This window comes from Polyodon spathula, chromosome 25 (assembly GCF_017654505.1).
Source record: "Polyodon spathula isolate WHYD16114869_AA chromosome 25, ASM1765450v1, whole genome shotgun sequence".
Classification (NCBI taxonomy): domain Eukaryota; kingdom Metazoa; phylum Chordata; class Actinopteri; order Acipenseriformes; family Polyodontidae; genus Polyodon; species Polyodon spathula.
In genome coordinates, this window is record NC_054558.1 from 7,420,766 (window position 1) to 7,564,944 (window position 144,179).

Here is a 144,179-nt window from a genome sequence, read left to right on the forward strand (position 1 = left end):
TTAACACATGGCTTTCCTTTGCAATGCATTCCACACGTTGTCCTACTATACCCTCAAATCAGAATGAACGTAACATGACGGCCGGGTGCTTATTTCAAAGTGTGACCTAGCAAAATACTTTTTTGCAATTCTAGTATGGTGCAGTACATTGCAATACTGTATTGATCCAGACACTGTCCCGATAGCAACGGGGAATAAAACTCATGAACAGTGTAATGTGATGGTGCTGTACACCAGTGACGCACACAGCGGTGTAAAATGACTTTCTGACCCAGGTAGTATTTTCAGCAGATCGAAACTACCACTGCTTGGTGAAACACAGTATTGAACAGAATGGTAGCTACAGGAATGGTTCATTTTTTAAAGGGAGTTTTTACACATATTGGCAGCTGAAAGGACCAACAGAATACTTTAAAATTGCTCCTTCTTAAAAGCAAGAGGGGGCTACATATTTCTTCAAATTCTTGAGGTTTGGTCCTGTCTTTGAGGAAAGTTCTTCTGAGGTATCAGTACACAATGAATTCAGCTTGGTTTTGTTTGTTTTTTGTTTTTTTCCTTAAAAATGCATAAATGCAATACGGAGACAAAAAAAGTATCAAAATAGACCTAGCTAAGATAAATATACAAACAGGTGTGTTACCTAAACCACTTATCTAACTGTTTTTTTTTTTTTTTTTTTTTTAAGATAATACAATTAAAAAAAAAAAAAAAAAAAAAAAGGCTAACCAAACAAAAAAACCGTCCCAGACGTTTCATGAAAAACTATTTAACCATTATACCTGCTGCACTTAATATGACAAATACATACATTTAGCAGAAGCAATACAGTATAGGAAAAAAAAAAAACTGAGCTCAAAGCTTTACAATTGCTAAACAGGTGCAGAAAAAAAAAAGTAATATAAAAAAATATGAAAGCACTTCTCAAAAGCCAAGCCATAATATACATGAACACATTAAGATTGTAAAGTAACTTATCTAGTGTCATGAATGTTTGCTTTTTCATCAATGATCTCTATGAACCTACACATTATAAAACAGGTTTACAAATGTACCTTTGAAGCATCCTTTTTAAAATTGCTGCAGTTCCTTTTTTTCTTTTAAACAATCCTTAGATGCACAGCTCATAATTATCATTAATAGTATTTCATCTGGAGCACGGTTCCAAGCTGTAGTTTACTCTTTGGATATTTATGATGAACATTTATTTATAGCTACGTCGTCCCTTTCATAATGCCAGATCGTCCGTTATACAAAATATCATAAACACATTCAAACGAAACAAAAGGCAATCCCACAAATCCTATCTTTCAATGATCTGGTTGGAATATCTGGGCACACCACCTGGGAGTAGAAAAGGAAAGATCTTTTGTACCTCGCAACCTGCAATATTCATGAAAAAAAAAAAAAAAAAAAATCTATTTCTAAAATAAAAAGCCTTACACAGCAATCACCTGGAAATACGGTGGCTGGCCGATTTAAGATGGTATTTCACAATTAGCTTAGTAAATGTCAAATGATTTCAACCATGTTCCAGCAGAACCACCTTAAAATTTGTCACCATTGTTAATGCAATGCTTAACTTGAGTCTCTTAGCATTCCCATGTCTTTAATACTTGTCGGAGGGTGTCCACAGCTCAAACTTACCACGCGATATACTCAAATCTTCCAAGTGAGGTTTCTACTTACTTTAATTACTTAGACTGGTGAATGCACAAACACTTGAGTCTTGTTTAAGCCACTTAAAAAAAAAAAAAAAAACATAAATAAATTTGTATCTTAAAAACCGTCCATTACATTCATTGGAGACAGCTTCTGTGTATTCGTTCAGACATTCCTCTTGCAGGAAACAGAAATACACAATACATATTGCTACTGTGTGAATTCACAGGGGAGTATTTCCACAGCCTGTCCACTTTTCTTTGCAACGAGAACAACAGAATGATTGTGCTATTAAGCATGCTTAATAACTGAAGATCTCAATTGCCCATCCTGGCTCATCAACAGCCAGTCTTCATTATAGTACAGTAATTGAAGAACACAGTTAAGCTTCAGCATAAAGGATGTGTGTCTACATAAGATATGCTAATAGATCACTTCAAAGTGGTGCCTATGGATTCAATGCAGACCTTTTCAAGGCTGCTGACCTTTAATATTTTCCTCCTAATATTAATAACCCTTTTTTGAGAGGTAGTACTTCACATTATTAATTCAATGTTTATTTCTATGAATATTTTTGTCAGGCGTAGTGTGTGTCATGTTGTTTGTATTTTTTGTAATAACCCAAGTTACTATTGTGGGCGCATTGTATCGCAGAAATAAATATTGTTTTGGTATTTTGTAGTTATGGATACACAATCTCAACCTTATTAATATTTTGCTCTAGAAAACCATTTCAGAAGAGGTAGTGTTTTTTTTTTTTTTTTTTTTTAATATAAAATTTTTGAATTATTATTTTATTTTGATTATTATTTTATTTTTTTTAAAACATTACTGTGAATATTCTGAAGATGCATTTTTGACTACATAGATTAGCGACTACTGCTTTAAATCCTGTTTAACGAATGACTGATTCGGGGCCCCATCTTTCACAAGAACTGATGTGCTTTTCAAAAAACATAATAAAACTTACCAATTAGTTTTACATTAACAAAATCTACACACTATTTTATATACTATCATGTTTAGATTAGAAAGATATAAGCTAGGTGAGCAGAGGTTTCCAATTTACTTATTTTTTTAAATACTTATTAAAAACATATTGAATAAGGGTGCATCGCAGAATCTGCAGCATGACACAGTCTAAGACAAAAACCTTAAAAGATGTATTTTCTTGAGTCATAGTGATAAATCTACAAAGCTAAACTTGGTGAGAGGTACATTTCATTTACAATGAATAAAGACTGTCCTCGAAGGTCCAAGCTTTGCCCACTTATTATTTCAAGTGCCTTACAAGAGCTATATAAAAAAAAAGGGGTCCTAAGATTTTAATTCATCCTCTACCACGAGGCTTCACAAGATCCGTGTTCACAACACTATTTTAGCCTGAGTGTGAAAAAGGATACAGCTTTTTTTTTTTTCTTTAAGTGCTTTCTTTATAAAAGGAACTACACGAGGTTTATTAATACTGTTTGAGTTTTTGGCCTACCTTAACTTTTTGCTTCTCGGACTGCCAACGCTTGAAAGTGTTTTTAAGAAACCAAACGAAATTTCTTTTTTTTTTTTTTTTTGTTAACTTTGGTTTGGAATGCTCCGTGCTGTAAGCAATCACATTTGAAAAGAAAAGGAAAGAAAGAAAGAAAGAAAGAAAGAAAGAAAGAAAGAAAAAATTAAGAAAGGAGAAGAAAGCCCAAAAGAAGGAAAGGAAAAAAGGGAAAACAGATACACAAGAGGTGGAGGGGCCTCTCTAAAGAAAAAAAGAAGAAAAAAGAAAAAAAAAAAAAAAAAAAAAAACAAAAAAAAAAAAAAAAAAAAAAAAAAGAAAAAAAAGGGGGAGGGGGAGGGAAGGGGGGGGGGGGAGAGAGAGAGAAAAAAAGAGAAAAAAAGAAAAAAAGAAAAAACGGGAATAAAAAGGCAATGAAAAAAGAAAGTCTTTTTTCCCTTTCCCTCATTCTTAAACTCAACAAAAAAAAAAGAAAAAAAAAAAAAAAAAAAAAAAAAAAAAAGGGGGGTGGGGGAAAAAAAAAAAAAAAAAAAGAAAGAAGAAAAAAAAAGCTCCAAAAAAAAAAAAAAAGGGAAAAAAAAAAAAGGGGCGTTTCCTTTCTTTTTTTTCTTAAAAAAAAAAAAAGGGGAAAAAAAAAAAAAAAAAAAAAAAAAAAAAGAAAAAAAAAAAAGAAAAAAAAAAAAAAAAAAAAGAAAAAAAAAAGGAAAAAAAAAAAAAGAAAGAAAAAACCCCCTTTCTTCCCTTTCTTTCCAAAAGAAAAAAGAAAAAAAAAAAAAGAAAAAAAAAAAAAAAAAAAAAAAGAAAAGAACAAAAAAAAAAAGAAAAGAAAGAAAGAAAGAAAGAAAGAAAGAAAGTATTATTTTGGCCAGTATTTTTTTGAAAAAAGAAAAAAAAAAAAAAAGTTTTTGGTTTCCTACAAGTTTCTTTGGTAACCTGTAACGAAATAAAAATAAAAAACAAAACTATTAAGGAAAAACATATTATAATAGTAATAAAAGGTTATTAAATTTGGTATGGCACTACATCAATGGCATGCTTTTGTGCTCTCTGACAAAAGTTAAAATCTCTTAAGCTGTTCCAAACAATTCAATTCACATAGTGAATTGTATGTATATATGTGTATATATATATATATATATATATATAATATATATATATATATATATACAGACACTTTAACTGATACTGTCACTGAACTGTTTGCCCACATCAAGAATCCACTACTTCTTGTTTTTTAAAACATTTGGCTACTCATCAAGGTAGATTCTTAGTGGAATGAGGTTTTCAGTGGCCGTGGTTGTTTAAAGCATTTTCTTTCTGTTTCAATATGACAGCAGACGTTAGTAAAGACACAACATACATTGACTACTGCTGGAACTTGGGATGGATCGTTTAATGACTGTACAGAGGTCCTTTAGTACCCAGTTACACTACACCGCCCTGATGTAAAACCAAGTCTCGCTATACATCTCGCTATACAATCTCTACGTGTTAACCCTTACGGAAAGAAAATATATTTTCAATATATACAGATATCTGAAAGTAAAAAAATCACAACATATGGTATATGTCAAACATATTTATGTGTTCATATATCAAATACTGGCTGTATTGTGAAGCCATATATTTAAAAAAAAAAAAAACCTATGAACCATAAAACACCATATTTTGAAAATTTCCGTTCCCTTTGGGAAGTGCTATTTTGTAAAAAAAATAAAATAAAATAAAATAAATAATAAAGTTAGGAGGGAGACAGATATACTTATGGGCTGAAAACAATACTTGTTAACTTGAGACATCTAGTGTAGCAACTGTAAAATGTCATCCTTAGGTTTGTGATCTTTAGCAATAACTGCTGCTGTACATTCCCCTTTACAGTCACTCCCGTGGAAATGACAGTATTTAAAAGTACGCGGTGTCACTGGGAGCTGCTAGTTGGAGGACAGGACACTGAAGACCATTAAAGCAAGACTTCATTAGATTTTCAGAGGCCATAAAGCTCTCGTCTCAGATTGGAGGGCCTGGTCCCTTGATTTTCCTGAGGAATCCCCAATTAAAAATAACGCAAACCAAATTTAAAAATATTTGGGAGTTGTCTGGTACAGCTGAGCAGAGCACCCAAACAAATTCAGGAGGGCCCAATTTTGTCTGTTCATAATTAATTTTGTTGATAGTGCTATGATGTTGTTGCCTGTAATTAGAAGCATATCACTTAGCGCCTTGATCTAAAAACATTGGAAATAACTACCAGCACCACCACCACCACTACCACCCACACCTGAAAAAGAGGCCAAACAGATCTTTATCTTCAGTTCTCCTTAATGCAGTCTGTTGGCCGACGACGTTGACCAATGTGTTTGAGAAGGGGTTAGGTACCTTTCTAGGTGTTTTTCAAAACACGGGGAACACACCAAGGGGACTGGTCTTCAGGAGTCAGTCAGCGGTCCGTTAGTCATTGTGGGTCCATTCAATGGATGCATTTTTTGAGGTAATTTTCAACCCCCCCCCCCCCCCATCCCTCCAACAAATGTATATTTCAGAAAAAGCAATGTGATTAAATCAGAAAACACTGGTATCCATACTGATAAGGTATAGTAAGAGATGTACCTCCAAGTGGATCCCCACCCCCCTTCTTCTCAAGATGCCTAAAGCACCAATACATGTCACTTCACATTGTATAGCAGTTGATCCGAAGAAGCAGTGAAGAGGGACACTACCTTCCTTTGTGGTCAAGGAAGCATCCAATCCAGATTTTGGCCACCGGTCTTCAACAACGAAATTTGAGCAGAAGAGGAGGAGGATATATATAATAATATAATATAAAAGAAATATATATGTATATATATAGAAAGACTTTCTGGAGAGCCTATGGGCCTTGAGTGGTGATCTGAAGAGCCCCAGTGCTGTGGCTAAAAAGTTTTTGAGCAGATGTGAGGCCTGACCCTGTTTGTTTTGTTTTTACTTTACAAGTCGTAGAGAAAGCAGTGCTGGAGAACACGTGCTCCTACTCCAGCTCCTCCACCGCTGGCAGCTCCTCCTCCATATCTCGCTCATCGCCAGGCAACGGCAGGTTCTGGTTCATTGTTGCCATGAGCGACACAGGCCTGTTGACTTCCTCTAGCAACTCGGCGGGCTCTTCCTTGACGTGAATTTGATGCCTGAGGACAAAAGTATTATTATTAACAACAACAATAACAACAACCCCCCAGCCAGTTTAAGTTGGCATGTTTATATCGTTCACCATTTTGCAGTGGCATAAGTCACAGTTGTGCTTGTATGACTGGCTCCGTAGACCTTAAATAATACTAAATCTTGGACTAATGTTTAACAAGGTAACCCAAGAACAGTGCTAAATCAGGGTCTGTGAAACCAGCCAATGTTAAACCAGTTTGTCTAACAGGACAGGAGTGCCCAGGGCTGCACAGTAGTTCCATACCCATTCTTGTAGCGCATCACAAAAGGATCTGATCCCAGTTCGCGAAGCACGTCACAAAAGGGTCCTTACCCGTACTGCCTGGGGGAAAGCCCCGGGCTGCTGCTGCCGTTGCTGTGGATCTGCTCCACGGTGCTGCTGACGTCATCGTGGCCCACGTGGAGCATGTTCATGCTGCTGCCAGTCGATGTGTTCAACAGGGTGGGGCTGTTGAGCAGAGGCAGGCTGCTCTCTGCCAGGGCCGCCTGGAACACACACACAGCAATGCATTATAAAAAGGGGCACTGCACCCAGAAAGAGCTTCAAGCTCAGTGGAACGAGGATATGCTAGCCCTTTTATCTAGCATTCTCCTCCATTGCTTTTCTTCTGTATCTATATATATAAAATTGATTATTATTAGTAGTAGTATTATGTAATTATTACTTATTCTTGATACTGGTGCTATATAAATAAAATACATTGAAAATGAAACTGAAAATTTTACCAGATCAATGGCTGGAGTACAGCGGTAAAGTAACATGGGATACAGAATAGTCAGTACAAGGAAATAAAGGTTGATTGAATACTAAACAAAGATGCTGCAACTGGCAGCTCTAGGTTTTCTACTAAATAATGACCATAGCGAACATAACTTTTCAAATACATAATACAGTGTGCAGCATCTATCAGGCTGTCCCATTAGTATTTGTGTGTGCCTACACCAGCATTTCAGTTTGGCCACTAGGGGTCTCCTGTTCACAACAATCTGAACTGCCTGCCTCTGTTGCTGTAGAGTAGTGGCATTTACTTAAAAAGGTGGGTCAGAACCAATGTACTTGTCCCCTCAAAGTATGCATGATCTCATTTCCGATGCTCCAAATTCCCTGGGTTTAACTTATCTATTAAGAGATGTGTGCAATTTCATGAGGCTGCTTACCTTACACACTGAAATGCATGAAACAGCTATGCACAGCACAGGGCAATTTGGAGTCGACATTCCACTTTTGAATACTAACAGCATTAGCTCAGTAATGAGTCAATGATGAAATTCTGCAGGGAGGTAGCACAGCCTTGGAAAGGTTAACACATGTTTAAATGGGTAATATTTTTAGAAGGTTTTTCCTCTATAAGCCCGTTTTGAATAAACAGGCTCTGACAAATGTAATAAAGACTGACCCAACATGGATATTGGATTGGGAGATTTAACACAACCATACTATTTCTGGCTCACTTCACGCACAGCGTAAGAGTTTGTGATGCTTTTCAATAACAGGGCAGAGGTTACAGTCTCCCAAATAACTACCTCTCCCCAAAGTTTTATCATTAAATCCTAACTGAAAACCGAGAGCCATTTCAAAACAAATGATCCTTTCTGAAGCTGTGTAAACACCACTAGTGCCAAGATAAACTCTGCGCTGAAATAAATAAAAAACAAGAAAACTATAAAACAACCAGAAACACTTGCATTAATTGCCAAACCTTCCACCCTAACTGAAAATCGACAACCATTTCAAAACAAATTATTGTTTCTGAAGCTGTGTAAACACCACTAGTGCCAAGACAAACTCCCAGCTGAAATAAATAACATTTAAAAAAACAACACAAAAAACAAAAAAAACAGAAACACTGGCATCAATCGCCAAACCTTCCATTTCTTCAGCCCGTGCTTTGAAACTCATATTAGCCTGCCAGTTCCATTAGCCGCATTATTATTATTATTATTATTATTATTATTATTATTATTATTATTTATTATTATTATTGTTGTTGTTGTTCCCTTTTATTTTTAATTAGCTGTGGCAGCCATGTTATGACCTGGAGGACACAAGCTTCACACATTAAGTGCCTCAGATAGGCCAAGCCTGAGCTCGAATGATGCCTTATTAATAGGTTGCTTAAGGCCTGCATTTTTTATTCATGACGGCATTTTACAGAGGTTAGAGAAAAATAAAGGGCAAGGCATCTTTCGACAGAAACAGTTCTTGTAGCGGTCATGCTCAATATTTATACTGTATACATATGTAGCCTCTGTAGATAGACCGATATTGAGACCCTGATACTGATGTGATGCAGCTATCTGAAATGTCTGTGTCAGATGGAAATGATGTCACATTATATATGCTGTTAAGGATACACACAGAGTTTCACCCCACTGTCTTTCAGGGCACCCTCACGTTTGTGGAGTGGATATCAGCTTGTATCACACAGCCCTCCTATATGCTGTTCTCTCTCGTATCTATCACAATACACAATGAAGGATTGTGAATCATTGTTACAGATCTCAGCTCAGTGTTTTGCTGCCGCTCTGGTCCTTGACTGTTTGGTTCAAGAACAAACAAACACACAGGTGTTTTATTTTACAACCAGGGACGCATTTCTCTGCCAGGCTTGTCAGAGGAAACAAACTCTCTTATATATGCTGATGTGTAGACTGTAGCAGTCAAAGCACTGGAGCAAGCTGTGTTACTATTGTTTACATAAGCTTGAAATGCATGTTCCCGTCTGAAGTGAACCCAAATGCCTCGCTCCCTTATTGATATTCCTTTCATTTCTGAGGACAGCCCAAGACTGATATCATGCCATGACCCTAATTGGCAAACAGTTGATGCAATAAATCATCCTGGATTGCTTTGCTATCGGGGCGGCAATGGTCTGAAAGTTGCTAATTCAAATCAGGATGCATGTACAGGATGAAGGTCGGTCAGCTGGACTTGCATTTGAAGTACCATTGGACTTCTACATTAATACAATACAGTAGGCCGACTCACCTGATAGCTTGCGTTAAGAGATCCATAGCCAAGTCCTGAAATCATATTCTTTACTAAAGTTGGGCTTCTGGAAAAAAAAAAATAAATATATATATATATATATATATGAATGTCTATGAATGTTATAGATTATATAGTTCAGAAAGTCTGGTCCTCACCTAGAACGGATTAATATAATTTGTTTTAATCGTGTTCTCAGTTTTCTTTTTTGTGCTTGAAGAATTTTTTAATTTTTACTAGACACTTAATGCTTGAAGAACCAGGCTATTTTTGCCTGTCATTGGAGACGCAGCCAATCCCTATATATGTCCAGCTGGGTACTGGTACCTACCCAGTCATCTTTGGTGGTCTCCTCTTTTGGTATTCAACTTCATCCACTGTCCACACAGCCCCCTTCACATTCTCCACTCGGACGAAGCACTTGTGCAGGCTCAGGTTATGGCGTACTGCATTCTGTAGAATGACGAAAGGACTGTTTGTAAGCAGGGGGTATGGTTTTACAAAGCTAGAAGATGCAGTAATAGAAGGTACGGTATGTTGAGACATGGGTTGAGTCGTGAGACACAGAGACATTGAGAGTGTGACAGAGAGGACTGTCCCTAATTAAAAAGGATATGCTTGAAGAGAAGGCAAGGATGTGAACTATGCCATTTCTTTTACCCTATATATGCCACTTCTTTCAACGGTCCAGATTTAATTTTAAAACCAGTTAAATAATTAACTCAGGTTTTCAGAGTCTGAATTTCATTCTTCACCGTGACATATCTCCCCTTTCAGAGTGTTATATAAAACAATAGATATATTCTACACATACTGGACTAATGCATACAGTTCTGTGCCAAAGGGCCATTGGACTAACTAACTCGGTAAGACATCACAATATTAACATCTGCATTTCTGATGATAAAATAAAAAGATGGTCCCCCTTTAAATTTCACTAATCAGCCACTATCTAGAAAGACACCCCAGGGGAGTCGAATTCCTTTTCATCTGCTATTTGTAGTATGTTCATGCCCAATTTCATTACCAATTTTAATTCGTGTATAATTAAATCCTGTGTATTTTTTCTGACACGCTTTTTTAATCCATAAGGGAAGGATGCTGAGGGTGGAATCACTCCTAACCATAATTACAAGTGCCATAATCACGCTAGCCCTCCCGTCTTTGAATAAATTTCCTCACGCTGGAGCGGCGATGCTTAGTTTTGCAAATTAGTATGACCCCAATTTCAGACGGCCACCTCGCGAATTTTATTTGCATTCCCATTCGTGATGAAAGACTAATTCTCCCAGTTAAAACATTAGCAGCAATTGAAAGGGGTCAGCCACTGCAGACACAAACAAAAACGCCTCAGCTGTCAAAAGAAGAGAAGAGGGTGGAAAAAATAGCTTTCAAGAGTTATTAAAAATGTGCAGCTAGCAACAAAAACAGCATCTAAAAGTGCCTGAGAATCCTGTAACGTACTGTACAAGGTACCTGCGTATTAAAGACTCTGTTGTCAGCTATTCCTGTAAAGTAACCCCTACTGCGATGCCAGTAACCCTGTATTGATATTGCGCCTCTGTGTGTAAACCCAGGTGTTATTCAGTGGGCACAGACGAGGCTTGGCATGTTATAACACACACAAAGGATACCGAGAGATGGTGTTACTTGTGATTCAAACCTAAGCACTTGTATTAAAAAGCTTTTTTGTTTTAGTCGCCTTTCCAAATCGAAATTACAACTCCAGCAGCAAGCTCATTTGCACTGAGGATGTGCAAATTAATTAGTAAATAAATACATAATTAAAAAATAAATGAAGTGGGGCCATCTAAATACAGATGGAGGGATGAACAGACAGACAGACGCCTTCTTACATCCCCAGAACCTGACACTCTATAACTAAATAACGTTAACACCAAATTTCATGACAGTTGGAAAAGCGGCTATCCAGATATATGAAAAAGTAACTGAGACATACAGATGGATGGGGGATAATATGGGTCTCTGTCAAACTTCTTTTTTTTTTGTGATTCACACTATTAAAAACCCTGTCTTATGACCCATCGATTATCTACAGTATGTACATGAAAAGCACCAGAAGTCATAAAAGACTGTTAGGCCTTTTAAATAATTCACAAGGTCTGAACACTGAAAAGCTCTCTCGAGAAAGGTTTCATCCTCCTCGTATCAAGCTAAAGCCATTAATTGTTATCTTTCATAAAACGTGAAATGAGTGGTAAAAGATATTCCACACGGCCCCGATCAGCAGCCCAGCAGCACGACTACCGGCAACAATCTAACCGGAGCCTTCCACGCAACCTCTGGTGTTGAAGGTGTCGCCGGCAGGCGTGTTCAAGTCAAACGAGGGGACTGTGCAGAAATGACATTTCAGAAGAAAGTAACCCGCTTTCTCTTCGGCTTCGCAGCAAAGACATTAGGAGATGGGTTGAAATGTGGCGGTGGATGTTGCTGCTGCAAAGAGTGTCCTGCAGGCTGGTGTATGGGGGGGGGGGTATGAACTGCTGAAATGAGATGTAACACTACTGTAGAGAAGCATTTATAATGTGTCTGCACCATGTCTGATGAGATTACTAAGACATGTTAATGGATTCGGGTTTTGGTATTATTCCACTTGCAAGAGAAGTTAAGAATGCGTTAATTTACCAGCATCACTGCCAAGCTGCTTTATTAGCGCGGTTGGTTTAGCTGGCAGAGGAGGCGGGTTTGATGCCTGCAAGTGGAATTATTTGATTAAGATTTCCCTGATGAGTTGGACAGGTTCAGTACAAAGCCCAGGTTGTGTAGGATAACCACATTGCAATGGAGTGAAGGATAAGGAACGACACACCCTTTAAGAGACAGGGTAGGGTGTGTGTAATTGGGGCAGTTTACGTTGCTAAGTCCCATGCTGGATAAATAGGACGGCTTTACATACCAGTGCCAGTATGCCAGCACCTCTCAATAGCACTGCAATACAGTACAGATTCCTACGTGGTTACAGCAAGTGAAGCATGTACAATACACTGCTGAGCGAAAGCCAGCATGCTTGATATGTTCTAAAACTACGCTCTGGCAAAGTAAACTATTACAACAATCCAGTAGGTTAAATGCAGTAGGCTGTGGCTGCCCACTGGTGCGGTCCTGCAGTGCAATTCACTCAGTGCGTGCACAGCCACAGGTCTAAGGATGGAACAATCCTCTCTGCTCACAGCAGATCTCGCGCACAGATAGAGCGATCTCCAGAGCCGAGAGCCCCACATTAATCATCCACCGCAAATTAAATAGGGAGATAAGGAAGAGCTTTATTGCGGTGAACTTTATGTAATGTGCCTGCAGTCAGATAAAGAGGAAAACTGAACAAACAGGCATCGCCGCCGTCTGTCTACAATTGCTGTTACCCCAAGACAATGAATTCTCCTGAGTGAGGCAGCTCTTTACATCAAAACAAATAAATAGCAGAGTCCTTTGTTGTAATCGGATTTGAATACAGTGCTCATAAAACTAAGGGAAAGGCTACAGCTAGGTATACTATGGCTGTGGCTCTTACACTAACTTGAAGGACCCCCCCTGTAAATCCCCACCTCTGCACAGACTGCCACTGGACAGAGCAGAGACTGGATAGTTATAAAAAGGATTGGTTCCACTTATTTATGGGTCCTTCTCTGATTCAAACAGATTAAACATGTATCTAATGTAACACGGAGACAGCTGATTATTATATTGAAATCAGTAAGCGCATTTTGCATTGTCGTGCTCCTCGTTTGTGGAACTCTACTCTGGTTGATCAGGCAGGTTGAAACATTGGATTCTTTAAAGTCTAAATTGAAAACATTTATTTATTGATGTGCTTTTATAGAACTGGTTGTAGCTGGAGTGTACAGTGCTCTGGGATGCCATGGTGTGAAAGGCGCTATATACATTTGTGTTACATTGCATTAAAATATAGGTAATATAGGTTTGTATGTCATCAGACAGACTTATTTTAGACCCCTATAGCAGGGAATGATCCTCACCACGTCTATCGTTCGGCAATAGTTAAAGATTCATTAATTTTTCAGCTAAACCGGTCTAGCAGAATTAAAAATCTTCCACGCCCCAGCAGGCTCAGCTATGCACACCTCCAAAGCAAACTTCACACACTTGACTCTAAACTAGTTTTTTCCCCACACAACAAACACAAGCCTGTGTGACAAAAGGACTCCTGGCAGGGGATGACACGATGATCTGCTTTTTATCACCAAACAACAACAAAAAAAACAAATAAAAAAGGGCGAGGGAGCTGCAAGTCTGTCTCAACACGTCGCTATTTCTCATTTCTGTGAACTAGGAGGGCCTGAAACGAACCAGCTGAAACAAGCCGTGCATTTATTCATCTATTCTTTTCCTGACTCGTTATTTGTACGTTCCATTCTATACTTTTTTTTATTTTCTGTCGCCGACTTACAGCTGGAGAGCAGGGTTTTATAAGAAAAATAAAAAGGACCGCAACTCTAATGACTGGTGAATCACAACTACTCACACAGCTGAATCTTCTGCAGATGTCTAGTGAAACACACACACACATATATATATATATATATATATATATATATATATATATATATATATATATATATATATATATATATATATATATATATATATAGCGCTCTGGAAAATTAAGAGACCACTGCAAAATCAAGCCAAGTACGAGGTTGTCCTGGAAGAACACTTGCTTCCTTCTGCTCTGACAATGTTCCCTCACTCTGAGGATTGGTTTTTCAAGCAGGACAATGCTCCATGCCACACAGCCAGGTCAATCAAGGTGTGGATGGAGGACCACCAGATCAAGACCCTGTCATGGCCAGCCCAATCTCCAGACCTGAACCCCATTGAAAACCTCTGGAATGTGATCAAGAGGAAGATGGATGGTCACAAGCCATCAAACAAAGCAAAGCTGCTTGAATTTTTGCGCCAGGAGTGGCATAAAGTCACCCAACATCAATGTGAAAGACTGGTGGAGAGCATGCCAAGACACATGAAAGCTGTGCTTGAAAATCAGGGTTATTCCACCAAATATTGATTTCTGAACTCTTCCTAAGTTAAAACATTAGTATTGTGTTGTTTACAAATGAATATGAACTTATTTTCTTTGCATTATTCGAGGTCTGACAACACTGCATCTTTTTTGTTATTTTGACCAGTTGCCATTTTCTGCAAATAAATGCTCTAAATGACAATATTTTTACTTGGAATTTGGGAGAAATGTTGTCAGTAGTGTATAGAATAAAACAAAAATGTTCATTTTACCCAAACACATACCTATAAATAGTAAAACCAGAGAAACTGATAATTTTGCAGTGGTCTCAATTTTTTCCAGAGCTATATATATATATATATATATGTGTGTGTGTGTGTGTGTGTGTGTGTCCTGCAACAGAACTATGATTGTTTTTACTTCTCTCAGCAGTTGTGATTACATTGAAGAGGATATTTCAATGAGGAGCACAGAAAAGAAAACAAAACCAAAAACTCTTACCTTCCATGTTGCTGTGTTTCTCCTGAAATAGGCGAACATTCGTGTAAACCAGTTGTAAATTTCATTCAGGGTTAACTGCCTATCGGGGGCTTCCAATATAGCCTGCAAGAAAGAAACACTCCCAGCATTAAAACATGCTGTTTGATTTTCTGACAACATCAACAACATATAGAAGCAAGACCCTTTACACCCTTTCATAGCTCAGTTACGATTGATTGCCTAACTAGGTTTACATCATTGGTCCAAACTCTCCATCATCCTTCCTGCTCTGCTAAAGAGCGTCATTTGAATCAACAAGTCTCCTTACATGTCGTATGAGCGAGGCGTAGGTAAAGGGAGGTCTGACATCAGCATTTTTGTAGAATTCCTGATTCTGTGCAAGCTCTGTATACATACAAAAAAAAACATTTAAAAAGCACAGAAGAGTTAGAATCTTTGCTTGTGAGCAGATTGTAAAAAAACACAACAGCTACTATGGTACAAATCACAGATTAAAAAATACAAAATCTCTTAGTTATTACTGACCCATTGCTAACTGGAGCTGTAAACTGCAGTAGCCTCCATGGCCCTTACCCGAGGCGATGGGGGTGCAGAACTTATCAGAGTTCCTCCGGCGGATGGCCCCCCCCACACTGTGCAGGCTGGAGGAGCTGATGACAGAGGGCCCCTGGCGCAGGGGGGTGATGGGGGCCGTGGCTGAGGTGGGGGGGTGAGGTAAACCTTCCGGGAAAGTGTCCCCCTCTCTCTTCAAAAGAGAGGCACTGGCTGCCAGATTGAGCTGCAACGAGAATTCAAAACACATGCAAACCATGATCCGAGAAAAGACACTTAAAAGACTCTTAATGGTAGCATTACAGTATGAGCCGCATTTCTGTACTAGGGCCAGAAACACTGGGTGTGATCCGTTTACATCTTTAAGTGTTTCCATTGTTTAGAAGGCAGGTATGGAAGCTATGGAACTACATGTCTCACCCCCTGGCCCTCACTGTTGCCATGCCCAGTCTTGTTCTTTTCTAATCCTGCATCACTTATCCAGATGGAGATGCTCGTATACACAATGTTACTATTTACAATGAACAGGTCGCTAGAAAAGCCGTGTGCAAAAGGAAGAATAAAAAAGCAGCCTGGTTAAGAAGAAAGCTTATTACTGGACTTTTTTTTTTCCCCTCTTTCGTTCTGCAGATGCCCAATTAAGTGGAGCTGAAACCCCTGGATCCCAGTTCATAGTGGCGCGTCTCGATGGAAGCTTCTTGTTTGTTCTAATTAAGCCTCACGTGCCTATGTTGAGCGAGGAGAGCACACCGGGGGTGCGCTGAACTAATACTATAAATTAACTTGACTGCCACCATCTGTATTGTAATTCACTGTAATAAATAAATAAATAAATAAATAAATAAATGAAATGTTCCATCTTGAGTAATTAGGGGGTGAAATTGTTTAACAGGTTCTTAATTAATGCTGGAACAGAGCCAGCAACAGTGAGACTCAGGCGATCTTAATTGAGGGCAGTCTTTGTTTTGCTGGTGCCTCCTGAGGCTGCAGCGCTGCTCTGAACCTTTTTGCAGACGCCATGTGCACGATCTCCATTTCCCATCAGGTGCTAACGGCTGCTAGAAACAGCCAAAACAGGGACGCCAGCCCCCTATTTTAACAATTGTTATCCCCCCCCCCCCAAAATTAAGATGCTCCAGATGTAATTGACAATTCATTTTCAATGTCTTCCTACTTTAATACAAGATTACTCATCAATCTCGTGATGAAATATTCATTGGTTCCATTTCTTCTTGGGATTGGTAATTATAACGCACTAGATGTATATGCGGATAGGAATATGACAGCTGATTAAAATGTGCTGTATGAAGTGTTTCTGAACTTCACCCCTTGGTCTCGCCATCAAATGGATCTATGGAGCAATGTTCTGTAGATGTCTTCCAAGCAGTCAACAGAAGCTTGCAGCTATTGGAGCTCTCTGTGAAAGCCCGTTGGCCACCCCTGTCATGAAGCTCCCCTATCTAGATCTCTGCTTTACTTACGGGCTGGTTGAAAGGCTTTGGCTCCGATGGCCTCATATGCAGATGTGTCATCATCGCTTGCAGACGCTCGCTCTCCTTGGATAACTGCAGATAGAGAAAGACAACAGTAATGTACAGGTTCATATTCATGACTATAAAATCAATGGAATACCATCGCTGGCATCATTTAAAAACCTACAAGATCTGCTTACCAAAACACAAATATATAAATATACGTACGCATACAAGCTATGATTTCTTGCACACATGTACACATTTCAAGTAGTCTATACAGAGCATACTTTCGCTGCTAAGAATTATTACTGTCCACATTTTCAGTGTGATAGCCTTATTTACAAGTTTCTTTATTCAGATTCTGTATAAAATAAATAAATAAATAAATAAATAAATAAATAAAAAATCACCCCCAAAAAAGTTTACACTGGTCTTGTTGCTCCACCCTGAAGTAGCACTCTTCCCTAGACATTACTGCCACCTAGAGGGCAAGACCAAACATTACAATACTTGCTGAACCTCAGAATTTTAGACAGGGGTCAAAATGGGCTGAAAACAGTGTGTGTGTGTGTGTGTGTGTGTGTATCTATCATAGGCTTCATTTTGAAATTAAGTACAAAAATAAACAGAGAGACCAAGATATGTGAATGTAAACAAGTGTTTAGATACATTGTAACATTGTACTAATGGCTGGTATTGCACTGGTATGACAGGCAGACTATGCAGCGTAAAGGAATATCCTCTGGAAAGTGTCCTGAGGGCATCAGATTATTCGAGGGCATTTGCCATTTACTCCCACCTTTCACTACCAGAGCTCAGCAACTCTACGAAATCAAGCCACCCTGTCCCTGACCTAACCCCAACGCTAACCTTAAGCAACCCCTGCCCTAAAACCTAACCATTAAGAATCACCTGATGCCCTCCTGACAATTTCTAGGGGATATTCCTGTGTGCTGCGGCAGACTATCGAGATGTTTAGCACTATGATGCTTTTTGAGCGGTCACTCGCATTTCTGTTGTTGGTTTAAACAGTTTATTACACACTGTTAACTAAACACTGTCGGGGTTCTGTTGCAGCCAATGTTTTTTAACCCCCTTTTCTACGAGAATCAAATCTGAAATTCTTAAGATTTCAATTAAATGTTAAGAATCTGATTCCTGTGTCTGCGTAATGGTATAATACCTAGGAACTGGGTTCAACAACAACCTGTGGCGACACTCACCTTTAATCAAACTCATTTTAATATGCTAGAATGGTCCTGCATTGACGTTGGTAACAGGCTTTGATAATGATGCTTGCCACCAATTTAAAATAGTACACCTTGAAGATAAATCCGCTGAATCGAGTCACATTTGTGGGCTGTTCGTAGCCATTGCTTCATATTGAAAACCTTATACTGTAGCGGGCAAACTCTCAAAGTCCTGGACTGTGTTGCATTGAGGTTAACCAGGCGTTGGCACAACCCATGCAACTTTGCACAGGTCAATGATAATAAGCACTGGTTTGCTGCAGGGATCAGACCCAGCCTATCCCAGGTGCTCTGTGGGACACAGAGGAGATTCCGGAGCGAAGGGGGTTACTGTAAATATCCCTGGCTCTGGTGTAGAATTTGGGAAGGCACCGCGCTCTACCTTCCATGAGTCTCATTAATGCCGACAGGGTTTGCGCTGTGATGCAGGCTTTCCATGCCTAAAGAGCGGGTTTTCGGCCCTAAAAACATTACAACTGATGGCAGCGATGGCACCTTTTTTTAATTTTTAAATTTGTATTACAAGCTTCAGTAATTTCTATAGAACATCCAACTTCGCGGTAACAAATTGTTCAAGCACAATCGCGAAGAAGCTTTGTCAGATATGTACATTGGTGACATAATGCTTTCTCAAACAGCTTTCTCTGCTGCAAAAACACACACACAAAAAAAAAAGAGCTACCCCATGAACTACAACTCTAAAACAAACGGTTTGCCAGGGGAAACTGTTAGTTTTGGCTTATGAACATTTATTAAAAAAAAAAAAAAAAAAAAAAAAAAAAAAGTGAGGCCGACTACATCGGATGGTTTCACACCGTGGACATTATGTACATTAGTCCAGAATTTGTCTGTCAAACCAGCTGAAAGACTAGTGCCATTATACACAGGGATGGAACTAAGACTCCCACTGCATAGCAGTTTGATCCACTCGTTTTTACTGTGAGTTTAACACTAGAAGGACCGAAAATATACTCATACCTAGAAGCCCTACAACAGTCCGGCGGCTGTATTCAAAACACTGTAAATAGTATAACGAAAGGAGAAACAGTCGGATGTAATTCGTTTTTTTTTATTTTACTGAGTACGCCACAAACATCTGAACAACCTAAGCATGCATATATATATATATATATATATATATATATATATATATATATATATATATATATATATATATATATTTTTTTTTTTAACTTTTTAACAGCAATCGGTTTATTATCAGATGAGCAAAAGCAACTGAGCAACGCAGATAAAAAAAACATTTTACAGAGGCGCACAGCACAAGTAGTTATACAAAAAGTCTAATGTATTTCTTTTTTTCGACAAATGGGTATTCCTTTACCTTGAGTCTAAGGCTGTTCACAATCAACACGGATAACACGCTTCTCCACGGCGCCTTTCTGCACAGGGCACAGATGTCCGAAGTTTTATTTTTATTGCACTTGCGAACTTGGCATTGGCGTCTCCTGCGGCTCTCAGCGGGGTTGCCAGCTTCAGCTGTGGCTACACGCCTGGCAGTCTCCCTCTCCAAATGCTTCTTGCGAAGTTCCTGTGCTAACTGTCAAATATATTCTCTCCTTGGTAAATTCTTCTCCGTGCATTCTTTCTAAAGTACCCAGGAGTTGATGGCTGCTAGGTCCAATACATTGTAAAACACCTGAACAGACCACTGTCGGGAGCCAGCTTTCACAGAATACTTCCGTGCCATCTGATCCAAAACATCAACTCCATATTTTGTTGCGTAGTAAAACTCCACGGTCTCTGGTATTTATTTTCACTAGTCCCGATGCTAATCGAAGCGTAGCTGGCAAGCAGGCGCCAGCTTTCAAAAGGTTGATTGAAAACAATAGACTGTCAGTCATGCACTCAGGCAGAGAGCAGAGACTAATCAGATTATAGCTAAACACATTGCGGACTGGTAAATACAAATAATAAAGTAGAATACCGTTCTGTATAATCAAAATACAACTGTTTTCTGCGTGACCGTCAATGTGACTGCTCCTGGGGCTTTTAGGTATAATGTAGTCTCCTTTATTTCTGCACTCCCACGTTTCATGCTTTGTGAGAATATTTAATACATACGGACAGAAAGGTACATGAACGTACAGTCCCATATGTGTTACACGTCTGAAGAAAATGACATTTTAAAACCAAAAACCGCCAAAATGACAGCCGCGGGGCTTCTAGTGTTAATAAGACACACCTGAGCCTATTGCCTATACACTGTGGCAAATCAAGCATGTATTAAAACCTGGACTGGGTGAAACTGCTGTGCAATAGGAGTCTCATTTCCATCCCTGATACAGTAGCTTTAGGTCGTGTGTGCACGTGCGCGTGCTTAATTGGTGCAGAATATTATTTATTTAAAAAATTAAAGCTTTTAAAGCTTAATCCGACTATAGAAAGCTAATCAATGACATTGATAAAAACAACAATATGAACACAGCCCCCAAATTTAAAGTAGACACTTTTGTTTTCCAATCATCTTACGAGCTTTGTATTACAGTCATATCCGGGGACAGCAGAGTCTAGCATGCCAGTATTCACTCAGTCTCCCTCTTTGCCACACAGAGTGATTTCCGATGCCAGTACACACCTGTATCTCTAGCTGTTGAACCACTTGCATTTGAACCCGGCACTGTGCAGTACTCCGGTCATCTAGTGCATGTTCACTGTTGAGGTGCCTGGAGGAAGAAAGAGCATGACATTTAAAAACAGAAAGACAGTGAAAGCCAGCAATGAGTTTTGAAGGCTTGCGTTCGCTTCTACAATTCATTCCACCACCTTTACTGACCTAAACAGCTGTTAGACACAATAGCAAAAAAAACAAACAAAAAAAAAAAAACCCTTAGTTTCATGCTATTGGTCATTTACAATTCCAAATATTTACAGCCTTGCATGCCAGCCAACCACAGCTGTTGCCCGGGGTCTCTTTCGTCATTATCTGAATGTCTAACAAGCCAATATGAAGCTGAATAATTAGAATACCCGCATTTCAACAGGACAACACAGACAAGGCGACTGAAGAGATCCTGTCTCAGCAAACTTCCGTTCCTTGAGTTCCGTTCTTGAGTAAAAAAAAAAGTTATTTACTGGACAACCCGACACAATACTTTTTTTTTTGTTATTATTTCTTTATTTTGGCCCCAGAAAGAGTCGAGTTGAGCTTTTTCATGCCAGTCTTTTGTTTCGTTGGTTTGTTTTTTCCAAGAAAAAAAACTATGAAATCATGCAATTCCAAATGCAGAGATTATTAAAATTCATGATGTGTTGCATAAAACATCGACAGGAAAGTTCTACTTTTCCCCCTCTGAGGAAAGAGTTTTTTAACAAGGCTTATAAAGTTTATTTTCTCCCCAAACAACACTTGGACATGAAATAAATGGCTGAAACCGGTATATAAGCTGCCTTGTAAAACAGCAAATAAACCAGTGTCACCATGTAATTATGTCAACTTGTGCCATGTGAAAACACTGGCAAAACACAGGACTTTTAGGAATGATTCAAATTAACACAATGCTGGAAAACAAAACCTTTCATATTACTTTAAAAATACATTAGACTGGCCTACATTGGACTTTCATGAACTCGTTAAATGCCACTCAAAATCTGACAGTGGAGGCCTCTTACAATAGCAAGCAGAGCAACCTGTTCCACTTTGACCTTGAAGTTCCTCCTTTCAGACAACTGTTGGACCTCCAAAACTGTGTTTGCCCTAAATCTGACACTGCGATCAGTGACATTAGAAAGTGATCCATTAGCATGCTTAAAAGGGGAATGTGAAAAGTTAGAACATTGTGAATCAGGTCCACGAAAATCCTACACAAAAACAAAACCAAAAAAAAAAAAAACCAAAAAACACACACAGTTTAACCAAATAAACAAAAAAGAAAGAAAGAAAACAGGATGCCGTCTAAAAACGGAAAGTGGGTATTTCTGTAGTTATATAAACAGAGCCACGCCTGTCGTTCAGCTACCTTTCCCTTTCTTTAAATGCATGTTGGGATGTAGCCTAATATGAGTGAGCCAATGAGCTGGCTGCTTTAAATCAGATAGGGAGACTTGCCAGAGTGGGAGGGCGCTTCCTTTATTAAAGACCTTCTGCTCTTTCCCATTAACTCAACCCCACTTGCACTAATCACCAGCAGTTAGTTGCTTGTTGTCGCTGTCGCCCACTCTGGCTGCTTGGCTGTGAAAGCAACACTGTGGTTTTCCTGAGAAAGTGCGTGAGTTCCTTCCCAGCAGTCCCCATCTGCTGCCATAGTGACATCATCACAATGACCTCACCAACCGGACCCACACACTTCAACCAGACAGCAGTAGAGATTTTTATTTATTTTACCCCCACACACACACACACACTTTTTTTTTTGTATAATACTTAACTCTCCCCACAGTAAAAGAAACCAAAAACAAACACAAGCAACCAGACACCATTCCCAAGCGTGAATCATATGGTATTTTTCTGTTTAATACCAGTGGAAAGTTAATCCTGGTCAAACACGCAATCTGTAAAGTTGCAGCTGCCACAAAGGCATTTGACTTTTTTTTTTTTTTTTAAACCAACAGTGCACCAGTCTGAGCCTAAGTTGTTTGAAAAACAATAAACAGTTTTTCCTCTTAATGCGAATAAGATTGTATGTAATTGAATCTATCCGACTAAATAAACATTAAGTAGATACAGAAATACTTTCTAAATAAATCTCTCTGTGAGGCAGTTAGAATAAAGAGCTTTGCTTTTAGAAAGTGATTGCTCTGCCCTTCATAAAACAACCTTTTAATTGTATTTCTTTTTTTAAAGAAAATAAAAGACTTAGTTTGGTAAAAATCAGACATACTTGATTGGGCATTCAACTTAAAAATCAAACCCCTGTAATGTTGTGAACCAAGGTTAGGGAGAAAATTGCAGGTTCTCTAGCTAATATAACTAGAACAATAAAAAAAATGATTTTATCTTGAACTTCGGATTCCTAGAATACCCTTATGATTGCTACATTGCCACAACGCTATGTTGATGACTGAAAACAACAAGATTGCGTGTAAATATAGGTATTATAATCTATATAGAGAGTTATTTAAACACAGCAAGATCTACTATAATAACCTAAACAGCTGCCGATCTAAATACCTTAACTGTACATCAATCCTGCCAGTGCTCCCCTGGGACAGATCACCGACTCCCTAGTAACATGACAAAAGACTATCAAAATTCAATTGAAATAGAAGTGTGTAAGTGATCCACTGCAAGGACCGAAGCCTTTGCTAGACTAGTGGCTTCTACCACTGTGTCACTGAATTCCAGGCTATTGAAAGGATTAACCTCTACGGCAGTCATCATATGCTACTAAATTATTTTTGATCGAATCCGAAAGACAAAATATTAGCCAAACGCACCTTTTATTCCCTCAAAAAGAAACTGCAGCTTTAAAATGTCGAGACGTACTCACTATCAAAAACTTTAAACAATAACAATGATCTCATCCCAGCCGAATTAGGAGAACAGATAGCTTTTTTTTTCTCCAGAAGTACATGATAAAAAAATGATCTCACCCAATAGTTTTTGTCAACAGAACTGCAAACCACAACGCTTTATAGCTTATAATAAACAGTAGCAACACTTTTTCCACCATATCCCAACAATGAGGCTCTGTTTATTTCACTCCAGTGGGGATTAACTGCATTTAAAAAACAGTCAGAACCACAGCAGATGAACAATAACCCTGAGTATTCAAACACATGTACTGTTGCATGCCAGAGAAAATGGAACATCATTAAAACATTTGAGCGAACAAAAAGAGAAACGGGGATGTGAATGAGAGTTTTATCATTTTCAAATGGTCTAAAAAGACATTCTCTTCTCAGACATCTGGCTGGTGGCCACAAAACACTTGAAGCTGCCTTCTCGCTCCCTTCTTCCTGATCTCTCGTTACGAAAATGAAACTCTAGCAGAGAACTACGGCTCCCATCGCACCGCAGTTTGAGCTATTCCAGTGTTTAACTGGAGCTTAACCACTCGCAGTCCAGACCTCTCCGTCTGTTTGTCTCGGCTGGGGTGCCTAACATGCTGTGTGAGTCTTCTTTCATCTCTTGCGCTACACCGGAAGTTAAAGGTATTTCAGCTTCGTTGGAGATCAGAATCATAGGTCACACTAGGCTTGATTATTTATTGTACTGAAATGTTCATCTAAAGCTCCACTGCCTAATTAAATGTAACTGGGCATTGGAAAATTACTTCAATTCAGTCCCCCTTCTATTGTGAGAAAACAGTATTACAGTACCGACCTCTTTAAAAAGACAATAACAGAAGAGCAAACAGAAATAAAGAGTGTGTATGGGAGGGAAACTCAAAAGTAAAATGGCAGTTAAAACACGATTCAAATTTCATTTTCGTCCAAACCTAGGTCATAATGTATTGTGGGTCTTCCATGTCTTTCATCTAGACCAGGGGTGACCAAAGTTTGCACCTCCAGTCCTGGTGTTTGTTCCAATCCTGTTCTAAATTGTTACAATTAACCAATTAAACCTCCACCCAGACCCTGAAGAAGTTAACCATATCCTTTTACCTGTTAAACTTGGAGTGGAATGGCCCTCCAGGGCTGTGACTGGCCACCCCTGATCTTGACCTTTGTTGGAAGAACTGAAGACGACACAGCGATTTCAAAAGCAGCAGCTAGAACCACATTTTTGGCGGTTCGATTGTTGCAATTGTAACTTTAAAGCAGAAGGGATTTTCCAGAGAGTGGTACTTTATCTGGTTCCTCACAGTGGGTAGCTCAGGACAAAGCCACACACACACCCCCAATTTGACAACGGAACTCAAAATCTTGATTAAAATCAACACAAGCAGGGCATAGAAAAAAAAAGAGAACAGACAGAGAAAGGCTTTTGAATTCAGCAACCCTCCCCAGGATTTGAGCCCTGGCCTGTGAGACATGAGTCATGAGTCAACAGCATGTGACAACCCACCATGTCAGCCGTCTATTTTGAAGTCTAATTATTTTAACACAAAAAGACAATGGTGTGTTTACATCTCTTGTGTTCCCAGATCTGTTTTTTTGTCCTTCATCACTGCAAGCTAGCTCCTTCCCCTCCCCCAACCCTAAAGTCCCTAAAGACTCAAACTGGCAAACAGACAAAAAAAAAAAATAGTGGTGCTCCTTTTGATGTCTTTGCTAGCATCCCAGAAACAAAGAGATCTAATTGTAAATGAGCTAATTAAGTAAACCACTGATGAAGCGTGAAAACAGTTCTCTTGACCCTTTGCTACTGCGCTGCGAGGGTGGGGGGGGGGTTTGTTAGACTGAAGTGCTAATCAGTCACTGACAGGCATGTAGAATTAATACCAGACACCTGCAACAAAAGCATCAGGTATTTGCCATGCAGCTTGTTCCCTTCCAGAACAGAGATATACAGTACAGCCAGGGTCTTACCAGGAGTGCACTAGTGTTACTCAATGCAGTTTGCAGCACTGGGGAACCCATTTAAAACTGCAGACTAGAAATCAAACACCAGTAAGTAGGTGTTTTTTTTTTTTTCTTTCTACTTTCGAATGCCGGTTTCACATCTCTCTTAAATACATTTGCATTTACCTGGACACTGTGCAGGGGAGCCGAGCTGCAACATGCAAGTATAAAGCGAACCACAAGTCAGCAGGAAGAAATATGAACAGGGTAAGTGAGAACACCTCCAATGCAAAGCCAGCCCGATGCCTGCAGCACCTTTGAAATCTGTAATTAAGCTCAAGGCTTTAACAGCTATGGAATGGGAGTCTCAGCCTGTTATTATTAAAGAGCGTACTTCAAAGCCAGTCCCGGCTGAATAATTGTACATTTGAACACCTTATTATTAATTTGTCAAACTTTCCTCTTAATCCCATGCTATTAGAAGGAGGAGTAGGAGGAGGAGGAAACTTACTTTATGAACTGTCCCATGTCCTCACATAGAGCTTCACAGCCTGGCCACTTGCACTCTCCATGTCCGTAGAGAGGGTGAGAGCCTGTGTGCTCCTCATGGGAAGAGCTAGGAGAGACGGGAAACAGAGCGTTAACAAGCAGGCTTGCTGGAGGCACTGGGGGGGGGGGGCACCCCCCCCCCATTGCTTAGCAGCCTCTTGATCCATTCCTGGTTTTACTGTTCATTAGACACAGCTGAGCTTCAATGAATCAAGTAACTGCTATGGAGTCCAGGTGATTTCCTGCAGTGTGTACTCGATAGGATTGGCAAATCGGGATAGGCAATGTGGGTCAACAAGGCTAAATAAGAGAGTCCGAATACCTCAGAAACAGAGTAGCATCGTGCAGTGAATGACTGCAGGTGCTATTGCAAGCTTAAAAGGTAGGTGTGTTTCACTGATGTTTTAATTAACAAGGAGGTTTAATTTAATGAGGAAGCAAGTGTCAAACATGAATGACATTACCTGGCAATACTAGCTTGAATCACCACCTTGTTGGCATCACATTCCACAACACACAGTAAATGTCCAGCATAAACCTTTATTGCCAGCATGTGCAATCAGATGATTAACAGTGTGCTGGGTTGCAAGGTACAGCACTGTGCAAAGTCTGTCTTGCCAACATCTAGTGATATTGAAGTGCTACTGTAGGTTACAGAATATTTACGATAACATCATATTAGTAAAGGTGATATCAAATTATATCAGAGCATCAATAATTAGGCGTAAATGGAAAAATCTGTAGATACTGTTTGGTGAAGCAGAAACTGGGTTTTCAACTGTATATAAAAAGAGAACAAAAACATTAACCCAGGCTTTTCTTGTGGAGTAGACTCTTTGTGCCCTTCTTTGGAAAGAAATTTTTGCACAAAAGGACAAGTGAAAATTGGCTTTGGAAAGGTAGAACTGATTGGAGAGGATTCATGTGACTCTCCGTTCTTTCAGAGGCGAGTACAGTGTGTGCCAACCTTTTGTTGTCGTCTGGCAACATGGATTCAAGTCAAATCACTGTTTCTCTGTATTTCTTTTGTTAGGAAATGACATCTTTGTCCACTTTGTTCCAAGAGCAATTAAACAAAAAGTCGTTTTACTCCTTTCCATTTTTTGGAGTTTACTTTTACTGCAAACGCTCACCCAGGCGTTGTCTCATCGTTGAATTAAATAACCTACTGAACACTTCAACAAGTGTGTTCATTCTGTTAGTTCTTAACACTAAACACAAGGAGCTACATCAAAAAAAGGGAGGACTTGGATCTTCCTATCCTGAACATCAGATACATGTTGACATCCAGACCCACAATGAGGAACATTCCCAAAGTTAACCCTCCTTCTCCAACGCGATTTATTTCTGCTCATCGAAAGTCAAAACGTATGTCAGCTTCATCACAGCAGTAGGCATCAACTTCAAGACCGTACTTCAGGTTAGGAGCAAGTATTCTTCTCCCCAAGTGCTTCAAGATGGCTAGCCGCAGACAATCCATACAAACAAGTATGCCCCAAAACCTTGAGCGAAGTTTAAATCCAGACATCTTCTTGACTTGGCACACGTTAAACCACCAACAGCCGTTTGGCTTTAAGAACCATTTCGTATCATGCCATTTGTATTCCTCCCCTTTTTTATACAGTATTTATTTGTATAATAAATAAATACATAGCCAAAAGAAATGAGGTGCAACATTTTTAATCGAATGATATTATTATTATGATGATGATGATTAATATTATTTACTCACTGAGTGTTTTGTTGGTAACCGCTTTTCAAGTGTGGTGTTCGGTACTCGTCTGCAGGTTCAGCCTTCATGAAGGAGGAGATCCAGTCAAAGACTCTTGCTCTTGGAAATGGAAAGAATCCATGACTACATTGCGGCTAACGATCCTGACTCTTCCCGACTTCACAGCAGCCTCTGGCAGCACCCCCACCCCTTTACAATGCATTGCAACGCCTGCTCCAACGGAACGCAGGCCTACATGTACAGTGTCAGCTTTGACAAAACAGCTAGAGTAATAAACATAGACCCCTTTGTTTACTGCTAGGAAAAAGACAACATATGCAGAAAAAGCAGGTGCATGCTGGGACTTTTCGTGTAAGATCAGCGATTTACCCCCCCCCCCCCCCCCATCCATAAGTGTTCAGTGGATCTTATGTGGATCTCAAGTTCCCCCCCAGGCTTCACTACAACATGTTTTAAGACTGAAATAGCTCCCAAACACTTACTCCAATCAATGTGCTCATCACGCTCTCCTTGGCTGGTTGTTAATACAACTGTTAATGTTTAATCTGATTTGACACCCAAAAAATGTAAAGGCAAGTTCAAGACCCCTGGTGAAAACATGCTGCCTGTTTCCACACATTTTTAATTTTTTTTTTTTTTTTTTTTTTTTTTAATTTTTTTTTTTTACAGATTTGACTGTATAAAATTGTAGATAATGATAATGATGATAATAATAATAATAATAATAATAATAATAATAATACCCTTCATTACCTCTCTCTCTTTGGAGTGTGAACAGAGTTCTGTCCATTTGGCAAAGAGTGATGGGTTATTTGAGGTGAGACCTTAGAGGCCGAGTAAGAGGTAGAGTTGGAACTGTTGGTTGTCAGGTCTAGACCTTCGTGCTTCATGTTGTCTTCTTGGTTCTGCATGCCGGCTACATCTTTCCAGAGCTGCTGGAGGTCTGCAGGGCACATGGCTGTAAAAAACAAGCAGAGCAAGAAGTGATCAAGAGAGAAACACTTGGGGAAAAACACCCTCGTTGAAATACCCTGCATGCAAAATGAACATGTAGTCACATTCCTGACCTTTCTGCAACCTCACACTTTATAATCAAATGACATACATACGTGCAGAAATGGTTAGCAGTGTACACTGCAGAAAAGGTAGCTGTCACTAAATGATCTGTATTGTTATGCTTTGTTTGGTCTACAGCTTGACTATAACAATAACTGTAAACACCTTTTTAGTGGCAACCCAACAGTACTTAAAGAAAGAATGGGATTGAAAGAAACAGAAAGCAAGACAAGTTGTTTACTATAACTCTTTGACGGAGGTATCAGATATCTGATTAACATCTGTTAGAGAAAATCAATCTTATCTCCTGATCATCCCTTTGCTTGAACAAGTGCCAGTTGGCATAAAAAAAATCATGAGATAATAAACCATGAAAATAACTTTAACATTGGTATGATATCTCAAAACTAAAATGCTTGAGGTCCTTCTCACTTAACTTGTGGGATAGAATCATTGAATGGGTGGGTGGGTGGTCAATGGTTTTAAAAAAATACAAAACAAAAAGCAGCATTTCCCCAAACTTCTTTTGTAATCCAAACTTTTCCAATCATTCTGTGGACTGCTGATGGAAATCCCCCAGTCCTGCTATCGCCTATATGGAGGCAAACTCATGGATTGTAATGTCACTGATTCTGCCCTTCCAGAATGGCAGCAACCCCAAACAGCAACCCAAGTATTATGTGCGGAGCGTCTCTCTCCATTCTTGTGCAAAAAAAAAAAAAAAAAACAGCAAATAAAACTGGGTGGGAACAATCAATGTCTGTATGTCCCCTTGTATTTAAACCCTCTGAGAATAATACAGAAAAAAAGAATTAAGGAAGTGTTATAACTGAGCATGCTCCACAATTCATTTTGCCTGCTGTTTAATTCAAGGAACTTTCTAAACCTCAGGGGGCCCTTTTGCTGGTTAGCAAGGATCCCAAGTTTGTTACTCACGATTTCTCACTTTACTGCACTTGTCGTCATGGGAGAGGAAGAGTCTTAAATATCTTGCGAGTGTAGGGCTGCACTTTATCTACTGGCACGTGGCCTTTCACCAGAGATATTGGCCTTTTCATTTTGAACGGAGGTTCGTTAAATATTTTGCAAACAAGACAAATGCAACATGCCATAAACCCTCTGACTTATTCTGCATATATTTACAGATAAACAAGCACAGCTTGACGCTGACCAATACGGATTTGTGTATTAAAACGAATGACTCCGAATTGTTCACCCCACCCCACCCCACCACTGGAATGAAGCAAGGCCCAGCAAGTATGACTAGACAGAAAAAACGTACTGCTTGGCTGGTTTGTCATAATGGAACACTTCTTTTATAGAGACTGCTGGGAAATTCCGTTGGTCCTTATCCCAGGATTTACTCAGGATTGTAAGAGACCCAAGTTTATTGTTCTTCAGACCTCTGAAACTATGACATAATCACACAGTAAGGATGCCAAAGCCAAAAAAAAAAAGTTTACAGCTGGCTTACAAAACTACATTCCTAAATCTGTGACTCCACATTACATTATCTTTCCATATTTGCTTTCCCCGAAACCTTGCAACATAATAAGAAGAGGGAAGAAAACTGCATTGTTTTAACAGCTGTCCATTTTTGAAGTTATTCTCTTTTGTCATCATCACAATACATTAAAACCAATGTCAATCTTGCACAGTGACCAATTAATAATTCACTGTCCTTCAATAAAGTCAGACGGGGAAATTAATTAGAATTGCCACACAGTCAATATACTGTTTTGCAATGTGTTTAATGTAAAGCTTCATTAATTCTTTATTGCTATGAAATTATGTGAGAAGACAAAGCAAAACAAATGGATGCAAGAAAATGCCTAAAAGCACATTCCAAAAGTTTAGAAAGCATTTCTGCATTTTCAGACCGGTTTATTCCCATCCATTCACCCCTGTCTCAGAGAATTTCACTGCATACTTTACCTATTATCCAAATGACTGCCTTCCACAAAACCAACAATCAACGGTCCCTTTTATCTTTTTACGACCCGATTAAGTTTACAGCTTCACATGTGGCTGGGTGAACATGGCTGTGGTTTTGTCGAGAGGGGAAACAAGCAGATCCCACCAGATTAGGATGATAGCAGACTGTTGGTTTTGGGGCAGTGTCATCACCTGAACACGTAAAAGCTAATGTTCTCACCCCAGCCCTGGCCAATCAGGGAACCTGGTAGTGAAACACGGGCCCTGAATGAGGAAAAGACTTGATAAAGTGCGAACAGAGGGGACCAAGACTTACATCTGTGCCTGTGGTGATATCACTGCAGTGCAGTTTATTGACGATGGGTTTTTACAGCCTTCATCAGCAGCTTTAAATTCTCAAGACACCCTGTACAGATGCTCTTTTCTAAACTGTGCTGTAGTAAAGGTGTGATACCAATGGTAGAACAAAAATACAGTGACAATTGTGTTCTCATGTTGGTGCCATGAAAAGCATTCCAATTTGGGATCTTAAAACAGGTCCCATTCAGCAAACTTTAGGGACAGTTTTAAGGAATGTTTAGCTAAGGACTGTTTTTTGTGGTTTTCTTTTTTTAAAGCTCATTTTGATTAATGAAATCAATTTGCGAAACCCTTCTTAATAGTGAGGGTTAGGAGTATACACTCGCTCTTGCTTGCGCCCAAATGATATATCTTTCCCTTCACAGAGGGCACACTTGTCGCTTGGACCCTGGGGTTACCTTGCTGCAGGCTCTGCATAGGCACGGCACCCTGGCTGGGCTGCAGGCTCACCAGGCCTTGCCTCTGCAGGTTCAGGAGGTGCTGCTGCTGCAGCTGCTGCATCTGGATCAGCTGCTGCTGGAACGCCAGCTGTTTATTCCCCAGCTGCTGCTGTGAACAGAAAGAGACACAACACTGTGATACTGGAAAACACTCAAGGAGACACTCTGCGCACAGCACAGCCTTGGATTCCTTCAGGAAAGCCTCTTCCTTTTGAGGCATTGCAATAGCAACATGTGCCTGCCAACTGAGCCTTATCTGTGGTGCCGCCTACCGTGACTGAATCCATGTGGCACTTGAACCAATTGATGCACCATAATTATTACCATTAAACATTCTACATATATTCACAGTCAAACTCTAAAACAGACTCATTTAAAAAGGGTGGAATACCATGCAGTAACAGACACGTGGTGCAACCCTTTACATTCACACAAGCTTGCACTGACCTTTACCCAGCCTCAGCCTTGCTCAATGAGCCCCTTATCTCGATTTCAACACTAAATGTTAGTCCGTCTTGGTCACGACTGACCTTTTTCCCTCCAGTACCTATTGTGTTTGTTTGCACCTTGTGGCACTGCCTGCTTATATCTGTATTATATTTGAACAAACTAGCGCATACTTATTTAGAAAGCTCAACTTCAGCTAACCTTCTAGTGTTGCCACCCAATCACAACCTCAGTAAATTCAGACTTTGATCACAGTTTAACTTATAGCTTTATTTTGTCTTCGGTTCTTATTAGCCAATATCCAAGGAACTGTATATACTGCATTTAGTATATCTGAGATCACACTATACAAAAAGGTAGCATGTCGCAACCACTGTGATCTTTTGATTTCAGAAGTGGATCCCAAAGCCAATAAACACAGTCACATAATGAATTTACTCGACTCCTGCTGGCTCTGTATAAACAGCGTTCCAGGACTGCTGATTACATTGTTTGATGCATTATTACATTACCGGTACAGATCTGCAGGCAGCTGAGAGACCCCCAGCCCCCCTCCGTTTCTCTACAGTTTATGAAATCCATGCCAGTGTTTTTATCCATTCATTACATCCATCACTGTAAAATAAAAATTAATGGTCCCCACGGAAGTTTCAGAAAGATAAAACTTAAATAAAAAAAGTACCAATTATAAAAGTAGAGATTTGTGCCATTGCGTAAGTACCAAAAAGAACGCTTTTGTGTAAATTCTCTCTCACACTTTTTCCATCTGTACCATTAAACCAGCCTAAAACTCATTCTCATCACGTTCCTGTGTCAAACTGGGAAGTAAACACATCCATCTGCAGTCTGCAGTCCAATCTGCAACCGCACATTACACAAGTGTCACCTGTTACACTTTTTTGTCTAATTGTTATTTACAAATTGATGCTCTTCTGATTACAAAAGTTCGACACGTTTGGAGACTTGCAGTTTTGCATGAGAATGGGAGCCAGCTACCTATTTACAGGGTAAGACCAGAGAGGCTGAAAAAACAAAACAAACCCCAACAGCACAATATCTCATCAATCCTCCTTCAGAGGTAACCAATATGTGGAATCTACACAGGAGGTGACTGGTACTGGTTTTATATGGCATTTGGTGATAACATCCAAAAATGTTAGTTTGATAAATGTTCCTTTTCCTGGGTTTACTTTCACTTAAAAAAAGAAGCTTCCTGGCATTTTTCTTTGATGTTCCACAACGAAATATGGGCCTTATCTTCAAGGAGATAAGAAAAAAAAACACACACACAACAAAAGAGAGAAAAGATTTTGGCTTCTCAATCTCATCAGCAGCCTCTTCAAAAGACAGGGAGTCTGAGAGGAGAGGTTAGAGGTCACTTCCTATGAGACAGCCCAGCTACGCAGAGCGGCGTCCGTCTGTCAGTACATCCCGTGCGTCTCGGAGAAAGTGCATCTCTTACATTAATCTCTTGTTCAGGGCTGGTGGGAAACAAGTCGGTTGCTGACGAGACAAGCCCAGCTTTCTACCAAACGAGGCTAAATAATATCATTATCGTCATCTCTTTTACGAATAACCCTCCTCATCATGCTCACAACACCCCCATTAACGTTAAATACAACAGCATGTTAATCACGACCGTGATCATAGAATTGCAGTAGCCCCCCACCCCGACTGTTATTAAGAAAACTGGGGCTACATTTACATGGTAACAGATGATAGTGTGATAAAAGTTTATGCTTTCAGATATTGAAGTCTATTTGTAGTTCTCACAAAAGAGGAGCTTGGTTTTGAACAAAAAAAGCAGGGCTGAGTTTAAACTCCCTAGAAATCCTACAATGATCCAATAGGTAGCATTGATAATTGTATTATAGAATTGAGAGTCGATTTATTTTGTGCGTCTACTGCAGTAATATTATCTTGATGTGTTCCACTTGTGCTGAATTTACTTTGGTGGCATTGCAGCGCTCCTGTATAAGCTACATAGATGTGGAAGCATAAAATTAAAAACCTAGATAAGATTAATAAAAAAAAAAAACATTTTAGTGTCTAGGGAAGGCATATTGAATTCCTATGACATCTTAAACCACATTAAAAGTGAAGTGAGGTTAGGGAGCACACAAGTGTTGCACTGTGTACAAAAAAGCGAGGAGTCTTTTCAGAAGCATGTTTTTCCTGGACTATTTAGAAATCATCTAAGCAGAAGCAGCAACAGATAAATCACTGCAAATACAATTCGATATTTAACAAGAAATGTAATATTATTAGGATAACAATGGCTCTTCTTTTACCCCCCCAGGAGAATGCACTGCACTATCCGAGGCACTCTCTCTAACACACTCTCTCTCTCTCTCTTCCCCCCTGTGAAACGGTTCAAGTTCTTTAACACATTGTGTCTGCGTTCTGTTTACATTAGATGCAGTTGAGTGGCTAAAGCTAGCGAAGTAACAGGCCCGTCAGGTTGATTTATGAGCACATCAAACAGAGTTTCAGCATGCCACTGCGGACTGACAGAAGCACTTCATTAATCTGACTCCTGGGTGACTCGAGAGTTGAAGCATCAAGCTGGCATTTTAAACATCACATTGGAAAAAGCGCAAAACTGCGCATTAACATTGTATGCGGCAGTTTTTTGGGGGGTTTATTGTTGTCATTTTTATTTTATTGACTAACAGACAGATGCCTAGCGAAAAGGGCCCTCCAATTAATTTCATTTATTCTATATAAGAAAACACTTTTCCAACAGTTTCTTAAAGAACCAAACAAAATCAAATGATTTATCATTGCAGAAAAAACGTCCACCACTTACTTGCTTGAAGATGTTTTGGTTATGTGCTCTATCCTAAAAGCGCTGAAAAGTGCTGTTAGTGTAGCCAGAAACACAAGCATTCTAAACAACATGGGCCAGCTGTGTCCCTTATTAACACAGGAACCCCCTTGTAGTTCATAGATGTGTTGTAAGTCTGCAGCTTAACATGTACCTTTTTCAGGGTTCCCTGAGCAGGAGCTAGCCAGCATTTGAAACCCGGGCCTGAGCCAGCCTCTTCCAGCAGCAAGTGACCGCTGAACATTTTACACGCTCAGGAATCACAGCACATGCTCTGCTTGAATAGCTTTCATTTAGCCAACCACTGCCACAGCCTTCACCCCCCAGGGCTTAGGAAAGCCTACAGAAGTGCTGGAACATAGCGTAACCTCACACTCCATTCTGGGTGCTTTAAGAAGTCATGCTGGAGTTTAATTTGCAAACTCTGGAAACCGTGCACCCAGCCTTTAGTTGATGTGGTTTGCCGTTTTGTATTATCTGTTCACTTTGTTTGTTAATGTTCTTAATAATGATTGTTTAATTGATGTCACATGATGTCATGTGGATTTCAATGCAGTTCCATATTGGGCCTATTTTTTAAATAAAAAAATAGAACAATAATAAAACAAATCTCTTAGGCACGCTAACCTTTTTTTTTGGTATATATAATTAAAATATGCAATCTTCCACTTTCCATAAAATTGAAGCTGATAAAAAAAAAAAAAAAGACTGGAGATAAAGGTTTTTTTTTTTTTTTTTTTTTTTTTTTAAATATGTCCAATTCCAGGGAAGTACTCTGCACAATTCCAATCGTTATTTGCATGAATAACTTAACAAACCAAAAAGTGCAGCCAGACATTCATTATATGCAGTACGGCTTTCTATCTCTAGACTGTGAGATCATCCATTAAACCACAGACCACTTTCCCGAAAGATTCTAGCAGTCTGTGCATGGTGTTTCCACTAGGGACTGCTGATATATTCCAGCACTACAGCAATACCCTCTTCTATTAATTGTTCTTGATTCCTTGCTCTTTAAAATCGTGCTCTTCACCTGCACAAATATTTAAGAGAAAATGTCTCAAAAACTCCAGGGGCCAAGAGGTAAGGTTAGCAATGTTTTTTTTTTTTTTTTTCTCTCTCTCCATGAAAATGTCAGGGTTATAAGGACATAAGAGTTTGCTGAGACTGCACGCCGCATTAGACTGCTAAAACCTGTCTAGGTCAAAACGAACTGGAACTGATATACAACCTCAATTGCAACAGTTTATCTGCAGTGGTTTAGCCTATTCTACTATTAAAAACTTTTTCCTCCCCTTACAAGATAATACTCTTCATGCTTTTGCTTCAAAAACTGACTCACAACATGTCAGTGGACCTGCTGCTTTATAAGAATGAGATCTCTCATAGCTGCCCGGCACTCGCTACGAGATGAATTCCTTTCAAACTCTTCATTCACTGCGGAAACAAACACGCATTGCCAAACTGCAGCTCCTCTGGATTTTTTGCAGGCAGATGATCCTCGTAGGCCTTCCAAATTCAGCATTGTCCCACCGGTATCAAGCAGACAGCCGTATATATTCAGTTTAATATTACAAGGTAGAAAATATTAGCTTGTGAATTAATTAAAAGTACAATTTCTATATTCAGATTTTAAAATTGTGGCACAGGTATTTAAATTTTGCGACTTACATTTTGTTTGTTTAGGTGTGGATGGCAGTTTTGTTTTTTATTTTCTCTGCCCCTTTTGAACTTCTGTATGCAAACAACTTTGAACATTAATAGGCTATTTCACCCCTCCCTCAAGTTCATTTAACACATTTGTTCCCCATGTTAAAATCACAAGTATGCTGTCTGACCTGAAACTAATAAAACTAAATATGAGTCTGCTAGAAAAACAAGTTACTCTGAATCATTTTAAAAGACACTTGAAGCATTCTGAAATTTGGGGAGGTACATATTTCTGTCAACATAAACCTTTTGTTCAAAATCTTCTTTTGTTAAACAAGGCTTTCATTTTTGGATCTTTAAAACACAAATGTCAGTTGGGTGTTTGTTTCCTTTGTCCATGGGAGGGGCCTACTGCAAAAACAAACAAACAAAAAAAAACACACAGGTTCTAAATGCACTAAATATCATAATTTGGTGCTTTTTTGCCATCCTGTTAGGCAAATCCAACTTGGTGCGATCTAAAAAAAAAAAACGCCCGACGTTGCATTTTGATTGATGATTAAAATACCCACACAGACAGGAATAGAGTTTTCAAGAGGGATTAACACTTAGGAGACTTGTGAATTGGAAATACTAAATAGGCATCAATAAAAATTAATAAAAACCTGTGCTGATTCAGTGTGCGTTTAGAAACAAATATTCTGCCTCAGCCACCGTTTATTCCACAGTCCCTGATGGTTCTGCCAACTGTCCAGGAGTTTGGGAGAGAGATTGATTGTGTTTTTTTTTATGTTAATTCAGGTTCTTTGACACTCAGACACAAACCTGGGGAGTAACTGCAGGTGTTGTAGATCACATGATCTGATTGCAGAGAGACCACTGGAGTGATTCCTCTAAGCAGGTACCTGGAAGCACAAGAAGGACCCCCCAGGTCTTGAGGACCCTCAGAGTGTGACAGAGTCTCACCTCTTTGGCCTGTTTGCCTGCTTGTTGCTGCTGCTGTTGCTGCTGGTGTGTAAGGAGCTGGAGATGCAGCTGTTCCTGTTGCTTCTTGTAGTATTCTTGCAGCTGGAATGCAAAAAGAAATGTCCAGGGTTGATTACTGTGGATTACAAGCCTAAGAGGGAAAATTGTCTAGGTCAGGTTTTCAAATCAAGCGCTCCATTTCTAGGTTAATAGTGTATGTACATACATACACACACACACACACACACACACACGCACACCTGAAGGGCTTTTGTCTGGAATAAAATGGTTTTGTTTTAAGTTGTTAAATCGTATATATTTTTTTGGTATTTATTTTTATTTTTTTTAAAAGGAATAAGGCGCTTCCTTGGGGGAAACGCTTCTAATAAAAATCCAGCTTAAACACCTGGCTGTAGAGCCGCTGCGACCTGCTGAATTCTACAGCTTTCTGAAGGTGTTGCTGCAGTCATTCCTGACTGGCGCTTTTATTTATGGATTGCTGCTGGAATGGGGCTGGACGCTGAAATACCATGTCCTGCATGGACAGCGAGCAGGATAAGCAATCACGAGGGAGTCACATCGGTGCCGCGGCTTGCACAGCTTTGGATTGAAGCTCAACGAGGCAAGGCGGGTTTACAATCCCTTTACCTGTCTCGCATTGACAGTAAAGCTAATGCTTCCCTCATCCTTGAGGACTTCAACCTCCCATTTTGGTTGTCTGATTTATTTCACATCTGTTCATACACTGGTGCTATTAAAAGTCAACTAATGCTGCCCCCATTACCTTAAAGTAGTTATTCCCTATTGTACTTATGTTGGCATCCTTATATTTTTCTGTGCTAAAATAAGTCACTGTATTTTCTATATATTACTTTGGCCCCATTTCTGTGCATTTTATTGTCGCAGAGAACTTTACAAATCCAGCTAACGCCAAAGTTGACTAACACAGGAAGTGAACTTCTGGAATTGTCAGAAAACAAAAGCAGCTTCACCTCCAAAAGTAACAACAAAGCATAGAGAAGGACTAGAAAAGAAGAAGAAATATGGATTGGCGAACAACAAGCTTGTTGTTACCCCTTTAAGGGAACCTGTCCAGGCACTGCTGTTCCTGAGAAAACAACTGTCTGTTTACCCAGAGGCTTGGTTAATAACAAGCACCTTGTTTATTTACCCAGTGGTTATTCATTCAGCACGGCGCTGAATAAGAAATTCCATCTCTTAGTGTACAGGTAAATATTGTTCAGTGTGTGTGTGTGCGTGATATCAGGGAAAAACTATTTAACTTGCCACACCTGGAAGAAGTGATCGCTAAAGCACATTTAAAAGCTTCTGACTTCAGGCGGAACAAAGACTCTGTACAAGACTGGTACAGTGCAGCTCAATACAGTAAGTCAGATAATAGCCAGGGTGAAATCCCAGAAAATTGTATTTATTCTTTAAATGTTTTGGGTCTAATTCTAAAGCTACTTTCGTAGCCACAGACGCAGTTGAGCCTGGGAGTAGGCAGAGAAATCACACGTTTAGTATTCTGAGAAATGGAAAGATACATGCAATGATCCCAACGAGGACAAGGCAGGATCGGCATTCTTTCAATGGCTCTGGCTGGAAACTGAAGGTCTGTCCTAGGCATTGCATCGTCCAATCTACCAGCCCAATGGGCTGCACTTGCAGATGTGCACCAGTAAACAGGTCTGCTAGCGCTCACCCAATCATTAGCCTCTTAATTCATGCGAATATGGTATTTAACTGTTAGCGGAATAATTAAGGGGATAATTAGTTTTTTTTTTTTTTTTTTTAATGATCTGATTCAGTGCCCCTTAACATTAGTGGCACAGACTGAAATGCATTCACCTTAGATTCCCATTATTGTGACCTTGGTTTTCCTATGAGGAAGGAGAAAAAAAAAAAACTGCGGAGATCATCCATGAAACAATTAAAATCAAGACTATCTAAATCTGTACGCATGTCCATGTATGTACACTTCTAGTGAAAGATAGGGTATTCTGGCTTCAATTCATCCAGGAATTATATATATATATATATATATATATATATATATAATATATATTATATATATATACATACATATACATATATATACATATACACATACACACACACACACACATATATACACAAATAAAATTCATAGATAGATTATTATAAGATTTCTAACACCTTCAGCCTTTTGTTTTATTAAAAAGAAAAAAATATTTCACAAGTTGTGCCAGAAAGTTTTTTTAAAACTTCCACGCCCAGCTTTCAGAGAAAATGTGACCTAATTCCTCTAGGTACATTGGGTTAAAAGGTTGGAGGGCGTTGTTTGTGTGCGCAGCGCTATGTAACATATCTGACAGACTCGCTACAGATCTGGTGTTTGTTCACTCAAGGCGAGGAGGCCACTCCTCTTGCCCTAGTCACAAAACACCAAGATAACAAACGCCTTTACCGACAAGTCTAGCAAAATCGAGCACTTGACTTTCTGCTTCTTCTGAGGTGCAGCACTAGAAGCTGTCACTAGCGAACGCAAAAAAAAAAAAAATAAAGAAAACACACAAGTTGACAAACAGTGTGGAACCAGGATTTGCACAGGCCAGTTAAAACATTGAGCCAGAAAAAAAAAAAAAAACACAATCTTATCTCAAAAACGTGATGTTGGAGCAATAGGCTCTTGGTCACTTACGTTTCTGACCTTCAAATTCAAAACCAGCCCCATCAGTATACAGTACTGAGTGCACCACAGGCACAGCAGCGTGGCCCTAAACGGTCCTGCGCAGCCTTATCAATACATAAAGATCTCGTTTCTCCAGCTCTCCTGATCCTTTAATCCATTTACCTGTCCTTTTGTCTTGAAGGTAATTTGCCGGCTTTGTGAAGGCCAGCTAACATTGTGAAAAGAGAAATTGGCGGCTATAACAGTTCTGGGACACACTGCTTTGGTCTGTGAAGTGCGTACACTGAAACCAATGTGAGCGTCTTGAAAGGCCTACAGTATGAGAGTGCAGAGGCAGCTCCAATCCAAATGATAAAGCGTAATTAAATGTACAGTACCAGGTGCAATTAAAGTCAATCAGTAAAGCCTCTTGCACAGATCTGCTGCTCAAAGTCCTCCAAGTTCCTGTTTGCATTATGCACAGTAAAGTATAGGTATCATTGTGTTTATGTTTGCTTAAGCATAACAGGAACTGCTTTAGAGTCAATACATGCACAAAGGCTGCATTATTTTGTAATCAGTTTCGTGAAACTTCTGTGCAGAACATACAGTCCTGTGAAAAGAGTTAAAGCAGGAGAGGTGGTCCAATTTATTAGGCAACACTGTTTCTGCTAATGCTGACGATTTGTTCGAAGCTTGTTACCTGTTGTAACATCAGAGCCTGCTGTTGCTGAACCAAAGCCTGGAGCTGGGGAGGAGACAGGATTTGCTGCATCTGTTGAGGGGTGATCATCTGGGGTGTCATCATGGCCACAGACACTGGGACCTGAACAGAGCAGGAGGGGAGGGGGAGAGAGAGAGAGAGGAGTGGAGAGAAAGAGAGAGACTACATCAGGCACCCAGTCAATACAGTACTTTGGAATATATAACCTGCAATATATTTGGACCGGCATGTTTTCTAGAAATAGCCACACAAACAAGCACTAGAGAAGCGCAACCTACATTGTTTTTAACTCCCCAAGCAAACTGGTTACTGTGTTAGATGTAATGCAGCTTGGTTCTAATAGTAGTGTGTAAAAATATAAATGATGCACTCCTGCCTCAAGATGTAATGACACGTACAGGCAATCACTCTGCGACATTTAATACAGTTCCCACTTTAAAATAGTCTATCTTTTCTCTAAAAGAGGGCACAGGCACCACAGGAAGTGATGAAGACTCCAGCTGAAAACAAAACCGTGACTTTTCACCCGTACAAAGCCAAAATGTGTTCACACCAGATATTTGCATTCATTTGTTTTTCGTCAACGCATGACTGCTCATATTTTGAAAAGCCTATCTATGTAAAGCCTGAGGGAGAACGAGCCGTCAGTTACAAATTAAATTTGTAAAAAAAATTATTTTAACTTTGTAAACAAGATTTGCCATGAATATGAACACCTCTTGTTTAAAGGGGAATCATCCTTTGGGCTCATTACCCTTCACACCAGCGCCAATTGTATCCCACTACACTGTGTAACATTTGAATATTTCCTTCCCTGAACTAAAGAGACAGGTGGCCATGTACTCAACATGCAACATCAAATGTCCACTAGAATAGCGATACACCCCCATGGATGAGGTCCTGGCAGTGAAGCAGGTTCGATTACCAGCTTACATATCTCAGTAGGCCCAGGTTCAAATCCAGTTCTCAGGTGAGATTTAGTCTGCAGTGGATAACAGCTAGATATATGTATTATTATTATTATTATTATTATTATTATTATTATTATTATTAGAAAATACACCATGAACATAGTGAATTAAAGTTTGAATGCATGCAGCATATTAAAAGTAAATCATTTATAACAATTCATAAATGGTTTTTCTCCTGTTAATGCCCAGAGTATAAAATATTATTTTCTGAAGCTTGAATCACTTTGTAATTGACTCTTCAAGGTAACTCATTTATGAATTATAAATAACCTTGCATTCTCAAATATAATCATCTGTCGTCCAATTACTTTTTTTTTTTTTTACTGTTGTTGCCTTTTAAAACCCTGTGCATGCTCCCCCGAATGGCAAGTGAAGGTCAGTCAATGAAGAGGTCATTAAGTACACAAAATAGTCAATTTAACCGACTGGGAATCCTAGGAGATAAAGTTAAAATATGACTGTGATAAACTCTCTATGACAGTCTATAGTCTACTATAGTCCTAATGGGCTACTTAATGATAAAATAATGGAGTATTTTATTCAAAGCAAAAATTTAAACTATAATATCACATCTATTCGTTATGCAAGAACTATTTGGTCGCCATCTACAGCAGTGCATTTATTTAGAGATTATTTTTCATTTTTCAAAAACAAAAGCACAGCATAAATACAGGTTTTCCAAATGCTTTGTTGAACATTTCAACAGGCCAGAGCCATCGTCCACTCGTGAATGGGGGGGGGGGTTAAAAACACACACGCGCACGCACACACACAAACTGTGAAATTCAGGCAGCAACAGGAACAAAGCGCAGCACTTGAAAGGGCTGTCGTCATGCTAATTTGCCTACGCCGTCGCTTGTCAGTCCCAGCATAGAAATGAAAACCTGTAATTAATGGCTCTTGTGCATCCCATTCTCCCAATGACAACCCATACATTTTATTTTATACACACGTTCATTGACATTTTCAAGTTGGAGGCATAATAATTACCGGAGTTATAACACCTTCCATTGCAACGCTGCTCGAATGACGAGCCCTGTGAATACTGAGTTGTTAAGGTTTGACGGCATTAATTGCCCCTATAATCTAATATCACAAAGGCAGGCGATTACATACCCTGCGAGGAGCATGCAATTCGACACTAGGGTTTGAGCGCGGCACACGAAAACAAAAGCACTACCATTAGCAGCTTGACGGCTACTAACAAAAGCATTTCACAATTCATTCCGCTTTGTCTCGGTGCATGCATGATTTTTTTTTTTCCCCCCCCATTAAGATGTGAATTGAATGGGTAATAAAAGGAGGCTAAAAATGCTAACAATTTGAAGACAGGAATACATTAAGTGCATTTAAATTTTTTGGCACCGCTGTTAATTCGAAAGACCGAGTTGCTCTTCAAGGTCCCGGTTTTGAATTGCAGCTGAAGAGGGAACTGCTTTAGCGAGCAAAAGTGTGAGATCGTCTTCCTGCAGTCTCCACGCAACTTCTTAGCAAACCTACTGTAGCTTCTCGGGAGGGACAAAAAGTCATTATAAAAAGGCCTTTGACAGCCAGCAGAGCCATGCGTGTTGTATTAGGATTCATAACTAGGATTTACAGCAGCCACCGATGCAAATCATCTTAAAAAAGCTCCTCTTTGAATGTGTTTATACAGTTTAAGGCTCTCTTTTTCAGAGTCTGCTCACTCCTCTTTGGGGATACACACACACACACAAACCATTAGCGGTTAGCCTGTAGAGGCCAGGCAGGGTCTGAGAGACAAGGTACAGGCAGGCACAGAGCTTGGAGCGGATATCCCCGGAGCAGGCAGTAGGCCTCAGGCCTTGTGTTGACACAGTGTTTATGTCAAGTGGTGCCTGGCACCCAGCAAAAGGCAAGGCAAATTAACTTGTTCCAGGTAGCCAAAGATGACTGTTTTGGGTAAGAGGCCTCGTTTAAAAAGACAAATACCTGTGTGTCTTGTTTCTTTGTCCATATCGCTTTTACTCTTGCCTGATTCAAACTTATTGCTGGTTATTTTGTATTGTTAATATTACATAAAATGTCTTTAAAAATGTGCACTGGCCAATATTGACTCACAACTGCTGTTGATATATGTATATTTTTATTTATTTTTTTGCAAAAAAGACATTGCTGTGACTATTATTAGCTCTAGCGCAAAGTTGTTTTCACTCCTCCTATCATGGTGTAGGTTTCTGTCTTTGCAAGTTATGACCGAGAACAATAAAATAAAATGATTTAGGAGGACAACAAGCTGTGAGAATAGGAGGAAGTGCATTATACTGCCAAACATCCATTGAAAATAAATACATAAATGAAATCATTTCCTCAAATAATTGTTTCAGGTAAAAAATAAAAAAAAACACACACACACACACACATCATCAAAACAAACCGACCGCAAGAGACGATAGAGTGTCACTCTGACAGGGTTGTATGAACTGCACTTGACCGAACTCTGGGGAAAAAAGAAAGAAGTTTCAGTTTCTCTACAGTAGAAACTAGTACACTGTCTTCCTGCCTGGCACAGCTTTTACAAAAGGGGGAAAAAAAAGCACCAAGCAAGGTGTCTCCATAAGCATCTCAAATTGGATTGTAATGAGGGGACGCTGTGGCACCTCTGGAACTTCCCGGCATCATTAAGATGCTGCAGCAGCGTCCAGGAGCGTGAACAAAGGCTCTTTAATTGACAGAGGTCAACTGCAACATGGAGGAAAAAGGAAGAGCGCGAAGGGAAACAGGTTTGCCGAGGCACAGCCAGGCGTTTGCGGAGAGACGGGCAGTAATTAGAAGAACTGTTTGAAGAGCAAGTTTAACTGATTAACAAAAGGGAAGAAAAGAAGAGAGAGCAAGAGAGAGAGAGAGAGAGAGCGAGAGAGAGGGACTGTGAAAGAAAAGAGAGAGGCGTGCACACGGTCCCACTGGGTTGAATAGGAAACCCAGCATTGTGCATTTTAATGAGTTTTAATCTTGTTTGGAGCTCATTCATCTTCACGATTCATTTAAATTTAAAACCAGGGCGCAGCATCCCTGGCCCTATGCATTTCAGAATGACACATGTGAGATAATGTTCCAGACGTTTTGGTATGGTGCCACTTCTTTAAGGCATGTTGGAGAAAGCGTCAGCTTCTGCAGATATTAAAAACATTGAAATCCTTTTCATCTAACAGCACGCCCTTGCTTCATGACCTTCATTGTTTTGGTATAAAATGTGCATTGCTTGTTTAATTCAGCACAGTGCTTCAGCAGATATACTTCTTGTATTACTAGGCACAAACTTTGTTGTGTATACACTAGTTAAACCCCAATAAAACCTCAATATCCACTGAAGTAACCGATAATTAAACTGTACTGCTGCTTTACGCTGGTTTGTTTATATTTGTTTCTGGCTGATTTATATTTGATTGTATTTGTTCTGTTGCAGATCAGGTTTCAGCATAAAGAATGTAGGTCTTTGAAAGTATGACGTACAGGTTAGAGAATGCTGTTATATTTTTTAGCACAATAAATCGTCTTTGATACTAAACGTAATCATGAAGAGAATACTGAAGCACTAAGAGGTCCTTTCACTTGAGAAGGTCAGGGTCTCAGTAATGGTATTTAAATAAATGGATGATTAATACATCGTCATTCTCTGGAGTTCTCTCTGCCTTTCCATATTTCAGGGTAATTATCACACTGTGCTTCTGCTTGCGCGTGCACAGACACGCGCACGCACACACACAGACGCACACACGCCCTCAAGCTAAGGCACTTAAAAAAAAAAACAAAAAAAAAAACACATTGAACAGACACAGAAACCAATTGCCTAAAAAAGTAATTGGTTTGGAGAGTGTAAAGTGTTTTTTATTTTTTTTTGTATTGGTCAGGAAAGATTCCCTTTAATTTTTTTTAAAGGAAATATTTCAAAACTGTTTTTTTTTTTTTTTTTTTTTTGAAGAAAATACAATGGGCAATAAAGGTTTGTTTTTAATTCTCATTGAAACCAAGATTATGCCTAAAACCTGGAATTAATGAGTAAAAAAGAAAGACATATATATACAGAAATATAAATGGCCTGTTTATCTAATGCTTGGTCTACTTTGGAATCTGTCACTTGTGCTGGAGTGCACTGGAGAACCACAGAGATAATTGAAAAAATGACAGGGAGCACTCAAGATGCATCCCCTCACTGCAACGGGTTGGGAACACCACCACAGAGCTGTTTATCCTTGTCGAAATCTATTACTCACTTTGGCGTGGAAATATAAAAACACACACTCGACACTGCATCACACCCGGTTTGCAGCCTGTAGAGTCCATTGGTCGTTTTAGAGATTTCCAAACAGTAGTTTGATTTTTTACTCCCTCCTGGCCAAGGGGAAGGGGGTACCTTACAGCAACGTCACCTTTCATTTAAACTGCCTGTGGCACAGCAAAGCTCTGCCGTTTAGAAATTGGCAGGGATGGGGTTAATTTCCCCTACCTGCCTGGGTTTATTATGTTCAGGTGGCTGGGGTTGATTAGTTGATTAAATGATTAACTTAATTAACAATCAATCAGTGCCCAGCCATCTGACATAAAAGGAGGCCTCTGATTCTCATTTGGGAGGAGGGAGCTGAGGAAGCAGGTTGGTGGTTTTTGGTTGTTTGTATTTTTGAAATTTTGAATCCAGAGAAGGCATTGCCCAGCCGGGAAACATTATTTTTGTAAGTTATGCTTTTTTTTTTTTTTGCCCTTGTGTACTTTTATTTTGTGTGTTGTTTATAATAAAATCGTTATTTTTTTGAACTGCAGTCTGTCTCTGGGCCTCTATCCACTTGCCAGCCTGCCACACTGCCTTAATCAGATATGATGTTTAGCTTGGTGTGATTAATATGTTAAATTATTAAAATCAGAGCGAAGACACTTGGAAATCCAGGTATGGTTAAAACAAAACTGAACACTGCAAAGCATGTAGGGATAGGGGATGCCACAAGAAACATATTGTACAGAATGTTGTCAACACAGAATTAAAAAGCACCATATTTTATAGAATTATTATACAATGTTTTTGTTGTTTTTCTTACACCACTGTAAATGCATTTGAGTGTTCAAAAGGTGCCCAATATCAATGCATGGTTGTAATATGGATAAACACCAACTCCATCACTGTCTAAGAAACAAATTATTTTATTTGTGAAAACTGGCAACTACCTCTAATGTTCTCTAACTATATTGTTATGATAACTTACTCTAAATTTGTTAACTGCAAACAGTTTAAATGTCATGTTTCAAAATTACATAAATACAGCTTGTGTTCTGATTTTATCAAATAAATGAATTTGGTACTTGATTACCTGCTCCCGCCCCCTGCGTTAACCCCTAGATCCTAAAATACTTTGGGGGAATTGGTCACAACAGAAGCAGCACCCACAAGAACTCTTACAGCCTTCTGTTTTCTTTTACTTTCCAGAAAGGTAATGGAAGTTCCAGCGCAGTAATAAAACACTGCTTGCTCTAAAGCAAAGAGACTTTGTGCTGTCACTTTGTTATTTTCAGAGAGTACTGAGCCTTGTCCAGTACACTGCCAGTGGGACTGCTTCTTGACAGCGTCCAGACAAATGAAAACCTTGTGCCGAGAGAGTGGACTAGGAAGTGCAAGTTCAAGTGGAAAATCCCCCCCCCCCTTCCATTGAACACCCCACTGCGCCAGAATAAAAATGACAACAAATTTCCACTGGAACACAACAGAGATTACTTTACCGGGGAAATATAAAAGCCTATTATCGACCGGCCTTCATTACACATTTCACTCATGTTTAAAAAAAAAAAAATAGTTTCACACTTCGCTGCTTGAAGCTAAACTCTGCAACGGCTACCACCAATTTCTTTTCTTGTTTCTACCCCCCAAACAAAGTGCAAACCAAGCAGTTTTAGAAAGTACACTTTAGAAGAAAAAAAGATTGCAGAGAGCAGTATACCACTGGTAGAAATGTTTGTGCTCTTCACATGCGATTATTACATTTCAAAAGGACTGGATATTTAAGACACTCCATACTGACAAGTCCTGCTTTATTGTTTCCTGTTTGATGCATCTACTGCATAAACGTAATGTGGGATTAAGTGGAGGCAAGACGACGGCAAGCAAAGAGAGAAATCCTACCCCACAACTGAACCTGAGAGTTTCTTCTGTAATGACTTCTGATTTCAGGGCTTGATAGCAGTGCGATTCCCACATTTGCACGGCAATCTGATTGAACCACCTTCCAGACAACAGGACACCATTGTCCTGGGACTGACATCTCTAACAAAGGTCAGCAGAAAACCCTCTTCCCACACTGCAATGAACCCTGAGGATATGCAACATACTCAAAACTACATAATGCACTATTACTTGCACTGGCACCAACAATGTATGCATGCAACTAATGGCTTCCATTTATTTGCATTATACTTGCATTATATATACTTTTAACTCAACATCTCCAACGATGTGTGTCTAGCACAGATGCTCATTTACTTTCCAATCAGATATTTGCCAGGTTCAGATCAATACATTTAAAAAAAAGTTACTTTAGTAGCTGGCAAGAAAATATGTCCCCGTTAGAATGAAGTCAAATGGACTGACCCCAATCTTCCCTATGATGCATGACAGCAACGGTCCATAACTTCTCCTGCTTTGTATTACTCGAAACAAAAAGAGGTCAAGCTATGTGGAGCCATTGTACTGTATCTGCAAAATATGAGCCACTTACTGCACTTGGGAAAGCAGTCTGAGTAAGAGACAGCCAAGGTAAACCCTTTCAGCTCATTTAAAAGGGTGAACCGCATGACCACACTGTAACAGTGTTATCAGTTCTATCTATTAAGATGCCTAGTGTCTAAAGAAAAAAATAAGGAACGTAATTAGAGTGTCAAATGAGCCCTTTCATTTTATTTTATTTTTTTAATTAAAAATGAGGCACCTCAATAATACATGAAAAGGAAGCTGCTTTTTTCAATTACCAAAAAGAGGTTTGTTGTTCTGTACAGTGCCTACACTGAATCTTGCAAGCGTGTACAAGTTCAGAGGTATTGGCATGTGTTTGTGGGAAATGTGTATCACCCCCCCCCTCACCTCATATGGGGGGGGGCCCCCCACCCCCCACGGGGGGTGGGGGTGGGGTATAGATGCATATCTAATGTACAACACAAGTAGGACGTTCCAAATCAAAATCTCCCTCAAACCCACATTGATTCAGCAGCCTGAGCTCCCCAATCCCTGAGATTAAGAACAGAGGGTTGAAAAGCCAGGTTAGAGCCAGCAGGGACCGCTACCCCTGGGCTATGGAAGAGCCCGGCTGACAGTTCAAAAGGTGGAGGCCCTCGCCGTTATCTCATTAATATATGAGCCGAACTCATTATATACGAATATAGCCGAGCTGCACGCATCCTGGGTGTGAAGCCTGGACCTGCACACTGTTTTTTTTCTTGTAAATACCTCAGGTTTTCAACCCTGGGAGCTCTGCACTTTCTAAAAAGACAAGGGTTCCAATTGTTCACGGGGGCATTCATGCTCGGCTTCAGGGGGCTTAAAAACCTTGAATCTAAACAAGTTAAAGAAGTTCTAAGATTGGGTGTTTATTCAGGTCCTGCAGCCCCCCCCCCACCCACTCCCCACACACACACACACACACACAAAACAGACGGTTTGAATTTACAGTTGAATAAAATAAAATAAAGTTGTAGCTGACTTAGACATAGTGAGGAAGACTGACCTGCAATAAGACTCAGCTGTCCACAACTGCAGACTGAGCAATAACTCCTGCCCATGCCTCAGTTCAAGACGGTCCGATTTTTCTAGTAAATGGTATATTTTGTATCTGGAAGCGCAGTACAAGCCTTTTCTTAATCCTCATTTTTCTATGAGCAACCACAGTCAGAAAATAAAATAAAAAGCAGTACATCTTAAACTCTGAGACTGGATAGAGGTGGCTCAATTAAACAATTCAGAGCAAGGTGCTGGACTGGAAAGGCCAGCTTTGCCCACCAAGTCTTACAAGCCTGTTTTAGAAAGCTGCAGCCTCAAGTTCAATCTAATTAGTGTGATTTGTTAATTAAATGAACGTGGCGCTAACGAGGTAACCTGATGTTCCTTGATAATGTTAATTACCCTAAAGGGACCACCTCTCAGCGTAACCATTTAAAAACTGTCAGCCTACATTCTCTCTTTATTACTGATGATTTCAAAATGGTCTTCTCCCGCTTTATTTTCTATCCACTTGGCACACAGTCACTGGGCTGAAACCTGAGAAGGCAGCACTATAGGTCCTGCTAAAATGAACTTTTCTGCACAGTTGTTCACACAGTATTAAGAACATGATGACGAGTGAACCCTAAAAGGATTGGTATGTGTCACGCAAGGATAACAAAACCTTTAGCGCTCATCTGTTGCATCACTTACTTCCCAGCAGATTGTCCACACTAGAAACGCTTGTTAACAGAAGTTAATTCATAATGTTAGGGCTTTGCAACAAAGCAATGCTTTACTAATTTTGTAAATAGCTGTATTTATAAATTTGGGGTAATATTCATACTGGCACAAAAGGTTACTGGAGTATATAGATATGGGGCAGAATATATTTGGCCACAGAATGTGGAAGGGTGCAAGCTATAAAGTCCTAAATGTAACTGGTTCTTGAGTAAAAATGCTACCAAATCCAGTACACTGCTTCAAATTAGGCATGGAACCACTGCCAAATTTAACATGCAATAGAAAACAACTGCTCTCCAGAACTGAAATGTGTTTAACACAGTCCTCCAGCACAGCTACAGGGGTCGAAATAGTCAGTGTAATTTGTGCTTGCAAAGTTATACACTATCTGGCTAAAGCGCTGGTAGAGTGGCGTGTGGGCAGGATGCTGCTAGCTTGGAAGCTGACGGATCGCTTGTGCTTAAGTGTCATTTGCATGGATTTCCCAGATAGATTTACAGGAATCTGAGGACTCTCCTGATAAGAGGCAAATCCAGCTAGGAAAGGGGGTACTCCAACTAACCTCAGGCTTGGTTAGGAACTTTAAGAAGAATGGGAGAGAGCAAACTCCCTTGCATAGCTCCAAAGTGCACATGCTTTTTAATAGTGGAAAATACTGTAAACTTCCTTTGTGACCAGCGCCTTGGAAAAAGAACGGTCCACTCCTTTCTCTGCAGAGTTCTGCCACCAGTAGCTGAAGATAAGCTTTATTTTGATGCTGTTGTTGTTTCCATTCTGGTTTTAAATGGAGTCCCTACAGCTTTAATTCCAAAGAATGCTGTGAAAAACATTACAGGCTCTAATTGAAGGCGGCCAATAAAACAGTTAGGTGCAGTAATGGGACTAGCTTACACATGTAGATCGACTGACCACATCACACGATTTATTACTTAAAAAGGGTTCTATGATTTAATATAATAAAATCAGTCTCTACATTCTAGTATAAATCAGCATGTGAACCAGGCTTGGGTCAATCACATTTCTCAATACAACACTACAGGTTACCCACTTTGAAATGCTGCATCAACTTTCATAAAATTGCTGTAATAAAAATCACATCATATTTCATCTAAAACTACAAGATACTTTAAAAAAAAAAAAAAAAAAAAAAAAAATCTGATCTAGGTGGAACGTGGCTTAATATGTCAAATTAAGTCAATATCATCTCCAGCTTTACATTTAATTTCAATGTGTGTAATTTTAAGGAGTAGATAAATATTCGGTCTCCCATTCAGAGGACACTGAAAGGTAAGCACTGGCTGTTTTAGTGTGTTTGTCTGTGTGTGTTCCTGTGTAAGTATGGGAGGATGGAACAAGACAGACAGAGGACAAGCTTCTCAAACCTGCACGGCCGCCTGCTTATTCTCGTTACTGTTCAAGCCAGTCGCCTGCTGAAGGAGGAACTGCCGCGCTGCCTGAAGAGCCTGCAAGAGAGACAGGGGAGAGATGTTATAGAGGACGGAGGGTTAACAAACAAATACACACACATTCGCTTAACTTGTGCTGCATGAAACAACTGTCACATTTGTTGACTTTTTTTTTTAAACAAACAAAAGGAAAACAAGTTGTACAGGCTTACATAACTTCTTAAATAACAGAAGATTGTAAAGATATGTTCTTTGTGGAATGCATTATGAAATATGTACGTTACTTTGAAGGTACAATGTTAAAACTTGACAATAATACCAAGTTTATCGATCTACATACATACATGCATGCATACATACCTACACAGACAATTTTTTTTATCGTTTACTGTAAGTTGTGATTGATTAATTAAGGATATCAACTGCTACTGTCTTATTTTTAACTAGACCTAGACTTAGGCACAGTAAGCAAATACTCCATTATAAAAGGAGAGCTTACATTTGAATGCAATGGAGATTTCTCAGCTATTTAAACTATCTTCTGTGTCTCATTAGAAATTTGAATCACAACATCTGTCATTTTAGGCTCTAACCCAACTGACCGTATCCTTTTTCAAATTAAATACAAATGACCCGCTATCAAAAACAAGCAAACTGCAGTGTTTATAAAGCACAATCAGGATGCACATTTGTTTCCTGAACTTGCAAGAAACAGCAGGTTACCAGGTAACAAAACAAACACGGATTTATGAAAAGACAGCCCCTACAAGAGTTAGATCCTCACATATACCATGCAAAACCAGAACCAACCGAGTAATGATGTCAACCAGAAACAAGCCGGGTCTGCACTGGAGCCACTGCAAAGTAAACCCAGTAACTTTGATAATATGTTCTGTATATTTGTAGACAAGTGGAGAGGAGAGACCAAGTCTTGGAGCGAGACAACTCTAGAAGGACATGGTCTTTATCTGTGGACTGGTTTACTCGTAGGGGAAAAAAAAAAAAGGAACCCTCTCCCTTTAAGAGGAAATAACTGTCCCACTCACAATTAAATGCATTACAAAAAGATTTAAGCCAGCTGTATTAAAAACACTTGCTGTTTTTGCTGAGTGAATTAAAAAAAATACCACCAACCTGCACATCCACTGTTTTCCCTCTCTCTCTCTCTCTCTGGCATACATTACAGATCCTATCCAGTTGTGGTACACATAACTTAAAGTGACCACAAGTGCTTAAAGTCAAGTTCTGCCCAACATAGTCATATGGTGCAAATTATTGCAGCACACGCTGCAGAGCACGCTTTCGATGTCTGTTAGCAATAAGGGGCTAGTTTGTATAAATTACCACACTGATTACCAAATTTCTGAAATGCTATTTATGGGTTTAATACATGCTAACATTACCATGTAATAACGGATTTTGTTCATCTTCTCCATGGAACTTCCTACGTATTGAATATTGCTTCGTTGGTAACTGTTCATTTTTAAAAAGTTATATTTTTAATTGACAAAGTTTTTTAATATATATATATATATATATAATATATATATATATATATATATATATATATGTGTGTGGTACACAACACACACACAGTGCATTCATTGTGCAAAGCATCTTAAGTTTAAACGTTTTCGATGGAAGCAAGCACAAAGGCTACCTGACTTCGTGATCGTCCAGCAGGTACTACTGATCCATTTCTAAATGCCATACTAATAAAGATTTACGCTACGTTATTTGGAGAAAAAGGAAGAGGTAAGTAGAGGGGGGGGGGGGGGGGGGGGGGTATCCCCCCCATCGCTTTACCTTCACCCTGGTGAACCAGCCCTTACTGTACCATCTCTTTCAGCAGTAACGTTTATTCGAGGGAGCTGATCCTTTAAAGAAAATGCCATTAAAGTCAGAGCTACTGCTGAACAACAGGGCTATTGTGCTTGTATGTGTTAGTCAGGTTTTATTACAGTGGCGCGCAGGCAGAGAGAAAGGGGAAGGGGGGGTGAGGAGGTCAAAGCCCAGCTTGGAAGCCTGTGCACAGTGTGGGAGTTCTTCTGACTTGTCATCGGTTCAGCTGTAAATCAACACTCCCGACGTCGGCTTTAATAACAGTGCATTTTTTTAATTCATCAGGGGTCAGGGGTTTTACGCTGTTTATTTTTTTTTTTTTTTTTTTTTTATAAAACTTAGGAATCTAAAATGGTTATAATTTTATCCAAGAGTAGAGTTTATAAGCCAGAAGGGCCATTAAAGCAAATTAGGTATTTAAAAAAAAAAAAAAAAAAAAAAAAAAACCCACACATTTAAATAACTACAATCTTTGTTTAAAATAAACTCCTCGAGGTCGAAGATTCATTCACCGGGTGCTCTCAAAGGCTTTGACATTATCCTCGGCCAGCCTCCGCACAGTATACTGGCAAGAACAATATTACTATCTGAACATATGGATGAAAGGGTCGGCACTGCAACATTCTCCTCCAGGTTGCAGGTTTCAATCCGGCGTGGATCAGTAGTCACTGGACGGCTGGTGTTGGAAAGCGAGTTTATAATGGTGAACAGGTGGCCACCACATGCTGAAACTGCTCCTGCTTCTCAGAAATCAGCTACTGTGTTTTTTCTGGGTTTGACTATAATTGCAGGAATTCCATACACAATGTAAGTTTTAAAATATCCAATATGCGTATTTTCTTTTTACTTTCAAAACTTATGTATAAACCCTTTTACAGTCCCTGTACTCGACTGCCTGTCAACCTGAACTTCACATGTCTGGTAACTGGAGCTCCAGCCCTGTGGAGGCACACCCAGAGCTTCTTGCAGGCTTTGTGTATTCTGACCCCAGCGCTCCGCAACGTCTCATGGGACCTCCTCAACGGGGTCACGTACCCCAACACACTGTCGCAAGGCGTAAAAATCACACTGAGAAACAGCCACCTGCAAGGGGCATTATCGTTCAGGATTATTTAGAACTTCCCTCAGTATTTTTGTTTATTATTATTATGATACATATTTCCATCTGTATTAAAAACACATGGCTCACCGAATCTAGGGTTAATGGAAATACGCCAAAACCTGCAGTTTACTGGTTTGCCAGAAGGGGAGCTGTTTTGTGTACGTGGGGGTAGATGTCTGTTAGGGCTCAGCATTGTGGAATGATTCACCTCAGACAGTAAATTAAAAAAAAAAAAAAAAAAAAGGCATCTCTTGTTGTTATTCAATAAATGTGAGTATCTAACATTTACCCTGTGAGTTTTGTATGTTGAAACGGTAGTCTCTGATACCTAACACACAGCAAAATAAACAAATCAGTAAAACTTAACAACTTAGACAAATTAACCAAACTATTTAAAAACAGAAACCCCAGCATGACTGTGAAAACTGGAGCCAGAATCTGAAGGGGACAGCCCTAAAAGGGGAAGCAATTTTAGCCACAATTGCATTTTTACATTTTGGTAGCATTTTTAATACATTTGACAGCTTTGTTTTGAATTGCGTTTTTACAGCACACATGCAGTTGCAACTCAGTAACCTACAGAAAGAGAAACGAGAGACTGCGCACACTGGCAGATCAGCCTCCAGTCCAAGGCTGGGCTGTCTGCAGCCCCTTGGGCGAGAGGGATTTGGAACTCTGTAATACTTCTTAATGCGAGTTTGTAAAGAAGATGACGGTTTCTGACAAATCACTGACAGCTGAAAACAAAGGACTACACCAAGGCAGTCATTCAATTAGGGGTTTATGGAAATACAGCACCTCTTCACAACAAGAGAAGCCCTAGGCATGGGAAACGTGGACAGATCATGTTAGCTGAGGGCATTAGTGTCTCAGTATGGATGTGATAAACATAGGATATATGATCCAATTACTTGGAAAGTGAATGGTTCTGCTGACAACACTAATTTTCAGGACTTTTTAAAAGAAATGCATCTTGATATCAATAGGGTCCCTAATAGACTAGGCCAAGACAAGGTAAAATAATGTGTACCCAATACCCTGCCCAGTAAGGGGTGGTTGTGGGGTGGCTGTTGTCAGGACGGTTGTAAATCAAGCACCAGTCCCAGAGTGTTAGGGCCAATTTCATGGTGGGTTTCCTATAAACTCCAGAGCTGGTCCCAATTCAGCATTTTCCTTTCTGAGATTTTTTGGCCCAGTCACATTTTAAAAAAAAAAAAAAAAAAAAATTATATATATATATATATATATATATATATATATATATATATATATATATATATATATATACACACACACACACACACACACACACACACACACACTCTCACTGGGATGACTAATCTTTAAAATAAATAAATAAATAAAACAAACACCACAACTGTTTTCCAGCTCATTATTATTCCCTTTTAATAAATATTTTTCCGTTACATACAAATGCACAGTTTCGTTCTGAAGCAGGAAATGCTACCTGTCACGCAGTGCCTTTCATACAGTACTTATTTTCAGATCTCAATCAAAACCAGTGTTATAAAATACTTCGAAACGGTAGTACTGTTTAACACAGAGATTCTCTACTTTCTCTAATTTCTACAGTGCTGTTACTCGATTTAGTTAATGGAACTTGTATTTGATGCAGCCAAAACTTGTACAAAGCTTTACATACGTAATTATCATTAACAAACACTTTGACAGCTGTATTTCTTTAATGTATAATGCTGCAATAGTCAGAAATCAGAAGACATGGGAAGAGACAAACCAAGGCGTAGCCCATTTCTGTGTCAAATACAAATGCGGACGCTGACAAAACTGGCGAGGTAGAGCCTTCCTTCAGAAAACACTCAGCCAGCTAGGTCCGGCCGAGAACTGTCCACTCGGGGCTGCATGAGCTTCCCACTGGCGCTCCCAAACACAAGCGCTTTGTTGAGCTCTGAAGCACAAAATTACAAGATGTGAAAGAAAAAAAAAATAAAATAAAACACGTTGGGCTCATAAGCGATGTTTAGATGACATTTTTCAGACATTGATTACACCTTTGATAAATCACCCCACATCCTTGGAGCAACACAAAAAAACGACAGAAAAATAGAATACAAAAATATAAGAAAACAAGACGGGCGGTAAGGCGGTTTGGAGGCATTTAAAAGATACGGGCGCCTCATTCAGAAAATGTACTTTCATAAAACTGTATTCAAGTAGCTGGTTACTATTTATTGTATTATTTTGGATTTCTTTTCACATACACGCGGAAAAAGAATAAATAAACGCATTATTGCACTTGGCTGTAACGAACAAAAAGAAATGTGGGCCAAACTATACACAGCCAACAAGGATTAAACAAAATCAGGCCCTCCCGGCTACGCCGAGCCAAGTTTCCAACCCAGGCAGCGACTGGAGTGACGGCCTTGGTCACCCTGTTTAACCAGCGGTCAGCTCCTCTGCCGGTACCTGCTGGAGCTCTGTATAAAACACGAGCAGCTCTGCAGCAAGCTCTAGTTAGAGAGCTGTTGATTTTAGAGGCTTTCTGGGCATCTGTTTCACTGGCTTCTCATGTTTTTTAGCTGGAGTCAGCGACACCTCCAATAACCTCAGCTGATTTTGTCTCAAATTATAGCAACTTTGCATTAAAGGTTATGTGTTTTCAGCTGGGAGAACCCGACGTGTTGGTTTATTATGGGCCAGCCTCAAAAGGCCAATTTCTTGCTTTGCAGCTCGACCATTTTGTTCCAAGCCGCCACAATTTAAAGTTAAACCATTTAAGTACATCAAGTGCCAGCATTTCTTTCACTTTACCGCTAGACGGTGCCCTGAAAGCAGCACATTTGGATTTTGATTAGGATCTCAAAAAGGGATCCACGTATTTTAGGGGGTTAAATAAAGTTTAGTCTGGATTTTAAAGCTTCAATAAAGTTTTAGGGGCATTGGATATTCTCCAGAAGTGCTTTCTCACACTATACCGATTTCCCAGTGCTCAATGGCAACTGCGTAATACATCAAAAGCAATGCCAAGTTACAGACAAGATCATTCATATTATCTTATATGCAACCGAATCATTAGCGTCTCTTTGCCACTCGCAATGGACAGCTAAAAAGGGCTTTATTTTTAATGATGATAAAACATATTTTAAACATTTTCGAAGTACTGCCAAAAATGTATTAATTTAACTAAATAAGAAAAAAAGGATATTTATTGTTAAAGCAGATTTTTTTTATTTTTTTTATTTTTTTTTTTTAATAGGAGCTACTTGAAAAGACATTTCCCTTTGTGGATTTTTTTTTTTTTTTTCCCCCACTTAAATACTTGCCGTTCAAAAGACTTTCCACCTGGTCGCAGCCAAAATAAAGTTTGAAATAAAGACATTTTGAGAAAACCAAAAAGGATGCAAGCTTTATTATGATTATGGCCGCTCTGAAAGTTGCCAGGTCTAAAGGGATTCTAAAAAACACAAACCTAATGTGCAATTCCAGACTGTGCTAAATGCACAATGCTTAGAAAGTACTATATTCCTTTTGGTCTCAACAATACCTCCCTCTCCCCTCCATCTCCAGTATACATCATAGACCTGAAGCATTCACACTACCACCTCAGTAACGAATAATTTATGCAGCACCACACAGGGTGTTTTCTGTCTTGTCAGATTTAAGGTGGGCACTGCTTCATGCCACCGACATCTTGTTCTTCTACACTTTGGACACCTTAAAAATTTAAATTAAAAAAAAAAGAAAAAAGGGACAGTTTCTTTTTTCTCCCCCCACTTAATGTAGTGCATACAGAACTTAAAACATCACCGCCTTCATTCTCCTGTCCCCAACATTTCTCTCGGTTGACTTTAATCTTCTTTTAAGACTTAGGAATACAAAGACTATGCGCAGGCAAGCTAATTAGAAACACTTTAAAAGAATCTCTCTCTCTCCTGTTTCCAGGGCAACAAACTGGAGTGGAGCGGCACATATTTGAATATTTTTGGTGGCGCTGAATGAAGTGCTGAAGATAAACAATGCTGAGGAGATCTCTGGAGCACTCTCCAGCACAAGCACTGTGCGCGGGCCACTGTGACAAATGCACGGCTCACTCCTTTCATGTTCGGCCAAAAGCACCTTTGGTTCAGACCCACCTTTTGTCGGAGCGAGCAAGCGAGCGAGCTCTGGCTTTGTGCTGGTTTTCTTCCTGCCCCTGCTCGACAAGGGCTGAGACAGCTGAAACACATGCCAATTAGTGTCCATTATGGCGGCGATTTCCTGATGTGGACGTCGTCCAATAGGAAATGATCCAACGCTACCACCACCAGAATGTCTCTCTCTCTCTTCGGCCCAGAAAAGCCATCATGTTTAAATTTCAAGGAGTGTTGAAGGGACTGATTAATACACACACAGGTCCTGGGCAATAAACTTTATTACAAAGCAACAGCCTAAAAAGGTCACTCAGAACCTGAAGCAGGAATTGCATGCTGTATAAAATTTTGTCTTCTCAGAGGCTTGCTAAATGATCTGGTTAACATTTTCTGATAACCAATCAATACTATTAGAGTATATAAACTTATTACTACATTTATGAAGGAGAAAAGTAATTGATAAACTGAAAACTTATTTTAATAATAATTATCAGTTATGTCTCTGCTTCATTAAGTATTTGTAGTGACTGATGAGTGTTCTGCTGGATCCTGATTCTCCATGGATACAGAGCCATTTGCCGTTTTTGGATTATCTATTGCTAATTTTATATTACAATAAGTGTTTTAAATTATATATTAATAATATAACATTATACATTCCCCAGAAAATAAAATCAATACAAAAATACACATACCCCCATCATACAAACTACACCAAATACACAGAAATCAAGCAGGGAACAAGACAAACACAGCTTTGTACTCTCTGACCCCAGAGCTGCAGCATCACACAGGATTTAAAGGCACAGACTCTGCAAGAACACATCAAAAGGAGGACTCTAAGGTCTATTGTTCTGCCTGAAGACCTCAACTGTAACCTTGCAATGTCACAACCCTGACAAGTTCTCAGCACAGACCAGTGATAAAGAAAGACCGCAGTAAGAATGCAGAAACAATAGGGTGTATATAAACCAGTACGCACACATGCACACTTTGAAGAGGAACCTATAAAAAGCAGCAAGTTATCGCTTTAGCACTGAACAGGTTAACAAAATTACCTCCAACCCACACCCAGAGACTGAAGGGCAAAGTAGAGGCGACCTCAGGACGGGTTTACAATCCAATAACATAGGGGTGCGACACCATAACACTGGATCGGAGAAAAAGAACACTGGATGGAAAAGACCAAAGTTAAAAACAAAAGCACTTTAACTTATTTTTTAACTTTGTTCTTTTTAAATAATAAATAATTAAAGAATGAAACTGCGGTGTTACGGTGTTGCCTCTCTATTTTCATCAACTGTGATCAATATTGGGATGCTTGGGAAACTGAGAACCCAGTAATGCAAACAAACTATTACAAAATAGTCTGGCGTTGTGATGTTAGCTACATGATCCAGACGTCAGAAGGGTTAAAAGACGTTACTCCCAAGCTTCTTGCACATGCTTTTTAGATCAAATCAGTCAGCTAAAAACAATTATAGAAAAATAATAAAACAGATTCAAAATCATCTGGCTTGATCCGGGTCATAAACGTTTCTGGAATGGTACTGTACACTGTATGCTACTCCCATTGCGAATCACTGCTGGCGAGAGGCTTCCAGCATCCATGAGGAGAACATGAAAAGAAAAAAAAGTAGCAGAAGAGCTTGTGACAGTCCTGCAGGGAAATAAGATTTCAATTAATGTCCTCTTTGTATCCGATATCACTATGTACAAAAGAGCTGCCGACACTGATAACCACACATCTAGGACACCACCACAGCATGCTTTAGTCTTTGCAAAGTTCTTTCTGGAAAAAGCTATAAATTACTTTTATAACTCCCCTCATAAATACGGCATTCCGACATTCCAGAATTTGGACTCAATGTGTGAAAAAATCGTTAAAAATATGGAATATATATAGTAGGCCACATCTGAATTATATTCATTACTGGGTATAGGAGCAATATGATATAATATCCAGCTTTTTATAATAACTATGCATTTATATAGTTCATACTCAAGTATAGTACATGTTTGGGTTTTTTTGTATAAACAGGTTTCATACCAATGCAAAAACTGACATTATAGTACCATATTTCAGTTTCATTCAAAGATAATTTTATTGCATCTGCTACTGCTATTACCACTAATTAACAGGGTTTATTTTAAAAGGAAAGGTTTTATAGTGTCAATGGATCTTTTAAACTGTGTGCAATAACATAAAACAAAGAGGAAAAAATGCTCCTTGCATAAAGAGAACATGCTATATTTTGTGGGTAAACGGCTTTAGGTAGCACGCCAGTATACTGTGCCCTACACACTGTCATGCATCTCTGAATCAAATGCAGCAATTCATAAAAAAGCAAGTTAAAAATACAGGCCTTTGGCGTGCCTTTAATCTGAACTACATAAAGTGTTTGAGGAAGCATGCTGCAGCCCGTCTTTGGAACTGAACCAGATTGAGAACCCTACTCAGACATTGACCCTGGTCGTCTGCTCCTCGACCCAGCTGCACACTTCAATGCATCTCTTTAATGGCTTTGTCCTACTGGCAGCAGAAATCCTTCCTTTAAATGCTTGAAAAAATTACCAGTTTGAATAGTTTTTTTTTTTTTAAATCATACATCACCAGCCTTTAAACAAAATTTGCTGCAAGTCTGATTTTGATTAATATTTAGCTATGATTTTGGAAGGCATTTAGGTAAATAACTTTTTTTGTAGAAGCAGTTATAACAATTCCTGCTACAGTATTACTCGCTTAGGTCATCGTTTTGCTTTGCTTTTTACATTGGATCGGTTTAATTCTTGAAAGAAAAGTTCTTGGAAGTTATTTTAATTCCCACCAACCCATAATGAAACTCTCCAGAGTTCTCCAAAATGTGTATCAAGTGGGTATTAAGCCTACATCTGCTCTACGAAGAAAAATAACACATGAAATGAAGAGTGTTTAAAAATGGTTAGGAAGAACGGTGTCTCCAAAAGCACATATTGTTGAGCCCAGAAGATCTAGGCAGAGAGAACCAAGCCTTTTCAATACCACTGCAGGAAGTTCGTACACTGGAGGTCTCTTTGTATCGCCACGGTAACAGCTGTGGGAGTTCCTAGATGCTAGGCAACCCCCGTGACCCTGCTTGACCTCTCCCCTCCTGCGACCCAGTTACAATGTAACTGTGCACAATTAAATCTTGGAATGCTTTTAAGCAATGACACCTTTCAATAGGCCGACTGTGTCAGATTTACTGGATGTTATAGTGCTTTCCACGCTCTTGGCTCATCACCTTCCATGTCTTAAAGGGATATTATACCCTGAGCAAAACCTGAGCCCCTCTCTTTTGTTCGTTAGCATGAAGCCTTCACAGTAAAGTTGCAGTAATCCCTTTTAATATGCAATCAAAGTTACCATTAAAAAGGGAGCGGACCTCTCTGTGCAGGCCCGCTCAGAGAGCCAAATGCGCGTCATCTCAAACCAGGACATCATATACCTATTACTACTCAACAACTGAAGAGAGTACAGGACAATTTCACACACTTAATGAGGCTAAATGGAGGGCAAGAGCACACGGTCGTTGACTGCGGAGCGGCTCTCCACTTCAGCACTGCTCTTGACCCTTTGCGAATCCATCATGCTGTACAGCACTGCCAGACGCCAACCGGATGTTTGACAATGGCAATGACCGATTTTGGCTGGTACCGTTTTGGACCGCGCAACATTGGGTTAAAGCAAAAAACGCCCCAGCTGTTTTCCCTGTCAACAAGGGGGTTTGCTTTCTCATGCACTCCCCTCGGCTCAGACACTGTTTACACATGCCACTGCTCTTTGTCTTGCATCGCACCAAAGACTTGAGCTGAGCTCGGATCAAGATATCTGAACAGTGGGGCACTGTACAGTACAGCTCATCAATATGTTTTGAAAATTCCAAAGGAACAGCCGCAGTGGCATCCCTTGTTTGATTAATTCTGTTGTGATGCAAATATTGCACATTATTAACCTATCCGGTCAGTGCAAAACCAGCAACCGACCTCAAAAGAATTTAAAAATCACAAAGAAAACAAAAATCTGAATCATACTGGCATGAAAATGACATTCTGTCTCAATTGATTGACACTGCTACTGCAAAGCAAGACTACTAAATAATGAGTTCCTTGTATTGAACATGTGTTGCAAACTCCACAAGCACAGGGAGTAAGAAGATTCTTCTCTGAAACTGAGAACAGAGCTGTGAGCATTAACAAAATGTAGCATTAAATAAAAACTGTACTCATTTAAAACCCATTAGTGCCTGTAATTCCTTCCTCCAGGGTCTCTTCCCCTAGTGCTAAAGTATCTAAGAAAGAACTTAGTGTTTGTGTGTAAACAGGTAGCTGGAACTGAGTGCAATTAAAATACCACGGAATGAAGCACAGCTGTGCACAACAGGTCCTTCAGGGATAAGGATCAATTGTATCACTTACTTCCTAAAAATATCTCTTGGGGTATCACACAGTATCAGTTACTGTAAAAGATGGATTGCAACATACAACAGCTGTAATGACAGCACTTTACAGTTAAGCCCCATGTTGCAGTCTATATGTTTGTGGCATTAAGATTACTTACCCTCCCTCCTTTTCTTTCCACACTCAACTGATTATCCATTGGTACTGGAGTAAAACCAAGGAGCCATTTGCCAATTGGCTGTCAGTTGGAACCAAGACATCGCCACCCATTACCAATACAAAGCAAAGCTTACTGAAATTAACCCTGGTTGGTTCAGCTCAACCTAAACTGTCCAGGCCTATGAAGAAGTACTGGTGGAAAGTGCCAACAGTGAAGTTGGCTCACATTGGGAAAAACCTGCCTGTATTTACTTCTGCTGGAACAGGTAAAACCACATGGTTTTCTTTCTCTTTTCTTTTCTTTCAAGTAGCAGAAGCACACAGCTATATATAAATACACTGTACACTCATAACCTCAACATGACTCTTCCAAGAGAGACGAGAAATTAAATTGGAAACCACTACAACTGATTTCCACTCCACCTGTGTACATCTGCTCCCGAGGTGTGCTTTTATAAGAGGAGGGGAGAAATGCAAACTGTGCTACTTTCTTGAAGCAAAGGAATTGTAGACAGACAGCAGGTTAGCTGGTCACCAGATGCAAGGGAATTCAAATTGAGTGCATAAAAATCACTCCAAAGAAGACCTTTATGCCACAGAATGGGATTCCATTGCTGTTCTGTGGGTGTGCACTATTAGTAGATATCTTCTCTTTCTTTCTGTTTCTTTTTTTTTTGTAACTAAAAGGGTTTGCTGGTCTTGGGGGTGTGAAGCAGACGAGAAACATTCCTCAGGGGGCCCCGGCGCCCTTTCTCGACACGTCTCGGCGCTACACTTTCTCTCTCTCTCTCTCCCTCCCTGCTGCAGATTTCTGCACAGCTTCTGTTTGTTTGGTAAAGACTGGCTTTGACGTCTTGAGATGTCTGTGATTTCTCCGAGGCTCCCAAGGGGCTCAGGGAGAAACTGCTTTGTGTTCTGACAACTCGAGTTTGTGAAGAGGAGCTGAATGCTTTTTAAGCTTGAGCGGTTCTTGGCAGGGTGTTTAACCACTATCGGTATACAACTGCTTCCAGGTGAAAGATCCTGGATCCCACAAGACGAATGAACAACAGTAAACAAGGGGAAAAAAAACAAAAAAAACAAACATTTCTAGTTTGAGAATTGTTGGACTAGACGAGAAGGGAGTGGAAATACTTTTTGATAGTTTAAAGGTATCTGCATTGAAAATGATCTAACTGTTGCTAGAAAATTCCTATTTAAAAATCGGTTATCCATGCAAAGAATACATTAAGTCAAGAATATTTTCTGAAGTGTTATACATGAACTAGTAAGGAACAATAAACCTTGGCCATTTAAGCAACCCAAAACATCTAGCTCTGCTGAATGCCGCCCCATGTTGAATCTTAAAAGCCATGTTAACCAAGGCTAGCAAGCGATGACTCCCGTACAGTCAGTGGAACGACATTAACGGTTACCAAATGCTATGGCTTATCAAAGATGGCTCAACCTGCACGTTTCACAATGGTTACACAGCTACTCTGAAACTGATCTTAGTTTTTGCATGGACACCCCCTTGCTTGAGGCATAGTCCATAGGCATTTCACTCACTCCATTGCTCCTGGACATTGGTGGTTAGATTAAGACCTGGGGCTACATTTAGCAATCCAGCTTTATCTTAGGTCAAGCCTCTTCAGAATCCCTGTCCCAATGCAGAACTGCATGAATAAAAAAACCTAATTAAAACCTACCTGCCAATAGCTGGATCCTATAGCGTGGCAGACCAGTACCTTGTGCTTGTGAATACCTTCTGATAGTACCAGGGCTGTAACAAAGGGTACATTTTGACCTTCAAAAGTTTCGAACCTTCAATGGTACTAATTTGCATAATTTACTGGTGCTGCTCAGTTTTCAAAATTAAAACAACCATTAGTGTTCCATACTTCTGCTACCACAGCACTTCACTTGCAATGTCTTGTACACTAGGTAGTCACTACATATTTTACTGAAGCACTACAACCACTATTGGCACCCCTCACCCCCAGTGCTTTGGCATAATATACCCGGGTATAATGCACAGCAGCGATGCCATATAGGGTTTCTATGGATAACGGATTTTAATAGAACCACTTATTTTAGTAATTTGCATTATATGAATCAAAAGTTCACATTTTGCATGCAAGTGACATTGAATGATTTACAGTATTCACACATTGTCAAATGGTTTCTGTTAACAGAGCAAATAAATAAAAAATAGCATACAGTGTGTACATTCAAATTCCTAGCTAGCGAACGAACCTTTGAACGCAGCCTTAAATATTACTGTACTAGGAATTGCTATAACTGCTTATTTGTCTTCCAAAATCATAGTGAAACATTACCACAACTAAACAAGAGTAAAAACAAGAGTTCTGCGTAAAAATAAAGAAATTTAAAAAAAAAACACAGGCGTTCAATAATTTCACTGAAAGTCTGGTACAACGATGGGTTGGGGTTTGTTATTTTTCTGTTTTGTAAAATGTGTTTAAATTGTAAAGAAATGTGTTGGTTTTATTGCAAATAAAAATGTGTTACACAAATTTAAATTGTATTAGTATTAATTAAATCAGCACCAAATAAACCCAGCTCTTTCACTCAGGCCAAAATCAATAAACATAAAGGCACATGTTTCAACAGCAGACAAGACACAGCATTGCAGGACCTCTTTCTATATAAATATTTACTTTGTGTTTGATTAAACCCCTACAAGTGCAGGCTACTATTTAATCAATAGCAGGACATATTTCAAACACAGTACTGAAAGATTGCGTGTGTAAAGATTTATTCAGTCACATATCGATCAGACTTCATTACATGTATCTAACTGGCATGGCACAGTCCTCAACAAGCTATCAAATCTACCTTCACAGTCCTACTTAGCACACCGACATAGAAACTACACCTCTTTCCCCTCGGTCTATGCTGTCGACAGTACCAGGCTTTCTTATGCTTCCCGAGCACGCTAAACTGTATTCAATTTTACTCATGTTTGCTGCGAATGAACAAGTGTCCTCCTATTTACCTCCACAAATCTAATGCACACACACACAGCCTCTCTCTCTCTCTGTAACTGATTATTTTTCCCTACATTGTTTGATCCCTCGGGCGATATAATGTGTCACAGTACGATACGCACAGCCGGGGCGAAATCTACTCAAACATTTAGGAGTATTACACGGATGATTACTCTTTGGATCAGGAGGCAGGACCCTAATCATATATATATATATATATATATATATATATATATATATATATGAGATGAAATAAATAAGAAACAACCCAACCGTATGCAGGCAATAGATTCCCCAGCTTTGCAGTACAAAGCCTTCAATGGTTCAGTTTTACAGGTGGAGTTGTACACAATTCCTCCTGGATTGTAATAGATTAATTAAAAGACATTGCAGTGTGTGTGTGTTCCCGTATCCCCCCGCCCCAGCAAAGTAACTGGTTGTTCAACGCCACACACACACACACACACACACACACACACACACACTGGTTTGCCTTAACTGGAGAGGAGGTAAACTATTAGAAACTAATTCAAGCACACAAACCGTTTGGCTAATATAAATCATGGTTTTAACAGGTTCTGTTACTTAGTGATCGAGATGCATCATGATAGAGTTAGTGGATACCCCTACTGGAGATATATCAGGGTTTATTCAACACGCGCTCCACTGTTGAATGACTTGTATTCATTTCAAATGACAGGGCGGATAAAAGCACTGACTTAAAACTCTTGATTCTGAATATACGTGCAAATAAAATGTAATTGTGTTTCCATTACAATGCCTAATGACATTCAACAGTACTGACCTAATTTCACTGGAATTATAATGGAATTACTCAGAGATAATTATAAAATCTTTAAAATGACATTTAGTTGATCATATTCCAAAGTTTAACCCTTTAAAAAGGACTGGGATGGTGTTAACACAATCATACTGAAGTAGGCTTCTAGGACCGTGATTGCATAAACACGATAAAGAAAAGCACTTTGTTTTGATGACTTACAGGGCCACAGTACTTTGCAGTACAGGCTTAAAAGACAGATCAATGGATAGGGGAGGGGCTGACGTTCACTTCCTGGTAGGTGACATCACTGAGAGGGTCATTTAGTGTCTAAAGGGCAGATACAGTTCAGCAGCCCGGCAAGACCAAAGCAGAAACAAAACATCACAGGAACTTGTTTAGAGCGAATAAATAAAAGGGGAAACACTTTAAATCTGACGTATTTGACTTAATTATATATTAGAACGTTTATTCTGTCTCATGTCAAGAAACAAGTGCATATAAGCATATACTATTTCATCAACTAAATGTGTCAGTTACATTTTTTATCCTTATTACTGCTAATAATGGAACACATTTACATGCCTGCTATTGTGCTTACTACTGTTAGTGTTGCTCTACTGGCGATACAGCAGGGGTTTATTATCTAGCATGCATGTTGGTGAGCAGGTGTATTTGATATATGGCAGTGTATTGCTGTATTTAGATCAGGACGCTTCCCTCAATGACTTTGCCGTAGATATACATGTGGGACAAGGGTTTTGTTACAGCCATACGTCGGGGAATCTTCCAAGATAAGGGTAATGGTTATAGATAGGGACTAGAGAATAATAATGAGAGTGATAATAATAACAAGGTGTAAACGACGGACGTGTGCAAAAAGCATTTAAACTGAGGGGCTCTCTAGCGGTGCATCCCGTAAAGATTGTCCGCGTGGAGTGCAGGAATCGCCCTATAGCCTGGAGGTTGCTGGTTGGAGTCCAGGCTATTCCACTGCCGAGCATGGACGACAGCTCCCAGGGGGCGGCGCACAATTGGCCAAGCGTCGCTCGGGTGGGGAGGTCTTAGGTCGGCCAGGGAGCATTGGCTCACCGCGCACCAGCGACCCCTGTAGACTGGCTGGGTGCCTGTAAGCTGCCCAGAGCTGCGTTGTCCTCCGGCGCTGTAGCTCTGAGGTGGCTGCATGGTGAGCCTGCAGAGTGAAAAAAAGCGGCTGGCTGATGGCACACGTTTCGGAGGACAGCGTGTGTTCATCTTCGCCGCTCCAGAGTCAGCGCGGGGATGGTAAAATAATAGGATTGGCTATTTCAAAATGGGAGAAAAATGCAGTTTTAGCACTGCAGTTTTAGATCAAAAGGTGAAAATCTTTTCTACAGACCACAGAGGTTCTGTGCAATCAGCAGGGGGTTACAAACCCTGACTCAAGCAAGTTCAAGCAGGGACGGATTCTGGTGGTGGATCCATAGAGTTGGCGGTGATACACGAGTCAGTTCACGCCTTCGTCAAATGTAACGTCGGAAATCTGACAAAGACGTTGGCCACAGTTGGGGTTTGTTTGCGACTGACAAGCAAAAGGCTTACCTGCTGTTGCTGGAGGTGCAGCAAGTCTACAGGATTCACTTCACCAGAGGCGTCCCCGTTGGACCCGCCTTCTCGACCGCCACTGTCTGGTTGGCTGCTCAGGCTGCTGACTCCATTCTGATTGGAGGGGGTTGTTCGAATTGTCTCAGTTGCCGATTCTACCATCATCACGTGTCACCTAAAAGAGGAAGGGTTCAATTAATACACATTTCATTTAAGAAATATATATAATTTATAAGAAAATCTAGTCATGTATTTTCTACTGTCAGACAGAAATTCTAACATACATACTCTTAATGCCTGGCTTTTTGTATTTCTGCCTTTTCCAGTTTGGTACTAAAATTGCTTTTCTTAACAGCACAACCTGCATGCCTCACAGGCAGTAATACAAACAACACCGAACCAACAAAGAAAGAAAAAAAAACACACAAAAAAAAACACAGTGTGCAATTGTTCACTTGGCTGTATTCTCTCATTGGAAAGGAAAAGTTTCACACCAGTGTTTCACAAAGGTATTCCAAAAAAGGTATTCTTTAGCAAATCCAAGACATACCATTAGATTCATTTTAATTGTTCCTACAGTAGTAAGTTAGCAGAGTGTACAAAGAAATGAAACGCATCAAAATATATTTCGCTTAAAGCAGATCTTGTACATGTGTCTTTACATATATTTTAAAAAAAGATCTTTAAAAATCCTATTGATCTTCCTTATAAATCCCTAATTCTTCAATAGTGTACTTAATCATTATGCTTCATGAATCACACTTCATTTCCTTCTGCTCTAACCACACACCCAAACTTTCTCTGTCCGAGAAGATGGTGAAAGGCTTGTCGGAGACATTACAAATACTACAAACAGCATTTAAAGAGACGGACAACTTTATGAATAACCAAGCATTAAATGCTCTGGCCATTGGGAAATAATACTAAATTATAACGACTGAAAATCTGATGTATTCACTCATACGGTTTGTGTTCTAGGAGGATGCATTTATACCTGTAGATCACTAATGAAAGTGTGTGTCTGTATAGTTTCTGAACCAATCTGAACCTAGAAGAAGACGACGACGAGTTTATTCATGATTATCACATTGAGTGACAACGAACAAGTCATCTATGGATCTCCATTGCTCATAGCATGCAGCATGCCATTTAACCTTTGTGCAAACCACTAGTGGCACCTGATTGACTAAAATGACTGACAGACATGGGACAGTTAGTGCCGAAACAGAATAGAAATAAACAAGATTTAATGATGCCTGGAAAGGGTTAAACCTCACAAAACTTCCATTTCATTTGTTCACAAATCTCCAAGGGGTATAAAAGTGTACCAACTCTCACTGCAGCAGTGCCTCCCAGGCACCCCGGGGGTAATATTCAAAAAGTTCTCTGAGGAGCAATGCTTCAGAGGAGCTACACTAAACTAGAGCTGCATGCATCATGGATAGATCCCGTCTAGTTCATATTCTACTGGAAACCATGCGTTTGTTCATGTGGTACGCAAGAACCTCCAAGTTCCTGCCCCTAGGTCCCTGATCCTTAAGCTTTAAAAGACGTGTTTCACTGTAGTCTACTGTGCTTTGAAGAATGTGGTTTTAAAACTTTTTTAGACTGTTAAAAAGATAGCAACACCAGACCAGAACTGTTTGTGGAAAAATTTTTAAAAGACAAGAAAATTAAAAAGTTAACATAAGAAAAGTTTGGAAGCAAGAAAATGCCAGTAGGCCCATCAAGGCTTGCCCGTTGTTAGCACACCATTCTCCCTTACTGGGGAGGACTCACTTAAAGCACAGAACACAGAATCTTTTTATAAATGCTCACAAATGTTTTAGACACTTGCCCGGGAGACTATTCCAACAGGGAATAGGGATGTCCTTTAAACAGTTAATGAAATGTTTTGGGCGTTTAATAAAATAACAAAACAATGTGATGGAAGGCGTTCCCCCCTGCCCCTGGCACTTGACATTGCCGGAGGGACGAGCCACATTTGCTTTCTAATAGGAAGCTGACAGAGCATGTCTCTCACAGTGTAGTGGGAAGTCTATTGCTGGCACAGGCTCCATGTCTGACTCGTAGGAGTTCAGCGAGTGCATCCACAAACATGCTTCGATAGGGCACCTAAATAAACCACCTTGTCAGAATTGCAGCCTGTATTCCCAGTGTGCGTAGGAGTCAAGCAGCTATGTAAATCCCTAACTTGTTTGGTTGGAGCAGGTGTAGCAGAAGCTTGTTGGAACCGTACAGAAATCCGGTTTTGTTTAACATGCCAAGAGGGAAAAGCGGCTTGCAATTCATTTAAAAGGAGGCTTATTTTACAATGCCAACACCTAGGCAAGTACACGTTAATACACCAACCTTTTTATTTTTTTATTTTTTGCTTTTCTTTTCTCCTTCCCCACATTTTATTCTCCACTTAACAAAAACAAGCTGCGCACCAAAAATAATAGTCGTGTTCCTGTCACTCTTTAGACTCAAATCAAGCTTTAAACCTCAACTCCCAAGAGTTTACATTTGTTCCCGTGCTTTCAGAAGGAGCCTGTGCAACGCAGAGTTTCAGAAACGCTGTTCCGCGGGGTAAAAGGGTTGCATTCATATAAAATCAAATCAAAAATGTCCCAATTGCCTTTTTGATTCTCGGACCACAAATTAAGCACTACATTTAAGTCTGTCATATTCCACAAGCCGAGTTTGATCACAAGAACTTGAAGGCACTAAAACCTGCATTTTTTCACAAATCTCTGCCAAATTGAATAAATAAATAAATACATTAAAAAAAAAAAAAAACAACAAACACTAACGCCTTTCCTTCTACAGTCCGTCTGGTTTTTGCTACCAGTGTGAAAACAAAAATGAATGTTTTGTAAACCTGTATTTTTTTCTAAAGAAAGCAAATATTTAGTCAAACTGACCCTCAATGGCGTAGTCCAATTTGATCTAAGCATTCCTGTGACATGCCTAGCAGATGAACACACATCACATTTAATTTGAATTTAAATTTTATTGATGTGCTTTCTTACCCAAAATACTCATTCAGGAGGCTACAATCTACCACCTGTACCCTCTCATTCCCAAGTTAACTTTTTATAGCAATTTACCGTGGTAATGGCTCTTTATCATGTTCAGCTTTCTAGGGGGATATTTACACAACTCTCTAGTCTGTTTCAGGATCCTTGCTTCAACTTAAAAGAACACTCATATTAATAATAGAAGCCTAGAAAGAAAAATAGCGTGATTGAAAGAGACAGCAGAGATGGTGCCAACGCACATCAGCGATTGCCCGAGGCTAGTACTGTATCACTTGCTTCCAGTGTAAATCATTAGGATCAGCTGCAAACTCCAGGCGTCTCCACTTCTGTGCTTACAAATGTGCTGCCACAGTTATACTTTCCAATTAACGGTGGCAAAATGACTTGCAAATCAATTCCTGCTTTTTTTTTTTTTTTTTTAAATAGTCCAAAAATGTTTTGAATGCTGCTCTGTGTGCAATGCCCCTTAAAACAGTGAGAGCACAGTGCATTCCATTCTAGCTGCAAAAACAATGACTCGGGTTACCGTAGCATAAGGGCTTCAGCACTCGACACAAAAATGCATCCGGACCCCCATTTATAAAACCGCTTCACTTTAGGGTGAATTTTTATGCGACGCACTGTTTGGTGCTAATTGTGCAGCGGAGCAAAATGCTTTGGTAAATAAGCTCAGTGTCTTTGCAACTTCTAGGAGAACGTAAAACGCAGCGGATGCTTTTAAATACTTCAGATTCAGATTCTCAACTATATATAGAGGGGTTTAGGAGGAGAGGTATGACATCACTTTACAGGGTTCGAAAACCCCCAGAAAGGTGTTAAAAGTTTCTATAGTTATATATGTAGTTCACCCAGATAAACAGATCAAATCAGCAATGTGGATACGACCACTCAGAACTACTCTGAGAATATGTAAGATGTATTTTGAAGCCATATTGATTTGGAGAAATAAGTGGCTTGCTTGTTTAATGTTTTTCAACTCGGTTTGGCAGCTTAGAGGAGGAAGGACAGGGTGTAATATGTCCTGGCTCTGTAAAAGTGTGCTGCATCATGAAGAGGACTGAATGGTCAGTGATTTTAGAGTGGTAGGTTATTAGGAAGGAAGGCGTCACTTTCTATAGATCACTGTAAATATGCAAATACATATGCATATTTGTGGATGGAGGGAGGGTAGAGGGTTTCAGAGGTCATCTAAACAGTAGCAGGAGGAAATAAGAGGTGGACACATCTCGGGAAGAGGGCAGGAAGGAGATGCAGACAGGCGTACATAACCTTGCAGGTGTAATAGTGGTCAAGCAAGAGAGACCTGATTTGGAGATCAGTTTACGTAACTGTCCAAAAGGAGTTACTCATATTTGCCATACAAGATGTAAGTTAGCACTGCTTCAGTAAAGGTTTGTTAATTTCCTGGGTTATCCTGCGGTTAATTGGAGACACACTGGCTTTTGTCTGCAAGGTTCCTGGTGGGTATCTTGCACGTATGCTCCCTGATGTTATCCTGCAATTAAGAGGAGTAATCCCATTCCTCATAGTGAAACACAGTTCAAGACGGAGTAATGACCAGGTAAGGGCAGACTTATGACCAGCTAAATAGACAGTACCTAAATTGCATTCTACATTGTGAAACAGAGGTGGAGCTTTATTGCTACCAGGAGTGAAGGATCGTTGCACAGTGCAATTAGCCATCATCTCTTGCGCCAGGCTTTATTAATACGACCTTCAAAACCTTGCATCCACCAAAAGGAAAAGTTTGAAGGGGGAACGGATATAAGGGCTGCTGGAGCGAGAAAGGAAAAAGAAACTTCAGTTCTAGGGTACAACAGATCCCAGCGCAGTGCCGTTAACTACACAGCAGGCAATACAGGTTTTACAAAGAGCTCAATTAAGTCTCTTCAATGGTTTTGTCTATTTAAGATACAGAAGTGACCAATTAAATAGAGTAAAACTTGGACTGGCTCAGACTGCTATGCAATGAGTGACCATGGAAGGGCAGCCCGAGATCTACCACAGGTGTTTAAAAGTCCAAGTGGAAATATATTATAGTATCAAAATCCTGGAATCCAGAAGATCCGGGCATACAAAGCTCACCTTTTCTTGTTCCACATCCATCCGAGCAAACCTCCCCGCCTTTCTACTCCCTGTGTATGTTTAATACTATCAAATCAGCAGTCACATTTCTGAGTGATGTCTGTGAGAGCATACTCGAGACCATCTGTTACCTCCCCACTCTGACAAACAGGAACTCATCGAGGCAAACCATCAGGGCTTTCCACTTACAAGCATTACCTGAAAAGAGATATTGGTGGGATCTCTCTCTCGTCTCCTTAATCTCAACCTTACATCCCCACTGAGAGGTAAAGAGCGAGCGAGTGGGGAGCAGATTTCACACATTTTCAACATTTGCATAATATCAGTGTTTTCTTTTTGCTGTCCCGCACCTTTAATGCTGTCAAAATATTTTGTGAAACCGGCTTTTTGTTTAAAAAAAAAAAAAAAAAAAAAAAAATGGCCTTTGGGGAATCTAAACAAAAGTTTTCTGAACTTCAAATGCACATATTTCCGATAAGGAAGAAACATATATACATATATCATTTTATATGTGTTTTTCTTTTTCTGAGGACCACTTATATAAATCTTCATACCACTGGGGGTGGGGGTGTTAACGATGCCTTTGTGATCAGATCCGTTTTCTGCTATGGAATCCTGTTTGTTCATGAATAGAGTGCTTGTGTAGTGTGTGGATACCATGAAGGATCTCATGTTGCATTCAACTTCACTAAAAACACAGTCCCATGTCCAGTGGCTACCTCCAAGCGCAAATATTGACATGAAAATTCGATCTGTTTGGAAAAAGCCGGAGCTCGACACAGAAAAGCAGGTGGTTAAATTGAAGGTCTCTTACTGCTGAAAAAATATGCACATATGTATTTAAAAAAAAAAGTTTAGGATCTCATATCACATGCATTCCAACCTTGACTGCTAAGACATTGCATAATGTGTTGCTTCATTTTTTACAATGCAACTTGTGTTCATAGCATGATCACAGCTCTTTAAAGAAAAAAAAAACACCCTCTTCAAATATTTGTATAGCAGATATGCCTGTTACCAGCCAATTCTAACTAAAACTGCTGAAGTATTAATAAAAATGAGATAATAAACCAAGAAAAAAAAAAAAAGAAAAAATAAATCAAAGTGGACATGGCATAATTTTATACAACATCTGCTTTAAAGTCTGCCGCACTTTGCATTAGCAAGTTAATTAATTGATTGGATCAGCGCGGGTTTAATCAAATAAAATGTAATAACTCTAATAAAAACAAAGCAGACTTTAAAAAAGACGAACAGCAAGATAGCACGTCCACTTTTCAAATTAATTGAATTTTAGTACTTCTGAACTTCGGCCAATGTATCCCCAAGAGTAATTACTTTGCACTCTGCCCAAATGCTGCAACACAAGAAAACAGGAATGGGAAAAACTATTTACTGGATATCGACGAATCGTTCTGTAATTTCAACATGTTTTTTAATCAGCTTCTTTTAAGTGGTATTTTGTATGCTTTTCCACTTAAATCACTTAATTAATAATATTATTATTATTATTATTATTATTATTATTATGATGGAAGTTTTTCTATAGTATAACCAGTCTTTTCTGATAGTCAATGCCAATTAATTAATTAACCAGTACAGGATTCAGCAAAAAATTATATTAAATTAAATCGTGTGTCTTTAGTGAGTTTGAGTTGAAAAGGTTCTCGTTGAATTATACAGCTTGTATTTTATAGTGCGGCATGCCCAGATAAGTCAGCAAGGCATAACACAGGTACCCACAAAGCATGAAACACTCAATGAAATGAAAAGAAAACCCTACTGAGATATACTGTACTGGCAGGCCCATCTCGCTGCAATTTAGGAATACACCCATATTAACCAGATCCAATAGAAATCAACCAGGTTTAACAAAATCAATCAGTAAATGCAGAAGTAAATTGAGGGAGCAAAATGAAATAAATTTGCTTGCCCCTCTCTAAATGCAAAACGTTGCATAGATTAGAATTTTTAAATGTTTGATTTAAACATGTATTTTTTACCGTTATTATTATTAATATATATCAGTGATGGGAAATCCTGGCCTGCGATTGGTTAAAACTCGTAGGAGGAATAGATTGAACTATTGCTCTATCATCCTTAAAACATCAGTCAATAGTCTCCGTGTGTCACGTGATTGGTTCACATCACTGTCATTCCTTTTCAAAGGAACGCCTTTCCGGCTGAACACTGATTCTGTGAGTTAACAGAAAATCAATTACAAAAGAAAGATGCTCCAAACGTTATGGTCGCCGTTTCCTGACACTCCGATTTAAACGGGATTATGCAACAGTTGGCAAACCAGAGGGAGACATAGAAAAACTTTATGAAAAGATATGAACTTCAAAAACATGTTCTGTTATTTATTTCCTTATGCTGTGTCAGCTAGATTTAAAACAATTATATATAATGTATTTGCATATGCTGGATCAGCTATATTTAAAGTCATATTTACTATCCTATCTTGCCCTACTTATTTTCTTGACTGATTCATATATTAAATATGTACTACCGACTCAGCCATAGTGGAGAATTAAAATATTAAAATGCCCCTCAGGAAGACTATTTTTAGCTCCAGGGTGCAATGCCCCCTGCCTGCGACTCCAGGTGTTATAGCCCCATGTCGGTAACAATAGTCTTCTCTCAGGTCAATAATTTTCTACTATGGCCCTCGTCTCCAGTCCATATTTACTATATATACACACACACACAACTTTGTGTGTGTGCTCATGAGAGAGAGAGAGCGAGAAAGAGAATGACAAAAAAAGAATATAATTGGAGAAATGTACGCAGTAATAATAGGTATTCAGAAAATGATAATTCATATTAAACAGGGTGCATAAAGTCAGGCTCATTTGCATGTTTTAGATTATATGCATTTCAAAAGTAATTTCCGCAGGGCATATGAATGACATTAATTCCCGAGCGGTTTTTGCTATAGACCTCAAACTATCAAACACTCAAACATTTAAAAGAAAACGAGAAAAAAAAAAAAAAAACAGAGCACAGCATTTGCAAGGGGAGATTTCAAGGTTAAAGTATCTGAATGTATTTTTTAAAGTTCTTCCAGGGTTGTTTAAAATTGCAGCTATCCTAGTTAAGGTTATATATATATATATATATATATATTATATGTCAATTTTTATTTTTATTTATTTATTAGGGTCACAGTAACTGAACCCCCAGTACTCTGTTACTATTGCAAACCCAAAAGCATCTTGAGACATTACTAAAGTACTAATAATATATAAAACAGTCGTACTGAAATGAACTTAAAAGTTTATTGTTTCATTTTTCTCAGTATCCGTCACTGGGGTTTCATACTATGTTTCACATGTCACATTAAAGTAGGGCTCCATTCTAAGGGCTTCTAACCACTTCCCTTCCAGAATGGTCTGTTCCCAACACCCCTTTCCTGCACCACGTGGGTTCCTTTAAGATCACTGGAACTATTCACAGAAGACTAACATTTTTTTAAATAATGTCTTAAAACGGTCCTTAAACTTTTGTGAATAAGACACAATGCAACTAATGTAGGTCACCGTGATTCTAATCTGCAGAGCCAGAGGTTATTCAAAAACATATTAAATAATAATAATAATAATAAAATAATAATAATAATAATAATAATAATAATAATAATAATAAAGCACAGTATTCACCCCTGAACTTTAGCATCCTACAGCCTTACTAAGTTTCAGGACTTGGCAAGGCCTCTGGTATTAAAGTAATGACAGGCTAGAGTGGCCGAGTTAATGGAGATTTAGAAGGGATAGTATTGGATTGGTATGGTGCTGCTAACAAGTTGAATTCTTTCTGTACGGTACGTGCACCTGTTAAAACAAACTTCAGAAGCACAAAACTCGTGTCCTTATTTTTACAAGAGACCCAGCTTCCTAGCAGAAAGGGGGTAAAGATGGCTTTGCAACTATCCTGCCGTTCAACTGAACTCGAGCTACATTTGAAGGGAATATTTTTCACCTCTTAAATCCGTAAAGCAACATAATCCAAAAAACATGTTAGATTGAACAAAAGGAAAGAAATAGCAACATAATTACTGTGTACATCAGCATCTGTCATAAAGCTGTTGTTATATTTTGCATATTTTAGAATTCAGATACACCAACTGTACTATCAGGGAACATACCTCTCAGTACATAAAAGGGGAGGATGTCAACGTTAAACACAGGCTTAATTCCAGGCATGCGAGTGAATGATACTATGACACAATTAATTACTGCCATTAAAATAGAAATAAGTTCCTATTTAAAATCAGTAAGTTTACTCAGCAAGACTGACATGAGCGAATGCAGTCAAGCAAGTACTTTTTCTTGTCAGTAGTCGTGTCTTTTTTTTCCCCCAGTAGAAAACTGCTGGCAAAGTAAACACAAAATTCAACACGATAATGTTGGGAAGAACCCCCCCCCCCCCCCTCCAGACACACAGAGGTCACTTTTAAAGCTCTGCAATGCAGAAAACATGCCTGAAGACAACAAATCCTTAAAGACGTCCTTGACTTGATCTCCCCTCTTTGTGATCCTTACTTTGAACTTCAATTAAAGACCTCGGGAACTGAATCACTCGGAGAACACAAGAGGAGAGAGCGAGTAATAAAACTAACCATTAACACTGTTTCCTATTGAATGAATATGAAGTCTTTTAACATATTTATTAATTGAATCAATTTTTAAAGATCAGGAGGGGGGGGGGGCTGTTATAAAGGTGTATGCACTGCATTTAAGTAAACATACATTTTAAATAAAATCAGTAGAAATCCGAGGGGGATCTAGTAGGCATGTAGTATTATAAAACATGTTCATTCAAACTAATCTAAAAACAGGAAGACTACTTGATTAAGGTACAGATTTATTGTTAATCTTTGTGCTCTCTGCACTGCCTTCGCTGAGGCTGCCCGCCAGCACATCCCAGCGAACGCTGTACTGCAATAACTGCACGTCTGTAAAGCGTTAGTCTGAGAAAGTTTTTTCCTCCTCCTTGCTCAGAGCCAGATTAAGGGACAAGGCAAGCCGATCCGGACGTGGGGTGCCCCCAACTGCTAGGGGACCCAAGAACCTGTCATCACGTCAGCAAAACCGACAGGATGCGAGACCTCTGCTTTACACACCGACATTCCATCAGCTCTCCTACTGGATAAGTGTGGCATTGTGCTGTTCAGAAAAAGCAACAGGAAGCTAGGTGAAGAAAAAAAAACACACGCACATTATGAACCTTTTTATTTTGGTATTCCTGCTACAGTGATTTTGGTTTTGCTTTTTGCTATTTCTCATTTCCCCAGGTTGAGCCTTCACAAAAAAAGACACCACTATAGAAGAGCCCCGTGCTGTCTTACTGCAATGATCCTATACTTGGTGCCTTTATAAAAAAAGAGGTTGCTATTGTGTTTAATGGTGAATGACTGTTCATACAGAGACGTTTTATCCACCTATGCAACTTATTCCAAGGAACCGTAACCCCAAAGTGTACTGTTAACCTCTGTTGTACACTTCACCGTAGGTTTGCTTTCAGTTTCAATTTGGAATTTGAGAGATTCAAGCAGAACCTGCTAAAAAGGTTTCGGCAAAAATCTATTCTTTACCTTTGATGTTTTCGCTGGGAAACGCCAGCAAGACTTCCAGGAGTAGGCCCAGCACACCTGGGGAACGTATTCGTTTTATTGGCCGCTGTTGTCCTTGTCCGACACAGGCCTAACAATTCAAGCACACAATGGTTCTCTCTTTCCGCTACCTCCAGCTCCTAATTCCGTTCACCCTCATCTGTCTCCTTTAATAACCAAGCAGAGGAATGGAAAAACTTGCATATTTGTCATTTCCGACTGTTTACCTTTTTCACGGCAAATTGGTTTTTACATCTCCCTTTCCTGGAAGAGCAGGCTGCAGCTCTGCCAATTCTGTCTCCCTACTTTATAGACTTGGCTCTCTGGAGAAGTTTTAAAGCTTTCAACTCAAAAGTCATTTAAAATGATACAATACTGCTTTTGTCCCCCTATTTTTTTTGTTAGAAAGAAAGGTTTCTTTTTTGCGAGTCTACGGCTGGTTAAAGATGTTTTTTTTTTTTTTTTTTTTTTGCGTTTGCAGGAAATCCAAACAACATTTTTTATAAAAGGACAACTAAAAGGTGTCCAAACTCAGGCTAATTTGGACTGAGACGTGACAAGAAATGGCTGCATTTTAAAATCCAGCAACTACTGTCACTTCTTCATAAGAGCTGGCAAATGAAACCCGCACTGGCCGGTTTTTGCTGCTTCGAGCTGTGTTAAACTCACGCGTCTCCAGATTTTTGCTAATGGGTACGAACATTAAGAGCTCAACTTATGTTCTCGGGTCCAGAGAAAAGCCTTTTTACTGGATTCTGTGGGGGGGGGGGGGGGGGGGGGGGTTGGCACGCAGAAACCAACACTGAAGCATTACCTTCTACGGAAGTATGATGGAAATAGCCAAGGCAAAAGAGTGAAGTTATTGCCATTGAAGGGAGAGATCCAACAAGATGAGAATTGGCTATTATGTAGCTTGAAATATAAAATCCGGTTCATGCTCTCATCATAATGCACCTAAGGAGGCCACATGCAATGGGCAGCAAGATTCTAGGACTACAACATAGTCACCATGGCTACCATTTGCCTTGAGGAGGTCTTCCGTTCTTGGGGTGACATGAAGAGCTTAAAACGAGAAACTTGCTGCCCACAGCTCAACTTTCTGCGGCCCAAGATTGTTCCTCAGTAGTAAAACGTCAGCGGATCCTCTATTAGTTTAAGAGAATGTCAGGATTTCCATTGTCAAATCACAGTAACAAAATATTTTCCAATATTCTGTATATAAAAGAGGCGTACAGACATTTACTAAACGATTCTTTATATGTTTTTTGTACACTTGCAGCTTGCACTATCATCCAATAGATATATCAGATCTAAATATCTTTATTATATATATATATATATATATATATATATATATATATATATATATATATATATATATATAATTTTTGTATGAGTTTCTCCAATATTGAGCTATTAAAACTAATGAAAATATGATGAAACTCCAGAAAGAGCTTTCTCAGTCCCTTTCATTGTTCTAATTATTCGCTCCAGATCCTTCATAATAGTGCCATGCTTTATATGAATTCATTTTAATAGCTTATTACAGAATCTCAGTTTAAAATTCTACAAAATAGCATTATTTAAAACCAAACATGACATTTAAATGAGTATCTTAAAGACATTTTCAGATTGCTAAACGAACATTAAGCTAATAAATGATCTGCTGAGAACCTTATATTACATACACACACACATATATATATATATATATATATATATATATATATATATATATATATATATATATATATATAATTCCATGTAGGGTTTCTGTGACGTCAAATTAGGAGGCAGTGTGGTCCAATGGTTAAAGTCCAGAAGGTCACCAGTAAGTCACCAGTTCAAATCCCATCTCTGCCACTGAACAAGTCACTTAACCTCCTTGTGTTCCATCCTGTGGATGAGATGTTAAATCAATGTCCTATTGCAAGTGACAGTTCACAGCCTACCTCTGTAAAGCACTTTGTGATGGTGGGCCACTATGAAAGGCACTAGATAAAAATAAAGATATTATATTATTACACACACACACACACACACACACACAAATGGTTTTCAGTTAAAATCTTAAAGTAAAGCAACATAAATATTAACAGTATATATTTTAAATTACACCCCAAAAAAAGTCCTGATCATCAATAATACTGACGCGGTTTGGGATGTGCCCATTACAATTAAAAATTGACAACACTGTGCAAGCTGTAACAGCGGTAGGGACTCATTTATGGAACAATTATTTTGTGTAATTCTCTTCCCTTGCATCTCTCATAATAGTTCTCTTTATGATAGTTACCATTTCATTGTGACTTGTTCTCTTTTCACCTTTCAAGGACCACTGTATTAACAAACCTCACCTCACCATATACCACCAGCCAGGCCTATGCAACCTTTATGCACTGCACAGCCACCCAGGACTGAAAACAACTGTTTAAACTTTTGACTCTGCATCGGACTCTCATTTTTCAAGACATTTTCCATTTTCAGGTGCAACACCTCTGCAATAAACCTTGTTATACAAACCATGATAGTGAAAACTGGCAACTGCCACTGCAGAGGTGCACAATACCCAGATTCTGCTACAAGAACTAGCGAACTCTCGGGACAGCCTCCCCCTCCAATCCCCATCCCTGCGTGGGATTTGCGGTAGTGGTGAACGCAGCTGGCAACATCTGGAGACATTTTAACTGTTTACATTTCCAAAAAACGTTGAAAAATAGCGCAGGTGCCAAAAGAGTAATAAAAGAAAACAGGTCACAAAAAAGTGATTGTTTAAACTATAACAACTTTCAATCTCTCTGCTCCTGGAGGCTGGGTAATGCTGATCATTCTTTACGAACAATAAGCCTACAGCTTTAATATATATGATATGTTCCAAGCACTGTATCCCAAAAGTAAACATAAAAACATAAAACCTTAAAAAAAAATATATATATATATATTATACGCAATTTAATTTAAACTAATCTAAACCTACACATTGTCGCTTGAAAGGATGATGTCATTTTTCCCCCACTCCCAGTGCAAAGCGAGTCAATCATGTGACACACAAAGGCCTACGCTGTGTAGGATGCAATTAGTGTGATTGGGTATAATTTACCCTTTTAAGCCAATACTGGACTGGTAAATAGTAGGAAAACTCTTCAATCAAAACCAAACTTTACATGGGGAATGCTGAGAACACACACGCTGGGCAATCAACTTTGGAAAAACTCCATACCAAACAGCACGCCTTCATTTAAATAGGATTCCTGAGACTGAATCATGACCCGGCCCTAAACCTGACATTACATATATGGAGACACAAACACACACATCTAAAATGCTTATTTCTAATTTAAGCCAGGATATTTCTTGTGGGCTTCAAATGCTTCAGCTAAGATATACAAGGAGGTCTAGGTGCTTGGAGCCGGTTCGTTTTGAGAGAATAAAAGTGATAGACAGTGTTACCTTCACACTGTAGTCTCTAATGGGTTCTTGAATAAACACACACATTATCTATTAAGGACTCGTGTGTGCTCTTTGCCAAGTGACCGATTCATAGGAGTAATTAGCACAATGCTGTTTGGAACAGAATGAACAGGAAAAGAAAAAGAGAGACAAAAGAGTAAGAAAAGCAGCCCTTTTTTCAAAGGCAATGGGCTCCCAAACGACACACCAAGGTAATTGCTGCACAGATACTGTAATGGACATATACAAACGTATTACATTGACAGATATTAGACAAACGTATTATGCTTGCAAGTCAATCACATTTTCAATAAACAGATATCCCTAATTCTACTTTGTATAGCAGTGTATCCATTTTTAATTGGTACTCTTCTACAGCTGCCATACTTTCAATTTATAATTAGGGGATATACAGAAACGCATTGTACAAATAAATAATAGCGTTTGCATTTGCATTTTCAGTTCTCTATACAGGACTATCTGGAGATTTCTATTAAGGTTTGTTTTCCTATGAAATCACTTGCATATCTTTATTTGTTGCACAGTTAAACATTTTTTTTGCCACATAATTCCCTTGGGTGCATCCAAGATGTTTACCGGGTTAGTGAAATGAAATTTCAATCATCTCTACCTAGTAAAAATCCAAAATCCAAAAGGAAAGTGCATCCTTCCTATGGTTTGAACACTAGCAGGGAATCACTTTCCCCTGTAAATTACATTTTTAAATGCTAACTAGATTCATCTTCAGAAGTGACCAAGGTATAAAATTACACCATGCTGGCTTGGAAAGTCTATAAAACATTAACAATCATTGTCAGGTCCATTTACTGGGCTTCGTGCGCGTGTAATTTCCAAATTTGTTTTAGCAGAACAGTAATTCAGCAGAACGAGTGGGATATAACCTGGTGGAAACCAAAATAAGGCTGGATCACATTTTGTCTATTGTGCTGGAAAGCGAGGGTTCATTTTTTTCTGACAGTGAATTTGATGCTCATAACAAGGCGATGTGCATTTCCCCCATACCACAGCCAAACACAATCAAGACGGTGCTACTCAAAACTTCCCCATAAAACCCTGCAATCGCACCTTACGATAATAAAAAGTACCTCCAGACCGACATCACTTGACCCCAAACAGATTCAAAGCCACCGCACCCCTGCAGTGATTTCATGCATTTATATATAAAAAATGAAGTGATTAATTAATGAATTTAGTTCAACTGCAGTACATCTCCTACATGAATCTTGCATTCAGTCAAATCCAATGACAGAACGACCAGGGCAATCGGTACGGCTCCAAATTACACTGCAGTGCAATGCTGGATGCAAGGAAAGTCATTCTCTCCTTTCAGCTGTTTAATTAGCACTTCCAGTAGACGGCAACCAAATGAGTCAGTCACATGACTCTGCAGGGGCTTGTGGGTTATTTGGAACAGCAACAGTAGTCCATGAGCGTTCAAGGTGCACCCTCCATACCCACCTACAGTGTATATTTAGGATGACTTTCTTTCAGCTAGTTTATTTCCTACAATTTATTACACATGCTGGGACTTACAAGTATGGTGGCTGATACAAAGAAATTAAGAAATGTAATGAATGCATTAACCTTGCATTTTGTGATACACTGCTTTTAATACTTGTATTATGAAAGAAATAGTTTTTCTAATTCATGCACTTTGTAATAAAACCACAGACTGAAATAAATGATTATTTATATATATACACACACACACACACACACACACACACACATTTTATTCATTCATTTTCTGGTTTCTTTAAAAAAAGAATTCCAATTAATATTCCTACACAGCAATTAGCTATTAAAATAGCTAATGAACAAATTGAAAAACCCTTGGGGGAGAGGACGTTGGTTTTCTAATTAATTCCAAATCTAGCATATCTCGTTCAATGCCTTCTTAGCAAAACACGTAAATAAAACTTGGGCCTTTGCAAGTCTTTGTTCTTGTATGCGTTTTGTTTTCTTCCATTATTATATTTTCCAAAGCTATTTTATTAGGGACAAAAGACGTTTCCAACAGCAAACTATAAATGACTGCTGGAAACAATGTGTGTGTATATAAGCTATAATTCAAAAGACAGCTAATTAATAGATTGTATATTCAGGCTCCTGTCGGGTTCATGGACATCTCGCATTTAATTGTAGGTGTTCCGCTTTCATTCTGAGCTATCAAGCCCTTAAACCACAACTACTGCATTTCTGTTTAAAATTTACTTTAGGTTAATTTATTTGACTGGGAAGGTCCAATACCTGCAACACAGCGATTTCAAGACATTCCAAAACTACCCCAGGAAGTACAATTAAAGTTAATGCAAAATAAAAAAAGCCTCCCTGTGGTAGTTTCAAATCACTGGTCAGGACCTCATGGACACCACAGAGGTTTCTCTTTTTTCTTTTCTTAAAAGCTCCTCTCACCCCCATTCAGAACCGTCAGCCTGATATTCATTATGCACTTGGTTTGGAGGCAGGGGGTGAACTTTTAACCTCTCTACCTCCGCAACCCTCTACTTCCGATACCTCCCATTCAACCCACTGCGTCAGGAAAGGCTAGCTTCCTATACGGCCCGCCGGCCCCTTTAAAAGCTGGTACAAGCCGTTTCAAAGTAGCTAGCTTCCCCCTGCATTACTAAAAGTAGAAACTTGCAGCCCCACACTCTCTGACCTTGGTGGGGGGGGGGGGGAATACTCCATTCACACCTTCAAAGAGTAATAACAAGGCACCAGAATTTTAAACAAAAACAACAAAACTTTATCTTTGTTTAACTGAACGCATTGTGCAGATAAGACATGGCGCGCTTCGTGGAGATAGCGCAATCAGCTCCAGTCCATACATAAAAAGCACTATTTTTCATTCAAATAGTAGCAGATTAAAAGAGAGTGTGAAGGGGGGGAGGTTGGGTCCTTAACTTTACTGAATTAAAAAAGGCACTTAAATAATGCATAATAAGCAATACAAACTAAACCACTTACTGCAGCTACTCTGCTAGTGATGAATATTCATTCTCTTTGTAATACTGCGCCGCAGTGGCAGTTATAGGCCTGACTGTAAAGCTATCGCCAGGAAAGGTTAGTCGGAAAGGTTACTGCTTTTGTAAATAGGTTCATAATCCACAGAGCGGTGTGTGAATATTGTAAAAGATTAAAAGAAATTCACAGATACTTTGGAATCATTTGAGAGTTGGGGGGGGGGGAGAGGTAGATTACCCCAATGCATTTATTGCACTTGCCTATATTAAGTATTCACATTTTATAAAAAAAAAAAAAGTTTATAGCAAACTTTATAGTGAAGCAAACTAAACCACAACATAAAATGCTGTTTGTGAAAGGAAAATAAACACGTGAGCAAACTCAGCTCAGCCACAACTTTGAATCCTTAGGGTTCTTCTTAGTTTTGTAACTCAGTTTTTGGTGTAAACAATTTAATAAATCTGATCCAGTTGTTTCAGGTGGTCATCCTGTAGCCAGACGGAATTTGAAATAACAAACAATACTTTTTTTTTTTTTTTTTTTTTCCTCCCCCCAGGAGAGATTTCAAACAACGTTCAGAATAGGAGCCTGGAACAGCTGTCAGTTCAGGGGTGGCGTCAGTCGGTCGGTCAGTCAGACTCTGGGGTGTGTGCGACTTAATGACCATTTAATCTTTTGAATGCTCCACAGTCAACCGGGGGAAACCTTAGCGAAGCAGAGCCAAGAAATCATGTGCTGGCGACTGTGAGCTGTGAAGTGTTAAAAAAGAAATAAACTATACTCAGGCCTCACTGTGTTTTTTTATTATTATTATTATTATTATTTTGTGACTGAGATTTTGTTTTGCCACTGCCTTGACCAGGTCTGTCTTACAAAAGAGATTTTACTGATCAACAAACAAAGGTTAAATTAAAAAGTAAAAACAAAATGTACAACTTTTTAATATAAAGCCCAACGTAAAAAAAAAAAAAAAAAGTTAAATGTCTCTAGAAATCCTTAAGGGAGTAAAAGCTTTTCAGATCGGTTTATTGATTTTGAATCAATCATACTTGTCAAAGTTTTGCACCTAAAGACCTGAAAACTCCAGCTTTAAACCAGTGAGGCCACTCAAGTCCAGCTTTGTTTAGCCAATCAGTTTAAAGTTGGCTCAGCTCCTATAAAGAAACCCAGGACTGACTGGCTGCCAGGACTGGTAGGGATGACATCACAGAGAAACTAAAATGACCCAATACAGTCCTGGATGACATCGAAACATTAACACTGCCATAGAGACTTACTGTCTAATGGCACAACAGTGCTGCAACATGACCAAAACAAAAACTAGCATTTGAATTTAATTTCAAACCCTAAGCTACCAAAAAAATAGGTATTCTATTCAAGAAGTTTTTAAAAACTTTAATAATGCAACAAGTTCAAGAATAATGTCCTTAAAAAAAAAAAAAAAAAAAAAAAAAAAAAAAAAACTTATCTGGTTTTAAAAAAAATATTAGTTACAAATAGTATTCAATATGGTACTGTGCAAGACCACTATATTAGTCTTAATATTTTAATTTTCAAAGGAAAACACAGTCTTGTCTAAAGAAATGTCTTTTTGTGTGTATTTCAGTTGCAACACCTAAAGCAAAGCCTTTGCAGCCACACATCACCGATCCCCCCTAACAAACACCTGTCAATCATACTTGCCCTTGTGGTCACCTTGCTGCCCCACCCTTTTTCAATAGAACACAGAACACTAATCTATGTAAATTTTTTTAATAGTTAGCTTTTCCACTTCAGACATGAAGGACAGTCATTTCTATAAAACCTGGCTATCAGGAAATGATGGGGGGGGGGGGGGGGGGGGGGCTTTAATTCATTCCTTTATGATGTTTGTAGCTGTGAAGATAACATGTCTAACAATCCCCATGCATGGTCATTACCATATTTAGCTGCTCTATTCTTTTTGCCACGAAAGCATTATTTCACAGATTTCTATAGGGAGTCGTGTTTAATTCCAGAATAAAAAGGTCCACTGTGACAAGCTGTGCGAACTGCCAATCTAGATCTGTATTTCTCTACAGGTTTCACTCTGGCGTTCATTAAAATGAAGTTACAAACTTGTATGCAAGAGCTGTGCCAACGAACATTAAAAGAGAAACATTCTGCACCCTATATACTACATAACACCACCCCCCACACACAAAATAAAACCATTTACACCACCAGCTTAAAGGGGAGGCTATTTTAGCCACAATACCTTTTTTTGTTCAAGTTTCTACTGTACACATCATCAACACGATAGTGGCCAGGCACACATCTGCATGAAAGAAAAGAGAGTCAGGCATCCCTTTCAAGTCTGGTAACTCTCAACAAAAAACATCATTGTAATTTATACACGCCTGCTGGACAAAGCTTCGAGAAGACCATGGTATGCTTGCCAGCTGCTGGGTTACTAAGAGAAGCAGGATTTCTTATTTACGCAGTGGCAGAGAAAATAACACCATCTTGTTTACCCAGCCTCTCGCCAAATATCTATCAAGCCTTCAATTAATAAATCTGCTTTGACAAAAAAAGAAAAGCAAAAATAAGTATGTATTACGTATAGAAAATCAGCCAGTGGAGAGGGACTGTGTGCAGAAAATCTAAAGCGTTTTTTTTTTTTTTCCTTCATTCGGACCAGAGTCCCCTTCTTCTGTTTAATAGTTCTTCTGAAAAACACTGTTGTAACAGCACACTTCCTTGAGCCAGGGAGCACAAGGGGCAGAAGCCAAGCAGGAAGCTTTAGTGCACAATGATCAGGGGAAGTGTATTATTATTATTATTATTATTATTATTATTATTATTATTATTATTATTATTAAAAGAATACTGCCCCATCTGAAAGTGTTCTGACTATTTTGGGCACTGCAAATGTAATGTAGGATTGCTATGGTAAAGTGACAGCGGGCTCTATTTTCCGCTGTGCTGTAATGCTAATGCGTGACTTATTTAATTTAGTATGGTCACTTATTCTATATATAAAAGGAAAGTGGAAAATCCTGCAAGAGGTCTGTGGTATAGCTTGCCTTACATTGCATTAAACCCATATGTGTTTTTTTTTTTATTTCAATACACATTCAGGTTAAATAAATTATATAATACATGCAACAAGAATATCATATACTGTAAGAGGGGCTGCTAAATAAATGGAAACCCTGGAGTTAAACAAATATTCCTGCCACTGTTTTGATTGCTACTTGAATTCGGACTGGGGGCCACTGACACACATGCTGTCTATCATAATACAGAGGATACCAACTCTGTAATCAAAGCCAAGCTGTAACCCATATGCCACTCTTCTGTAGTGCCAGCATCCCTGCAACACCGCACTGGTGCCAAGCTTGCTCTCCCTTGAAAAAAAACTGCACTTCATTAAAAAAGTAAACACAAGTGCTGTCTGAAGTGTCTAATTAGTCCCCTAATTACTCCCCGCTCGTTACTAATGCAAATTAGATTACGCTGCTTAACTTCATCGTGTCCACAACAGCGCTGTTAATTGCGGCCTTTTGAAATTAAATTACTCACTAATTAACATATCAAAGCCATTGATTCAGAGCCAGGAAAAAAAAAAAAAAACCAACAAACGCCAAGTTTTGCTAATGAGTCTGGCTAATTGAATATCTACATTCAATACTAAGTTTTTGCCAGTTGCTGCTATTTTGAAGCCTCCACAGCTACTTTTTGCAAAAAAAAAACTAAAATTGCTGGATCTGAGTTTCATAGCTGTGTCATCCCTATATACTCCAGACTACAGAACAACTACTTGGTATTCTACCTTGAAGAAAAAGAGGCATGTCAATGTTTTTGTTGCAACGGAGGCATTAAACAAACACAAGCATTGACAATAAAACATGTTAGTGGTATTATCCAATAAGATTACCAAGCAACTGCGGTGCTATTGGTTTAAAATCACCAGTAATCAAAAAGACATTACAATTATATATGTTACTAATAAACAAAATAGATATATCACTTACTGTACTCTATAGCATTCAAAATAAAACTGTGCACTTAGGAATGCAACAACATTCAATAAAGCATCGCAACATTAGTTATACAAGTCATCGATAGCTTAATGAAACAGAAGTAGCCGCAATTATAACAAGGCTGTGTGAATTTCTTACACTGAAAGTATAAACACTAATCTGAAATCAATTTAAATATATGATTCTCGAATAAGAAGTACTTAAAAGATGTGTTATAAAGGCCTGTATTCCAAAGCTGTAACTCAAGCTAACTCCAACTCCCTGCTGTATCCATTAGAAACGAGAGTATTACTGAAAGTAGTTCTTCTGAAATATATCCAGAAGTATACTACTTTTACAAATAACAATTCTCATAGTGGAACAACTTTACACTACAGACTATTAATATGTTTCAAAACGATCACACTATGTAACACAATTTTTGTTCCTTGGTAGTAAGTATTATTTCCTACTTGCTTATGCCTCAAAAGTTTAGAAAATGGCTATTATTCCCCATAAACTTTGCAATATCACTATTTCCAATGGGAAAACGGGCAAATGTGTGTCTTTTCGTTCACATGAAGTCAGAAAAGCAAAGTTTGTGAGGAATAATAGCCATTTTCTATACTTTTGAGGCATAAGCAATTAGGAAATAACACTTACTACCCAGGAACAAAAATAATAAATAAATAATTGTTACACAGTGCCATTAAACATTTTCAAAATGTGAATAAACCTTGCGACAACTGCTGCTTTAAGTCACAAAGAAAATTGAACATTCAATTCCAAGTATCTTTTTGTATTTATTTATTTTTATTCACATAGCGAAATAAACCAAGTTTCATTTCCGGGGCTCAGAAAAGGGGAAACATTAATAGTGAAATTGAGAGGCAGGCACAATAATAATAATAATAATAATAATAATAATAATAATAATAATAGTTAGATGTAAAGATATTATAATTCCTTTGGGGGATGCATTGAAACTTCTGCATAACAATATTTGGCTTAAGTGTCAGAATTATCATATTAACCAGTTACCATTTGACGAAGTTGATTAAAAAAAATGATTATTCTTCTATTTCTTTTCGGAGTTCTTAATCAAAATCTAACATCCTTGAAAAATTAATTTGAAGCCCCTCGTATCAGTTAATTAAATCTCGTTGGAAGTCATTTTTCTGTGGAGAGTGATTAGATGTTCCTTTCTGTACGCTACTGTTCAGACAGCATGACGTTCGGCAAAACTTTAGCATCTCATCAAACATTCAAAACAAGAAGAATAGAATTTCTTTGAAGGCCTCTTTTTTCAAAGTCTGTCTTCCTGATTAATTGTGCTGTGCCCAAAAGATCTCTCACTCTCGTTACATCGTTTCTGTTAATGATTTCACAGCTGGAGAAAGAGAGCTACACAGTACCATGATACTGAATTTAGAAAGAACGGGGTGGGGTGCACAGTGAAAGGCCTGTCCAAGAGAGATAACCAAGGTCCTTTAATATCCTTTACAATTTCACACTATTTTCACCTTCCATTGTCATGCATACAAAGAGATAGGCACTTGGATGTAACTCCTAGCTGTGCCATTACCTGCCTTTGATAGAAACATAAAGCTCTGATTAATCTAGCTTTTTTTTAATTTTTTTTTTTTAAATTTACAGCTATGCACACAGCACACTCCTTCAAATCCCCCCTCCCAAAAATAACCTCCCTCTGCAAAAGTGGAAGTGTACAGGGAGTCCAAAACTTGCTGCATTGGGATTCAAGGCCCAATTCTGGATGCAGTTTTAACCATCCCTTAAAATGTTAAGTCTGAGCTACACTGCAACTTCAGCTCTGGTTGTGATGCTTCTACTCCCCATTCTTTTAGATTTCCAGATCAGCTGTTAATGAGCAATAGCCAAGTGGCTATAAAGAGATGGGCTGAGACTACAGTAACTCACTTCACTTTGAACTTGCACGTGGCCAGAGGCCACTGTGGATAAAAGAGCCACCATTTCAAACAAAAAAGATTGCTATATTTTAGAAACTACAGATTCCCTGCGCTCAACAGAATGAGTATGCAGTGTAGTGTAATAGTCTGCAAGCAGCACAGAGAGGTCTGTGTAGAGGCATGGTGTCAACCGCTCAGACACACATTAAAACACTGATCTGCCTCGTATGAACCCAGACTGATCTGGCTAATGTGAAGCAGAACGGTAAGTGGATATCATCCCCCATCTGGATGTGTTCTGCTGGGTGATGCAAATTGGGGAACTTTAAGTTATCTGCCAGCAAGCCAGAGGACACATCTCCACTTAAAAATATTAGCCAGGCTTGGCAGCCCCTCCAACACTGCAAAAGGAAGAGGGGGGGGGGGGGGGGGGTGCCCAATTATCCTGATTACCTCGGATTTATTGAAAGATCAGGTAGTACTGATTAAGGCAGAACACTGTCAGGATAATGATCACCCATAATCCATTGTGGCTTTAATTGACTCAACATTTTTGATTTTCATTAAAAAAAAAAAAAATAATAATAAATTTAAAATAAATCTGCCAATTTTATACAGAAATGCACCCAGTGAATGAAAAGCAATTCAAAATTAGGAATGCTGAATTATTTCTCCTCTTTTTCTACTAGGACGTCAGAAGAAATGAGAAAAAAAAGATATCCTCAGGCTTAAATGTGACCTCCTGTTCTCAGGTTCAAAAGTACTACTTAAAAAACATCTACATCCCATTAGCTGGCAAATTACAAAGCAGTTACATATGGACGATAAACTTATAAATGCAGGGCAGTCTTCAAACCACATCTCAGCATTGCTGAAAAATTATCTAGACCCGGAACAGCTTAATCGAATTTAATTCAAGTAAAATGAAACGACTGCTTTAACAAAATGGTGCAGCATTAAGTTTTAGAAATTAGACATGCCATGAAAACCATAAGCGTCTACTCCAGGCGCACACTGTAGAATCCAGAAGCACAAAACCTCACAAGGTAATGGTGACAGCGTTGGCTGCATGTTGAAAACTGCTGTCTCCTGGACATTCATATCCCTGGGGATGAACTGGAACATGAGTTTCGCAGGATTTTAGGCAGGTACACTTTTACAAACAGAAATCAAACACACACAACTACCCACCTCTCTTTTCACCCATGTTTGTCAGTTTTCATAGAAGCTTCATTTCTGAAAGAAAGCTTTACCCAGGGCACAGACTACCTGACCTTTTCACAATGCCATCATAATTAAACCCAGTGAAAAAAAAAATATTAATACCAGCTGCATGTAATAAAGCTGACCTTCATACTTCGCTGGACCAGTTTGTCTTAAGATTGCACTGGTATTGTCATGCTTTATGGAAAAAAAAAAAAAAAATCTACTTGTACAGAGAGGGGAGTGTTTCCAACAAGTCTCGAGACAAATCAGGAATGATATTGAAAGTTTTTTGTAATTGTCAGAGCTCCAGTTGCTGCTGCAAAATGCTTGTGAGAGATACAGAATAGGACAGCAGCAAGTACAAACCTAAAACTTCAGATAATGCAACTTCACATTTCCTTAAATGTTAAAGGCAAAAATTTATAAAAACATTGCGATTGTGATTTTTTTTTCTGTATAATTAAAATGTGAATTACACAAAACTGTCCTCCATTCCCACTGTCGATTGAAGGAGAGACGATGCCGTCTTTAAAAAACGCCAGCTAAATGCTGAAGACTTTCTGCTGTTGACATATCATTTTCTCATGCCCATAAACAAATTCAGCACTTTAAACACTGTGTTCACAGGTGTTGCAACTGTCGCTAATCAGAATAGGTCCATTAAAACTGTTTATCTTTGCAGTGATCATAAACCAAATAAACGAGAGAGAGGTAGTGCTGTACTGCTATATAGAAACAAAGTCCCCATTTCGGAGTAAACCGGCTTGCCAGTTTCTCAATTTACATTCTGTCAAAAAATATGTTGCAAAATAGTAAAGGAGTATAGAATTTTTGCAAGGGAGTCACATACAGTGTGGCTTAGTTCAAATTAAATAAGCCTTGCATAAAACACTTGAACTTCGTAATGATTAGGTTATGACCGATAACAGTCTAGAAAAGGAATTAAAATAGTTTTAATGTCACTTCACAGCTGTGAATATCTAAAAGCATTACATTAAGCTGAACCTCTCATTCTCTCTAGACCTTTAGATGCTATATAAAAAAAGAAATATATTTCAATTCACAGTCTCAGCAGATGTGTAACCTGAATCAAGCAATTAATGAATTGATGCAGGTTGGCCACACATAACAAAACCTACAAATAGTGTGGCAGATTCCGCTAGTCCTGTGACATTATTAGCCTCTACTTGCTAAGAGAGAGTTTCTAATGTCCTATAATGTGGAAGGGATCACTAGACCACAAAATGGAGGACTTCAAAGGAACAAAGGATTAAAAAAAAAACTTGTGATAATTACAATCAGGTTAGTTTTGATTAAGTTTATAAACCTTAAACAAAATTTAATTAAAAACAACAAAAAGTGCAATTAGTAAATTAAGTGCACAGTTTATTTAAAGCAAGACAAAAGGAAAAACGGCAGCTCATTTCTAAACTGCTGTTCAAAAGCTACATTTTAAAACGAGGTTATCATTCAGCGAACATTTGCTTTGTTTCGAACGGGCCGCATTTGTTTTCATTCTACAGACAGACTTGGCGATCCAAATCAGGATTTTAACAACATCCCCCTTGTTCTTTTGAAACATTTAAATTAAAAACACACACATATCACATCACAGGACTTCAAAAGTTGTTTAAAATGAATAGCTAGGTGCAGAAAAAAAAACACGCAGTCGAGGCACAATTGTTTATTCATTTCTAACTTGCTTAAAAAAAAAGGAAAAAATTGTCAAAGCAAATGTTCTTTTTTAATGTAAACACTGTAGGCATTATTACTGGTATCCAAGTACTATATATATATATATATATATATATATATATATATATATGAGAGAGAGAGAGAGAGAGAGAGAGAGAGCACTTTTTCAAAAATATATCAGGAAATCAGAAAACTCTCTTAAGTACAGAACAGATTTGACAATGCAGACATGCATGTTTTAACTTTGTCTACTAAAGTGACAGATACATTCCCAATAAAGATGTATCGGTTTGGCATCAATATATAAAAGACATGTTCTGCTGTTAAATCAGACTTGAAATGCAACAAAACACATTATTTGTGAAATGCACTTCAACAGATGACGAGGTCAATTACAACTTGTTAATTAAAGCGTGCTGTTCATTAACCTGAGTCGTCACTAAGATTGTCACAGTAAAGCAGATGCAGCTTGCAGACTGTACTGCATGCCAGTTTGGTTCCCTGGGCACAGTATAAATGTTTGCTGACATGCATTGCAGACAGTCCACTCTAATAAAACATTCTCACTGGATTCAAAGCCTGGCCGGTGTGATAAAGCAACAAACCAGAGACACTGGCAAAAGATCAACTGGTTCCAGAAACACAAGAACACAAGAACAGCTGACAGCGTATAATATAAACACACACACACACACACACACACACACACATATATATATAGACAGATATGCTGTGAAGATATACCACATTAAATATACAATGCTAAAGATGTAAAGGTGAAGGACTACTTACAAATTCTCTAAGACGCATCTACAATCTGCTGTATAAAGACTTCCAGCCCTAACGAACCACTCGCAACTGTTCTGCGCATTCCATTGGTTTTCATACCGTTATTAAGACAGGACTGGCTCAGATTATACTCTCAATATACTGCCTGCCCAACACGTTCTGTGTAGCTGTATTCTGACCAGTTTATATAAAATTACAGAGAAATACTAATTAAAATACTAATATACGGGGACAAGAAAAGTAAACTAATCTTGTGTTTGCCAGGTGCTGGACTCAACTGTGTTGCATTAAGCAGAAAGTTAAAAGTATCATTTAGGTCATAAATAAGGGTATGAAATAAGCAAAAACTCATAACCAGACAAATGCAAAACTAAAACACTGAAAAAGGGAAAACACACAAGGTGGTGTCAATTAGATTAATCAATTATTTTTAACAATTTTTTACTTCATGTCCAGTACAGTTAAGAGACTGCATTACCACAATGATTCACCACTCTGCAATACAGTCATATAAACATATGTTCTGTTTTAAAACAAACATTACCAATATTTTAACTCTGTACTCAAAGTTTTAGCTCGGTACTGTCAAATACAATTTAATGAGATCTACCCTTTTCATATTGGAAAGCAAATAGAAATGTGGTCTCTCAAGTGTTATGCATCTTTACATTGACAACTAGTGCTGTACTAATCTTAAAACCTTTCCTGTTAACAGCGTTACACATAGAATAAGCAGTGCACAGCAATATGCTTTTATTCATTATGGGAAAAAAATACTGAAACAGCAAGCACATCATATCTAATATGCCCACTGTTTTTTAGATGCAATACAAGTCAATCACTCAGTGTCAGCTAAGAGATGTTCCTAATATTAAAACTAGATTATTTTTTTTTAAGCACAATGATATGCTAGAATTAGATAGTTCATATAAAAGACTTTTCACCATCTACTGTACAGGTTAATAAATTGTATTGCTGCCAGCAAAGCTTTCCCCTGGGTGGTTTAGCTAATGGACACACAGAATAATGACCAGCACCCTTTAATATACTGGCATTTCCTTCAAGCACACTATCTTCTGCAAGACGTTCTCTTCGGAAATGGGTCTTCCTCTTTTATGGTGCATCTTAGGGACATCAATCACCTCTGCTTAGACTAGAGAGGGGATTGTGTGTGCTTGTGTATGTTGGTTCACCGCATACAGCACAGCGTAGCACAGGGTCGCACAGTTAATGGGAAAAGGTGTGCGATTTGAACAGGTCTCAGTTCAGCTCCCTCTATCACTCCTTAATCTGTGGCTTCTTATTTCTTTGAAGAAGTCTCGGAAACCTGAATCTTTGAGAGAAAGCGAAAGGTAAAGAAGAGATTCTCCCCCTCACTTGTGTACGAATCAACACGTTTGGCCACTGATATGCATCTTGTTCCACTATGAAAGGCATTATATAAAATAAATATTGATTGATTGATTGATCGATCGATCTGCCCCCCTCCCCTATTGCCTCAAACATGCTGCTGTTCTTTCCTATTCCTCTACTGTAGTGTCCACCAGCGGACGCAGTGCTGCACAGCATACACATTGTATGGGGTATTAATTCATCTATTTCAATCCTCTTTAATATCCTGATTTTCAAAGAGGATTATTGTATTTTCTGGATTAGCTTCCTTTTTTTTTTTTTTTTTTTTTTTTTTTTTTTTTTTTTACTATTAAGTAGAAAAACAAACAAAAACACACTGACCAAGTAGCCTGATATTCAGGTCTGCTTATTTTACAAAGCTAAATGACACAGCTAGAAGTACAGTAATAAGTAGCTGTCCCTGCTGTCTGAAAATGCATGCAATTTATTATTTCAAAAATATTTCAGCCATCACGAACAAATAACTGCTTCAATTAAAACCACATGTTTAATTGCTGTCCACTGAATTGGTGCTGGCTGATCATCATCATCAGAGACCTGCTTCAGCAATAATTTGACCTATTAGTGTTACTAATATTGCAGATCTTGTAGAGGTTTACGATTTTAAATTAGGGCATTCTAATAGCAAACACATAAGCATACAATACTACACTCTGAGTTATTAGAACAAAACGTAGCACCATTGAAACGGTAAACTGAAAAATGAGCTTTCTGCAGTATCGGCAAACTTGAGCATTATAATGGAGAAGATATCAACCTGTTTTAAGCAAAATGCCCGCCACCTCACCTAGCTCACAGCAGGGCTCAATGCGGTCCTGTTTTTCAGGCTTGACAGAGTACTTCCAAAACTGAGCCCAAAGCTGACCTCCCTTGACAGGAGCTCATTTTAAATTACGAACCACACACACACAGACATGTTACACACACACACACACACACACACACACACACACACACACACGGCTCCAATGAAGTACGGTATTTGTTTTAGTTAAATAGACACACCCAAGGAGAGTCTACGGGCAGGCTTTTAATCTCAGCAAGGTACACTCAAATCGGAACACTAGCTGCTTCAGTTCAAAGGAAAGAAAAAAAGGTGCTCTTTTTTTGGCATAAAAACGTAATGTATGCATCCTGTTACAAAGTCAGGTGCTTGTCCAAAGCTAAGAGCAAACCGGCAGATACAAGTTTTCTTTTTTTTTTTTCCTTGCGTCAGCTGTTTAAATACTTTAAAATTTGAAAGTTTTTCATTTTGTTTCCTCACCAGGAAAGCCTTGCAGTATAAACTTGCTCTGTTCTTTTTTTTTAAAATGGTAACAAGGTAGAGTATTACTTGCTCCTCCTTCACAAAGCAACACAGAAGTGCAACTACAGTACAACCAACAATAATGGGACTGTTTAAAGGAGTTCTGCACAAGTGAACTGAGCCCAATTCGCTTCTCTTTTGCAATGCTCTGCAAAACACTTTAGTATATATTTTGAAGACTCTGAGCACACATTTATGACCTATAAGAAATCTAACATTATATCTTTATTGCACATGCTTGCGTGGGGCCACCTGTATTGTTGTTTATCAAATCTAGAACACACTTCTAACCGATGTCCAGCAGGTCCATTGTGTGTGTGTGTGTGTGTGTGTGTGTATATCTATATATGTGTGTATATATATATATATATATCTATATATATATATATATATATATATATATATATATATATATATATATATATATATATATATACACCTATTTCTTAGATAGTAATCATTAAAGGCTAATCTGTATCTGAAGAAAGCAGCTTCTTTTTTTTAAGCAGGTCTGGGAGAAAGTGATAAGAGGATTTTACTATTAGGAGTAAAGGGTAAAGTCTGTGTGTTTGGAATTCTAGTAAAAAATGTTTATGTATATATGTATATATATATATATATATATATATATATATATATATATATATATATATATATATATATATATATATATATAAGTATAATTAATGTTTTGTTCCATATCAAATATATTTTAAAAAGTAGAAGATTACACATAAACTATTTTATTTTGAAATTTACCATCAGGGAATAAGGTTTAAATTTACAAATCAGGGAATAAGGTTTTGGGAATAATAAAACACAGTTGGAGAATACTCGTTGCAAAGAGCATTGTGGGGTCCTCACTGCTCACACATAGATACTATTAGTTAAATCATTGTACTTAAAGAAAAATCAGGGCATAAACACATATGTAACTTTAGATGACAATGTTAAAATGTACTTCTAAAAAAATACAATATAAATAGTTATTTCCGAATATACACAAACTTAAAAAAAACATACGAATATGAATACTGCTGCTTTTGTGTACCTAGGAAAAGTCTTGACGGAGTAACTCGGACACAGCAGCAGACTGTGCTTGCGTATAAGATGTGATTGCAGTGGTCAAATTGCTGTATTTGCCACAGCATTGACCGTAACGATAGGCTGATTCAATGAAACACAGTAATAAAGACAAAACAACATGAATCGGTTAACGGGCCTTCCCCGTCACCCATCTAAATTACATTGGAGGGAACACCTTTGGCATTCACACAGAAAGAAATAGATCCAAGTATCTTGAATGATGTGTTAACATTCATAAGAAATGATTTATCAAGTTTACAGTAATGTGTGATGTATATTGCCAATTTTCTTTGTTATTGCCTTATGTTTATTGGAAAACACATGATGAAATACGCTTTCAAGTTACTTATTACGTATTCTTGTTTCACAACTTTGTCAAAAAAGGCGTTTTTTTATGAATAAATGTCAATTATGGGTGTAAATAGCCTTTCAATTACTTTATGAAACACCGTGTTCAGCATTACAAATATAAATAAATATGTCGCGTTTAAATTAACAATAAAAAAAAATGTAATTTGGCAAATTGAGTAATTTTCTAAAATATAAACAAAACAAATTACATACAGACTTTTCAAAGACACGGGTCTACAACCAATTTGAGAAAAATGTTCTTGTCGTTATACCAGGCGGGAAATTCGGGAATCTCTTTGGAGATGATGCTTGTTTATGTTGTGGACGGTAGTTTACCCTACGCCTATACGTCTCTGAACATGCAATGTGTGACCCTAAATTGGGAAGCATAATTTTATTAAACTTCTAGGTAATTCTACACTGTGTTTTAAAGGGTGTTTATGCACACACTGCTTTTAGTCCGTGCTTTTACCCCAAATCACATGTTTTATATAAAAAGAAACGTTGGGATAAGACATATAAATTATAATAAGTAAGTGTTATTAGCACATTTCTGTTTCTTGTTTGTTTGGGCAAGAGCTATTTAAAATATATGGCCTATGGTTTAAATGTTAATCTACAATTAATTAAAAACATAATCCCACATGTTTAAGGTATGTTGTAAAGCGTTGCCTTTAAAATGTTTAATAAAATAATAAAAATAAAACTTCTGTATAGGCTGAAGTGCAACATGTATTTCTTCGTGAAATGCAAATAGATTTAAAAACAATCCTGCCGAATTGAAAGACGTCTATTATTATTATTATTATTATTATTATTATTATTATTATTATTAATACTGCAATGAAATGCAACAAGAATAACACCTTCAACGTATTTGCAAGTGTTGCATTGTATGACGTTTTAAAAGACTGTTATATTGACCGCTTAATTGTATTTATTTGCTAATAAAGTCTCGACACTCGTCTTCCTATTTGATATAATGACACACATCATTAAAACAGGATTGTAAAATAATTATCAAACCTTAATTGTAACAAAGGCGTGGAACTCGTATCAGCACAAGCTTTGTTGTGTTACTTGCTTTGAGCACTCGAAGTTCTTCAAAACTTAAAACGAATAGTAACAGTTTTACCGTTTATATATTTATTAATTTATGTAAATATTTATTTGAGTTGGGTGTGAATAAATTAAAAAGTTATTTAATTTATTCTCATCAGTCACTTTTCACAGTTAATAGCTTGGCAGTACAGTGCAATATTTAAAACGTAAAAATAGTTTATTAAATCATTTTAATCTTGTTCTCTCTTGTATTTTTTTTTTTTACTTTATTATTATTATTATTATTATTATTATTATTATTATTATTATTATTATTTTAAACACAACCTGTCCTTACGCATGTGCGACTTCGTGTTGCACACAAATGCTATGCTTGCTGCTCAGTTAATAATTTAGCAACTGTGTTTGATTGCGAACGCATTTTGAAACACCTTAGTCAAGGGAGGGGAGAAAACTCTCGGGCCTCGTTCAGTGCATTTCCCCAGTCTACGGGACAAACACAAAGCACGTTTTAAATTCAAGTAAGACAGTAGATAGCTACCCTTCTTGCAAGAAGGGTAGCTATCTCCGATGGACAGATGGTTGGTCAAACATACCGTGAAGTTATCCACATTGACGTGGATACACAATCTAATGCAGCATATAAAAAAAATGGAACCCAGCTAACACAACGCGTAACTCCATGCGTGTCTCTCTCTGTTAAAAAGCTACTTTTAAATTAGCTTACCCATGACTGAAAAAATGTCAGAACAACAGAAACACTCTTGTCCTCTCCTGGGTTGGTTGTTTGTTTATTTATTTATTTATTTATTCGAACTGTTGTATTTTTTATAATATAAGGCACGGGCGGCTTAGCATGCAATGATATTCTCAGTGACCGATGCAACTCTTAAGAAAAGCAATTTAGAAGAAAAAAAAAAAAAAAAGTTAACAATTGCTTGTCTAAGTAAAAATATGCAAGGAAACAATAGACTACTAGTTACCGGTTCAGCTACCTTCAGCTTGGAATACAATTACGTTCACCTTTAATGAATGAACGTGTACAGCTATGAAGTGAAACATTTAGCCTACCAGTTTGTTACACAGAACCGAAGCGGTGTAAAATTACATATTTGATCATAATTAAACATTTAATAAAAAAAAACCCGCAGAACCTAAAACATGAAAAAGAGAACAGAACACATTTTTTAAAAACTCGTTTCTAAAAACCAGTTTCCCACTAATGTTTAATTAATAAATTCACGTGGCTTAACTATACAAGTATTCACGATAATGTATTAAAATTGAATATCCCATTTTAAAACAACCTTACCTGTCAAACTAAAGTCATAATAAGTTAGTTCGATGCTTTACATTTAAAACAGATTTTAAAAAAATATACAAAAATGCAAGGCATATCGTTTAAAGGTAGTTATGACAATAACGAAGAGAGAACAAAAAATCAACCTGTTTTGAAATTCTGGAGATCTCAACTTTCACACTACGCCTGGACCATGTGGATTGTTCACTTCCAGGTTTCAGGAGCGGTCCCGGCGATCCAAAAAGGGCAAAGATAAAAAGCAACGTAAAATTTTAAAAAAAAAGAAAAACAAGCAATGTTGATCTAGGACAGATGGTGCAGGATCATTACTTTCAGCGGTGATCGTCTTTATTAGTCCGTTCCCTTTTTTAAATTTGTTTCCTTTCACAAAGTGATCACTCAGTGGTAAGTCGAAACAATAATCGCGCACTAGCTCACTGGCAGCATGGTCACGGCTCTTCTGGAAGTTAAAAACGCAGTTTTATTTATTCTTCTTCGCGGCTTCCCCCGGCTTCTCTCTTACTTTCCTTATTATTATTTAGAACGCAAGCTTTACAGAAGTCCCGACGATTGTTGCTCGAGTTTTTGGCATCTCGTCTGTCCTCTGCTCATTCGGAGTGAAATCAGTGTTGAATTACTCGGGTTGTGTCTGTGTTGGGAGATCTTAGGGACAGTTTAGTCTCTTGCTCTACCGTAATTCATCTAAAACAGGTGCGCGCCCACATTTCCTTCTGCCTGTCTTTTCTCCGCCGCTGCACAATAACAAAACAGAACACGTTTCAAAGAGCAATGCCATGTGCGCGCACAGTTTCGAAGTAGTGATCTTTTACCTTTTGTTTTTTTTGCATCCAGGACTAAGCTTTACCATTTGGGGGGCCATGAGCAACAGATGTCACCGAGGAGACAGATAAACATTAGAAACCTTCCCCAGGCAAACCCATATATCCTGAAAAAATAAGAACATTGATAACAGCACAGCTTCAAATAAAATGCTTCTTGAGTTTAGAAATAGGCTGATAAAAAAAGGTGTGTATTAAGTATCTGTTCAATTGATTTAACATGCATACAAATGAAATAAAGAAATGCATATGAAGGGGGACAGGTAAAAATCTTTATATAATCCTTTATAATCGGTCTATAAATTCTCTATTATTCTTTTCAGTAACTTTTTTTTTCTATGACAAAATTGCCATTATAACATTTATGAGATAAAGTTGTTTTAGAAATATTTACATTTTGGTGTTAAAAAGGGGGGGGGGGGGGGGGGGTAAAGAACAGGTTCAAACAACTTCATTTGATGGGGGAATAAATGGTGTTAAAATGAACACAAGAATGTTTGTGTGGCATATTCAGATTGTAAATTAAAACAGTTTACCAAATACAAGAAATAAATATTCCTTTCTCCGAATAGATGATTTGCCATATTGTCAAAATGCAAGGACTGTTTTAAGGAATGTTATTTTTAAAGACTGATTTTATAAGCATTCTCTTAGGTTAAATTTGGCTTTAAAAATATGATTTAATGAAATCCATTGGCTTAAAAAACAGTCCCTCAAAGAGTCCCTAAAGTTTTGTGAATAGTGTCTCACACAAATCTATATTAAACTCTATATTTACTATGAAAAATAATATATTTAAGTGAGTTGTTTTTAAAAGCATGACTAATGGTTTTGGACAGACCTCATGATGCATGGTACATTAACTATACTGTATCTTTGCATCAGTAACACATTTACTACATTATGATCTCATAAAGCACAAATTGCCATGACCGGCCCAATAGAGATATGAAACAATGCACCTGTACCAATGTACCATTCATTTGAAATGGAAAAGTTTTTATCTCTAAAATCTGTTGGATTAATCTGTGCAAAATTCTCAATAGAAAGTTGTTGTTGTTTTTTTTTTTTTTTTTTTCAGCCTAAATGAACTACCTCTTGAATCAGTAAAATACATCCTCTGTGCAAATATTCACCTCTACAGATGACCTGGTTGCAAAGTTTAAACCATCAGCTCAAAGTTCAGAAACCTACCGAGCAGAGAGCCAATCTAATGTTGTTCACCTCAAGCTTGCCCTGCTTATCCAGTCTCTATGGGATCTTAAACATAATTGAGCAGCCTTCTAGGGAAGTACTGAGCACAGGCGTTGGGTTTGTTTGCTTGTTTGTATGTTTGTTTGTTGTTCTGGCTATCTCAGCAGTCAGGAATGCTGTGGGAGAGACGCACGCTTTGCTTCTAAACCCTCCACAGCTCTGTGCTGCTGCAGACGCATTTCTTACAGCCTTTTTTAACACAGTCCCACCCAAAAAAAGTATGCCAGTAACTTTTTTTTGCCCAAAAATAAATATTTTATTGTAATGAAACAAATACAAAGCCGTGCTAGTTCTGCATCTGCAGCAGAAGAAAGTTTTCTGTTTTGAAATGCCTGTGCTGTGTCGTGGTTTTTCTTCACACCTGACCATATATAATTAATGACATGCTTTGATCATGATTTCACCATGTTTCCAGCATGCTTTTATAATGCTTCTGCATTTGTACCCCTTTAATTTTTTGTAGCAAAGCAATATTCCCTTGCATTTAAGGATATCGATGCATTTTCAACCAAAACCTTAATTTTAAGACCACTTTTCCTAACGCTAACCCCTAACCCTAAACCTGTAGCATCCAGTCCCCTCATAGGTTCAGTCTCACCAACAATAATACGTGACAACACCCTGTAAACATTACTGCCATTTACTAACATTATACATGCATAATTTACCTGAAAACAGGATGAATAACAAGCATGCATGTAGGGGGAACAAATATTCGGAGGAACCAATATTCGTTACAACAGAACAACAAGTACAAGAGTGCAAAACATCTTCCTTCCTATAACACATGCCTTTCTCAGCATTTTAAGGGGATTTTGTTAACACTGCATTATTATAATACAGTATTCCCAAAACCATAACTCTAAAGCTATTTCAAATTTGTTTTTAATCTGCTGTGATGAATTAGATATTGTTTAATGAACATCAAAATGTATTTAATTAATCAAAAAAAGACCTGAAAGTCAGCCTTTAAATAATTTAAAGCTAGGGGCCTAGGGCCCAAGTTTTTTTTTTTTGAAATGATAATTAAAAAAAAAAAAAAAAAAAAAAAAGATAACGTATTTCTTTGAAAGTAAAAATAAAATCTGAAGGGATGGGGGGGTCATTAAACAGCCAGCCGGAGTAGATTAATAATGAGACATGCTGTGTGCCAATTTTGCCACTGTTTCAAAAAAAAAAAAAAAAAACAGTTGAGTTGAGCTAGACAAGTCCGGCTTTTGGGTTTTTAAAGTCAAACTATAAAAGAGTTTTATTGAAGGAGGCATTAGAAAGGGATAATGTTCCTGTGTGCGTGTGTGTCTATAAATAAACACACAAACAAACAGATAGGCGAATAATAAAGGGTGTCTCTGTTCTGAGCCGCCACTGTTTACATTACAAGACAGTGGCTGAGTGTGCAGCGCAAATTATGCAATTTGATTGCTGAGGCGGATCACAAGGAAAAGCAGCATGTTTTCATTAAAGCGTCATAAAACTGTTTACTGACACAGCTGGGGTTGATTAAAGGCTGATAAATAATGCAGCATAAACTTGTTTTTTCCTTCTCCACGCACTGTCTTCTGTTTGTGTACAGGAGTATTTTTTCCACTTAACTGACACCAAGCTGTGACAATCTGAGCCTCCCTGCCCTCCCCCCTCCCCGCTGCCCTTAACATTTTAATAAGAGATTGAAATGTATCATATCCCTCTCCCTTTTGTAAGCGTGTCATAAAATGAACTGGATGGTTCCCCCAGATTAATGAGCTGTTTTAATGCACCAGCCTTTTAATATTGAGACCCAGGTTAAAACCCTGCCTAAGGCCCTTTTTACAGTCAGTGCAGAAATTCAAATCAAATTTAAACAGCTGTTTCATGTCGCACACTGTGTGCATAAAGTTTGCCTTTCGGACTTTAGGGTTTTAAAAGGTCCGTGGCTAACCTTATAAAAGTTTACCATGGCACATTTCAACAGTCTTTTTTTTTTTACTGTGTTTTACCCATGCTTATACAGCACTTTACCATTTCCATACCACTTGTTAATGCTTTAGCTTTATTGATATGGAAAGAAGAAAAGAAACACTACACTTCCAGGGCTCCATCAGTCTTTCTCCAGTGGCACCACAGACCGCTTTTGCAGCTGTAAATCACATAACGAATGTGAATAACTAATGTCCGGGATAAAAAATATGAAAACCGTGTTAGTGACATAAAAGGAATTGCAGACAGCTTGTGAAGATGCTCAGTTATTTAGATAATTTTCTCTACCCATTACTTTACTTCGCTCCTGTTTTGCAACGGTACACGCAGTGGAGTTTGTGAGCCAGCAGGGAGGAGAGAACAGCAGTGAATCTTTAAAGAAACGTGAGGCAGGCTGTCTGCTTCTACCACTGCTGCCGCTTCAGAGAGGCAATGTCTGTCCCCCTGAATGCGATCAGGTATCAAAGCATTGAAGTGACATGCTGGTTTTGATCTACAATAAATGACACTCATATCTCCGCTGAGTGACATTATCAATCCGCACAGTGCTCGGATCTTCCGGCCAAAGCCACATTTCCCATAGGAAATCTTATAGCATTGTCCTTTGTTTGCTAAAAGATCCCACAGGAATAATATTTGGTTTTCAGTGAGTTGTGAGTTGTCTTGTGTTCCATTGAAAAATGGATGGGTTTTACAGCCGAGGCTGCTGAATGCTATTTCACTATCTTTCCTTTTTCTTTTTAATGCACTAATTAAAGACTATCTCTAAGGCACAATAGCAGGCCGATTTTCAGGGATTTAATTCAGCCAAAAATGCGCACCATTTAATTTTTTTCTGGGGAAAAAAAAAACAACACACTTGTTTTATAGCGCAGTATACAAAGAGCAAAATTATGAAAGCTAATTTAAAGAAATCTAAGCATTCTTTAAAATTGTTTCTTATATTTTTATGTTCCTTAAAATATGAAAAAAAAACATTCACAGGAGCAATAAGTCTGAGTATTGTATGTCTGTTTCCAACCTTTACAAACTATATTGTTGTTTTAAACTGCTTATTTACTTTTAAGGGAACTCCAAACATTTTATAAAGAGAAAGAACCATATCAAATTGGTAATGCCAGTTTGAGGAACAATTGTAGCATTTTGTAGCAACACCTCAGTTTTCTGCTTGGCTGAGCAGGAAACATGCTGATTGTACAGCACAGACAGTGTACAACTGGCTTGATTCAAAGAATAGGCGCAATATACCAGCACACAAAGACAGTGCCTGCAGATCTGGTAATCCAATATGCCTATAAAAATATATCCTGTAGCAATCTGTTTTCAATTTAATATCCGACTATATCACTTTTCAACGCAACAATTTCTAATACAATCTCGGCTCTGTAAAGTGACTAAAGAGGGGCGGATTTGCAGGTTTTAATATTTGCATTTCGACACCTGATTTTTGGTGACATTCAGTTGATGCAAAATTTACTTCTGAAGCCACCCTCCCCCAAGCACATCTTATATTTCAACTTATTACTCTAAAGAAGCCTTTAGCAAAGATTTCCTTGTGACAGTACTGGGGATGCTTAACGAATCAGACAAGGTCACCCAGGTAAAACCTGCTGCTCGAGTTTGATTGCTACTATAAAGCATGTGAGAAGCCTTTTCGCTTCCCTGTGGTTAAAAAGCTGTATTAATTAGACTGGTACAGCTCTGTCTTCTGCCATGGAGGCACCATGCGCTGTGTGCCTGTTGATGGAGCATTCTGATTGGTAGAGGAAAACTATATGGTTTACCAATTATAAAATGACAAACCGAGTGATTGGCCAAGAATCATGTACAAATACTACGCTGTTGTTGTTATATGGCAGCTAAAAACAAGAAACGAGATCTTGGCACAGTCTGCGTGTGAACTACTTTGTGACACACCCATGCCCAAACACTAATTTATCTGCATGTGAAGTGGGTGTGCAATCCCCATACACAAATACAGATATATATTTTAAATGACCTGTGCTACATAGCCCAATTTATACCCAGTGCACCAACACATACACACCACATAAAACACAAAATATGCACAGGAGCGGAGAATCTCGCCACAAACCGGTAACAAATAAATCTTACTCCCAAGAAAATAGCTGCACAGGTGTCAAAGCCATGCAAATACCGTAATCCTCATTAAAGAAAAACAAGACAACAGCATTAACAAAAAAGACTTGAAAAGACAAAAAAAGACAAAAAAGTGACCTCTTGCATACTTCTTGTCCTTGAAATAAAATTTAAAAAAATACCTCAGATTAGAGAAATGGCCTGAAAGCCTTACATTAGCCATATATTAAAAATTCCATACTCAGATAATCCATCCATTTGGCAGAATCAAACACAAGAGAATATAAAGAGACAAATTACATAATGAAAAGACAGCGGGCCTTATTGTGACAAGGAATTATATGAAGTGAGATACATTTAGCTGAACGTGAAAAAAAAAAAATTATAGAAGTCCTTGAAGATTATTATTGAAATTCTAACTGAATGTCATGTGACAGAGAAGAGTACAAGAAAGCTCATCAAATTATTTGCCCTTTTGGTGACCTCTGCAGTTGACAAAAACCAAAGATTGGAACACAGAGAAAAGAGGACAACAAGTTAGAATGTTTTTTGATGTACGTTGGTCGAGGACAAGTGGAACAATAGGTTTGTTTCTGTTTTAATGTAAATTGTGTTTTAATGCGAAAAAAGGAAAGAAAAAAGTGGGGGACTTTTTTAATGTGCAGCTCATTTATGTACCGGTATAGGATGTAAAGGCACTGAAAATAAGGGATTGGCTCCTACACTTAAATGCATTCGTTTAACTGAATAACTTGTTATGATCTTTAAGAGTCCCATGGTGGAGACTGGAAGACAGTTTTATTCCCACAATGTTGGTCTCTGAGCCAAAACGTTAGTCTTTGATGGTTATTTATTTCAACAGCCCGTTGCGTTGGCAGTTCCACTCAAAAGGGTGCCGTGATTTGTGATGGTACCTGTACAGCACAGCTGAAGACTGAATTAGCAATTTTTGGGGTTTAAAAACCCGATTTTTTCTTTCTTTCTTTCTTTCTTTCTTTCTTTCTTTCTTTCTTTCTTTCTTTCATTCAAGCCATGTGTGCAGTTTTAATTGGTTGTTCAGTAAATTATCTTTCAAGTACAAATTTATCATCAGTAAATGTTTTTTTGCTAATATTTTATTTTTGTAGTACACTAGTAATAAACGTATATTTTTAAACTGGTACAGCAAACATGCATGTAAATTAACACACACAAAAAATATATGATTAAAATAATAAAGCATTTATCTACAGAGAATATTACTTGCCAAAGTAATATTTTGAAAAGATCCATTCCAATGTGTTCTGCTACTCTTGTAGAGGATGTCTTGGTGGGTGTGTGTGCGTGTGTGTGTGGGCGTGTGCATGTGTGTCCATGTGTGTGCGTGCACGTGTGTGTGCATGTGTGCAACCGTGTGTGTGTGTGTGTGTGTGTGTGTGTGTGTGTGTGTGTGTGTGTGTGTGTGTGTGTGTGTGTGTGTGCGCGTGTGGGGGTGTGTATGTGTCTGATAAAACTGTGATCTGGAGACAACATGTCACGAAAATGAAATTGCAGTGGAACATGTGCTAAGAAAGGTTGGGGGTCATCTGAGCTGAATTCCAAACAAAGACAGAAAGCAGTTTCGACAGGCTTGTTCAGACAGGTTTCGGAGGAGCTTCAACCACACTGATCATCAGTAGAAACAGTGACTTGCATTTGAAAGCGATGTTTTACACTTCTGGATACAGCATTCCAGGCGATCGAACAACAAATACACCCATGTGTTTTCCATCCCCACATGGACCAAGAAGGGCATTGCTTAGTTAGTCCACAGACCTCCCAGAACAAAAATAGGGGGGAGGGGGGGTGGGGGGGACTGCTGTGCAGTAAAGACAAAAACTTCCCCAAATCTCCAAAGTGTTACTGTTGTATTTATTACTAGGGGATAAGATAGTGCCAATAATGCATCTAGATGGTGCCCAAACTATACTGCCATGAAAGCTTTTGCCACTTAAAAAATAAAAATCAGTGTCTCATATCACAAAACTGCATATTTGAAATGTGTGTGGGGTTTAAGAAAGATCAGGAAGCATGAGTAACGGCAGTAATTCAGATTGTCTGCTTCAACAGGGAAACATTGCACAATGCGGGGCCATTACATTCTGGTTAAACTAATAAACAAGAAAGGCAAGGTTTGGTAACCACACCTGGGAAACGCTAAAGTAAAACTGGACCGGTAAAGGCCTATGAATAACAGTAAAAGCTCCCAGCAAGATAGGAAATTACATCATTGGTGAAACTTTGAAAAACTGGCTGAAAAAAGGAATGAATGAAAAAATCGGCATCACAGAGAGCAAGAAAGAGCATAAAAGAGTGGGATGTAAAAATGAAAACCTCAGGGGGTAAAATATAAAAACTGTGAGGACCATTCATAGAAATGGAAACGGTCTGAAACATGGCTGATGAAAACAAGATGATTTACAGGCTGGGTTAAATGCATTTCCATCTGAACTAGTGACCACCTTAAAGAACAAAGAAGCAGTGGTTGTTTTGGATGCACTTCAAAATAGACATGTGACAGACTTCATCCGCTGAACGATTTTGTGACCGTTAGAGAGAGGCTCCATACACTAACAACATGCATTTAATTTCCTCGATAATACTTGTATTAAACAATGTAGCAACTGTGTTACTGTACCTGTATTTTGAAGTGTATCCCATTTTTAACCAGTACCTTACCAGAAACAAAAACAGTTGAACAAGTACTAACAGTACCTTACCTGTTAAAACCCTTGTTAACGGCTATTGCAATCCCATTCCTTCACAAACTTCAATCCCATTTCAATAGCCCTTCATTTGAATGAACGCCATAATGTATACCATTGCAACAGTTCAACTTGCTGACCCTGTCAACAAATACAAACAAACTCGACAGACAGGCAAGTCCGACTAACCCATCAGTGCTCCACTGTACTTGACAACCATTACTGTTTTTCTCACAGGCCCATTTAAACATATCTGTCAATGTCTAACCTGTGTTGTTCTACTGAGTTAGCTCGCACCTCACTTTTCAACCTGCTGCTCACTCAGCGGCATCTTAGCAATTAGATTTGCGAGTACCTCATAAAGCAAGTCCAAACATCAAGCTGTGTACCCTGTACTATGTTGTGTGATATTTCCTATTGGCTTTCAAACAGGTCTGGGACAGTGTACAAGACACAAAATGATACTTTGAAAAGAAGTAAGTGTATAGCACGCCTACCATCTTACTTGATCTTCCAGTTAAAAAAAAAAAACCTTAATTGGCACCAGCTCCAGCATCTATAATTTTTGGAAACCTGGTTGTGTGCCATGACAGTGTCTGGCACAATCACCTATCTGCCGTTTAAATTGGTGCCGGCGTAGAGGTTCATGAACGGTTTTATGTGCGTCTGACTCAAAATCCTATTATGAAATATAACTCTGGTCATTTTGCACACTTTCATGTGCTTTGCCAAACTTTTACAAGGCCTGTTTGGTGCTTTTAACATGCTTGGCTTTGCTTTACCGTGCATTCACTGTGCTGTGCTAGCCTTTGCTTTATTAAACCTTTCTAAGGTCGCTGTATGAACAATAAATCATAAGCAATTTAAAAGAACACTAAGGTTCGTCTCCAGACCCGGTCTGGTTTGGATTTCCATTTGTGTGGCTTGGGTACAGTGATCCAGACCAGGTTGTCTGAGGTCCAGATATATGTGTGTATGCATTGCAGAGCACTCATTCAGCTCAAGAGATATTTTTAGTGTTCAGAATACAAGCACATTTGTACTGTATGGTATACTAGCATTTCGTCTGTGTGCACTTAATGGTATCCAAATCCAGTTCACATGCTAATGTTCCAGACTTCGTAAGGGTCACTACTGTTCTTGAAAGTTCAAGAGCTATTGACAAATTCTCATTTAAACAAATGCAGTGAAGTAAAGCTGATGTCCTGCTTATAAGACACATACCCCTTTCACACACAAGACAAAGAAATAGGCTAAGAAAGACAAAGGCACCTTCCAGGCGATACCAGGAGATGACTTGACATTGCAGAGAAAAAACCGCTGACCAGAAGGGAGGTCAATGACTACTTAATCAAAGGTCCATATCTGAAATATTGATTGAAATCTCATAGAGCCCCTGCAAATGATTGTGTTATAAAGCATGCGTTTGAGTGTGGTCCTTCAAAGGACAGCAAAACAGGAAAGCTATAAATGTAACGGGAAGCACATGATAGTTCATTTCTTGAGAAACTCACACTGGGCGTGCATGCGGTCCTGGGTTCCAGAACTCCCCTTGTTTAGGTGTATTATTGAAATGACCAAGGGCTAGGAGTGGAAGCCATAGCAGGCTCCTGCTAAATCTGCTCTGAACTGATCACACTTATCAAAGCATGAATAAGTCTCATCTGAGACTAGGTAGGTTTAGCATATGGAATTGTTCATGAGGTTAAGGGGAGAAACAATGTATTTAGCAGTGACCTGATTGCTCCAATAATATACTTGGAAGGGAGCTCTGAAACCCAGTACTGGGTGAAGGTATAGCGTGAGTTTCTAATTGCAACAGAGGACAGAAACAAATCAGGAAATAAAAAAACTGAGTCATTGTTTTTCTACTCTGAGCACCTTGTCAAGGAATATGAGAGTTTCTCTTTCACCCGAAGGACAAAAACAGCATATGATAAAGAGAGGTTAGCCTAGACAAAACAAGCAACAAACAAAAAAAAAGGGTTAAGGGAACAGCATGCCATCAGGCCTAAAGCGAGATTTTGATGTATTTGAAAAAAAAAAAAAAACTAACTGCAAACATCTTTCAATTTTTGTTTTGAAAACTAATAAACAGAATAGCTAAATATACAATAAATCGTGTATACATAATTAGCCAAAGAGCATAGGATATACCAGTTCTGCTCAGTGGTTGCTGGCAAGGGTATATATCATACCAGAAAACATTATCACATATGATCACGTATTCTAAACAGTTTATGGTAACATAAATGTATTAGAAAAATAAGTTAAAAACATGTGCCGACTGTGTGCTGGCAAGTTTTCTCAAGGAGATCCCTGGTTATGGTACTCCTTGAACCACAGTGTTGTCTAACTGCGCTACACGGCTGTTGTTTGTCCAATTTGTTGCTCACGTGGGCTTACTCTCTTTGAAAACACTTCATCCCTCCTAGACAACCTTGACTGCACCTGCTTTGCCAGCTCTGTTGTCAGGTTCTATGATATTAGCCTCTTTGAACCAAGCACCAGAAGCTTCTACTGCTTTTGAGAGGTACACTCCATTTGGTTAAGGGTTTGCCTGGGCCAATTAGAAAACTCGGCGTAATGGACAGAAACATATCACTAAAAAAATACATGGTGGGGGGGGGGAGAAAATTAAAAACTGGGAATTAGAACAAAAGTGCATTTAATCGTTTCCATTTTTTATGGCAGAGAACAACAAAAGAAAGAAATGATCCTCTGCTGCTTTAAAAGTGTGTCCCCTATTTTTGACTTCAAACCCCCCCCCCATATCAAATACATTATATTACTAACAACGCTTACACCCTATTATTCTCAGTCTCTCCGCTGAGGCCCCAGTGCTGTGCTTGAGGGCACAGACTCACATGTGCCGTAATGCTGAAATCTCTAAGTCCACTTTAAGGTTCCCAGGAGAGGCAAGATCTAAGAGAACTCATCGGAGAGTCTGCCTGGAGCAATGTCAGCTACTGAGCAGCAAACTGACGGAATTCAGAGAAGGGGGATTAAGGGGAAGGATAAGGACACACAACAATTCACTTGCAGATGTCTCTTATTTTTGTCATGTTTTTCCATCTGAAGTTTGAAAGAAACTGATTTAACCCTTATCTCAGTCCATATGTTGTGGGGTTTTTTTTAAACTTCTCTTTTTCTTCTCTGCTCTTCTCTTGTAGTTCACGAACCCAGCTCTAAATGGCACAATGTCAATATTTTGTCAAGTGGGATTTCAATATTAGGGTTGCAGCACTGTATGTAAGGTCATGCAAGGAATTGATCAATTGTGCTAGTATGAACAGTTTACATGCTCTTTAGTTTCATTTTGATCTCCTGTGTTAAAACTGTAGTAGGCGAAAAGAGCAATACTGTGATTTGAGATGCTTGAGCAACCCATGTGAAATATATCAGCATATGTTATAATATACACTGCTATGCAAAAGTCTTAGACATGTCGTATTTTTCTACTCTTATGCATTATGAGCATCAACAATTTACTCAAAGCATCTGCTAGTAATTTTTACTATTATAACAACCTCGACTTGCATAAAGAATGAAAAACATTGAGTGAAATAGCTCGCATCACTTGATTTTCAAGGTGTGGTATCCAAAGCATAATCAACAAATACTTTGAAACATCATCTGGAATAGACAAACCCAGGACTGGATGACCTAAAAAACTGTCTAACAAGGATGAGCAATACTTGAAGATAACATCCTTAAGGAATAGAAAGAAGACGTTATCTTCAAGTATTGCTCATCCTTGTTAGACAGCTTTTTGGGTGTTCCAGTCCTGGGTTTGTCTATTACAGATTATGTTTCTCTGTACTTGATGATTATGTTTTGGATACCACACCTTGAAATTCGAGTGATGTGAGCTATTTCACTCAATGTTTTTCCTTCATTATGCAAGTCAAGGTTGTTATAATAGTAGAAAACACTAGCGTAGGCCTTGAGTAAATTATTGAAAAATGCTCATAATGCATCAGCAAGATAGCCTTGCATGTACACATTATAGTAGGTCCTTAAATCGAAATGCCATTGCAATACCATTATAACACCAGTGCATTACCCTGACTCTGCCACTGCATTACCAGCAGTGGTAACAGGTTTGGAACAGTGGTTCCTGTGCTGTAGGTTACTGCAACTCGGCAATTTCAGTGATTTTGAATTACAACACAGGAAGGGATTATGCACTAGAAAGCATTGACTATACAATGTTGTATTTATATATATGCTGTGATATATGCATCATATAAATAAATGTATACAATTTTTTTAACAAGGAAAAGGGGGTGTGCAGTGATAATGCAGTTCATGCTAATAAGCCAAATGGATTTTAAAACCTTGGTGACCATTACTTTACAGCCCCCTTGCTGGTGGAGCAGAGTAGAGCTGCTATAGTCTTGGAACTGCTTCCCTGGGCTTAGCTTCTTTAAACCAGGGAGAACAGCAGCTTGTCAGAATCCGAGACTTCTTTGTCAAGCTTGAAAGTCACAATAGAAACATCCATTACACAATGATCAAGACTACGGTAAAACCGGCTCTTTTAGGCACAGTACGTGGCTGTTTGTTTTTTTATCGAGCACTCCGCTATGGCCCTGGTAACTGTATATAAATGAAACAAGGAACCCAAACGTGTCTTATAATTGAAAAGGTATTCACAGCATCAGACAGTGAGGGCATTCCTTTGATGGCATGCTTTTCATTTATGTTTTCAATTGCCTTTTTCTTTTCTTTTTTTCCTGGCCTCTGTTGTTTCTTTTGTTGCACCACCTACCGGTCGCCCACCCCCCCCCCACCCCGCAAACTCCTTTACTCTCTCTTCCATGAGATACAATCAGCACTACCCATTCAGCCAACTGCAACCAGGAGAGCCCTGTCCGCACTATTATGATGCCATAATGTGCCCTGCAGCAACACCATCACGGCAATCTCACAAAGGCAATAGTCAGAATCAAATGAAAAAGATAGGCCTTTATGCTTTCTTACTCAAACATAATTCTCTGCATCTGCCACCTTGACACCATCATTTTTTCTAACTACAATAACTTTATTTTTCGCCTCGCTCCAGTACACAATATTCAACCCCTATTTCTCCTTTAGATTTTTTTTTTTATTTTTTATTTTTTATTTTTTATTTAAACTTCCAAGGTCAGGCAGGACAAACGATGCCACTGGTGTCTGTGTGAATTCTGAACGCTACTGGCGACCATTGCCTTGGTTTCCCAGGCAACGCACTAACCATTAATTTTCAATTAAAGCAGACAAAGCGATGACAGCTCCGGGTCTATGAAAGATGTCAAGAATCTGTATTAATATATGACAAGTGAGCATAATTGTGTGTCCATCTTTGAAAACTCATCTATGCTATCAGTGGAATGTGAAGACAATTTGAGAGTGTAACCCTACTCTTTATTTCTCACATAGAGGCTTATTATAGCCCCCTACTCATCGACTGTAATAATATTCCTTTTATTGAATTATATTTTATATTTGTTAGGTTGTTATTCTTTGATTTCCCTGGGAAGTCTGTTTGTAGAATAAAGATATTTAGGGGTCGATGTAAGGTTGATGCAAACACCCAACAACCGTGTTTAGCTGGCATAAAGAGGTCACTAAATGTAATGTATGTAAAGAATGTTTTTCACCTGCTGTTCTGCACCCACTATCATATTAGCACTTTGCCATCATTAATCCATTTAAATGAGATTGAAATGTATTCAAATGAGGAAAAGGGCCTGGAATTAGATGGGGATCTGGAATACTAAGCAGATGCAAACATTATAATGAGATGTAAGAATTTTGCCTTGCACTTGGGCAATTATTGACCCTCCAGAAACTTTGCACTTCCTCTGACAAGGTGCAAACCATTGTAGAAGTGAGTAATTAAGAGCTGTATAAAAGCACACACCTGCAGAGACCTGTCATTGGCTTAAGGATGGCTGCTGTGGTCAACTTCCTGATGCGGCGACGCTTGGCTTGTGTTGAGGAAAGGCAGGAAAACCTTCAGAGGAGAAGGGTAAGACAGAGAAGACCCAGCAAATTCAAACCCAGGGTCACTTTGTTTGGGATGGACTGTCCTCTCCGCTTGCCTCTCTAGCGGTGTCAGCTCTGATGCGAATGGAGCTCCTCCCCTTGTTCCTGCTACAGGCCTGTGCTCCATTGCGAGTTTCACTTTTGTTCGCCGCTGCCGGCCCTGCCACCTTTTCATCACCTGGTTGACTGTCCTCCTGGTAACACCGACAGCATTGACTTTCTGCACTATAGAGGAGCATATGGCTGAGGCTTTTCTTGCGGTGACCTGAGCCATAAGGACTCTCAGCTCCCTCTCAGAAAATGTATTTTCTTTACCTGGCCGCTAGGCAATTTGGATTTTGCAGGTGTAATATTTTGCACTGCGCTTATCCTTACATCAGCCCCCAAATGTTTAAGGTGTGTCAGATTGTATGAGAGCACAATGAAAAGCATGTGTCCTAGACAGGTCTGCAGTATAGGGTTTATAATCAGTAATACCAACAGTCAGAAAACACGAAAATCAAGTTCCCCAGTCGCTGCCAAGAGCTGCGGAGTTCACTCTTCTGTATTACAATTACAAATCAAGCAGCCACTCAGAGGTTAACTAAAAGAATTGTCTTGGGACTGGTAGGTTCATGGGTTCAGTTCTCCACCAAAATTAGCCTTGCCTAGACCTAATTAAAAAGCATGCTTGATTTCCTGTGCTGAATTGTAGTGTTCCTCTTACTTCTTTTTGCCTTTTGTGTTGTGTAGCTTTGTGTTCGCAATCACAGTCAATCAAGGGTCCAGGATTAAGCACTGCACGCTGTGCTAGTTTGTCACAGCTAAATGCTCTTAATACTGTGTATATTCAAGAACAGAGCCAAGCGTCTTGATGAAGAAATACAATTTGTTGAATTGAAAAATGATTACACCACTGCAAGTCAGTCGGCCTCCCTCAAATTGACGTGAGAGAGGTCGGAGGTCATCCAAGACATCGTGATGGGTCTCCCTGGAAGGGAGATGCAGCTGCAAAAAAGATGGTGGGGTGGAGGAGGAAGAAAGAGAACTTCAAGATACTGAGACTATCGCTATCTCATCTACATATCCAGACTTGATCCAGAACATTTGTTTTCTTTTTAGATGAGTAGCCAGCCATTGCGTAAGCGTGTGTCAACCCCCGATCTATTAACCAGGGAGAGCAACACTATCAAGAGTGCTTCTCAAATAGCTATTTCTGGGGAAGAGGCAGGTTCCAACAGTGGAAAAAACTCATGGAAACACAATGCTTCTGATCCCCTGCATCTCACACTGCTTCACTGAGAGCTTGCCTTACAAGATGATCCACATCCAAATGCTATATTTAAACCAGGTCATTGGCCAGTACATTTAGTAATAAGAAAATATTTTCCTACCCCCTGTTCCTGCTATATAATTAATGAAACTGCAGCTACGCTCATTCTAAATATAGTAAATAAAAAAATCGATTTTTAATGCATGTTACACTTTTACGTGCTCACAGCTCTGTTCTCTGTTATGATTTGAGTTCGAGGAGCTTTTCTGAGGTTAATTACTATCTCCGATGTTAAATAGCTTTGCATACTGGCACAGCACATGAAACTGTATATGTTTCCATCGCAATGGATGCTGAAGACTTCTTCTGAATCAGAAACCATGCTTAGACAAGATGCGTGAGCACTTTTGATTTCTATACTGTCTGCTACCGATCATTCTCATTTAATACCACTTCATTGATTTGAACTATTTATTGTAACTATTTTATGGTCTGTTAGTAATTTGGGTCAGGGATAGGGTTGGGGTTATGTGTTAGAGTTAGGGTTAATGGATGAGGTTAGGGCTAGGGTTATGGAAGCAAAATGGTACCATCTGATTGATTTTTTTTTCCTGCTAAAAAAAACACAAATAAACAAATAAACTGTGTTTAATTTGATTGTGTTGTGTTTCATTTAAAACGATCACCGGCATACACATGCATACATATAACTGAAACAGTGGCACCTGTATGGTGGTGAAAAAAATAAACCATTTAATTAAAATCAATGCATTATGCATAAAACCATGAGAAATTATTTCAGGGTTTGATGAAGATTGCCTAGACTGAAAATGTAACTATTTTCAATTATTGAATAACTACTTATTAATGCTTAACATCTTGTTAATTAACTTTATGTAATGTCCTTTTTATTATTTAGCATTTTTAATTTCATGTAGTGTACCTTTTTTATGTTGCATATATTATTCATCTATGATCACTGGAATTTAGCATATGAAGATTAAAGCATAACATTAGCCAAATTAAGCAGAAAGGAAATAGGCTCACGTGGTTTCACAAACTGGAGTCTTGATTGATGAGTGTCTGCCTGTTCTATTCATCTAGCTGACAATTGCAATAATTCAACGACCATGTTAGGGATTTAACATGTTTGTTCATGAAGAGCGAACACTCCCATACGTTTCATCATGTACCTCACAAACACAGAACAACAGTGCCAAACTGTTTAATGGTTTTTAATGGGAACTAACCCTTAAGTGTAATAAAGTGCAGTGGAGGCATGGCAAAGCATAGGTAAGCATTGTAAAGCACAGAGAGGAATGGTAAAGCATATTAAAAAACATTGGTGACCAATCGTAAACCGTGGTAAATGCATGGGAAAATTGCAGAATTACAGTGCAAAAGGACGGAAACCTTTAGCGAATTAGCCTGCTGCACTTTCTAATCCCTACTATGACGATCATTGGTTTTAAACCTATCCTGTGTTTTTGATCCCTAATCTAAAACATCTTAACTCATTCTTTACTCAGTTTGAATGTCGCCCACTTACCAATCAGGATGACTGAAGATCAACAGATGCTCCCCGCTGTCAAGCCAATCACCTCTTATTTTATCACCCGCCGAACCTCAGCAATGCATTCTAGCAAACTACCGACCCCTGGAGGAGAATGTCCACCCTGAGAAGGTTATGCCTGGTCTGACCAGTAGGGGATGCTGAATCACAATAAGGTAAAGGAAGGGACTCCAGCTGATTGTTCTTCCCCAACCCAAAGGATACCGCATGCTCCTCATGGGTTCCTAGATCAAGATCAGCAGCTGACCACCACTAGGATTCAAACACACGCTTATCTTAAAATGTAAAAAATATTCATTTTCTCTTTTTTTTTTTTTTACGACAGGAAGGAAACAACAAGACTGCTGGCTGCTTGTTCCAAAGTAAACCTGTCTAAGGATGCAAAAAACAGACTAATTGCATGTCATTAAGTGGAGGGTGACAGGAGAATAGAGGTTTCACAGGATAATGGACACCTGGCCCCAGTCCACTAGGGGACTATGGAGTGTAATTATCCCTTTGCAAGCTCTGCTACCAGACAGCTAGTCAAAACACTGACCTAATGCATGAACACTGACAGAAAAAATAAAGGTGTTTTTCCATGGAACTAAATGAGGCAATTGAGTATAGTATATCTATTTCCTTTCAGTTCTCGCTATATCTTCTTTACATAATCTGATAGTAGCTGGCGCTTGGACAGCTTATTATTAATCTTGAAACCAGATACACCATAGACAGGTGCAATTGTACCTTGGGCTGTGTTTACAATAAGGCTACACGATTGCTACAATATGCAGATTGATAAAGAAAGAATGTACAGTAAAGGGTTTGTTCTCATTTACTTCTGATAATATAAATATATAGTGTTGAGCACTGAAAATGAACAACTAGATCCATGTCCTGTAAACCTTTAGAAATAAATGCATTTGATTATTATTTTTTTCTTAAATGTGGCCATTTTACACTGAAGCCTCGTTTTTTAAAAAGGTGGCCTTAATACTGTATAAAGTTCAGAGAACAGCAGGAGAATTGCCAACCGTTCTATGTGGAGCACAAGGTCATGACTTCAGAGTTTATTTTGACAAGAACCAGGCACAGCCAGAATCAGGGAAGCCAGTGGATAATGCAGTGTGAACCTGGAGAGTTCTGTGAGGGAAAGATTTTCCTACCCTGCTGTGTGCACTGTGCAAATGCAGAGCAGGTTTAAAGGATCGTGTTCAAGGAATAACAATTTTGCTGGCATCTCCTTGTGCCCTCAGCTTTCTGCCTCTCTTGGGAATATCAGTGTGTGCATGTGGCTTCACAGCTACTGCATACTGGAATGGGGTGCTGGCAATACAAGAGTAGCATTGCTCCTGGGTCTCACTCCAGTCTTTGTGTCCTTAAGTGAAGCAGCTGCTGCCAGCAGGGACACACAATGCTGAAGGTTATGGGCAGCACTTTCTCTCACGGCTATCACAGAGAACCACAAAGCAGTCTGTAGGTTTGAACCTTTGATTTTTTATTTTCTGTGAGAGGGATTTTCTTTGTTTTGAATTTTCACTTCTGCACCTGAAAAAAAAGCCTTTTGTGGTCTCGAGAGCAAGTCTACATTTTAGTTTTATGTTTTATGATTGATTTTGATCGATTGATGTGTTTTAGTTCTTACTGATTGTGTTATGTTGTTTGCTGTGATTGTGTGAGCCTCTTGCCGGGTCGTTATTGGAAATGAGAATTTGTTCTCAATCCACTCATCCGGATCAGTAAAGGTTTTGATTGATTGATTGATTGATTGATTGATTGAAGCGTACATTTATTTTGTATACATATTTTAGCTGATCCTGTAAAAAGGCATCACAAAATAAAAAATGTGCTCTTATAGTTCTCATGGTAATTTGAGTCTTATCAGAACTTAACTAACAACTTCTCATTGGTCACTGCATAGGCCAATAAGGGAACTGGAGAAGGGGCTACAATGAGCACATGTCAAACTGTGCAAAACTTTTAGTAATAACTGTGCAGAACCTCTATGAAAATCAATAAACAGTAAAAACACATGTGTTAATTCTCAGTGAGCTAGGTTGTATTAAATCATTTTTTATGGCAATGCATTGCTCTGTGTGGGGTTCACAAATGGATTTGGTAAAAACAAAGATAGTTTGTCAATCAGTGTGGCGGCAATGCTTCTATCAAATCAGTTTCCAGACAGATAAACGATGAACTGTGCCATCACGGCCATAAACAAGAAAACAGGAACACAGCAAGTCTGGCGAGTGCCATCAACCTAACAAAGAGCAGCAAGGCAGTGTCGTATCATTAGCCCCGGCAGCTGCAGCGCTGCTCATTATAATGTGTGGCTTTTTAATTTTAAAGTCTTTCCAAGCACTTCTTATTGGGAAGTCAAGCTTGAACAACAGAATCATACGCTTTGATTTTGCTATCTCCTCATTATGCCTGACAGAGAAATTACATTAGGCTGGAGCTGCTGGGAGCTACACAGCACACACTACAGGCTTTCCATAAACCCACACCAAGCAGGTTTGATATTTACAGGGAGACCCGTTTAAAATCAATCCCTTTGCTTATCATCACCACTTCAAAAGTGCCGCACCAGAACATAATGGGAGTCAATGAGGACAGCCTCCTGACAATATCCCTTTAGTTATTATCACTCTCCCGTTAGTATCAATCGCATTCACCAGTCCTTCAGATGATTTCCACCCCACCTTTATTAATGCCTTCTGTGAGATATAGTACAACTGTATATTTTGGAAGCAGGCATGTTTGTTGCAATGACACCTTTCTGTTTGAATGCTTATTATCCATGTTATTACTGAACAGCTATAATACTATGATACGCCACAAAATCAGGCATTTGACCAAATCACTACAACTTTTAGGCAGTTGGCCAAATTAATTAATTAATTTTCCTATAAACCTTTGATAAAAACAAATGATAAAGCAAAAACATACACACCGTTAAGACAGGAAATTAAGGAAAATGCTGAAGTATAATTGGAACAGATTGTTTTACTGGTAACTTTCTGAGGCGTTTATAGCCATTTCTAGTTCATTACGGTGACACTGATGCATGAAGAATTGTACATTTCTAAATTATAAGTCAGTCAGTGATCTGAGGAAAACTAGAGAACTGATGCATGTGTACGCAATGAGGAATAGCAAATACTGGGGGTGGCTCTTATAATGTAATCTACATGGAGCGAGTTGGCATGAATTTTACTTTGATCTCCTCAGAAGGTGCTGAGGGGATTTTCCCATTGTCATTGTAATCAGATTGATATAGAGAACCCTGCCAGTGACATGGTAATTGAGAAATGCTGACATCCTCCATGTAAATTCAAGGAGCAGAGTGTACTGTTCATTTTAATAAATAGCTTTTACATATTTAATAAGGCTGGTTCATAAACCCCTGTTGTAGATAGCAGCTCTGTAGATGTTTCCTGTCAAATCTGATCAGCGTAACCACATACAAAAATAAAGTCAACCCCCCCCCCTTTCTCATTTCTGTTACTGCTTTTAGCAGAGGTTTAAATTGTACTGATGACCTCCCACTGCTGCAAGTTGGTGCTCCTGCATTTACAAAAACAATGCAACTACCTTTGGCCAACAAGATCTAATAATGATAATGACTAAGCTGTTGAAGTGTGCAGTAAAATGGACGATTTAGAACTGGCAAAAAATGATCAGATTAAAGTTAGGAAAAAAATTAAATATACATTTGGAAAACTTGAAAACCAGTTCTCAATGAGCACTTAATTACACATTCTGTACAGCATTCTCCATCATTGTTAGTGTTCAATTAATTTACAATAGTAAAACAAATTACCTTTGCATAGTATCAAATTACATCTAAATGTACAGTAGCTGTTCATGTTTTGTGATTAAATATTCTTTCAACAACTGTAATGTTTGATAGAATATCAGACACTCACTGAACTTGTATAATTGCATTAAGGTTTTAATAAGAACAGCTCATTTCCCTGCACACATACTGTACTTAGAAATGCAAGTAGCTAGCTTGCTCTATTTGAATCAGCTGGGGCTGTACAACAAAATAAGAAATGTGTGTGATATACAGAAATGAAATGGTGCAGAAATCACCTTTCAATCACGCGACTTACAGACTAATTTGTTATGCAAATGGAATTTCATTCTATAAATTACAGTGGAAAATCTCTTTTAGACATAATCCGCAAGACAGCAGGACTCAAGCTGAGGGAACACAAAGTGGCTTGAGACCTAATTTGAGTCAGCTTTGCTGTATCAAACCCCTTGTGTCTCATGCAGCGGCCTGAAATCTAATCTCCTGAAACCATGTTCCAAGCCACAGAGTGGATTCATGTTCCCTCAGCTTTAGATAGAAGGCTGAGTTAGGTGATCGGTTGGTAGGGGCTTCCTTATACAATTTTGGGGAAGAGACATTGCTGCAGAACGCCACCCCAAACTCTGCTGAAGCAGTAATCACTGAAGATAGGTAGCCCACCCATCTAGAACAATTTAAAAACCATGCAGATTTATTACCAAACCAAAAAGCTGCTACATTTTCTAGTGAGTCGGCCATCAAAAGGTTCCAAAAATAACCTGTGAGTTTAAAAACCCTCACGGTGGCACAAGAAGGATCAAGCAGGTGTGCTTTCGCCGATGCTTATAGATTAGAATAACGCGGTTCATTTTACTGTATTTGATGCACAAACTCCTTGGCTACTTTCCTTTGAGGTTTCACCTATGAAAAGAAATGCAACACCTTTCAAAATAACTTACATGCTACCATCCCTATTGTGCGGGACTCTGTTTTCTTTTCAGCAAATGCAGTGTATCAGAGCCATTATCCCAGGGAACAGTCTTTAGTATTTTCTTCTTTGTGCGAGGAGTTAAACACGCACTGAGGCTCAGTGATATAAAAGAGTTTCTAAGACACTTTCAGGGACCCATTCCTTTAGCTTTGTAAAATAATCTGTCTCTAACCGCTGACCAAGGAAATTTAATACTCCATTATTTGGAACCCTTTTTAAAACCTTTTACGTGTCTAACATTGTATACGGCAAGAATTCTCTTGACATAACCGAACATATACAGAAAAAGAATAAAAGGGATTGAAACGCAACGAAACATAGGGGTGCTGTGGGGTCTAATAGCCCACAGTGGTCACCCCAAACCCACAGTGACATCATCTCAAAAATGAATTCTGTTTTGTGCCAGGATAGAAGAAACTGCTTACCTCCAAATGCCTAAAGAGAAAAAAAATACATAATTAGCACAACTAGAGCAAACCAAAAAAAAAAATGGTTGCGTTCTTTGCTTATATTTATATTTAAGTCTCCTCCAGTCACTGCATGCATAACTGAACGACATTAGGTTTCCTATCTATGCATCTGTTTTATAATGCATGTATGGATTTTCTAAGTTTTTTTTTTAAATTCAATAAAAGGGAATATGGCAATTTGCAGTCTCAAGTTTCAAGCTTTAACGCTGTAAACGTTTCTCTGTTTCTCATTGTTACTGAATTAGTTAGCATTGTATTATACTGTTTGCACTATCTTAATAAGGGTGCATGTAAAGTAATGAGGGTTGAGGCACCATAGTAGAGAAAGGGAGCTAGAGGGTTCAAAATGGCAGATAGGATGATGTGACGAGCATCTGTTGTGCTCAATTACATTGCTTATCTTGTAATAAAAGCTGCTGTTATAGCGCCCAGATGATATGCATAAGTGAATCTTAAGGCTAAGCAAGCAACTTACAATAGCACATACTGTTAAAACATACTGTTTAACTTGAACACACTCAATTGTAAGATTTAAGTTCTAAAAGAAATCAGTTATATTGTTTCACAAATGTTGAGGACATTGATAAAGGCTTACTGTCGAAACATTTTGTTTCTGCGCGTCTGTAAAACGCAACATGTATAATGAGACTGGAACTCAATCCTCTGAGAGGATTACCCAGAAACACACCCCTGGCTTCAGTAGTTGGAGCAGGTAGTTACATTATTGTAATTGGTGCAGAACAAAGCATACAGCTTCAGTATTTTAACAACTATAAGAAAAAAAAAAAAAGACTGTCAACACTTGTCAAAGAAACAGACCTTGCATTAAGAGAAACGTGCAAGGCGACAAGAGAGAGCGAGAGCCCAGAAATAGTCTTTATCACTTGCACAAACAATGAGCTGTCTTGGGGAGCTTAGCAAGATAACTTTGCATTCTTTTATTGACATCTTTATTCCTCTCTAGTTCCGCTGCCTTTCTCTAAGACTTTTCTGTCCTTGATAACGGCAAGCTTTCAACTGCTTAACATCATGCAAGTAACTGTGTTTCTTTATTCTCTCCCTCGTTTTCCTTTGTGCTTCTGAGCGCTACAAAGCAGGTCATAATTGAAGATGTTAGCATTACATTATTCTTCGAAATGTCAATGAAAGCCCTGACACACTGGTCGTGTTTTTATTGTCTGATAAACTGCTTATTTACCAATACCATTCCAAGCTTATTTACCAACACGGGTTATTACAGTAGGATTTTTTTATTTTTTTATTGTGCTTTCTTTTCAGTCCTCCTCTGTCATCATAAAAGGTTTTGAAATGAACCATTTGTGGATCTCTGAAGTTACAAAAAAAAAAAGTCCACACGTGCTAGATTTGCTTACCCTTACTGTAATACAACAGCAAGCTGGAGTGATGATAACCCTTTTAACACAGTGTTGAGAAATAGAACCATACTGCCACTATTCTAGTACCAGTATTCTGGTACCTGTTTATCTGACTGTCTGCCATTACATATATTAATATATATATATATATATATATATATTATATATATATATATATATATATATATATATATATATATATATATATAAAATGGCAGACAGTCATATATATATATGTTAGTGTTTCTGATATAGTAATGTCTCAATTATCCGAACTCAGATTATCCAATCCTCTCTGTTATCCGAACAGCCCCTTGGTAATCTGTCTAGTTGTGTGCAGTGCTCTTCTGCCCTGTTGGTTCAGATAATATCATTGCTACTGAATTCCTAATGAGTATGACTTTTTGTGCTAGAATGTTCCCCAGCATTAGTTTAATGAGTCATTATAAATAGATTATAATGTTTATAACTTTCTATAATGTGTTATGAAGGATGTTACAATCAATATTAGACTCTTTTAAAATTATAATAAAAATCAACAGAGCAACGATGGTGTTTACTGTATAATACTTAATTTTGCTGTGGAGGACTGGAAGCTTTACACAAGCAATGTGTCATTGCTATTGTAGTAAACCGTTCTTCCTTATTAATAATCATCAACACTTTTACTAACACATTTGCAGCAGTTTTAAGGACCTAAGTATACCGGTAAGCATACTTTTCAATACACCTGTGTGCTTTGAATAACTGAAAAACTTCATGTGCACAGGGATAAATCTGGTAAATCTCAGTGGGACCTTCAAATAAACTCTTTCTATCAATAAAATAAATGCCCCCTGTATTCAGAATTTAGCCTGTAAGTCCACCCGTTCTGTCTTTTCTATCTACTAATAAGTCCTAATGGAGAACAATAGCTCTATGTAAAACCTGTTTAAGTCCCACAAATGCTGAGGCTGTTTCATGGAAGGAATATGAAAAACCCATTTGATTAAATCTGTAATTGAGTGCGTGGAAGCTTCCGAGAGTTTTGTAACTTTCCCCTCTACTGTATTGTATGCAGCAAACTTTTTCTTCTATAAGAAAAAAATGAAATAAAAAAAAATCCTGAATCTCTAAATTCTTGCAGCCAGTATTAGAGCACAAACACGACCAGACAAAACAGAGGAGAGCTGAGATAAGGAAGGCTTTACAGAACAGCACAATACTCATCATACACCCCACCTTGCTGATTTCTGAGCCTCTCAAAGCTTCCTTTACCCTTCTTTCACTTATAAAGCTTTACCACATGGTGTTGGCACTGTCCTTTTGCAGTTTCCCATGCATTTCCCAAGCTTATACTACGCATTTACTGTATATACTCAACACCGTGGCTAATCATGCATTTCTTACTGTGCTCCACTATGCTTTTATCACATTTTACCACAGTAGGGTTGAATACTTGCATCTCTGGGGTGGTATTCTCAGACTTGAGCAGATGGGCATGGAGGATGCATTTACTGTATGGGGTCTATTTAATATCAATATCCCTTTAGAAATCTAATGCACTGGAAGTATAGTCCATGGGGCTTTGCAGTGCTTGGGTCACAAAGCTGACAGCGTACTGACAGTTTCTCCAAAGCATTATGGGCTTTCTCTTATGCATTGAGTTTTTGGTAAGATATTGTCTTCTTGTGGGAGACTAGGATTATGTAGCTACATTGATATAATATTCAGCTCTTCCTTAAGGTGCTCTACTTGGGAACTTGCAGGAAACAGATGATCAAATCCCCCTTGAAACCTTGAATATACCCTCAGTCATGTTCTGCTGAATGGGACTGCAGCCTACAGTATAAACTTTATATGGACATACTGCGCATGTGGTAGACAACAGATGGTACCCCACTGCATCTAATCCAGAGACTGTTTACACTGTAGGAGCACCACTGATATGAGACTTGAGAAAACAATTATTGGTCACACTGGCGTTCCAGATGTACCTGGGGGCTAGACATGATTCTGAAAGCTCTTTTCAGCTCTGTCATCAGACTGGGATGACAGAACCAGAAAATGATGCTAAGTGGAGTTAAAAGAATTCAAGGTATCTTGAACCAATACCAAGATTCTCTTTAAATACACTAAAAAAAAAAAAAAAAAAACATTATGCACATGCTTCCAGAACTACATATGAACCCTCATCAGGTGACTACAGAACAGAAGGATATGTACTGTGGCTGAAATACACATGTATGCCGTCAAAACCATCAAGGTACCTAATGTAGGCAGCAAAATCATATGAGCTGGTTACAGTACTTCAGTCTCAGTCATGGCAGATACAAATGGACAGATTTCCACTCCCTTCCCCAGAATGTAAGCACACCCCTTTTAGAAATGGCACCTGCTTTGGACGGTTTGCTTTTCCCTAGTTCAAATAACAGTGTCGCCTGTACTGCCCTACACACACACAGGATAGGACCATTTTGAAAGCAGACCATTTGTTGGTAGAATTAAGCGAGGAAATGCTTTGTATTATTTCTGTCATGCAACAGTTCTTTCGTGTTTTGTCAATAACAGTGCCTGAGGGCACTGGAGCTCCATAAAGCTTATCAATCATACAATGCAAACACAGAGTGCCTGACGATCTTCCCCATTCGTCATCTTATCTTTCATGTTTAAGCCTAGGGAGAGGAGATCAAACAGAAGTATTTACAGCTATAGCAGGGGCGTGCAAAGGGCCAGCCTTACGGGGATAATTCATTTATTAGGTAATGCAAGGAATTCGTTTCATTTTGTATTTTTGTTTATTTTTTTTTTAAAGTAGACAAATCACAACAACTGCTAATAAATAGACTAGAGATGACATATTTTGGCAGCGATATGATTAGAAACAAACCCAGGGATTGTTGTTATGTGTAATAGCAAATGTATGATCAAATTCCAAAAATGCATCTTATTATAACTAAGTATTGTATAAGGGGGCTGCAGGCCTTCAAGGGTATTTGAGGGCTGCATATGTGGCCCTTGGGCAGCACAGTGGTATGGGGGCAGTATGGTGGCGTGGTGGTTAACGCTGCTGCCCCACAGCGCCATGGGCCTCGGTTCAGCTCCGGCCTAGGGGTCTGTGGAGTTTGCATGTTCTCCCCATGTTTGCATGGGTTTTCTCCGGGTCCTCCGGTTTACTCACACAGTCCAAAGACATGGACTGGCATCCCATCCAGGGTGTAGTCCCACCTTGCGCCCTGAATCTGCTGGGTTAGGCTCCAGCTCACCGCGATCCTGTGAAGGATTAAACGGTTAATGATAATGGATGGGTATGTGGCCCTTAGTTTATCTTGGGATACTAACTCACAAGCTGAAAGTATTCCAGAAGCTTAAGAAAAAGTGTGTTGATGTGGTTGTGCTTAACATTGCTGGAATTAGCACTCATGACCTTTAGGAACTTTCTGATCTTTTATTATACAGTACCTATCCATTCAAGGTGGCTCAAAAACTAATTCCAACCCAGCCACTAGTATTGTGGTTTGTTAGTTCAGTACATTATTTGATCATTTCCAGATCTATTTGGGGAATCTTCTTTCTCCAAATGTGATAGAATTGATGGTAGGGACCAGGTGGTCTAGTGGATTAACACACAGGAATATTTCTTTACATTATACTTTATACTGATAGTACTTTCCAAGCACAGGGATAATATGGCGCATCACTGATTAGTGTCAGAGATCTGACAGCTTCAGAATGCAGACTTCTGCTTCGGCAGTGGACATGCTTCTGTTCCTGTTCTGACACCTTGCACAAAGCACTGCCAAAGAATTATATATTTACTGGCCTCTGCTTTACATATGATGTTGACCCCATTAACTCATAAAAAATATTAAGAGCTTTGAAAAAGATCAATAATGTTTGAAAACTATAAACCTGCCAAAACTAAGTACTGGGAATTAGCTGATTCATCAACATTTTTTATAATAAAAAAAAAGAAAAAAAAACATAATTAGTTAAAGGCTTAGATGAAACATTTACAGTTCCTCCTGTAATATTATTTTTATATAAATTCAATAAGAGGTTTTTCAAGGAAAAAATAAAAGACAAACTGTACTGTGACTGTCTGTTCAAAGGACACACCAACAATTTATGAATCTGTTCTTTTTTAAAGCTATTCTTAAAAAAAAAAAAGTGAGATACTACTAACATTCTGTTTGAGTGTCCTGGTGAGTAGAGTGTTCTGATTTTTAAAGGCATTACATTTAAAATGTTTTAAGTACTTCATCCTGGTACACACTTCCTCAACCAGAAAGGGAGATAACCTTATCAGATTGGTTCATGAAACTTTTGCATATTCTCATTTAAACCAAAGAACAAAGTGAATGTCAACCACCAGGGGAACAGTGACACTGCTGCCAGGGAAGAGGTAATCAGTATATTTATTGGTCGCGACCATCACTTCAGTAAGAGAAAGCAGTGAATGATCATTCCTACCAGTGAGTTGATCGTGCCTTTGTGATTAACCCTTTAATGTATGATGACCTCATATAGAGACAAATAAAAAAAACTCTCTTCAAGACATTACATGAGAACATATGGAAGACGCAAATACACGATAGCCTCGTATGAAGAGCCATATCCCCATATAAGCAACGAAAAAAAATGGGAAAAAGTTTCAATGAAATTTATTATGTGTCCAAAATAATTTTTTTATAAAATATGCAGAAAAGCAAAGGGTTAACACAAAGGTCCTAATTCCAATATCCAATATCTTGCAATAAAACCCCGAACTGAATTAACACCAGCCATCCATTTCGTTCAAATGCATCGCAATTTCAAACAGCCTGAACAGATTAAAAAACCTGGGAGCACTGCAGCATAGTTCTGATTTATTTATTAAAACCTCTAGCTGTGTTCAGTTTAGCACCCAATGGTTACAACAAAGGTTCCTCTACCTCTGTGAGCTTCCTGTCTCCAGACTGCCCATCCCAACGCATGCAGCACAGAGGTGCTCACATAGCGATGAGATCTGACTGCCAAGCTCTAATCCCAATGAGGGACCATCAACGCCAAACACCAGTAAAGACTTCTGTTTTACAATCAGTACAGTTAAGCATGGAAATATGGAGCACGTGTTCCTTTATTGTGAGGACAAAAATACAAGGTACATTGAAGGTACAAAAACAAGACCTCCAGTTGAAATTTTTGTCATTGGATTTATTACATTTCATTTATAATTTTAGTTTGTTAATTTAGCACTATTGAGTGTGAGTTATAGATGGCAAATATAATCAAGGAATTACACCATTAATAAGCTATTTATGATATCAATTGATTAGAATATTGACAACAGATGTCACTTGCTTAGGGTGCTAATTTGCAAAGTGAATTTTGATTAAACAAACATGTCAACTGAAACTATAAACCTGTTTTTCAAGTTTGTATTTCAACTTAAATGAAGTCTTCTGTTTGGTCAGTGAAGTTAGGTTGTCTAATAATAAAGCTCTGGAACAATATTGGTATTATTATTATTATTATTATTATTATTATTATTATTATTATTATTAAAGATCACCATGAGTTACCAAGCGATGGAAATCAGGCCCTAAGTGTGCATTTAGGTCATGTTTTCATCGTTGGTTGGTCCTCGGTTTATGGACATGACATAAAGAGAACACAAAACCCTGAATCATGGTAAATTGTTTATTTACCAGCATGGGCTGTTCCTAGACAACCACGATTAGAATGGTTGACATTCTTTTGATGGCCATGGTGAAGGACCATGTTTTGTCCATGAACTATCCGTGCATGACTCACTTGTCTCTGATCATCTGAGCAGGAAGGGTGTCCCTTTGGGGTTTAACTGAAAAGGAGACTGGGAGCAGACCAGCGATCATGCACTCCCCAAGTGAACCACTGCTTGATAGAGAATCTCAAAATCCACAACGCTGTGCATCACATGACACAGCCCACTGCACTCGCACCCATCACTATGATAGAGCAGGTAATGCTGGTTCACAGTCTTTCAGCCACCTGAGCCTTCAAGGCACATACTGGTGTCCAACTCAAGAAACACTGGCCACTAACTGATGGCTGAATCTACTCTCTTGATTTGCTGGAAACTTGTAAATTCATGCAATGCTGACAAACTTTTTTTCCCCAGAACTTGCTCCTTAGTATCCCTTTTTAATGCAGAGGAAAAAAGTCCCCACTGTTTTGTTGGAAACACAGGGATCTGCACCTTTGTTTTTTTTTAAAGCTGCTGTCTGAGTCTTATAAGATGACAGTTAAGCAGACTGTTCTTTAATCTGCTCACAAGATTGTTGTCTGTGGCAAAGCTTTCCACACATCACCTTTTCAAGAGGGAGAAAAGACTTAGTAGAATGAAATAGGGGTCACACAGGAGAAATATACTCGACAGACAGTTGAGAAGAAGAATTGCAAATATGGGGTATGCGTCAAGCAAGGGGGCGAATTCCAATTCTAAAATGTTGTGGAAATATAATTTATCTTGCTGGAGGATCAAGTTGCAAGGATAGTGATGATCCCTTGCGGAAGTGTTCTCATTCATAAATGCACACAAAGACACTTTTACTTGAAACATAAAGCTATGGCCAAAAGTTTCACATCACCCTATAGAATTAACAGATTTTGCATCATAAAGTTGAATCAAACCTGCTGAATAATGTTATGTCAACATATTGAATGACATACTACTTTGTAGTTTTCCATATACTTAACAAAAAACTGACAAAAAATTGAAAAATGTGACATTTCGAAATAATTTACTACTATTATGGCTTCCAGTAGACTTTTGCGATATCATTTTCTTTGATTACATGATATTAAGTAAAAGATCTGAATTATATTCATGTCTCAATCCTAAAATTCTAGGGGATGCAAAACATTTGGCTATCGCTGTATTATATCTCAATATTTACAGTGTCATACTAATCTCATATATGAAGCAAACACTGAATGTACGTTCAATTGGGGTTAATAGAGATTCCCAAGACATACAGGTAGAAAAACAAACAGGTCAGATGAAGTTTGATATTTAATGTTCTGACCCGAAAAAAACAGATAGATGGCTCCCTCCTTTCACCTTTCCTGGTCACCAAACCTATCACCAAAATTAAATTAGGTATAAACACTGCGACAGGGTTCAAATAGACAAATGGAGCTTGCCACTGCTTTTAGATTCTGAGTTTGGAGGAGTTCAGAGGCTGAATGGAATCGGCACCTGCCCTTTAAAACACTGCTACAGGTTTTAACCAGAGCCTGATAAATAGACTACGTCCCAGGTGCATACTCTGCCCTATTGCTGTCGTTCAGTTATTCCACTTTCTTTGTCCTTGCTGCATGCTTTGACTCAATTGCTTTTATCAAATTTCATCACAAACCTATTTCTCTCAGGTTTTCAAATGTTTTTTTTTTTTTCCACATGAGGTGTATCTTCATCCTCCAGGTTCTCGCTGGCACTATTTGCAAGCTGTTACTAAAATTAAAGAGCTGTATTAACCCTCTTGTTCTCAGGCGTCAGTAGAGGACAATAGGACGAGAAGGTTTTAGAATTAAGGCTGTCATACTTTTTGTTTTCAAGCCACAGTGTAACCTGTAGATATGTGTGCTGCTGCAGTGTTTGAAATAGCTGATCTATCAGTGGTGTGCTGGAGCCTGTCTTAAGATTCACACATGGTGCTATTTGGTGGCAGACCAGATCCATCCTTGAGGATTCTGAACCAGCAAGCCAAGGCAATGTAGATAGTCAATTAACTAACTCATATTTCTCCAGGTTCCTGACAGCAGGGTATAGAATCACTGCAATAGCTACCAGACATCTAGTCTGCCACATTTCCTTCACCAATACTGCAATGTCCCATGATCCATTCTTAATTCAACTCTAAAGCATAGTTATGTGGTGTTGGTTCACTATCTCCACAGTCCAACACTTTTTCATCTGTGATGACAGTTCAGTTTGTCCAGAACGTCACTCTTTGTCCACTACCTCACTCTATAATACGTCACAATGATGGCATTGACCCAAGCCTCTGGAAAGAAGACTTGTATAAGAAAACAGGATGTCACAATTCTGGTAAGTGCTATTTTTGTTCTAATGAAAACATGTTAGAACTTGTATCTTTCCTCATAGATTTGAACTGTAACAACCTTCTTGATTTCTGCAGATACGGGTAAAAAGGATTGTGCTTTTATATGGCACTGTGTCCTTGTGACAGAGAAAGAATGAATCTTGGTTATAAATCTCTCTCCAGACCTATAAGAACACGTGTAAAGGGAACAGTGTGCCCTGGACTGGATGGTTTGGCAGTTAGTTCCAGGGTCAGTCGGAAGTTGGCCATCCAGGAAGGGGGCGGAGCCACAGTACAATATCCTCCCAAACGGGCAGCGTTGTGGCAATCGCGATTGGAGAGATTTCACTCGATAACCGGGGGCGTGGCTGAAGGTACTAAAGGGGAAGTGGTTGAGCAAACTGCTCTGTTGTTATGGTTACGGACGAACCTCTGAAGGACTGTGAAAGTATCGTGAGTGTTTAGTGTTCATTTGTTCTGTTGTGCTAATTGTAAACGTTTGTTTCGTTAAACGGCCAGGAGCTGTCGCTGAAAGCCAGCACCAACCTGGTCACTGCACCATTGTTCAAAAAGTAAATATATTTCACCACTCACACTTGAAAAAGCACTCCCTTTGGAATTGTGACTGTGTCTGTGTTCTGTGTGTGTATTTACAATTATTATTTCGGGACTGAACCCCGGGAGGGGGGGAATTTCGTGAGCATTACACATCGCTGTGTATTGCCAGTGATTATTGCTTACATTTATCAAGTGACTTTGGATTATAAATAAACCCCCATTACACCGTGAGCATTGTTGCTTGTCCTTACTTCAGCACAGCATCACCTCTACACCTGCGCACTGCGAACCACTTGGCCACAGTCCTTAAATCCAGACAGATGTCATAGTAAAGAGAATCTATGTGATCCAAGATGTTTGAATCGATACGAGTGCATTATATTTTGATGGTTCCCTTATGTCCACCATCATCTAAAAATGCCTATTCTTTCCAGATAAAAGAAATGACAAGTTTACCAGAATTTGTGAAGTTGCTTTCTCTTTGAGCCCTTGTACAGTAACCATGGCTTCAGTGGCTGCGAAATGGCTTGACCGCGACAATGCTGGGACACCCCTCTCAAAAATCAATTTCATCTGTCCAATTGGTCTCCAATTCCAATTACAAAATTGCTACCTCTTACAATGTCTGTATTACTGCACACCAGTTTACTGTAGCAAAAAGAAAAAAAACAGTATCTCTTATAGGGACATGGATTACCAATGTACTGTACTGCTGTTCTGTACTAATAGTGTATTATATAAGACAATGTAGTAACATCACCAAACCAAAATATATTTGTTGTGCAGTGTTAGTTTTTAGGTATCTGTGCTAAAGGGAAAAAAAAGGTAAAAATGGGCAACAAGCTAAGAAATTACAATACAAAATTAAAATATTAAAAGTAATTACATTTATTGAAAATCAATAACTAAAAATAGATAAACATCCAATTAATGTCTATTGGATTACCCGCATTCAGAAATGTTCCCAGAAACGATTTTCCATTGGCTACAAAAGCACAGTTGAATCATAAACCCTTCTCTTCAAGTACCGTGTAAACATGTCTAACTATTATTGTTATGAGTAAGTTCCTAGACAACCTCTGTACCTGTGAATCATGGACAGTGACAGTTGTGTTATTTGTAGCATTGTTGAAGAAAAACAGACCCCCATCTCCCAAAAGGAAGTTGCTTTTCACTGTTAATGCTTACACATAAACAAAAGAAAATCTCAGTGACTTGTAATTATTTCTTATTTATAACAGTAGGCTTGGGGGCAAAGTGTCAGGTTGTAGTATTTGATGAGACCTTTCTGAAACCCAACACTCAGCCACAGGAAAGTCAAGTACTTTGACTGCAATGGCTCAGAGGAAAAGAAAGCAGCATAATTTTCATTGGCTCATTAGTTACTTCTTCAGCTGATAATAGCAAGTTCACTTACCCCCCTACCTACCCCTTACATTTGTCAACCTGTTAGTGAGCCCCACGTATAGTCTACAAAGCAATGGTTCTCTGCCTCCTTTGGTTATCGGTTTGTTTACTTGACCGGCTTTCTAATAAAATGTATTTACAATAGAGGGTTGAGGGTTATGGGTGTGTTTCTGTTTCTGATACCCTGAAATATTTTTTTTAGGCGAGGCTTCAATAATTAAACTGTAAATTAGTCTTATAGTCTTTTGGAAGTATTTCAAAAGCAATGGTAATTATTACTGTGGGTTATATATTATCCATAACTTCAAACACTTGTAGGAAACATCGCTAGCCATTTGTCTACGTGACTTACAAAAAAGGTTCAGAGGTGCATCACATTAGTGTGTGCAGCTTGGTGCAAAAGCTTTGTTAAACTTTCCCAAAAACCCCACCACCGCCTCCAGGTAATGAGAGTTCCTCCAGCCTCTCCTCCAGCCAGGTCCAGCTGTCAGTGTTTTAAAGAGCTCTAGACTATGATGCATCTTATTTTTGAAATCCATAAATCCTCTCCCCTGCCTCACGCAATGCCCCCCACTGTCTCCGCATTGCACATGATGAAAAGCTGCAAGTGAAGCAGACTTAGGACAAGCCGCTCTCAAACATAAACTGCAAAGAACAATAGCTGTCAAGGTGCGTCACGACACACTTCTCTTTGAGAGCTCTGGCTTACCCTTACTGTTCAAGGTATTACATCCCATACATTCATAGTGTTAATGGCACCATTACGCCAATACAACTCTGTCTAAATAGCTCTTCCATAATAGGGTTATACTGCTTTTAAAATAATCCCTTTTAAACAGAAACCAGTAACCAGTCATTAATTCTAATCTTGTGGAATATACTTAATTGCATCTTTTTTAAACACAGTATACAATGAGTTCATTCTTCATGTAGTGCTGGATACCAAGCCTCGTGTTTTTAAGATGTTAGCTGGGGATATTGTGCTCTTCATTTTGGTAACTGAGATTTGGGTGGGATGTACAGAGAGATGGACTCAATTGTGCAGATTAAATCTACACCGCTATGGCAAACCAGATGTCGAGGATTGTCAACAGTGGATGTATGTGCTGATCCACAGCCTAATGTGCTACTGTCTCTATCTGAAGATTAACTGGGGAAACGCATTCAAAATTCCTCAAGAGATTTCATTTCCTTACTGTATTGCATTGTTGCTAGCATGTACCTGCTATATATTTCCATTTACTGAATGACAACCATTATTGAAACAAATTTAAAACATGCATTTAAAATAATGAACTTGTGGGTACCCCCCCCACCACCCCCCCCACCCCCCCACCACCCCCACCACCCCCCCCACCACCACCACATGTGTCTCTACTTATAACTGCACCCCTTAAAAAAATATTTTGCTTCATGAGTGCGGTACAGTATGTGGAATTCCACTACCACATTCAGTTACGCAGCCATGAAAGATCACTCAAGCAAACTGTTTTTGTTGTTGTGTGTGTGTGTGTGTGTGTGTGTGTGTGTGTGTGTGTGTGTGTGTGTGTGTGTGTGTGTGTGTGTGTGTGTGTGTGTGTGTGTGTGTGTGTGTGTGTGTGTGTGTGTGTGTGTGTGTGTGTGTGTGTGTGTGTGTGTGTGTGTGTGTGGTGTGTGTGTGTGTGTGTGTTTTCTTTAACTCCCTTTTTCAGACTAAACAATTGTGACTTGGCTGAGAAAGGAGCTCAATTCCAGATGCTGCTTCCTTGCTTTTTTTCCCCTCCCTCTCTCTCTCTCTCTCTCTCTCTCTCTCTCTCTCTCTCTCTCTCTCTCTCTCTCTCTCTCTCTCTCTCTCTCTCTCTCTCTCTCTCCCTCTCTCTCTCCCTCTCTCTCTCTCTCTCCCTCTCTCTCCCTCACTCTACCTCTTTGCCGATTGCTTTAATTGGAGTGGCAGGCACAGGGTCTCTTTCAACAAGTGAAATTCGCTGGGGAGTCGCTGCTCTTGGCAATGCTGCTCCATTAGTACTCCAAATAAAAGAAAGTTGAGAACTATTTTCAGGTGTTTATTGCTAACTCAGCTGTAGGCAGCTGCTAACTTGTCTTTTCTTTCGCTCTTGTCTTCCTCTCTCTGAAAGCAGAGTACACCAGCATAAGCAATTTTATTTTTCTATAATTAAGGGTGCTGAGTGGTATAGTGTAGCATTACCTAGTTGTTCCTTATTTTGATTTCTTCTTTCAGCAATTCCTTTTGTTCTGGTCATACATTTTTTGTTTATAGTTGATATGCTGGTCACCCCAGTCCCTTTGTGTACCGGATTAATAAATCAAAGGCTTAGAAAAAATAAGTTAATGTCATTTTAAAAAATCCCCCTATGCGATTACATTATTGTGAACACAAGACTTCACCTTCAATTAGATTGCTGCAAATACAGTGCAGTACGTTTTTAATTAATGAAGCACATTTCTTCACACCAACCAAATGTTGAAAATACTCTATACTGTATTGCATAAATTAAGAATGTGCAAATGAAAATAATGTGAATATTAACACAGAAATGACTTACACTTTAAGGTGTTATTAGTTAGATTTTAATAACAGATATAGTCTTTGAACTATTTAAAATAGAATATTATTGTTTCTATTAAAGGGAAAGTCAAACCCAGATAGTCTGCACATACAACTATTTTTCCAATACAAATCTCTAAATATGTTAACCAGTTAGAGAATAAATTGATGTGAATCTTTCAACCACTATAAAAGTATATATATATATATATATATATATATATATATATATATATATATATATATATATATAATATATATATATATACCCTGAGAGTCTGTTCAGTATAGAACTGAACCCTCTATATCTAAATAACCCCCAGCCCATTGTAGGAGGATCGCCATCAGCTTTTAGGATTCTCTGTATGAGCAATTTGGACCTCGGTTTCCTCCCTTATTTTTAGACTAGAGTTAAAAACAGAAACAAAGTCAGAAATCCCAGCATTCCCAAGCCCTTTCAGCAAACTTCCAAACAGCACCTCTAAAACTGGACTCCAAAATAAAAGAAAACATGGAAAGAAAAACAAAAAAGCAGCACAAAAAGGCGGAAATGTTATTTAAAAGGTACCAGACCGCATCATTTTCCAGTGATATTATACACTCCCTGCAGTATCCAAAATATATACGGGCAAAAGGCCAAGAATGTAAAAATAAAATACATAGACTCAACATCTGGACAGAGACAGAACAAAACTTCCATTTAATCACAGCTGAATAAAGCATTCTATAGTTTACTTCTGTTTTCTCACTAATTTAGCTTCTTTTCCCAAGGGGGTCTGGTACCTCTGATCTAGAAACAGATTGAGTTTCTCTTAAGTTTCCTGAAGCTTTGACAAAACGTTCATTTTTATTATAATTATCCATATTGTCCAGGGCAAAGGGGAAGTACAGTCACTTCGGAGTTTAAGTCCACACCACACCTAACGTCTAGCGGGGACACTTTCCAGTCTTGGGTTACTGTAATTTAAACAGATGGGTGAGTGTTGGCAATAGCACAGTGGGTACTGTAGGATTCCTTCCTCTGCGCCAGGGTTCAAATGTCCTCAGGGCATTCCCCAGTCCTGCCTCAACCGAGTGGAAATTTCTCTAAGTCGGACCAGAAAATACACAAAGTACAGTATATAACAAAAACACTATTTGAGGGATTAGAATGGAGAAGACCACAGAAACAGCTATTTGAGTTTCTCCCCACGCCTTAATAAAAACAAGCCTTTATATTTTTGGCGAGTTTTCTAAAATAAATCACCAGAGACATTAGTTTCCTTTTCTAATGTATCATAATTTATTCAGCCCATCCACCCCCCCCCACCCTGACTCAAAAATAAGAAGGAATTTTCATTAACAATTCCATTATTGTAACTGACAAGCGATTAAGCGATCTCCTAAAGATAATCTCTAATATATATATATATTATATATAATATATATATATAATAGGCATGTATATGATATTTATATATAAATGTTATATATATATATAATATATATATATATATCTATATATATTGATAAGTATATATATATATATATATATAGTATATACAATTGATCGTCACAGTTTTCACCGTTTTATCACCGGCAAAATAGTTATAGATATTACTTTAATATAATATATATATATATATATATATATATATATATATATATATTTATATATATATATATATTATAAATTACATGTATCAGAATATTTAACAACATTAGTAGTTAAAACCTAATGTAAAGGCTTTTTTTTAATTAAGCATTTTTTTCTTTTTTAACGAACTGCACTGTATCACTACTTGTCTCCCTTTCTCTTTTACTGGTGTCTAGTTGAATAATAATATACAGCCTTGGGAAGATGTGGTGTTCTTGTCCCATCTAATAGAAAGCCAGTGCACACCTTTGGCTGACAATAGGGTTAAGCAAATGAGACTCACAATAACCATTTTGCATTCTTTCTAGTTGAACATATAATAATAGCACATAATGTCCCACTATTCCTTGCAGTTTAATAGGAGGCACCAGTAAACCTGTCAAAAATGCCAAGGTTATGGGTGAGAAAGCTTTATCAGACCCATCCAAAATGCCAATAAATCCAACTGACAAGCTACCGGGCAGTATGTGAGTTTGTTGTTTTTGTGAACTAGACAATATGTGGCGAGCCTCCAACAAGTATCATAAAGTGATCATGCGGGCTGTAAAACAAAACGGTTGCAGTGAAAGCGAGTGACATCCTTATTGTGCTCAGTGTTTTACATCAGATTACAGGAGGATTTTCCAAGCTAACTCAATTCCGCAGTCACTGCGCGGATCAAAAGCGCTGTCGACAAACATTTACATGCTTCATGGGTCTGCTATGAGACTTATCAAAATTGTACAATAAACGCTGCAGAATGCAGATAATGATCTGAATAGCAATATCTCCAATGAATATGTGGCTGTAGCTCGAAAAAACAAAGCAAAAACAGAAACAAAACCCACTTTCTAATAAGCAGGCAAACCTGGGCTGTAAAAAGGATCATACGACCGTGCATTTAAATTGTTAATTTAATAGATTGGAGCGAGTTGGGTTAGGCAGTTAAGTGGGCCACTGGAGAAGGCACTTCATGGGAACAGAAACCATTAATACCCACTGCTGTCAGAGCTATGCCTAGCTGTTGAGCAGACTAGCCATTACTTTGAAGTGAAGCTGAAAAACCAAAACCGCCTCTGAGCCAGTTTCACCAGAGAAACTGAAAGCGTGCACTAGTCTCTTACATAATGCATTACATTTTACAGGAGTGATTATAAAGAAATGTCTACAGTCATCTCAAAAGAATAGCAATCCATGCCATACTAGGCAAGCTATCATTTTGAATACATGCAAAATATTTCAATCTTTTTCAATACCTAGATTGTAAGCGATGCGTTCAATTAAATAAATACAGCACTGTGTTTATCCAGTGTGGAGCACTGTGTGAGTCTTGGGAGAGGCACCGATCTTGGCCGAGGATCGTTGTTGGCGCCGGCAGGCTAGGGAAGAAAATTGGATGGGTTGTATTTACCCAAAAACAGCTCAGAGGGAGACCAGTAAGGCTGAGCCTCTGGGGTTTAGTAGCTTGGCAATATCCACTGCTTCAGTTCACCAAGTGAAAAGAGACCATTGATTTAAAGGTGGGTACAGAGGTTATGGGTTACAGTGGTGAGTTGAATCGAATAACCAGGAAATTTGGAGAACACCGGGGTAAAATACAATTATTTAAGGGTACGTAAAGTTGCAGCAAGGATATGCTATGTATAGGCAGGTAAGGGAATATAGGTTTTTAGGACATCCAATTTTGATCGGCTATTGCTTTAAAAATATTTTTTCAGAACTCAGACTTGGTTTAGTGCCAGTTATGAAATCACCCCAGACCCATTTCTGACACAGATCAATGCATGTGCCTCCCAATTATTTTACTGGCACAATTTCAACTATTTAGAGAGTTATTTTCTTCCCAAACATTAATTTCAAGCCTAATCACGCCGCTATGACGTGCTGACGCCAGCGCTTCACTAGCAGAATCAACCACTCAAAGACCATATAAAATGAGAACAGACAAGTTGCATTTTTGAGCTTGCAGCATTTTGATCATGCTCCTTAAAAACTGACACGAAGCAGGAGTGCAGAATGAGTGGCTTTGTCAGGAGAGCCAGTAAGTGCTGGGTGCTTCACAACTGGCAGAACCTGAAAATGCACTGCAAACAAAGAAAGAACGAAAGGAGCTCTAACCAGGTACGACCTAGAGAAAAACCTCCAATGAAGGGCAATGTTGAGCTGTGCACCGAGCCTATCAACATACCTACAGTTATGAAGAACAAGAGCCAAAGAACAAGCCCCCTTAGAAGGAACACTGCACTGCCTTTCACGGGGGGATACACAGCAGGGTCTATTTTAATGATCTAAACACGATGGCCTCTTCACTACATCCTCTTGGGATCTTGGTGCCTATTGAATGCATTGTGTGCAGTATACTGTATTGGGGCTCCCACAGGGATATTAATCTCACCTGCATTTTAGTAAACTTACTATATGCATTACAAATATGGGTATGAATGTTGCTTATATCATTAAAATGGTCCTCGATTTAAGTAAATACATATTGGATACACTTGAACATATTGTACAGGTGTATTAACTACACTCTAGCTACACTGTACTTACACTGCTGTTACATTATTTAATGCATGTACTTAAAATTGCATGATTGGGAAAATGGCTTTGTTAAATGCATGCGGTTGACATATGGAGCTCCATATATCAACCGCATGTATTAAATCTTAGTAATTTGTAGTTTGACTACACATACTTAATGCGCCAGCATTAGGAAGTGTTTGGCTTGAGTTTAGCAGTCTGTGTAGTGATAATAGCAATGTATAACAAACTATAGGTCATATTTGCCCAAGTGCAAATGATATAAAACTGGCACCAAAAAAAAGCTATGCACACCGATACCTGAACCTATTCTGTTTTTACAGTCTATGCAGCAGATCAAACCGTTCTTTGTTTCTTTAATTTAGTTATGCACAGAATTGGTTGACTTCAGGTTGACCCTTGCATTGGGAATATGGCTCGGGTAAGGGCAGAAGGATAAGACAGTCAGTCACAATTACAATTCCCTCTGCACTGCGAGTACTTGCAAAGGGCTCTGAGGGTGGGAGAACATGTGGAATGTAAAAAAAAAAAGAAAAAAGGGGAGGCGTTGCTGGATTTCACAAGTCATAACGAAAACCTAGTCCTGTTGGATGAACCCCCAACATACACACTCGCACTCACACACACAGGCACACAGAATCCCATTTATTTTAAAGAAGTGTGATAAAATACACTCTCTCATGAATTGTATTCTACTACATATGCTTTTAACAATACACCTGTCAAACATTTAAACTGATATAGACCACCAGTTCCACAGTGAATGCTATCCAAACAATGCCTCTTTTATTTAAAAACAAAAAACATATTTGTCCCTAGTTTATTTGTTAGAACTTGCCGTGACTCTGTACACACTAATGCTAGCTAGCCCTTCAAATAAACCTCTTATATAAAAAAAAAAGAATGCAAATAATAGGACTGAAAAGGGGACGTGGCAGCCTTCTGACAATAACAGGCATCACAAAGCATGCTAATTTATACTCCTAGTAATAACTGGCAAGAGAAGATAATGAGCCACGATCTGACAAGAAAAGGAGTTTACTCTTATCTGACGCTATTCAAGCCATGGCTCCTTCACCTGCTCCTTTGTGCGGCTCCTGTCTCTACGTACTGCCACATGCCCCCTCAGAAAACAAAGGGGCTATTATTGGCCAGCAGTTTTCTGACAAACATGCCAAAT

At 38.6% G+C, this 144,179-nt stretch overlaps 1 protein-coding gene across 8 annotated transcripts; it reads right to left on the reverse strand.

Annotated features, from left to right (window-relative positions):
* Window positions 1-5,994: 5,994 nt before the first annotated feature.
* On the reverse strand, window positions 5,995-102,604 carry LOC121299586 (forkhead box protein P4-like). Of its 8 annotated transcripts, XM_041227389.1 has the most exons (19): window positions 102,084-102,603; window positions 88,055-88,114; window positions 68,656-68,833; window positions 51,649-51,729; window positions 40,841-40,963; window positions 37,485-37,586; window positions 31,553-31,703; window positions 28,557-28,761; window positions 27,804-27,902; window positions 26,034-26,138; window positions 20,715-20,802; window positions 16,875-16,958; window positions 15,367-15,619; window positions 15,149-15,225; window positions 14,842-14,943; window positions 9,673-9,794; window positions 9,342-9,408; window positions 6,666-6,838; window positions 5,995-6,318 (listed from the first exon to the last, which is right to left on the reverse strand). In XM_041227389.1, exons 3-19 carry the CDS (start codon window positions 68,821-68,823, stop codon window positions 6,165-6,167), a joined length of 2,154 nt encoding a protein of 717 aa, XP_041083323.1. In that variant the 5' UTR covers window positions 68,824-68,833; window positions 88,055-88,114; window positions 102,084-102,603; the 3' UTR covers window positions 5,995-6,164. The 8 variants fall into 8 exon arrangements, with proteins under 8 accessions (XP_041083323.1, XP_041083324.1, XP_041083321.1 ...); XM_041227390.1 differs by lacking the exon at window positions 88,055-88,114 and having other exon boundaries at window positions 31,553-31,700; XM_041227387.1 differs by lacking the exon at window positions 88,055-88,114.
* Window positions 102,605-144,179: the final 41,575 nt, after the last annotated feature.

Coding starts and splice junctions, on each gene's coding strand:
- LOC121299586 (XM_041227387.1), bottom strand. CDS start 68,823: ATGATGGTAGAATCGGCAACTGAGACAATTCGAACAACCCCCTCCAAT. Junction 37,587..40,840: donor AGGCTCTGATGTTACAACAG/GTAACAAGCTTC, acceptor TTTGCATTCCAG/CTGCAAGAATACTACAAGAA. Junction 15,226..15,366: donor ACAGCTCCAGTTAGCAATGG/GTCAGTAATAAC, acceptor GTATGTATACAG/AGCTTGCACAGAATCAGGAA.